This window comes from Triticum aestivum, chromosome 7B (assembly GCF_018294505.1).
Source record: "Triticum aestivum cultivar Chinese Spring chromosome 7B, IWGSC CS RefSeq v2.1, whole genome shotgun sequence".
Lineage (NCBI taxonomy): Eukaryota > Viridiplantae > Streptophyta > Magnoliopsida > Poales > Poaceae > Triticum > Triticum aestivum.
The window spans coordinates 183,433,060-183,577,238 of NC_057813.1; positions in this window are offsets into that span (position 1 = coordinate 183,433,060).

Sequence of the window (144,179 nt, forward strand, 5' to 3'; positions counted from 1 at the left end):
GAATACTAGTAGAGAGTATTTCTCAAGGATCCCAGATGCTTGGTGTTCAAGAGGGGGAGAGAGATCTCCAGGGGAGAGAATACTAGTAGAGAGTATTTCTCAAGGATCCCAGATGCTTGGTGTTCAAGAGGAGAGATGCCACATGTCTTCTTGAGGGGAAAGACATGTTCATATGTGCTTATTTGCATTAGTTTGCATTAGCTCTGTTCATTTATATCTTTCATCTCTAATTTTCTGTTCCCTATCTTCTCCCAGTATCCTATGCTAGATTCATGGGAAGCAAGACATCTAAGGGAAAGAAATCATTCAAATTCATTGCATATCTTTACTCTTGGGGACATGTCAAATCCAATGTAGTACTTAGCACTCACTCTCTACATGTCATCCCAGTCTTGATATTCTTGTGGTTTCTTCTGTTTGCTCTGGCTAGTAGATGTATCTGTGTTATCTAACCTTGTTTACACAGGTTCATTCCATCCTAAGCCAACTCAAGACTACAAGGTAAGTATATGCATCACAATCATGTGTATGAGGAATTCTTGCTGATGTACATACTGTTTGCAAGAAGGACTCTTGGGCATGAAGGTATTTCCTTTAATACTTTTTGCTCTGATGCATATGGCCAAGATACATGTAACACATTGCCTACTCTATCATGGTTATGCTATCACATGCTTCTATAGTTCATGTTCACATGATTGCATACATGTAGGAGGGGCCTATGCTTGTTACATGTCTTTCAAAAGCTTTACTTGCTATTCTTTATATCTTTATCTAAAGCTTTGATGTATGTTGTCATCAATTACCAAAAAGGGGGAGATTGAAAGCACAAGTGCTCCCTAGGTGGTTTTTATAATTAATGTCAACATATCTCTTGTTGGACTAACACTTTTATCTAGTATGTTTCAGATAAGTTCAACAATGGAGTGGCATGGACTAAAGGATGTGGGAACTCCTTCAAGATGCTAAGGACAAAGGATTGGCTCAAGCTTCAAGCTCAAGACTCTTCATTTTACATTTTAGTGATCCAAGATCACATTGAGTCTATACGAAAAGCCAATACTATCAAGGAGGGATGAGGTGTTGCTTAATGAGCCTCTTGCTTCAAGTGCTTAGTGATATGCTCCAAATACCCTCAACTACTTTCCCACTTTCACATATATGTCCTAAACCTAAAGTCAAACTTAGCCCCACTGATTCTTTCTATCCGGCGCCACCGAGTTTGGATGTCTTAGCTACTGCCACAAACCCTAGGCAAACCGGTCTCACCGATAGGGATCTCGGTCTCACCGAGATGGGATTGTAATCTCTCTCTGTATGTCCATTATCAAAATCGGTCTCACAGAGTTTGAGCAATCGGTACAACCGAGATCTCTAGCCTTCCCCAAGTTGCTTTCCACTCAAATCCTCTTTCCACCAGATCCAAATCCTATGAGAGAGAGTTGAGTGTTGGGGAGACTATCATTTGAAGCACAAGAGCAAGGAGTTCATCATCAATGCACCATTTGTTACTTCTTGGAGAGTGGTGTCTCCTAGATTGGCTAGGTGTCACTTGGGAGCCTCCGACAAGGTTGTGGAGTTGAACCAAGGAGTTTGTAAGGGCAAGTAGATCTCCTACTTCGTGAAGATCTACCGCTAGTGAGGCAAGTCATTCGTGGGCGACGGCCATGGTGGGATAGACAAGGTTGCTTCTTCGTGGACCCTTCGTGGGTGGAGCCCTCCGTGGACTCGCGCAACCATTACCCTTCGTGGGTTGAAGTATCCATCAACGTGGATGTACGATAGCACCACCTATCGGAACCACGCCAAAAACATCCATGTCTCCAATTGCGTTTGAATCCTCCAAACCCTTCCCTTTACATTCTTGCATGCTTTACTTTCCGCTGCTCATATACTCTTTGCATGCTTGCTTGATATGTGTTGTGAATGTTAAACTTGTGCCTAAACTCCACTTAGATTAAAAGGCTTAAAAACTGCAACTTTGGCTCTTAGTGTCTAATCACCCCCCTCTAGACACCTCTTCTCAAGGTCCTACACTCGGGATCGAGCACCGGCAGCACCATGAGGTAGAATCAAGGAGAAAATGCAGAGATTAGTGTAGAACCTGTTTTGGTGGCACCGACTAGGACTCAACTTCGTTCGAGGAAACGGTGATGGTTTTGCGGTTCGGGTGGTGCAGGTGAAGACGACGCTGTTGGAATGGAAGTGGTGCGATAGACAAGGCGAACATCGGGGAAGCTCGTTGGAGGTCGAGGACGGGGTGGTGAACCGGCGGGATGACAAGATCAACAACGAATCCGCATCCAGTGCGCTGGATGAGGGACGTCGAGCTATTGCGGTGGACAAGGTCGTTGGGAAAAGGCCCCGGCTAGGTAGCGGTATGGTGGCATACGGAGCAGGGTGGGGTTTCACGAGTTTTCGCGACCTCGGTATACGAATGGGGATACGGAGGTGGTGGGAAGGGGGAACCATGGCTTAGGACGCGCTTGTCCGAAAATGTGGGGTAAGTTATAAAAATAGCCCCACCGAATTGGACTAGGTGGCGCTTCCGGCTTAGGGGTGAAACGGGGATTTCGCGGGCGGGATTTCATAGGAGGAGCGACTTTTCGCGCGCGTTGTAATTTCAGGATAGCAAGGCGCAGGTTGAAGAGAAGGAAATTTTTGGACCACAAAGAGACAAAGATATAGCTTCAAATTTCGGGATAACAAGGCGCATATCTAATTTTCGGGAGAATGGCACACTACCAAATCAATTCTCACTACACAAGAGAGTGTCTTGTCCCATTTTGCTGTATGAATTACTACAAATGCCATTTAATACTTTGAATCCATGTTCTGTTTGCATAATGCATGTAACATACTCAAATGACTATTTTAGTGTATTCCAAATGTATACTACCGGCTGCAATATGAACTAAATTTGAATTCATTTCTCATTTTTGAATAATAATCTACAATTATGGTTGTTGTCAAGTTAAACCAGCATTTGTATATTATCTTCTCAACACACCACATGGTTATTGTCAGGTTAGATATCAACTACTTGTACCATTAAACTTGAATTCAATATTTTGAATCCACTTTATAATGATTTCAAATAATAGTACATCTCAGGCTCTAGCTAGATCTTCATAATCTAAACCATGTTTCATATGTGTAGTGTGTTTATGACACAATTTATGCATGGTGCGCCGCCCCCCACAACTACAAGTATTTAGATGTGAGCTACAAAAGCCACACATTATCACAAATTCAAAAAGTGGTCTGCATGGATGCAATGTGGTCATACGATGCCTGCCATCGGTATCTGCATTTCAAATGAAATGTGAGATTGTTTGATATATATATATATATATATATATATATATATATATATATATAGTATAGCATGTTCAAAACCACACCACGCATATCAATATTACATTCACGTGTGCATGGGTTTAAAACACCATGGTCCATTATTCAAATATATCTGAATCCACTTTTACAAGGATGTATGATCTCTTTTAGTCATGTACACCCACACACTGCTCTTCTCTATATAGCTATGCCTATCACTTACTTTCTCGTGCATACACACCCCTCCTCGTGTCCCCCCTCCATCAACATTCTCTCGATTGCACTCATTCGTTAATTATTCTTTAGGTCGTTCTCCTACAGTCTTTATAGGTGTCCTCGGGTCCTTCTTTTCGACACACATCGATCGATATACCTCTCTAGTGAGGCCTGCCTACAACATACACACTTTCCCTCTTCTCATCTCACCCTCCTTGCCCCCTAGCTACCTCTCACATGCTCGCACGCAAATGCACACTCTCGCCCCTCTTTTCATCGGTCTCGCACTCACACACTCCTCCCTTCTCTCTGTCTAGTACGCCTCTGGCACCACATCCTAACTGCGTCCCTTTATCTCTATCTGTCTATCCAGCCCAATTTGCCTCTAACGCATGTATGTGTACACCGATCGATCTCCATCTAAACATATAACTAGGTCGATTATCCTTCATTTTCCTCACACATCGATCAATCTACCTTAATAGTTATGTCTTGATCTCCCTTTCTCCGACACAACGATTTATCTACCTATCTAGTTAGGCATGCGTGTGACACACATATATCGCCCCCTCACCATCCATGCATGCCTCCTGCCCCATCTCTCACCTGCATGTGTTAGCACACACGCACATGCGCGTGCGCGCGCACACACACACACACACACACTAATGTCTACTATGCAACTTTATTCTTGTAGACACGTGTTGGGCCTCCAAGCGCAGAGATTTGTAGGATAATAGCAATTTTCCCACAAGTGGATGACTTAAGGTTTATCAATCCGTGAGAGGTGTAGGATGAAGATGGTCTCTCTCAAACGACCCTGCAACCCAATACAAGAAATCTCTTGTGTCCCCAACACGCCCAATACGATGGCAAATTGTATAGGTGCACTAGTTTGGTGAAGAGATGGTGATAAAAGTGTAATATGGATGGTAGAAATATATTTTTATAATCTGGATAAATAAAACAGCAAGGTAGCAAATAGTAAACGAGAACAAAAACGGTGTTGCAGTGCTTAAAAATGAGGCCTAGGGTCCGTACTTTCGCTAGTGCAAGCTCTCAACAATGCTAACATAGTTGGATCAAATGATTATCCCTCAAAGTGCAATAAAGAATCACTCCCGAGTTCCTATTAGGGGAGAACAAAAGATAGGAATTGTTTGTTGGTCACGAAACCACCTCAAAGCTATTCTTTCCATTCGATCTATTAAAGAGTTCATACTAAAATAACACAAAGCTATTTTTTCATTCGATCTATCCTAGAGTTTGTACTAGAATAACACCAAAGCAAATTCATATCATAATACTCAATCCACTCAAAGTACTATAAACAGACCCCAAAGTTTCCGTCGGAGAAAAACGTGCATCAACCCCTGTGCATAGATTACCCCAATATCACCGCGGGAATCCGCGAGTTGAATGCCATAACACATATCAAGTGAGTCAATAAGATACCTCATTGTCACCTCAAGTATTCATATTGCAAGACATATATCATGTGTTCTCATCTATGAATATTCAATCCGACAAGACAAAACTTTGAAGGGTAAAGATTCAATTCATCATAACAAGAGTATCGAGGGGAGAAACATCATATGATCCGACTATATTAACAAAGCCCATGATATAGATCACAAGAGAGAGAGAGAGATCAAACACATAGCTACTGGTACAAACCCTCAGCCCCGAGGGTGGACTACTCCCTCCTCATCGTGGTGGCCGCCAGGATGATGAAGATGGCCACCGGTGATGATTCCCCTCTCCGCGGCAGGGTGCCGAAACGGGGTCTAGATTGGATCTCGTGGATACAAAGGCCTTGCGGCGGTGGAACTTCTGATGTAGGGCTACCCCGAAGGGTTTCGGAATTTTTGGGAATTTATTGTGCAAAGAGGGGGTGCAGGAGGCCACCGAGGTGGGCACAACCCACCTGGGCGCGCCAGGGGACCCTGGCGCGCCCTAGTGGGTTGTGCCCCCCTAGGGGCACCCCCAGTTGCAGCTCAGGTCCATTGGGTTCCTTATGGTCCAGAAAAGCTCTCCAAAAAGTTACGCGGTGTTTGGACTCCGTTTGATATTGATTTCCCGTGATGTAAAAAATAAGCAAAAATAGCAACTAGCACTGGGCACTGGGTCTATAGGTTAGTCCCAAAAATGATATAAAGTTGCTACAAAATGATTGTAAAACACCCAGGAATGATAAAATAAAAGCATGATTACTTCATAAATTATAGATATGTTGGAGACATATCAGCATCCCCAAGCTTAATTCCTACTCGTCCTCGAGTAGGTAAATGATAAAAGAGATAATTTATGAAGTGTGAATGCTAGCAATGTGCATAAGTTTGATCAGTGGTAATTTCAATCACTTTTTCTAGCATCATGACATCAATTCTTTCTTATAAAACTTCTCATGTTATAGTAGCAACCAATTCACATGTTAAGGTTCAAACAATGAACTCTCTTGAAACTCAACAACCTATGTTCTCAGTCACCAAGCAATTGCAATTCAACTTATTCAACAGAGTTTAAGTAAGAGCTCCATATACTCAACCATCTTATAGTCTTCTATGATTGCTAACACTCACCGCATACACATGAGCAAAACGTTTCAACCGGACACATAGAAAGATAGGGGCTTATAATTTTGCCTCCCAACGTATTCACCTTTGGGTGATGTCAACAATAATAAATCATGCTACCCATATTCAACTAGACATATGTGCCTTGATCTTTCCTCACCACATGATGCTTGCCAAAAGAGAAAAATAAAAAGGAATAGAGAGAAAAACTTTGACTCTTTGCATAAAAGTAAATACTGAAAAGTAAAGATAGGCCCTTCGCAGAAGGAAGCAGAGGTTGCCATGCGCTTATTTGTTTGTCTGCTTAATCCCTTAGTGCAAAAGAACACCATGTTGTATTTCCCCTTAAGATGGAAACCTTTATTATGCAGTATGTCACTTTTATTCTTTGCCATCCAAGTTCGTACAACACTCAATTTTCTCTTACACTAAATGATCTCACACTTTTAGAAGCAATTTTATTGCCTTATTGCACCGATGACAACTTACTTGAAGGATCTTGCTCAACCCTTAGGTAGGTATGGTGGACTCTTGAAAATAATATTTGGGTTTAAGGGTTTTTGGAGGCACAAGTAGTATCTCTACTTGGTGCAGAATTTTTGGCTAGCAAAGATGGGGGGTAAGCACCACATGTTAAAGGATCTATGACAATATGACTTCTATGTGAATATGAGCAAACATAAATCATTACGTTGTCTTCCTTGTCCAACATCAACAATTTTGGCGTATAATATTTTGATGGGGGATCACAATCACAAAATATTTCCACGATAGTGTATTTGCATGTGAAAGTTCTCTTCCTTATACTAATTGTTCGTGAATTGCTTGTATGACCAATATTGTGATTGTCAAGCCTCAAAAGATTTCACATTATAAACCCAATGTGAAGCTACCACTTGGAATGATATGATTTCAAATTCATGACATTCAATTTATTCAACAATTTATTCATAGGATATAAGTGAAGAACAAGAGTAAATGACAAACTACTCCAAAAAGATATAGGTGGAGATCATGCGAGTAGTTAAGTTAACAGATAGCTACGTAAGGGCTCTCTCTTATTCAAAAAACTTTTAGACCTAAGTATTATATTAAAACAGCAAGCAAAAGCAAAATAAAATGATATTCCAAGAATAGCACACATCATGTGAAGAAGCAAAAAACTTAGGTTCAACCGATACTAACCGATAATCACTGAAGAAGAAAGGTGGGATGCCTACCGGGGCATCCCCAAGCTTAGATGCTTGAGACTTCATGGAATATTAGCTTGGGATGCCTTGGGCATCCCCATACTTGAGCTTTTGTGTCTCCTTAATTCCTCTTATATCACGGTTTCCCTAAATCTCAAAAACTTCATCCACACAAAACTCAACAAGAACTCGTGAGATACGTTAGTATAAATCAGTGCAAAACCTTATCATTATCTACTGTATAAAATGACTAAAATTATTATTTAATATTGCATACTAAATGCCTTTGCATATTTAATACTCCTATCCTCAAATAGAATCATTAAACAAGCAAACATATGCAAACAATGCAAACATAACAGCAATCTGCCAAAACAGTATAGTCTATAAAGAATGCAAGATTTATCATACTTCCCTAACTCCAAAAATTACGAGAAAAACACTACACTGTAGAAAATTTATTATAGCTTATTTTGCAAAACCTTTCAACAATTTATCATATTCTGGCTTTTCTAGGGAATTTTTTGCAACAGCGATAAACTTTCTGTTTTGAAATAGCAACAAGTATACTTGCAAAATAAGCATGGCAAGGGCTATACTTGACATTTTTATTGAAATAAAAGATGAAAAACATTATTATATATAACAGCGAGAAAATCCTAGCAAAATAAATTGACTCTCCAAGCAAAACACATATCATGTGACGAATGAAAACATAGCTCCAAGTGAGGTTACCAATCATGTTGGAGACAAAAGAGGGGATGACATCCGGGACATCCCCAAGCTTAGTTGCTTGGATATTCCTTGAATTTTACCTTGGGGGTGCCTTGGGCATCCCCAATCTTACGGGATTCTCACTCCTTATTCTCATCATATCGACATCTCACCCAAAACTTGAAAACTTTAATCACACAAAACTTAATGGAACCTTGTGAGATAGGTTAGTATGATAAAGAGCAAACCATTTCACTTTTGGTACTGTCAAAGACAAGATCCATAATGGTTTCCACACAATGCCTACTGTAGAATATCATTTCCATAATTTATATTGAGTAATATAAGCCATAGAAACAAGGAAACAAGGAAACTATGCATTGAAAATAGAATCTGTCAAAAACAGAACAGTCTGTAGTAATATGTACTCAAACCATACGCCTGCTACTCCAAAAATTATGAAAAAGATTGGACCACGTGAAGAAATTTGTATACTAATCTTCTGCAACAATAATCAACTAAAAAGCATCTTCTGTTAAAAATGAGAGCTATTATCGTGAGCGCAAGAGTTCCAGTTTTTCAGCAAGATCAAATCAACTATCACCCAACATGATCCCAAAGGCTTTACTTGGCACTTGATTGAAACAATAGCAATAAACATGATTAATACAGTAGCCTAATCATGTGAACACACAAAAACAGTAGGGGTAAATGTTGGGTTGTCTCCCGACAAGTGCTTTTCTTTAATGCCTTTTAAGCTAGGCTTGATGACACTACAAAAAAAATACACTTCCGTGATGATACCTGTTTGTCACAGTAGGTCGCGTTTTTTGTCATGCATGTACATCCATGACGATTTTATGATAGAATCAAGATATTCATCCCTGTGCTGTCGTAGAATTGTTGCATGACATTACCAAAATTATCATCATGGAAGTGTCCACTTCCATGATGATAAATCGCGCGTCACAGAAGTGCTTTCGTCAAGGGTGACCGACACGTGGCATCCACCGTAACAGAACGCCGTTAAGCTATCGGGTCGGGTTTTGGATCTGATAACCCGTTAACAGCCCCGACCAATGGGGATTTTTCACGTGTAAAATTATCATTGGCTGGAGGAAACACGTGTCGGCTCATCGTTGGGACAGATGTCATCCACTCATTGGACAGAAAGCGCCTATGATATGTCAACACGTGGCACGGCCTAACAGAGGCCCATTCCTGTGAAAAGGCCGGCCCATTTGACTTGGTCAAAAGGTGGCGGCCCGGGCCATCGAAAGCCTATTAACGGCTTGTTCGCATATAGCCCATTTACAGCCCACTTACCCAAGGCCCTTTACGCCCTATCCGAATTAGGCCCAGTGGCGTCATCTGGGCCATCCAATATGATTCCAGCCCATTTTCACTTTTGGCCCATGTATGGCCCATGACATCTTTTCAGCCCATATGAGGCCCTTTGTAACTCTTGGCCCATTAACGGCCCATGGTGAAACAAGCCCGTAATGAACAGTGTATCACTTTACACCCATTAACGGCCTGTGGTGAAACTGGCCCGTAATAAACAGTGTATCACTTTATACCATTAACGGCCCGTTATTCCGTTGGGCCGTTTCCAACCCATGTTATCTTTCGGCCTTCTCAGAGCCCATTAATTCTTGGGCTCATTTCCAGCATTCGTTTACTTACGGCCCGTTACTGTCATTTTCTGCTTGTGGGCCAAATTCAGCCCGTGGTTACAGTCGGCCCGTTTGTGGTCCGTTAATTCGTTGGGCCGTTTTCATAGTGTCATCAAATACGGCCTATTAATGATGGCCCGTTATGGTCGGCCCATGAACGGACAATTCCAACTCTAGCCCGTTTACGACCATAATGTGGTCTGTTATTGGCCCATGTTTGGCCAATCGATCATACGACCCGTATAAGGCCCATTGATGATACGGCCCGTAGAAGGCCCACTGTTTCTACGGCCCGTAGAAGGCCCACTGTTTCTACGGCCTGTAGGAGGCCCAGTGTCACTACAATAAATATTAGCCCATGGTTATTGTGGCCTAGTTTAAAAAAATAAGTTATTGCAGCCACTAGCAAATCGCGGAAAAAGAACTGCACTGACTACAAGCAAACAAATAAACAAGACAACAAGGAAATAAATAAGCAAGCAACTTATGCTAGGCTATCACGGCTATTACACATATTACATCCACTGGGCATCAAAGTTCTCCACCAGTGCAAATATAGGGAACATAGCAGCATATAAACGCCGCAACAAAACAAGTCCAGAACTGAAACCACTTCAAAAGAGCTCAAGCAACAATATCCTGGGTACCCATAATGCTGGCAAGATGCTTAGCAAGCTTATTAACTTTCTCTTGTTTGGCGCTTAAATCCTCCAGCGCTTGTTGTTGCATAAGAAAGTATGCATCTGAATTCTGCAGGGACTTCCTTAGTCCTTCGGCTTCTTACCGCAGCACAGCTGACCGATGCCTTTCAGCTTGTAGCTGAGACCGAAGAAGCCGAAGTGATTCAGGCAGCGAGTTCGAAGAGCTTGTGCCAGCGGTACTAACCAGTAACTCGAACACTACATCAATGCAGGACTATGGGGTTTCCTCACTGTCTACAAGATCGTTTTGATCACCTTTCTTGGAGACCAACAGGGTTGTCTCACTATCTTGAACCTTATCTGCATTACTTTCTCTACCATTGCATAGTGGGGGTGCTCTTCTCCAATATTCTGTTTGCATACTACAAGAGAAACAAGTAGACACATCACAGGTTTAGCTTGTAATATACGAAACTCATTTTGGTAAACCGGTTCAGTAGTAAGGTGGACAGGATAACAACATGAAACAAACATATATCTATGTACTATGGTCACTGTATTGTCCATATCATTCTAGTTTATGTTGCCTAATCAAGATAGAGACACAATTCAACTCATATATTTTTAAGACACACCAGCATAGACAGAATATAAGTGTGAGAAGCTACACAACATTGGCAGCACTTGTAATGTGCATCACATGAGAACATAACTATTTATACAACTTAAACTGAAATCAACATAGAGCAAGAAGTTAGAACAACAATCCAGTTAAAGAAATAGGTTTAAAATATACCTGTTGCGCCATTGGAGTTTCAACTGGATCCTTCAAATTCGAAAGTAGTTGGTATGAGTAAATACACTGATGCAACAACAAAGGAGTATGGACCATAGCTACGAAATATGACCTAAGAACAGTTGCTCTTCTGCTTTAAACATGGAGTTTGGGTTAGCTGTGGTGGTCTTCGTGCTTTGGGCACTGCAGTAGCTTTACAAAGTGCTCGTGTGGGGGTACTCTGTGGTGGACATGGTGCTTTGTCAACTAGAAGTGGTGTTGTGGTGGGCACACGGCAGATGGCCAGGGATGGCTAAAGAGAGGAGGAGGCTCGAGGGCGCTAGTGAGCTTCAGAGGCGAGGTTGATATGCGCGGGCGCGGGACACCGAACATACCCAGGTTCGGGGCTCTCCGGAGAGATAACACCCCTCGTCCTGCTGAGTTTAGTTGGATGGTTGATAGTACAATGTCACTCCTGGAGCTGTTTGGAGGAGGAAGGAGACTGGCCAAGGCTTCGGCTGCTCCTTCTCCTTGGTGTTGCTGTGTGGTGGCTAGTCCTATCTTGCTTGCTCTATCTCGTGTGGCTTTGCATGCCGTGTGTGTCGTATGTCTCTGTTGAGTGTCTCGTGTCTTGCTTGCTCGCTAGCCGCTTGCCTCTGTAGGCATGGACTCCTGGGGGGTTTTATAGACCAACCCACCCAGGGTTACAATGGTAATATGCCGAGTCGGTGGGTCCGTATTGTCGGCATCCGGGGTGCCGGGATGGGTCCCGCTTGGGGGCTTGTGGTTCGCCGGGTTCCCCTAGGTGCGGGCCCCGTGTGCCTAGGGGGACTGTGCGCCGTCTAGTCGATCGTCATGGCATGGCCGGGGCAAGTCACGCACAGTGGCCGGATCGTCATGGCGTGGCCAATGGTCATGACATGGTGCCCGGAAGCCGGAGGGGCCTGACAGGCCACGCGCGTGATGGGACTGGGCGACGGGCCAGGGGCCCGCCGCCGCGCGCCCTTGGCCATGCGTGCAGATTTATTGCCACGTCTGGGGGCCGGCTGCACTTCCCCATGCAGTTAGTGCGTGTGTACGTGCGCACTTATTGCGGGGTAGTGGAACGGGCGCGTGCAGACGATCCCACTTCCTCACGTTCAAACCGGGGCTTATAAATTGAGGGGGCCATGGGGGCGGCGGGCATTATTCTCACTCGCGCCCTCCTATCCCCCTGCTCTCGCTCTGCTCCTTGCCACTGATGCACAGCTACGCCCGCAGCCCTGAGCAGAGCTCTCCTTCGTCGTCCTTCTTCCTTCCGCTTCTATCCATGGCGCTGCCGTCGGGCTCTTGGATGGGCTCCAACGTCACCAACGACGACATCACGCAGCTTCGAGCTTCGCGGCGCTTGCCGCGGGAGACGGATGTTGGCGTCCACCTGTCGCGCAGCGAGCAAAGGCCCCGACCCGAGGGGCAGGAGCGCGTCGTCTTCCTTACTCACTTCGAGCGTGGGCTCGGGCTGCCAGCGAGCACCTTCTTTCGCGCCTTCCTAGAGTTCTTCGGGCTTCAACTGCATCATCTCGGCGCCGGCACCATCGTCAAACTCTCCGGCTTCGTGACCCTGTGCGAGGGGTACCTGGGGGTCGAGCCGACAATCAACCTCTGGGCGCGCTTCTTCTCCTTGAAGCAGCAGGTCCCGTCAGCCGGGGAGTTCGCCGACTGCGGTGCCGCCGTCATCTCCAAGCAGTCGGGGGCTGATTTCCCCAAGATTCCGCTCGAGGATTCTACCAAGAAGTGGCGGAATTCCTTCTTCTATGTCCGCAATCATGGCGCGGACCACGTCAATCTTCCCCTTTCACCATGGTGCTGCCACGGGCGAAGACGAACTGGGGCTACTCGCCCCGGCGCCCGCCGCAGGAGATCGTCAACCTCTGCGAATGGGTGACGGTGATGAGGACGTAGGAGGGGCTCACCGGCATGGACCTTCTCGCCGCGTTCGTCACTCGCCGGGTCCTCCCGCTTCAGAGGCGCTCCTGCCTCATTGGCGAGATGATCGGCCTGCATGACCCCAACCGAATGGGGTCGACGCGGCTGTCTAGGGAGCAGGGCGCGCGCGTCGTCAACGCCATCTCCAGGGCCAATCTTGGAAAGGATTGGCGATTCGACAAGGCGCCGTATAGCCAGGCGAACCCGGCGCCGTAGGTGAGCATCTAGTCTCCTTACTTTGCCGCCGCGCATCTTCTTGTTCATCCTGACGCGCCACGGGAGGTTCTTCTGAATGCGAGCCAGAATCCTTATGCCCGGGCTCTGCTGCAGGTGGCTCCGGTGGCACCAGAGGAGCCCGCGACCCAAGACGGTGAGGAGGTGGCCGAGTCCGACGATGGCGCTGCGCGCCGAGCTGGTAAGCTTCGAGTCTTTCTCTTCTTCATTTTGTCTTGAGTTATTGCTCGTCTCGCGGTGAAGGCGACGCTGACGCCGGTTGTTTGGTGTAGCGGCGTTGGGCGGGGGAGGCGGCGAAGCGGGCCGAGCCGCCCGCATGGCAAGGACAGCGTCGCGCTGTGGCCCCGTGGATCAAAGCGCGCAGCGGACCCGGCCGAGCCCGGAAGGCCGGCCAAGAAGAAGCGCGTGAAGCCGACTCCGGTCCCGATCTTGACGGGGTAGGTCTTGTTTCTTGCCTGTGCCCTGATTTCTTGTCTCTTTTGCTTATTTTGCCTTCTTCTTCTTCAGGTCGCCGATCGCGCTGGCGAGGGCGGCTGCGGAGGTCGCGGCCACCGAGGGGACCGCGTTCCGCAGGAGCCGGTCTGACCTCGCCGGTCTGGCCTGGGAGGAGGCACGAGGCGACTCGGACCTCGGCCTGGACCCGGACGATGCCGAGGCCTTGGCCTGGCATGATAGGAACCGGGCCGAGGCGGAGCTGGAGGCGACGTCGGTCTGGGCTTGGACCGACGCGGAGGTGGCGTGGGCGCGCGGTGGTGCGGAGCCGGCCTGGCGCGAGATGCCGGAGGGCATGGTGGTGGAGGCGACGGTTTTTGAACCGTCGTCGGTGAGGGAGCACAGCCGTGGGGGCCGGCCCGAGATGGTGCTCCTCGACCAGGAGGTCGTGGAGGTGGGGGGCGATACCCCGCCGCGAGCTGACATTGTCGAGCGCGCGGGGGCTGATGGTGGTGGAGGTGGCATCCTGGAGGGGGCGCCGCAGGCGGCGGTGCAGGAGGCACCGTCGGCTATGGAGGAGGCACGGCAGGCGGCGGTGCCAGAGGTGGCGACGCAAGGCACCCCGGTGTCCGGATCGCCGTTGGCGCCGGAAGGGGCGTCGGAGGAGGTGGTCGCCGCGTCGCAAGTGGCTAGCGGGTGGCACGCCTTGGTGCCCCGGCAGGGCGGGCGCCGAGCTGCCATGCCACAGCCCGCGTGGAGTGGGGGCGCGGCCGTCTTCGGGCCCCATATCCAGGAGGAGGCGGCGCTGTATGCCGTCAGCCGTCGTCTGCGGGGCCGGATAGAGCGCCTTGAGGCCTTCGCCCAGGCCGAGACGGAGCGGACGCGCGACCTGGAGCGCGCCGTCCGGGTAAGTCCTTCTTCTTCTTGTTTTCTTGTGATTTTATCTCTGTGGGGGCGCGCCAGCGCACCCACTGGGTGTAGCCCCCGAGGTTCGGGCCAACTATGTAGTAGTTGGGTCGAACCTTAGGAGCGTTGGCCTTGTGTTGACTTTGGTCTTCTCTTCAGCACCTTGACGCCTTCCGGGTTGCCGCCTAAAACTGGCTCCTGGGCAAGCATCGGGAGCTCAAGGAGCAGCTTGCTGCCAAGGAGGAGGAGCTTCGCGTCGCCGCAGGTACTTTGTTGAGTTCTTTTCTTCTAGTGGGGGCGCGCTAGCGCACCCACTGGGTGTAGCACCCGAGATTCGGGCCAACTGTGAAATAGTTGGGCCAAATCATAGGCCTTGTCTTATTTTTTTCTTCGTACTGAGTTCTTCTTCTTTGCAGCCGAGGTGCTGTCTTGGCGGACCCGGCTGTTCCGGGATGGTCATCACTATGACCGGATCGTTGATGATTCCGGCCGTCTCGGCATCGAGGCAGCGCAGGCGAGGGCGGAGGCGGCCGCGGCCCGGCAGTCTCTTGACGAGGCCAACCGGCTGCACGAGCAGCTGGCGGGTCACAAGAGCCACCTCGAGGCCGAGGTGGAGCTTCTTAAGGCGGTGGAGGTGCAGCAGGCCCTGGTTGAGGCGGACCAGCAGCGCGGCCAGCTGGCCGATGACAAGGGCCGGCTCCAGTCCAAGGTGGAGCGTCTGCGGGAGCAGGCCACCACGGCTGAGGAGGCCCGCCAGGCCGAGGCTCGCCGCCGTGAGGCGGCCGAGAAGGCGGCCAAAGAGAAGGACGCCGAGATGAAGGCGGCCCTTGTTAAGGCGGCCGACCTGGAGAGTGTGCTCGGGGAACGGGACCATGACTTGGAGCGGGAGCGACGTGGTACTTTGCTCGAGGCGCAGCACCTGGAAGAGTCTTTCTCCAGTAAGTGTTGCTTCTTTGTTGTTTGCCGGGTTGGGACCCGACCCTTTCTTCTTTGTTGCTCTTCTGACTTGGTTCGTCTTTGGCTGCAGGGGCCTTTCCGGAGATGCAGCGGCTGGCAGAGGAGGCCGTCCGCTATCAGCGCAACCCGACTGGCGTTGTTGGGTCCAGGACGGATCCGCTGACGGCCTGGACCTTCCTGGAGATCATTGCCGCTGTCGAGGCCCGGCTGCGGGCCTTGGGGAAGCAGATGGAGCAGCTGCACCGAGACGGTACCGCGATAACGGCGGCTGAGGGAGTTCCGGATTAGGGTGTGTCCGGATAGCCGAACTATCATCATCGGCCGGACTCCAAGACTATGAAGATACAAGATTGAAGACTTCGTCCCGTGTCCGGATGGGACTTTCCTTGGTGTGGAAGGCAAGCTTGGCGATACAGATATGTAGATCTCCTACCATTGTAACCGACTCTGTGTAACCCTAGCCCTCTCCGGTGTCTATGTAAACCGGATGGCTTTAGTCCGTAGGACGAACAACAATCATACCATAGGCTAGCTTCTAGGGTTTAGCCTCCTTGTTCTCGTGGTAGATCTACTCTTGTAACCCACATCATCAATATTAATCAAGCAGGACGTAGGGTTTTACCTCCATCAAGAGGGCCCGAACCTGGGTAAAAACATCGTGTCCCTCGTCTCCTGTTACCATCCACCTAGACGCACAGATCGGGACCCCCTACCCGAGATCCGCCGGTTTTGACACCGACATTGGTGCTTTCATTGAGAGTTCCTCTGTGTCGTCACCGATAGGCTCGATGGCTTCTCCGATCATCATCAACGATGCAGTCCAGGGTGAGACCTTCCTCACCGGACAGATCTTCGTATTTGGCGGCTTTGCACTGCGGGCCAATTCGCTTGGCCATCTAAAGAAGATTGAAAGTTACGCCCCGGGCCGTCAGGTCAGATTTGGAAGTTTGGACTTCACGGCTGACATCCGCGGGGACTTTATCTTCGATGGATTCGAGCCACAGCCGAGCGCGCTGCACTGTCACGTCGGGCATGATTTAGCTCTGCCGCCGGACAGTGCCCTGGAGGCCGCACTCGAGCCCGCTCCGATCTTCAATTCAGAGCCGGCCGCGCAGATCGAGGACGGATGGCTAGACATCGCCTCGGGTGCCGCAACCTCTACGGCGATAGAGCCGAACACTGATTTTGTCCCTCACAAGGCTCGTGACTCCGAGGTGCCGGACTCCCTGCCGGACTCCGAACCTCCCGTGCCCTCACCAATCGAATCCGGTTGGGCGCCGGTCATGGAGTTTACGGCCCCGGACATCTTTCAACACTCGCCTTTTAGCGACATCCTGAGTTCGTTAAGGTATCTCTCATTATCAGGAGAGCCCTGGCCGGACTGCGGCCAGGATGGTTGGGATGCGGATGACGAAGAAATTCAAAACCCACCCACCACCCACTTGATAGCCACTCTCGATGATCTAACCGACATGCTAGACTACGACTCCGACAACATCGACTGTATGGATGACGATGCCGGAGATGACCAAGAACCAGCGCCTCCTGGGCACTGGAAAGCCACCCCAATTCACGACGTATACATGCTGGATACACCAAAAGGAAGCGATAATGAGGAAAAATGGGACGTGGCAAAGGACAACTCCCCCAACAAACAAACAAACGGCGACGCAAGCGCCGCCCGAGGACCGGCCTCGATAAAAACGGCACCTATACGGACCCGACCTTAGAGCAGGGCGAAGCAGTGGACGACGCACGTGCCACCAAGCAGCCATCCGAACATGATGAACCGGACAGGCAACCCATCCCTGGCGAAGATGATCTCATATCACCAGAGCATATGAATCTTCATAAAAGGCTCGTCGCCACGGCAAGAAGTTTGAAGAAGCAAAAGCGGAAGCTCAAAACAGTGGAGGACGCACTCAGAATGAGATGGAGCAAAGTACTCAACAGCGCAGATAAACATGGCGCCAGTAACCAGACAAAGAGCTACCCGAAGCGCAAGCTGTTGCCCGAATTTGACGAGGAGGCCTTAGAGCCCCCGCTGCCAAAAAAGAAAGAAGCCGCCTGGCCGGATAGACGACCAGATGACAGGCCAAGAGCAACAAGGGGCGCCACACACAAACCGGCACACGATCAGCATAAAGATCCTCGGAAGAAGGACGATCCAGTCAGAACTATTTATGGGCCAAAAAAGAAGACTCCAGGAAGCAACACAACCCGCAGAGCATTTGAAGAGAACGGCATACCCAAATACAGGGGCACCACACACCCACTATGTTTCACCGATGAGGTACTGGATCATGGATTTCCAGCGGGATTCAAACCCGTAAACATAGAGGCATATGACGGAACGACAGACCCCGGAGTCTGGATTGAGGATTATATCCTACACATAGATATGGCCAGAGGAGATGATCTCCATGCGATAAAATATCTACCCCTCAAGCTCAAAGGGCCAACTCGGCATTGGCTTAAAAGCCTCCCAGAAAATACCATTGGAAGTTGGGAAGAGCTGGTAGACGCGTTTCGAGCAAATTTTCAAGGGACTTATGTCCGCCCTCCGGATGCAGACGATTTAAGTCACATAACTCAACAGCCCGGAGAGTCAGCGCGCAAATTCTGGAATAGGTTCCTCACTAAAAAGAACCAAATAGTCGACTGTTCGGACGCTGAAGCCTTAGCAGCCTTTAAGCACAACGTCCAAGACGAATGGCTCGCCAGATACCTCGGCCAGGAAAAACCAAGAACAATGGCCACACTAACAAGCCTCATGACCCACTTTTGCGCGGGGGAAGACAGCTGGCTGGCTAGATGCAGCACCAGCGACCCGAGTACATCCGAAGTCAGGGATGGAAATGGGAAATCTCGACGCAGAAAGGTTCAGCGCCGAAATAAGGAAAATGGCCCTAACAATACGGCGGTCAACGTCAGATTCAAAAACTCTCGGCCGAATAACAAAACGCTGTCCCTCAAGGACAACAGTGACGAGCTATCCAACCTAAACAAGATCCTAGATAGACTATGTCAAATACATGGTACCTCCGGAAAGCCTGCAAACCATACCCACAGAGATTGTTGGGTCTTCAAGCAATCCGGCAGACTTAACGCCGAACACAAGGGGCTAGATACACCAAGCGAAAGTGACGAAACCCAAAAGCAGCACTCCGGAAAACAGAAGACTTTCCCACTAGAAGTCAAAACAGTGAACTCACTTCATGTGACAACACGACAACAAAGCGCGGCTCCTGCCATGTTAGGACACTGTCCGTAGAATGGGGATAGACCCTACCAACATACGCCATAACAGCACTCCCTTCATAGGAGCAACGCCAGGCCTTTAAGCCAACTATACAGGCTCTATACCACTAGAGGTTGTGTTCGGCTCATCCGACAACCGCCGTAACGAAAGGCTCACTCTTCGCCGCACCCCATTGCACAGTTGCCATCAAGCACTTCTGGGACGCAAAGCTTTCGCCCGCTTTAACGCCTTACAACACTACACGGCTCCTATACCTACGATGCCCGGTTAACACGGCATAATCTCATTAAAGAGTAACTACGAGTGTTCCTCGACCACGGAGAGCGCGGGGCTGCTTTGACAGCCACTCCGACCTTGCAGGTCAAGGCCCCTAAATACGGGTCATTCAGACCCCAGACATGGTTAGGCGAGTCCGGCGTGAATAAACAAGGGGCTTCCCAGCCGCATACCCCCTTTATAAGGGGCCGCGCGTTTCAACAATGAGAGCCAATAGACCTCAACTTTCTTTATCTACCAAATTATCCTCTATTTTAACATAACTTTTGCACGATATTTCTTAGAAACTAAGTCCTTCTCTTTTTACAGATGAAGCACGTGCTACACCCTTCCAGGACACAGCACAACGGAGACACAGGCGCAGACGTGCAGCAGGGACCCGTTGCAAGGATTCTTTTCAGATTAAGACCCTGTGTAAACCTTTCTTACTGTCTCTTGTTGATACACATCCCCCGGTTTCCTACCATAGCTAAGGAGGAGGCTGGCGTTTTGGCATCGGCCGCGTCAGAAGTTCCCATCTGTACCAGGACACTAGGGGCTTAGGGCATCATTCTGCCCGGTATCATAAAGGCCGAACACCTCAGGGAGTGTTCGGCATCTCGAGTTAGGCCTTATATGCATCAGCTCTGAATCATGTCTTTGGTCAAATGTTGGGTTTGCCCGGCTCCTGTGTTTTGCTGCCTTACGTTCCGTATCACCGGCTAACGCGGCACCAGGAGAACTACTGCGATTGTGCCCCGGTTCGGCCGGGCGAGCACCTCAGTAGAGAAAGCCGAAAACTCACTGTCATGATATAGCGAGAGTCTGGTCAACCACTCGATCGACAATTGGAATGTTTAGAATTCCTCCGCTTTAATGATGGACCGCTTCCTGGTCAGGCACATACGCACCCCGAGTTCGGAGATGAGCAGTGCCGCCAGGGGCTATATAGTAGCCCCACATTCGAGCTCCTATGGCTAAGTGAAAGTGATAAAGCATTATAGTCCGGTTGCCTAGTTTGCTACGCTATCACCTCCTTAAAAGGACCAAGACGTTCGATTAAGTGTGACAAAGCGTTTTTCTTTTTGCAAACACCCCCGCACCATGTGCGTGGGGGCTGAAGCCAAAGATTGCCATCTTTCAGATTATACATAAACATACGGCCGCACAGGAGATAGTTCAATACTTGAGCTCACAAGTATAAAAAGCTATTGTATTATAAACATGATCTCATAAATCATACATGTCACTCAAACATAACATTCTTTGAGCACTGCGACTCTATTAAACGAGCGCCCTGCAGGACTTCCTCAAAATAGTGCTCGGTGGGGAACCGGCTTTTATCCGAACCCCGGGATGCAACAGCGGTGGCATCCATCTCAGCCCAGTATGTCTTACCACGGGCAAGAGCCATCCGCGCACCTTCTATACACGCCGACCGCTTCATCGCCCCAATACGCGGCACCGCCCCAAGGAATTGCTGCAACAAGCCAAAATAACTCTTCGGCTTGGGTCTTCCCAGCCACAGGTGAGTGACCACATCCGTCATGGCAAGTCCGGACAATCTATTTAGCTCAGCCCACTCAACCAGCCGATCACTCAGCGGAAGTTGACGCTCCGGACTATGGAATTGAGACCAGAAGAGCTCTTCCATTTCATGACCATTCTAGCTTCGGAAGTGCAGGACTGCGTCCGCAGCACTCGCTGCCAAGTCCAGATAAGGATCCTCCACACCATACAATTGGCCAAGCTGAGCATACTTCAGATCCGTGAACTTCCCGCGCAACATAAAGGGCTTTCCAGCCACAATGTCTCGGATTTGACGCAGTTCCTCCTTCATAGCCCGCATCGCACTACGGGCATCCTTGGCTTCGGCGTCGGCCTTCTTCAGGTCCTCTTGTTCCGCTCGACGTTCTGTTTCAAGAACCTCCTGGCGGTCGGTACCAACTTTTAATTTCGCGGCCATTCCGGCCATCTCCTCCCTGCTTCGGCAGTGAGCAACCTTCTCGGCTTCTAGCTCTTCCACTGCCTTCGAGGCAGCCGCCTCGCTTTTTTTGTCTTGCTCCTTGGCCCGAGCAAGTTCGGCTCGAAGGCTTTCCATAGCAGCAGCGCCATCTGCATCAAGCATACAAATTGTAAGGCACGGGCGTCAGCTCCCTTACTAGGTGAACGCGGAGCAACCACGTACCTTGTGACTCATCAAGTCGTTTATTGACCAGCGAGATGTCCGCATCCGCAACGTCGAGTTGCCTTCTCAGCTCGGCAAATCCATTAGTCCGGCTGGCCACCGGATGATCCGCCACCTGCATAGGAAAGGTGGCATTCTATAACTAAGATTAGGATCCTTGGCACGCTATCGCTTTCGACAACATACCAAGTCTCAGGGGCTACTATCTATACAGGGCACACTTCATGTGCAAAACTGTCAAAAGGTACGTTATTTTTTGCATACCTCAAAGCCCGTCAGCAAGCTTCCGACGGCCTCATACAACCCGCTCTCAGCGGACGAGATCCTTTCAATAACCGTACTCATTAATGTGCGGTGATCTTCCAAGATGGACGCCCTCTTAAGCAAATCCTGCAGTTCCACTGGCAGTACTCCAGTGGGTGTCGAACTCTCAGGCCCAGCCGGACTCAGGGAGACCCTCCGTGACGACACCTCAGGGTCGTCCACCCCGCATGATGGGGCGGCAGATGGAGGCGTTTCACTCTCCATCATCTCCGGACGAAGGTCCCCTGAAGATGAGCTGTGCTGAGACAGGCTGAGATCCGAACTACAAGATGAAAACTTCGGTTACCCTCAAAAATAAAGCAGGGGTATCCACTATTACAAAATTCCTACTTTTTTACATACGGCTCGCTGGAGGGCTGATTCCTCCGAGGAGATAGTGCGGTCGGGGCTTTCCCCGGCACAGGACCTTCCGGCACAGATTTCTTTCCCCGCTTCGAGGCCTTGGCCTCCGGGTCTTCGGAAGCTGTCCTCTTCTCCCCCTAGAAGGAGGAACTCTCGATTCCTCCCTTATTGAAAGCCTCCTTGGCAGAGGTGGTAGTTCCCCTGTGCCCCCCTTCGCCCTCCTCTGAGGGTGCAACTTCCAACATTTTGATTAACACGAGATCTTTCGTGGTCTCAGGGAGGGGGGCCGGACACCGTATCAGTTTCGCTAGCGCTATCCACTCCTGTTCAAGGGATAGCTGGTTAAAGGGTGAACCCACGATAAATAAGTGGATAGTGTGTCCGGACACAGGGCTACTTACTTGAGTATCCGGGCGATTGCAGCTTAGGCCAGCATCCTCGGTCAAGTCCGGACACATCTCTTGCGATCCGAAGAACAATTTGTACATCTCCATGGGTGTCAAATCCATAAAGTGTTGAAGAGCTCGTGGCCCCTCCGGATTAAATTCCCACAGGCGGAGGGGGCGACGTTTGCAGGGCAGTAGGCGCCGGATCAGCATAACCTGTACTACTGCGACTAGATTGATCCCCCTTTCTTGGAGGCCTCGAATCCGGTCCTGCAAAAGGGGTACGTCTTTGGGCGGCCCCCAGTCACGCCCCCTGTCGATCCATGACGTCAACTGTTGTGGAGGGCCCGAGCGGAAGACGGGCGGCGGCCTCTGCCTGCTGCCCCTGGGAGCGGTGATATAGAACCACTCCTGTTGCCACATGCCAAGCTCCTCTTGAAAAGAGCCCTCAGGCCATGGAGCATCGGCCCTCTTGTTTATAAACGCCCCTCCGCACTCTGCCTGACGCCCCTCGATCATCTTCCGCTCCACATTGAAGGTTTTGAGCCACAAGCCGAAGTGAGCGGTAGTGCGGAGAAAAGCTTCACAAACGACAATAAACTATGAGATGTGGAGGATGGACTCCGGAGCCAAGTCATGGAATTCCAGCCCATAGTAAAACATGAGCCCCCTCACGAAGGAGTCCATCGGGAAGCCTAAACCCCTACGGAGGTGAGACACGAACATGACGCTCTCGCCGGGATCGGGAGCCGGGATAACTTGCCCTCAGGCAGGCAACCTATGCGAAATCTCATAGGTCAAGTACGTGGCGTCTCTCAGCTTTAACACGTCTTCTTCCGTGACGGAGGAGGGCATCCACCGACCCCATGGGTCGGAGCTAGACATTGTCGAAGGTCGAAGGTACCCGAATCTGGAGCCCTGGGTGTTGGAACTCGGGGGCGAGGGGCGGATTCGATTGAGGATTGAAGAAAAAGAACCGCCTTGGTCTCATTATAAAGAGGAAGAATACCGAGAGCCGTCCTCGTGACCGTTTGGAACCCGCCTTCGATAGAGGGGGCGTGGCGACGGGCGCGGTTGGGTTACCCACGTCCGTATTTATGGGAATCCCGGAATAAGGGGAACACGGTCTCTGCTTCAACAAGGACGTGCCAAGGAAACCGCTTCGCTAAACGCGCTGAGGCGGTATAATAAAAATAATTTGAGTAAAGGCTTGGTAATGGTGTGACGTCACGCCGTCAAATACGTCAGCAGATTGAACTTGTGTAAATATTATTCTCTCTACGGTGGTATGTGGAAATTATTTTGCAGAGCCGGACACTATCCTGGTGTTGACAATCTTCTATGAATTATTCGGAGGGAGAACCCGCCTTGCAATGCCGAAGACAACATGCGCGCCGGACTCGTCGTCATTGAAGCCTGGTTCAGGGGCTACTGAGGGAGTTCCGAATTAGGGGGTGTCCGGATAGTCGAACTATCATCATCGGCCGGACTCCAAGACTATGAAGATACAAGATTGAAGACTTCGTCCCGTGTCCGGATGGGACTTTCCTTGGCGTGGAAGGCAAGCTTGGCGATACGGATATGTAGATCTCCTACCATTGTAACCGACTCTGTGTAACCCTAGCCCTCTCCGGTGTCTATATAAACCAGATGGCTTTAGTCCGTAGGACAAACAACAATCATACCATAGGCTAGCTTCTAGGGTTTAGCCTCCTTGATCTCGTGGTAGATCTACTCTTGTAACCCACATTATCAATATTAATCAAGCAGGACGTAGGGTTTTACCTCCATCAAGAGGGCCCGAACCTGGGTAAAAACATCGTGTCCCTCGTCTCCTGTTACCATCCTCCTAGACGCACAGATCGGGACCCCCTACCCGAGGTCCACCGGTTTTGACACCGACAGTGGCCTTGTGGCCGGGTTCCGTCCATCCGTGCAGCTTCTCATGTCTGGCGCGCTAGTTGGAGATGGGCCCGAATCGCCTTAGCGACTGGCGTGTTTTCGCCGCTCGGGCCGATGCTGAGATGGCGCTCTGGATCGCGCTGTCTTGGCATCCGGATCTTTAGCTAGACGCGCTGATGGGTCAGCGCGCTGGCTCGGAGCATTTGCTGCAGGAGCAGGCTGGCCGAATCTCCTCCTGGGCCAGCTATATCGCCGAGTTCGCCTTCCACGACGAGTTCCATCCAGAACGGACAAAAGACGGTGCGGTCGTGGATGGCGACGACTACGGCTTGCTTTTTCGCGACCCGGAGGGCAGCTCGGAGGAGACGGTCGTCTACGGCGACGCGGAGGTCGAAGAGGACACCGGAGCTTGGCTGGACCCGGAGGCCGGACCGGGGGAGCCGTCGACGTCGCGACGCGGCGCTGGGAATGCCTCAGAATCTTTGGTAGAAAATTCTGTTAAGTAGCAGGTCCACCCACCCACTTGGGGTTTTCAGGGTGTAATGAACTCGGGCCATGGGCCTTTGCTTGAAACATTTATGTGTAAATGTTGTGAGTGTTTATTTGCTTTTTGCCTTCTCCTTTTTTTGAACTTATTTCACGTGTTGCTCCTCTCTGAAGCTTCCCCCCGCGAGTCAGACGGCCGAGGCTCCGGTCCGTGACAAGGAGTTCGGCTCTTCGAGAGGCGGCCGCAGGAGTTGGTTCCTTAAAAACGTTGAGCGTGAGCGAAACACCCACTGGGTCGGCTGGCGGCAATCCGGCTTGGCCGGTTGGTGAGCAGCCAGTCGTGTGTCTAACTTAGTTGACGGGCATCAGGCCGGGTTGGTTGACCCGACGGCTTTGACTTAGTGTATGAATCATAGGGGAGCTTTAGCCCATTGTGCTTGCCCGCCGTCAGCCAGAGCTGGATCTGCGGTTTTAGGGCGAAGTGGGGGGCCGCGGCATCCTAACTTATCAGGAATCACTAAGTGAAGCGGCGGGGTGATGATCAAGCCGGCCAGCCCCCGAGCCCCCGGGTCGAGCTTGTCGAGCCGGCGGCCGGGTTCGGTAGTAAAGTGGTGTGAAATATGGATGCAATAAATTGGTCAGCAAAAGGCAGCCCCCGAGTCTCGTTCGGGGACCCCATAGTTTCATATGCTTACAAAAGGCGTTGATACATACATTCGTTCGGCTAACTGTAAAACGTACGGAGGAGTTCCGCATTCCACGCCCGGGGCGTTTCTTCGCTGGCGGTGTCCCTCTTGCACTTCTTCGATTTGCGTGCATCGATGAGGTAGTAGGCGTTGCAGTCACGCAAAGCCCTGATCACGATGAACGGGCCTTCCCATGCAGAGGACATCTTGTGCTAGCTTGCCTGCTCTTGGACGAGTTGGAGGACAAGGTCGCCTTCGCGGAATGCGAGAGGCTTGATATTCTTAATGTGGTAGTGCCTCAGGACTTGCTGGTAGATAGCCGAGCGGCTAAGTGCCAGAAGGCGCGCCTCTTTGAGCAGGTCAACACCGTCTTCGCGTGCTTCTCTTGCTTCTGCTTCGGTGTACATCGTGACGCGTGGCGAGTCGAACTCGACGTCGGTCGGGTTGATGGCTTCCGATCCGTAGACGAGGAAGAACGGGGTGAACCCGGTCGACCGGTTTGGTGTCGTGCGCAGACTCCAGAGAACCGCGGGCAACTCGTCGAGCCAACTGCCGGGTGAGCAGACAAGTGGCTTGACGAGTCGCGGCTTGATGCCAGACAGGATGAGTCTGTTGGCCCGCTCGACCTGCCCGTTGGACTGCGGATGTGCCACGGAGGCTAGGTCGAGGCGGATGCCGGAGATGGACTAGTATTGCTCGAGCGCGCCCTTGCGAAGTTGGTGTCGTTGTCAGTGATGATGCTGTTCACCATGCCGTAGCGGACCGCTATGTCCTTGATGAACCAGACAGATGTTGGCCCATCCAGTTTCTTGATTGGTCTTGCCTCGATCCATTTGGTAAACTTGTCCACTGCCACCAGCAAGTGCGTCATGCCGCCTCGAGCGGTTTTGAAGGGTCCCACCATGTCGAGTCCCCAGACCGCGAAGGCCCAGGCGATCAGGATGGTGCGAAGTGCTGATGCCGGCTGGTGGCTGCGCTTGCTGAAGTGCTGGCATCCTTCGCACTTGAGGACGAGCGACTCGGCGTCTTCGAGGGCCGTTGGCCAGTAGAAGCCGTGGCGGAACGCCTTGTCCACGAGGGATCGGGATGCGGCATGGTGCCCGCGCTCGCCCTGGTGAATGTCGAGGAGGATGTTGATGCTGCGGTCCTGCTCGACGCAGCGCTGGAACATGCCGGTAGAGCTGCGTTTGATGAGCTCGTTGTTGATGATGGTGTAGGCGGACACCCGGTGCTGAACTTGCCGAGGCTCGGTCTAGTCCATGGGGAGAACCCCGTTCTCCAGCCATTCTGATATCGGCAGGGCCCAAGATGGTGGTGAAGACGGCCACCTGGGTGGGTTCCGAGTCTGCGGCTCCTGGGCCGGGTTGAGCAGCCCCTGGGTTGGTGACGACGACGGCCGGGTCCGGGGTGATGGTGGCTGGGTTGGGTTGAGCAGCCCCCGGGCTGGGTTGAGCAGCTCCTGGGCCGGGTTCGGCAGTCCTCGGGCTGGCTTGCGGCGCGGCTGGGTCTTCTGGGACGTGGATGGACTCGGAGTCCGGCGACGGCTTGACGGACGGCTTGCGCAGGTGCTCGAGGGTGACGTTGGACGGGATGGCTTGACGTGACGAGGCGATCTTGGCGAGCGTGTCAGGTGCCTCGTTCTCCATGCGCGGGACGTGGAGGAACTCGCAGCCATCGAAGGATCCGTACAGCTTCTGGACGAGGAAACGATAGCTTGCCATGTTGAAGTCGCGGGCGTCCCACTCACTGGAGCACTGCTGTACCACCAAGTCCAAGTCGCCGTAGCACAGGATGCGCCGGATGCCAAGTTCCTTGGCAAGCCGGAGGCCATGCACAAGGGCTTTGTATTCGGCGACGTTGTTGGAGGCGGTGAAGTGGATCTGGAGTGCATAGTGGAAATGGTCACCCTTCGGGGACGACAGTACAATGCCGGCCCCTAAGCCGAGTCGCATCTTGGACCCGTCGAAGTGCATGCGCCAATGCGTCGAGTCGGGAGGCGGCGGCAGGTACTGGGTCTCGGTCCAGTCGACGAGGAAATCGGCCAGGGCCTGAGATTTGATCGTGGTGCGGGGCTCGTAGAGGATGGTGTGGCCGGCTAGCTGGATCGCCCACTTGGCGACCTGGCCGGAGGCGTCCCGGCACCCGATGATTTCTCTGATAGGCGCCGTGCTGACGACGGTGACGACATGTTCTTGAAAGTACTGCTTCAGCTTCTTGGCGGTGAGGTACACGCCGTAACACATCTTATGGTAGTGTAGGTAGTTCTGCTTGGAGGTGGAGAGCACTTCGCTCCGATAGTAGACCGGACGCTGGACGGCCTGGATCTTATCCTTCTCCGGTCGCTCAACCACCAGCACCGTGCTGACCGCCCACGAGGTCGCGGCTATGTAGAGCAACAGCGGCTCCTTGTCGGTCGGCGCGGCCAGGACGGGTGCGGTGGAGAGCATGCGCTTGAGGTCTTGGAAAGCTTCGTCTGCCTTGCCGTTCCACTCGAACGGGCTTGTTTTCTTCATTAGCTGGTACAGGGGCAGTGCCTTCTCGCCCAGCCGGCATAGGAACCGGCTGACCGAGGCCAGGCAGCCTGTGAACTTCTGGACATCGCGCAGCCGGGTTGGCTTGCGCATGCACTCGATGGCCTTGATCTTCTCCGGGTTCGCCTCGATGCCGCGTTCCGAGATGAGGAAACCGAGCAGCTGTCCGGCTGGGACGCCGAAGACGCACTTTTCTGGGTTGAGCTTGACCTTGTATTCGTGGTGGTTGGCGAATGTTTCCTTCAGATCGTTGAGGAGCATGAGGTGCTGCTGGGTCTTCACCATGATATCGTCCACATACACGTGGATGTTCTTGCCGAGTTGCGGTAGCAGGCACTTCTGCATGCAGCGTTGGAAGGTGGCGCCAGCGTTCTTCAACCCGAATGACATGGTGATGTAGCAGTACGCTCCGAAGGGCGTGATGAAGGATGTATTCAGTAAGGATGGAAATTTTATCCATGGACATGGATACCAATGGATACCCGACCCGAATGGGTAGGGTTTGGATACATTTTTACGCCCATGGGCAGTGCCCGAACCCGACCCGAATACTCGTGGATAGGCATGGATATAATTGTCTATCCATGGATATACCCGAACCCGACCCGATAGTATGACATGTGTGTCAAAATACATTGATCCCCACTATCCCATGTTTCAATTTATTTTTTATTTATAAAAAGGAAAAAAATAAAGTGTACAATCCCTCCTCAGTCCCCACCATAGCTTACTCTGCCTCTTGTCATTCTCTTTATCTCCTCATTCAATGACTCACCATTAATCACCAGACCATCCACGTCTCCTCGGCCTTCTACTCACGCAGCCCTAGATGCAGCCACCGGCGCCGCCAGCTTTTACCTCTACATATGGCGCAGGCATGCAACACTTCAGCACTCAACGCCATTGTACAGTCGCAGCCCAACTGCAAATCCCCTCGACCCTCCGTTGAGAAATGATCTTTTTTATTGCTATGTCATTCTGCAAGGACGGATAATTGTGTACTTATGTTTATTTGATGTTTCACCATTTTGTGAGAATCTGAGAGCTTATTTGGTGATGTAAACTCGTGCTATGTCATCTTGTGAGAATCTAAGAGCTCATTTGATGTTGTGGACTTTTGCTATGTCATTTGGTGAGAACTTGGGAGATTATGTGAATGTTGTACTATGTTTTATGTATACGTGTTAAAAGAATCCGATGGATATCCATACCTAATGGATACTCATCGGGTTTGGACATGGACATAATTTTTCGCCCATGGATCTTTTCATGGATGGACACACAGTGTCTTCATGGATTTGGATATGGATTTGATATCATTCAACCCGAGCCGAACCCGATCCATTGCCATCCTTAGTCTTCAGGGCATCGGCCGGGTCCAGCTTGATCTGGTGATAGCCGGAGTAGGCGTCCAGGAAGGACAGCAGCTCGCACCCGGCGGTCAAGTCGATGACTTGGTCGATCCGCAGGAGGGCGAATGGATCCTTGGGATAGGCCTTGTTGAGGCTGGTGTAGTCGATGCACATGTGCCAGGTCTTGTTCTTCTTCAGGACGAGGACTGGGTTGGCCAGCCACTCAGGGTGAAACACTTCCATTATGAAGCCGGCCGCCAAGAGCTTGGCGACCTCTTCACCAATGGTTCTTCTCTTCTCTTCGAAAAATTGATGGAGGGGTTGACGGACAGACTTGGCGTCCTTGCAGACGTGGAGTTTGTGCTCGGCGTACTTCCTCGGGATACCCAGCATGTCTTTGGGGGTCCATGCGAAGATATCCCGATTCTCACGAAGGAAGTCGACGAGCTCGCCTTCCTATTTGCTGTCGAGGCGGGCGCCAACGACAACGTACTTGCTGCAGCTGGGGTCTTCCGGATTCAACTTCAATTTCTTGGTTTCCTTGGAGGGCTTGAAGGCGGCCTCATCGGGCGGGTCCAGGGTCGGGATCGACGCGTCGAAGGCCTCGCCGGCCAGGGCGACGATCCGGTCAAGCTAGCGCCACTCCTCAGCAATGACCAGCAACTCGGCCAGCTTGGCACCGTCTCGGGCGCACTCCAGAGACTTGCAGTAGTCGCCGATGACGGTAATGAGGACCTTGGGACCCGTCATCTTCATCTCCAGGTACGCATAGTGGGGAACTGCCATGAACTTAACGAGCGCGGGCCGGCCCAGCAGCGCATGGTACGTGCTGGACAGGTCCACCACCTCGAACCAGATCGGTTCGCGTCGGAAGTGGCTGCTGTCGCCGAACAGGACATCGAGCCGGACCCGGCCAATGGGCGAACAGGAGAGGCCGGGTACGATGCCGTGGAAGACGGTCCAGGTTGGCTCCAGATCTTCGACCTTGAGGCCGAGCTTGGTCATCGTGTCGCGGTAGAGGATGTTGATGCTGCTGTAGCCGTCGATGAGGAATCGGGAGAACTTGCAGGTGCACTGCGCGATGATTGTAGGGTTGAGGGCGAGGGCGTGCCCACCTGGACTCGGCATGACTATCGGGTGATCCTCCCGGGTCCAGGTTATCGGCCGCTCTGACCAATGCATGAAATCCGTCTTGGCCGGGACGACGGTGTTCACCTCCTTCCGGTGGAGGCGCTTGCTGCGCTTGTCATCACCGAGGCTAGTGAAGACGACATAAGCCGCGCTCTGGTCCGGGTAGGCGTCGTTCCGCATCGCGCCGCCCGGCGGGGGGCGGCGGTGGAGGAGGCGGCGGCTGTCCCGCGCCTGGAGCCGGAGCCGGAGCCAGAGGAGGCGGGACATCACCCCTCATGATGCGCTTGGTGATGGCGCACTGTCGAAGCATGTGCATGGAGGGTCTTGCTCCGCTGTGGTGCTTGCATGGGGCGTCGAGCATCTCTTCAAAGCTCATGGGTTGCCATGCCATCTTGTCGGTCTGCCGGCGCTTCATTGCCGGGTCCGCCACAGGTTCAGCGGCCGCGATGAGCCGGTTGTCGTGACGTTGCGCTGGCTGCTCGGCCTTGCGCTTATTGTTCTGATGGTGCTGCTGCCGGCTGCCTTTGTCGGCCGACTTCTGTGGAGGGACCGGCTTTGCATTGCCGGCCTCGTCCAGCGCTACTTGGATCTTTATGGCGGAGTCGGCGTTTGCTTACTTGTCCGCCGTCACCATGAGCGCGGCCATGGTGGCCGGCTCGGAGCGTAGAAGCTTGTGCTTGAGGAGGGTGCCGTCTCGGCACCCACTGACAAAGTATTGGATCGCCTGGACTTCATGGACGCCCTCACAGCTGTTCCGGAGCTCGGTCCAGTGTGCAAGGTACTCGCGGCCGGTCTCCGTCAGCGCCTGCACGCACATGGCGAGTTGACTGGGGCGACCGGGTCGCTTGTACGTCCCCGTGAAGTTGCGGACAAATGCTTCTTCGAAATCGACCCATGCATTGATGCTGCCCATCGGCAGGCTGTTCAACCATGTGTGAGCCGATCCTTGGAGCATGAGCGGTGCGTAGCGCACAATGAGACAACGATTGGCACCGGTGATGCCAATGGGCATGGTGTAGTCGGTGAGCCAATCTTCTGGCTTCACGGTCCCATTGTACTTGGGGGTATCGCGGGAAGCACGAACCCCTTGGGGAAGGGCTCCTCCCGGATGCATGGGCAGAAACACGCCGGCCCGATAGCGCCGCTCTCCTCCACCTCCATGGAGCAAGCAAGCTGATCGAGGCGGTGGCGCGCGTCGGTGTCGTCGATGGTGCACGGGCCGAGTCGACTGGCGGCCAGGCCCCGAGGGGCCGGGTCGGCTGGAGCCGGACGCCGGCAAGGCTGGCCGGGTCCGCGCTGGCTCTCTGGGGCGGGCTCGTTGCCCAGAGCATCGGCGGCAGTGCCGGCCGGGTTGCGCCGGGTCTGGCCTTGGGTGGAGTGTGCCTCACTGGGCGGCGAAGAGGCCGTGTTCAGGAGTTCGCCGGGTCCGTAAAGGCGGGCGGAGCCGGACCCCGCTGATTTGGGGAGCTGGTTGAGGCGATCCTGCTGGGTGTTGGCAGTGTAGAGGAGCTCGCACATCCGCCCGATGCGCTCCCTGAGCTCCTCGCCCGCGAGTTGGTCGAGGCCGACCGTGGCTGCCTCCGCAGCGCGCATGTTCTTGACTGGGTCTCGTAGACGGTCCGGCCGGCGCCGAAGGCCCGGCCGATCGCTCCTCCCCGGGCGCGAGTATCAGCGGCCCGGCTCGGCTCGTCTGCGGTGGGCGTGAATCCATGGGCGGCGTCGTGCTCCATCTGAGCAGCTTCCAGGAGGCGTCTGGTGGCGGCCAGCGTCTCGGACAGGTCCAGCATCTGCTGGCGCCTGTCCTCGAGCTGGGTTCGGGCTTCAACAACTTTGGTGGCGTCGACGTCGGGGCTGATGGGGATGCGAAGGCTCTGCATCGGGGCGCGTAGCGGGTCGGACGGCTCCGTCCGTGCCGTGGCGGACGCGGCTTCGGCAGCTCTTCTCGCCTTGCTCGACGAGGTAGAGGCTCCATCGCCGGTGATGAAGACCTCTACGTGGGCGTCCATCGCCCCGACAGTGAATCCGGTGTTGAGAGAAAGCAGGGAGATGCACAGCGCATCGGCCCCGACAGTGAATCCCGCTAGGGTACTCGTCGGCCACGAGCGCGTCGGAGATGCACAGCACGGTGAAGGAGGCGGCGAGCGCGCTGATGACGTCGTCTCCCAGAGCGACGGACTCGTCGGAGTAGGAGGGGGGCCCCGTCCGAAGCATGCTTCTGACCAGCTCCTCGAACTGCCCCAGGTGGGCGCCAACTGTCGTGCTGGGCGCACGGTAGATGCCAAGGGATGGCGAAAGAGAGGAGGAGGCTCGAGGGCGCTGGTGGGCTTCAGAGGCGAGGTTGAAATGCGCGGGCGGGGACGCCGGACATACCCAGGTTCGGGGCTCTCCGTAGAGATAACACCCCTAGTCCTGCCAAGTTTATTTGGATGGTTGATAGTACAATGTCGCTCTTGGAGCTGTTTGGAGGAGGAAGGAGGCTGGCCAAGGCTTCGGCTGCTCCTTCTCCTTGGTGTTGCTGTGTAGTGGCTAGTCCTATCTTGCTTGCTCTATCTCGTGTGGCTTTGCATGCCGTGTGTGTCGTATGTCTCTGTTGAGTGTCTCGTGTCTTGCTTGCTCGCTTGCCGCTTGCCGCTGTAGGCGTGGACTCCTGGGGGGTTTTATAGACCAACCCACCCAGGGTTACAATGGTAATATGCCGAGTCGGTGGTCCGTATTGTCGGCGTCCGGGGTGCCGGGATGGGTCCCGCTTGGGGCTTGTGGTTCGCCGGGTTCCCCTAGGTGCGGGCCCCATGTTCCTAGGGGGACTGTGCACCATCTTGTCGATTGTCATGGCGTGACCGGGTCAAGTCGCGCACAGTGTTCTCCATCAGGCCGCCGCTTGTTGTCATCAGTGGTAAGGGCGGGAACACTGTTGCCGTGCCAGCCCTGGTCAGCGGGTAGGTAAGGGGCACTGTTGCCACGCTCTGGCTGACCACGGGCATGGGCGGGGGCACTATAGTCTTGTTCATCAGTGATTGAGGTCTCGTCCCATCGTACGGCCTGGATGGGACGGGAGCTGACCCGTGGCTGGGCTGCCGTGGACGCCACGGGTGGGTTGGCTTACTTGGGAAGCCAAGGTTGCGCCGGGTTGAGTTGCCTTGCGCCAGCCGCTGCGGTCGGGTTGACGTACCTTTCCGAGTCGAGGGTCTTGGCCGGGTTGCGCGCCATGCCGGGTCGAGCGACCTGGCCTGGCGCACGCCGGTTTGCGGGGCGATGCGGGCCTTGCTGTTTTTGAAATAGATCCGGGTTCCGTTGCCTGCCCAGGGTTCATCCCCCCAACAAGTGGGTTACTATGCGCTGGGGTTGCGGTTAGATGGGTTGTAGCTGGTTCTCTGCCCAATGGTGTAAGTGTGCAATCTGGAAGAGTCTCGATTATGTGTGGTGGGGCTAGTTTGTGGGCTAGTACAACCATGGTTCTATCTGCATCGACGGGTAGCACTGTCTTTTGTGAAGAACGGGTTTTGCTCCCTTAGATACTGCCATCACCCCCTCCAATTCAAATGGCTTATAAACAAGAAAAGAAATTGAACGTACATACATTGTATGATAGACAGATGTGGTAATTCACATATATGTTGTCTAACCAAATAGGACAACATGACACAATTTCACATATATGATGCCTAACTAAACAGGATAGCATGACACAGTTTCAGATATATGATGGATAACTTAATAGGATATAATGGCATAATTCAACATATGATGAGTACCTAAATAGGATGACATGACAAAACAATATGATGTCTTTCTAAAATAGGTTGGGATGAAATAATTCACATACATGTTGTCCAAGTATACATGATGGCATGATATAATTGACATAATTGATTCATATACTAAGCAGCTGGCACTCGCATGTATGATCTCTGAACTAAGCAGATGGAATTCAATATTGTGCATATCATGTCTAAACTAAGCAATGCAAGACACCATATGCATCATATGAGAAATATAAACATTGCAACTTAGAGCATACACCTTAGGTGGGATATATGACTGGTCATCTGTGTCTGAATCCTCCTCTGAGGAGCTCCCTGTAACCATCGAGATATATGCTTCAACAGGTACCATTGCCTGCTCTGAAGAGCTTGTTTTCACTCCAGATTTTTCCATAACCGGCTCAAATGGCTGATACACATTAAGAGTAGTTCAATATACACAGATTGTCGACAAATGGAACACGTAATGAAAAAAAGATGGCATGAGATAATTCACATATATGATGATTGGCTCCATGGCGGTGCATAATTCACATATATGATAACTGGCTAAAAACATGGCATTGCATAATTCACATATCTGATATAGAAAGCAAATAGGAGGCATTCACACAAAGCATGTCTAATCTAAGCAGATGGCATGGCAATGCAAGACACCATATGCATGATATGAGCAATATAACCCAGGAAAGTTAGAGCATGCACCTCGGGGGGGGGGGGATACGACTAGTCATCTGTCTCTGAATCCTCCTCTGAGGAGCTATCTGTAACCAACAAGAAATCTGCATCGACAGGTAGCACTGACTGCTCAGAAGACCTTGTTTTCACTCCAGATTTTCCCATGACCGACTCAAATGTTTGATGCACAGGAAGAGTAGATGAATGTATAAACATTGTTGAAAAATGGAATACATTATTGAAAAAAATATGGCACGATACAATTCACATATACGATGACTGACTAAACAGGACGGCATTGCATGATTCACGTATATGATGCCTGGCTAAAGAAGATGGCATTGCATAATTCCCATATACTCCCTCCGTTCCTAAATATTTATCTTTTTAGAGATTTCAAATGGACTACCACATACGGATGTATATAGACATATTTTAGAGTGTAGATTCACTCATTTTGTTCCGTATGTAGTCACTTGTTGAAATCTCTAAAAAGACAAATATTTATGAATGGTGGGAGTATGATATAGAAACCAAACAGGTGGCATTCACACAAAGCAAATCTAAACTAAGATGATGACATATAAGATGTATAATGTCAGCAATGCAGGGCGCCATATGCATGATATGACCAACATCAGCATGCCAGGTTAGAGCAAACACCTCAGGTGGTAAACAGGCATGGTCGGCTCCTTCTAAAGCCCCATCTGAACAGTTATCTTCCTCTGGAATACAATCTGGAAATGCAGGAGGGAGGGGGCACTTCGCCCACCATGGAGCGGCATCTGCATGACATTATATTCCCACACAACGGTCTTCTCTTTTTCTGTACATGTTCAGTACGATTGTGTACAATATCTGACATGCATAATAAAAAAATAGTTAGATTTTGTAAGGCCTAAGGGGTGCATGCAAAAATCAAGACTGATGGTAGCAAACGAGTGGATGGATCCAAAACTAATGATAGCAGGTAGATTATAGCTTCAGTTTAAAAAGATAGACAATGGATCATCTATTGTTTGTTGGCCACCCAACATGAACCACATAGAAGACCCCAGATGAACCAGATAGTAGACAGATACTATTCATTGCTGGCTCAATATGAGACCCATGGGCATTTCAAAACTCATGTTTGAACGATAAAGTAGCAGGTAATAATAACTGATGTATAACGTAAGCAAACACGTAAGATTGCGACCTCTCTTCCGGAACTGTGTAGTCCTCGGGTTCATCTGCTCAGTCGATGATGGTAATGAAGTTGGCGTGGCTGCTAGCAATGGGGAAGATGATCTGAGGCGGCAAAAGAAAGTCTGCAGGGGGGATCTCTCCTGCAGTGAACGCTTCTGTCGATGGTGCACCTCAGGTGGGGTGGATGACGGCACGGCAGGAGTAGGACATAACACACAGAGTTTTCTTTGACGCCTATATGAAAATGAAGTAAATCTGTAAGGGCTCCATAGAATTGGAGGATTCTATAAACGCAGGGAAAGGAAAAACACAGGAATAGGATAGGAATGCACGTGCAAAACAGAGCATTTGGAAACATAGGATTTCAGTCAACATGGATGTTTGGTTCACATGAATTGGAAGAACACATGAATGGAGAAACGTGGTCAAATTAAAGTCAAACCATGTGAAAATGAAAAAATAAGAATCTTATTATGCCAGTAATGCAATTAGTTCTGTTCTTCATGCATATTAATTTGAAAAGGAAGTCCAAGTGAATAAAATTCCTACATTTTTTCTTCGAAAGAGACACCAAAGGAAAAAAATCCTCTAGTTTTGCTTTGCTCCACTCCTTCTAACAAATCTGCACGAATAGTAGTTCCCTTGCAAAGGATGCCTGAGGAATCAACATGAATGCAGAGTAACAAAGTTATGCGACGAGTGTACAACCTCTTTGGCATAGCCTTGTGGACCTCAGCATCATTGGGTTGGACGTGGAGGGTGGTGATGATGCTAGTGTGACTGTCGGAGGCGGGGAAGAAGATCCGAGGCCTCTGGAAACGGCACCGAGGGTACTGCTCCCCTATGATGGACGGTTCCGTCATTGGAGCAGCTCCGGTGAGGTGTACGGCAACAAGGCTGAAGCAGGACAAGACATACAACGTTAATCTGAAGTGGGACCCTAATAACATCAGCAATAGATGATGTAAAATACATCACCAAAAAGTGCTAGATGTAAAACGCATGAGCCATGCCATGGCCGCTCCGACAGATGTTGCAAGTACTGTTCACTCTGAACTTAACTGAAGAAAATGAACTTTACAGTCGAAACTGAATTTTACTGTCGAAACTGATTTAACTAATAGCAGAGCATTGCAATAGATGTTTAGGGCGTTCGAGCACTAGTAGCAGAGAAGCAGTGATCTAAATTAGCAGACACTCGAGCTGATAACGCACTAGCAGAGAGCAAGTCGTGCAGTAGCACCGCGGGCGAGTGCTAAAGCAGGAACTCCTGTAGCTGCCCGAGGTCGTGCAACAGCAGCAGCAGCGCAAGCTAGAGCAAGATCAGAGCGGCAACACGAATGAATGCAAGAGCAGTGCAGCAGCGTGACCGACAGCAAGAACAGAGCCGCAATGCGAGTGAGAGCCGGAGCAGCTGCAGCTAGTGCCATTGTGGAAGTCGCCGCCGAGGAAGCAACGACATGGGGGAGAGACGCCGTGGATGATGTGGCCGGTGATGGAGCTGTTGATGGAGACCCGCCATGTCTGCTCGGTATCGAGCACCGACGGCCCCGTGAGATCGAATAAAATATATAATGCAGGGGTGAGTGTAGAACCTCCTTGGTGGCGCCGAGTTGGCATCGGCTTCATTGAAGGAATTGGTGAGGGTGCTGCGGTTCCGGTGGGCTAGGTCAAGATGGTGCTGTGCGGATTGAGGTGGCACGATAGACGAGGCAAATGTCAGGGCAGCTCCTCGGAGGTGGAGGACGGGGCGGCTGATCTAGCGGGACGACGAGATCAACAACGGATCCTCATCCGGTGCGGTGGATGAGGGACGGCCAGATGTTGCGGTGGACGACGTAGTCGGGGAAGAGTCTCCGGCTGGGCGGCAGTCAGGAGGCCGACGGAGGAGCGTGGGGTTTCGTGGGTTTTGGCAGCCTCGGTGTACGAATGGGGGGTGAAGGGGGAGGGGGGAGCCAAGCTTAGGGACAGGCTTGTCCAAAATGTAGGGTAAGTTACCAGCGTACCCCCACCGGTTTTGACACTGCTATGTGGAGCTTCATTTCCAGCTGAGCGGTAGAAGGGGGATTTCGCGTGTCTGGGCTGCGGGACCGATTTCGGATGAGGAGGGAGTTCTCGCGCGCGTCGAAATTTTGGGATAACAAGGCATGGCGCGGGTTGAAGAGGCGGGGGTTTCAAAGCAGGTGAGACAAAAGATACTCGAGCTTGAAAATTTCGAGATAAAAAGGTGCAGATTCCTTGTTCGGCAGAACAAACTTAACGTGTCAAAAAAAATTCATACTAGACACAAGAGAGTCATGTCCCCTTTTACTATATTGTTATAGATGCCATTGAAAAAACTACAAGAAAAATGTAAAAAAATCGGGAGAACAAGGTTACCCTACACAGTACCAAATCGATTCGCACTTCCCTCAACAACAACAAAAAACAAATCAATTCCCACCAAAAGAAAGAGTAATGTCCCTTTTTATATGATTAGAAATGCCAGGATCTCGAATTTCAATTCTTGAATCCACGTTATGTTGAATTCGAATATAGCATTAGGTGACCTTGCGGTTTATAATTGATGTAGTCGTAATTTTGATCTTCCATCATATACGAACATTTTACTCCACCATGTGAACATATATATTGTTGTCTACCATATTTGAATCAACTTTCCTTATTTGAATACGATTGTTGTCAAGTTATACAATAATTTAAATATTATCTTGATAACAGAAAACATGCATATAGCAGTAATCATATTTCACAATGAACTACATGTACTATACGCTCTCCAATTCAAATATTTGTATCCATTTTATGTTGAATTCAAATCATAGTACATTATTGGTCTAGGTAGTGAGATGTTTAGGATAATCTAAACCCTGTTTTCATATGTATAATTTTTGGTTGAATTGGGACAAGTTTTGGTATAAGCTTCTTGCAAAACCGGAGATTCTCTCAACAAGCCTCGTGGTTCCGAGAGGGAACGTGTCACCTTTGTGTGCGAAACGATATACTTAGCCTCCCCCTGATTTTCTTTACAGAGGCAACATAGAAGTATATGAGTGCCCTGTTAAATTTTGGAATTATTTGTAACGCCCCAGATTCAATGCGCCAGATGTCTGCCAGTTATTCGTTGTCATTGCCATGTCATTTGCTTGCGTGTTGCATTTTATCATGTCATCATGTGCATTGCATTGCATACGTGTTCGTCTCATGCATCCGAGCTTTTTCCCCGTTGTCCGTTTTGCAATCCGGCGCTCCTATGCCCTCTGGCGTTCCCAAGGGAAAAAGGGCTAGGTGAGGCAAATGGTAAAACCAAGGTTGGGCCTTGCTGGAGGAGTTTTATTCAAAGCGAACTGTCATGGGGGTCCCATAAATCACCCGACCGCGTAAGGAACGCAAAATCCGGGAACATAACACCGGTATGACGGAAACTAGGGCGGCAAGAGTGGAAGAAAACACCAGGCAAAAGGCCGAGTCTTCCACCCTTTACCAAGTATATAGATGTATTAATAATATAAGAGATATTGTGATATCCCAACATAATCCTGTTCACCATGGAGCAATCTTCAACTTCACCTGCAACTAGCAACGCTATAAGAGGGCTGAGCGAAGCGGTAACATAGCCAATCAATGGTTTGCATAGGAAAGGTGTCAAAGGTTAGGGGTTCATGGCAATTTGGAATGGTTTGATAAACAGGTGATAGGTAGCGCAACATAGCGATAGAACGAAGCAACTAGCATAGCAATGATAGTAATGAGATCCAGGGTAGCAGTCATCTTGCCTGAAATCCCGCAAGGAAGAAGAACGAGTCCATGAAGAAGACGAACGGATGAAGCCGAACCAAGCGTAGACGAACGAATCCTCACGATCGCAATGAAACAGGAACTATCGAAAAGAAGCACATAACATGGTAAACACACCACACATGAACAAGGCATGATGCACAACAAGCATGATGCATGCCAAAGCTACATGAAGCTACTCATGGCAAGAGATGATGCAAACAAGAGCAACACATCAAGGCACGTTTAAATGAGGCCGGGAACAACATACAACAATTCCGGTAAGTCCTCATATGCATATTTCGAAGTTGGTCCCAATCTGAATAAACATTATGTTCGAGTAGTTAAACATCAAGTTAAAGATGCACAAGGATGATCTACACGAGATTCTAGTCAAGTTACATATAAAGTTCATTTAGTTCGGAGCTACGGCCTAGAAGATATGAGCAAAGCAAGTTAAACATGGCATTGATGCAAAATGCACTCAAACATCAAGAAAACACACCAAAACAAGGATGCAACATGATAATATGAAGCTACATGCAATTCTAAGCAAGTTTCATATGGAGCACACTCAAAACGGAGCAACGGTTCAACACACACACACCTGAAACAAGTTTAAAGGACAAGCTGTCCAAAACAGCAACTAGGCATATTGCAAGCATCAAAACAATAAGCTACAGCACCCCAATATGAAAAAAAAGACATGGGCATGATGTACAGGTAAAGCACAACAAAACATGAACAGGTTGCTTCAAAATGTTTCCTGGCAGATTGTTTACATGTTATTCAATTTTGCCAAGGTTGCTATAGTTGATCCTTGCATGCTATGGACTTGTTCTTGACTTGGTTTGTTTCACAAAAATGTCTTCTTGATGATGCTATGCTTATATTGTCATGCAATGACTTGTGGTGAGTGATTCAAGCTTGTTAAGTAGGGTACATGTTGTTGCTGTTTTGCTAGCTGAATCTGTTATTTCGTGATGCTATATAAACATGTTGCTACTAATCATTCTATGAATAATCTGGAGATAATCACCAAATATGTTTTGATCTACATGTCATGCTCTATCCATTCATGCCAACGGTTGCATTTATAGCTTGCTGTAGCTTGTTCATATCTTGCTCCAAAGTTGCTTGATAATGTTGCTGTTAGCCTGGTAACATTAAGTTTAGTTGTTGCCATGTGTTTTCCTAGTGTTCCATGCACCCTATGACCTTTCTCTTGCCATGCTTAGCTTCACAAACATGCCTTCTTACTGTTGGGTTCCTTTCCCTGCCATGTATTGCTCTGTAGTGAGTTGCACAAGCTCATCTACATGCCTTCATAATTCTGTTTCTGCCATGTTTGAATCTGTATTATAACTTGCTATGTTTACATGGGTGCCATCATATTTTCTGATCCTTTTTGGCTTATGGTCAGTAAGGGTCTTTTGATCTATGCAATTAGTAGATTCATGCCATGCATTTGTTTGCCATGATAAGTTCATGTAACATGTTGTTTGATAGCTCTAAACATTGCATTGTGATGTTATTTTCTGCAAAGTCTGAATTGTTATAACTTGCAATCTTACCATGTGTGTTTGAGTATGTTCTAGTGATTTCTAGAGATAGCTCAGTGTTCATGTTTTGTTGTGCTTTACCTGTACATCATGCCCATGTCTTTTTTTTCATATTGGGGTGCTGTAGCTTATTGTTTTGATGCTTGCAATATGCCTAGTTGCTGTTTTGGACAGCTTGTCCTTTAAACTTGTTTCAGGTGTGTGTGTTGAACCGTTGCTCCGTTTTGAGTGTGCTCCATATGAAACTTGCTTAGAATTGCATGTAGCTTCATATTATCATGTTGCATCCTTGTTTTGGTGTGTTTGCTTGATGTTTGAGTGCATTTTGCATCAATGCCATGTTTAAGTTGTTTTGCTCATATCTTCTAGGCCGTAGCTCCGAACTAAATGAACATTATATGTAACTTGACTAGAATCTCGTGTAGATCATCCTTGTGCATCTTTAACTTGATGTTTAACTACTTGAACATAATGTTTATACAGATTGGGACCAACTTCGAAATATGCATATGAGGACTTACCGGAATTGTTGTATGTTGTTCCCGGCCTCATTTAAACTTGCCTTGATGTGTTGCTCTTGTTTGCATCATCTCTTGCCATGAGTAGCTTCATGTAGCTTTGTCATGCATCATGCTTGTTGTGCATCATGCCTTGTTCATGTGTGGCGTGTCTACCATGTTATGTGCTTCTTTTCGATAGTTCCTGTTTCGTTGCGATCGTGAGGATTCGTTCGTCTACGCTTGGTTCGGCTTCATCCGTTCGTCTTCTTCATGGACTCGATCTTCTTCCTTGCGGGATTTCAGGCAAGATGACCGCTACCCTGGATCTCATTACTATCATTGCTATCTAGTTGTTTCGTTCTATCTCTATGTTGCGCTACCTATCACCTGTTTATCAAAACATTCCAAATTGCCATGAACCCCAAACCTTTGACACCTTTCCTATGCAAACCATTGATTGGCTATGTTACCGCTTTGCTCAACCCTCTTATAGTGTTGCTAGTTGCAGGTGAAGTTGAAAATTGCTCCATGGTGAACAGGATTATGTTGGGATATCACAATATCTCTTATATTATTAATGCATCTATATACTTGGTAAAGGGTGGAAGACTCGGCCTTTTGCCTGGTGTTTTGTTCCACTCTTGCCACCCTAGTTTCCGTCATACCGGTGTTATGTTCCCGGATTTTGCGTTCCTTACGCGGTCGGGTCATTTATGGGACCCCCTTGATAGTTCGCTTTGAATAAAACTCCTCCAGCGAGGCCCAACCTTGGTTTTACCATTTGCCTCACCTAGCCCTTTTTCCCTTGGGAGTCGCGCTCTCGAGGGTCATCTTTATTTTATCCCCCCCAGGCCAGTGCTCGTTGTGAGTGTTGGTCCAAACTGCCAGCTGCCGATGGCCACCAGGGGCAACTCTGGGATGGCCTACCGGAAGTTTGGACAATCCGGTGTGCCCTGAGAACGAGATATGTGCAGCTCCTATCGGGATTTGTCGGCACATCCGGGCGGCTTTGCTGGTCTTGTTTTACCATTGTCGAAATGTCTTGTAAACCGGGATTCCGAGTCTGATCGGGTCTTCCTGGGAGAAGGTCTATTCCTTCGTTGATCGCGAGAGCTTGTCATGGGCTAAGTTGGGACACCCCTGCAGGGTATAATCTTTCGAAAGCCGTGCCTGCGGTTATAGGCAGATGGGAATTTGTTAATGTCCGGTGTAGATAACTTGACACCAGATCCGAATTAAAACGCATCAACCGCATGTGTAGCCGTGATGGTCTCTTCTCGGTGGAGTCCGGGAAGTGAACACGGTCTTTGGGTTATGTTTGACATAAGTAGGAGTTCAGGATCACTTCTTGATCATTGCTAGCTTCACGACCGTTCTGCTTGCTCTCTTTTCGCTCTTATTTGCGTATGTTAGCCAGCATACTTGCTTAGTCGTTGCTGCAGCCTCACTACTTTACCCCTTCCTTTCCCTTTAAGCTTTGCTAGTCTTGATACCCATGGTAATGGGATTGCTGAGTCCTCGTGGCTCACAGATTACTACAACAACAGTTGCAGGTACAGGTTATGCGATGATCATGACGCGAGAGCAATGTTACTTGTTTTGGAGTTCTGCTTCTTCTTTGATCAGGGGATAGGTTCCAGGTCGGCAGCCTGGGCTAGCAGGTGTGGCATTGTATGCCTTATGTATGTATCCCCATCTATTATGTAATGTTGATGTAATGATATCCACCTTGCAAAAGCGTTTCAATATGCGGGTCTATCCTTGGTGGGACCTTCGAGTTCCTTTTGGATAGGGTCACATATTGGGCGTGACATTATTTCAGGTTCGTTTGGCCTTTTTATACATTAATTGAGTTTTTGGACTTTTAATGTGCATAATCTAAATATGAACTGCATGCACATGCTTCAGTGCACCAAAGTTGGTTGAAAAATCACATGTGTGTCCTTGGTTGAATTGCTAGGTCCCATGGAAGAAATGAGAATGAAATTCAAACATCTGGGCATCGTGACTCGGTCGAGAACATCGAGAAACTTAGATTTTAAATTCATGTAAATCCAAAACTCGCCTGGAAATCATGAAACTTGGCAAGGTGTCATGTCATGGCACTAACATGTTGTGGTAAAAAATTGGGCCGATTTGGACTCGTGGTTCTAAGAGGGAACGTGCCACCTTTGAGTGTGAAACGATATACGCTGCCCCCTCCCTTGAGTTTCTTAACAAAGGCAACATAGAACTACATGAGTGCCCTGTTAAATTTTGGAATTATTCCGGGTTCGTTTGTCGTTTTTTATACATTAGCTGAGTTTCTGGTCATTTAATGTGCATAAGTCAAATTTGAACTACAAGCACCTGCTCTCGTGCACCAAAGTTGGTTGAAAAATCACATTTGTGTCCTCGGGCGAATTTCTAGGTCCCATGCAAGAAATGAGAATAAAATTCAAACATCCGGGCATCGTGGCTCGGCCGAGAACATTGAGAAACTTGGTTTTAAAATTCTTGTAAATCCAAAACACGTCTGAAAATCATGAAACTTGGCATGGGTGTCATGTCATGGTACTACCATGCTGTGGTAAAAAATTTGGCCGAATAGGAACAGATTTTGGTATAAGCTTCTTGCAAACCGAAGCTTCCCTCAAGAAGGCTCGTGGTTCTGAGAGGGAACGTGCCACCTTTGAGTGCGAAATGATATACACTGTCCCCCTTGAGTTTAATTACAAAGGCAACATAGAACTACATGAGTGCCCTGTTAAATTTTGGAATTATTCCGGCTTCGTTTGGCCTTATTTACACATTAATTGAGTTTTTGGCCATTTTATGTGCATAATTCAAATTTCAACTACAAGCACATGCTCCCGTGCACCAAAGTTTGTTGAAAAATCACATTTGTGTCCTTGGGTGAATTTCTATGTCCCATGCAAAAAATGAGAATAAAATTCAAACATCTGGGCATCGTGGCTCGGTCGAGAACATTGAGAAACTTGGTTTTAAAATCATGAAACTTGGCATGGTGTCATGTCATGGTAGTACCATGCCGTGGTAAAAAATTTTGACCGAATAGGAACAAATTTTGATATAAGCTTCTTGCAAATCGGAGCTTCTCTCAAGAAGGTCAGTGGTTCTGGGAGGGAACGTGTCACCTTTGTGTGCATAATTAAAATTTGAAATACAAGCACATGTTCCAGTACACCAAAGTTGGTTGAAAAATCACATGTGTGTCCTCGGGTAAATTTCTAGGTTCCATGCAAGAAATGGGAATGACATTCAAAATTCTGGGCGTCGTGGCTGGGCTGGAAACATTGAGAAACTTAGTTTTTTAGTTCCTGTAAATCCGAAACACGCATGAAAATAATGAAACTTGGCTTGGTGCCATGATATGGCACCAACATGTTGTGGTAATTTTGCAGACCGATTTGCGAAGGCGCACACATTAACAATCAACAAAGTCATTTTAGAACAAGTGCTGTCACGTTACAATCGGAAACACAAGTATTATTGAAACTGTGGGTGTTCTATTTACAACCATTTACGTGCCGCCACACGTCCCCATTTTTTATTAGCTAGGAGGCACCGTGCAGGGTAGCTATTTGAGTACGAGAGGCGTGCGATCAGACCCCTGCGCGTGCTTATCGGGAGGAGAGCCCTTTGACCTCCATCTGTCGTCCACCTCTCTCCCAAGGTCTCCATTAATGGCGCCCGAGCCTTTGTTTAATGGCGTGGCTATGTCTCACTCGACTGAGATTTAAGAGAGAAAAAAGAAAATCTAAAAGAACGGATCTTGATGTCAGATCCGACGGACCTATATAGCATCTACTGCGACTTATAGTAAGACTGATGAATATATAAGGATGATTAATTGTTTTACATAATTAGAAAGATAATTAAAAAAGCCACATGCGGCTACACCCGAAATACACAAGGGCAAAAGAAGAAGGAAGACAAGGATCTGGCTCGCTGATCTCTACTTTCTTGATGCGTTGCTGCAGTCCGCGGGAACTAGTCTCCGTGGCGAGCGGCGATGAGCTCTTTCGTGTCCTCAAGACGCTGCTTGAGAACATCCACAGATTCCTCCACCAGCCTTTGGCGCTTGTTGCAGAACATGTCATTCTCGTCCATAAGTTTCTTAACGATGACGGCGGTCCTCTTCAACAAGGCGCTGGTCTCCTCCTGCTGGTCTGCACTTCGGACGATCTTCGCCCTCAGCAGGTCGCGCTCGGCCCGGAGCCTCTCATTGCCCTCCCTTAGTTGCCGGATGACGTCGGTAGCCTGTTCAAACGAGGCTTTCATGTTGTCCTGCAACCTCGCCCAACCGGAGATCTAATCCATCTGTCTATGGATGATCGCATGCATGCGCCTGTAACAGTCGTCGCCTGCCCACGAGAAATTACCCAGGCCGCCACGGCGCGGCGGGACATCTCTGCTGCATTCGTGGCGCCGCGGGACATCTCTGCTGCTTCCGCGGCGTGGCCGGACCAGTCTGCTACATCGAAGGCGTGGCAGGACCTCCGTGCTACTTTAGCGGCGCGACGGGACCTCTGTGCTGCTACTTCCGTGCGGCGGGACATGTCGGCTACTTTCGCAGCGAGGCGGGACATCTCTCGTGCTTCCTCTTCCATGCTCGCCTCTCCCTGGTGGCAATCTCTCGACCAAAACTCACGCTGGCCATGGCAGACGCAAGGGAGGGATGCTGAATGACTTGTTTGTTTTTGTGGATGAGGAGTTGAGGAGGAATGTGCAGTCATCTTGGCATACTAGTATTTATAACCGAGTACTAATACGCTCCTAAGTGGGAAACCGTTTAGGTTGTGATCGGTGTGAACAGGTTTGCAATTCAATATAGCATGGTACTAATACGCTCCTAAGTGGGAAACCATTTAGGTTGTGATCGGTGTAAACAGGTTTGCAATTCAATATAGCATGGAGTAATTTGGAATGTGACGAGACGAAAGCTCAAAATTTATGGACGGTTCTAGTTTCGAAGTGCGGCACTATTCCCGGATGGTGTTACGTGGGCACGTGTTCTCGGTCGTCGTGTAGCATATGCTGTGTACGTGCAATAACTGGCACCGTCGTATACATATCTTACGGTTAATGGGGCGTTCGACAGGAATAGCCGCGTGGCGAGCTATAGGCTAGTCTTTTTTTCAGACGCATTAAACCTATCTCTTGGGACTTCTCGCATGCACCATTGTGACACCAAGAAAAACTTGTACTCTGAGTTTAGTACGTTATACACGAAGAGAAGAGGTGCATGCACGCACTTGTCATCTCACACACGCGTCTGTTTTTTCTCGAAAAGGAGGATGATGACCCCCGGCCACTGCATTTGGGAGTCACACACGCATCTGTAGCTATGAATTGTAGTGTTCTCAACCATCCGATTGGCTCTACCATGGATGTACCTATATACTAAAACATGTCTAGATACATCTATATTTTGAAAAATGGAAGGCATGCATTGTGGAACGGAGGGAGTGCTTGTCATCAAAATGGATAAAAAGGGACGTATCTAAAACTAAAATACGTCTACATACATCTCCTTTTATCCATTTTAATGACAAGTAGTACTTCTTACCCAAAGGAACTTTATATCCAACAGACACAAAATATCCATTCGACTGTTGGAAATTACTGATCTGATGTCGAAGTAATTACTGCATCTCCACCAAAACTCACCATTTATTAAGCTAAAGTAGACCGAGGTAATCCCTATATTAGCATATTACTAAGATAAACAGAAGGCAGTGTAGAAACATTTAGGACGTGAGCTTGTCAGTCTGAATGTGGAGGGACACCAGCTTAGCCCCGACCAGTAGCTTGGGCGGAACTATGAAGAAGGTCAGCTCCTGCACGTCGACGTCGCCGGGAACCTTCCTGCTTGTCACCTCCATTTCCACCTTGATGGCGTCGGTCGTCCCTTTGGGCTCCCCCGGCGGGCCGTTCGCCCATAGCTTGGCCACTTAGTGCGGCAGTGGGGACGCCCCCTGAAAGTGCAACTATCCCTGGGTGGTTTTGGTAATTCCTAACAACATATATCTCATTGAGCTAATGTTACTTCAATATAAATATTTCAGGGTGTCACATCCCTAGCTCTACCCTGGCCTTGTACTAGCTTGGTTGCTGCATCATGTTTAAATTCAAATGAAATTTGAACTGAGGAATTCAGAAGCCTCAAAACCCTAATTAAAAGAAGGGCAAGCAACCCTTAAATTGCATTCTGTGAATCCAAAATGCCCTAAAAATAGTTTTGTGAATTTTGGCAAGAGTTATATATCAAACAAAATTCTGGAATATTTTTAAGGAATTATTTGGTCTCTGAATTTAAATCAATAATCTATTTGAATTTGGGGATATATTCATAATATATAATGAATATATTTTCAAATGCTTTGAAATATTTTATGTACTTTTGGAATAGTCCAGAAAGGTAACATAAAATATTTCAGAATGTTTTGGCACTGTATGAAATCATTTTGAATTTGAAAACAGTGGCAAAATAAAATAAAAAGGGAAACAGAACAGAAAAAAATAAAAGGAGCAAAGCTTACCTGTGCAGCCCACCAGAGCCGGCCCAGCTCCTGTGCTGGTCCAGCACTGTGCGGCCCAGCCCACCGCGGTCGCCACCGTCTTCAACCTCCTGCCAGTAGGCAGGAGGGCGTGTGCCCGACGCGCGCGCGCACGCTCCGGCCACCTCCTGCTTACCCGCTCGCCGCTGGAGGCACCCGAGGGCGCCACGCACTCCCCCTCGCCCCTGCACCTCCCCTCTCTTCCCCTGGACCCCGTTCCCTCCTCTGCTCTCTCCCTGCACGCGCCCGAGCGGAGCTCGTCGTCGCCGACGCCGTTCGCCGTAGCCACCATGCTCCCCACTGCCACCCGAAGTACCCAGGAGATCCGCCCCGACCCCCTCTTCCTCCTCGCCGAGAAGCACACCGCGGGAGCCCCTGCATCACCGCCATCGCCGTCGTCTTCTACCTCGGACCCGCCGGCCATCTTTGTCAAATTCGTCGGCTCCGGTGCCTCCCCGAGCTCCCCGAGGCCACCGTCGCAACCCCTGTGAGCTTGCCGTCGTTTCCCCTCATCTCTCTCCCTCGCGTGCACCCTGTAGCCGCCGCCCCACGAGCACCCGAAGCTGCCGTCCGCCATGGCCGGTGAGCTCCGTGCTCCCGAGCTCCTCCGCCTGCGCTCGTTGTCTCCGGGTGTTCCTGGTGACCCCAGCATCCCATAGAGCCCATCAGCTGACCTCGCCGTACCGTGTAACGCCGAACCCGAGCACGCCCGAGCTCCGGCCGCCGCTGCCGAGCTCGGGGCCATCGTCCCCGGCCGCCCTAGCTGCTGCTGCTTGCTGAAACGGGTGCGGGTGAGCTCCAGCTCCCCGTAGCCGCTCTCCTCCGTCCATTTGGACGCCGGAGGAGCGATCCCGAAGCCCTCCGCCGTGCCTGTTGCCGCCGGCGTTGAGTCGCCGGCCTGTTTAGGCCATTTGACCGGGGTTTGACCTCCCCTGGGTCATTTACATGTGGGCCCGGGGCCCTGCTAATTTAGTTTAGATGCTAATTAAAATTTAGCTAACCCACTGCCTCACTGACAGGTGGGCCCTACCCTTTAATTAACCCGGCTAACCATTTAGTTAAGTTATTTAAACTCTGTTAAATCATTGTGCAGCTGACATGTGGGTCCCATAGGTCAGGTTTGACCCGGACCAGCCCCTGTTGACCTGCTGACGTCATGATGATGTCAGGCTGACGCAATAAACCATTTTCTGGATTTATTATAATTCAGGAAATTCCAGAAAATTGTAAAAACTTCTAAAATTCATAGAAAATTAACCGTAACTCCAAATTAAATAATTTATATATGAAAAATTATCAGAAAAATTCAAAGAATCCATCTGTACCATTTTCATGCATGTTAGAACAACTTATAGCTGCTGTTTAGCACAAATTAAATAAAGGGCATTTAAATAATCACATATGGAGTTTGAATTTGAATCTTGGATTCAAACCAACTGCATTTAATCTGGTTTTAGTTGCATTAGCCCAAAACACATTCATTTTGCCATGTCATGATCATGTATCATATTGTGCATTGCATTGATTGTGTTCCTTTTTGTGTTGCCGGTATTTGTCCCCTCTCGATAGACGTGATACCGATGATGTGATCGTTGACACTAATGAAGACTCAATGTTATCTTCAGAAGTGCCAGGCAAGCAAAACCCCCTTGTTCATTCCGATACAATCCTACTCTCTCGCTCCTGCTCTCTTTTACTGCATTAGGACAACAACGACATATTTGTTACTTGCTACGGTAGCTGAACCCTTTATCCTCTGCATGACCTGTCATTCCACAGTAATTAGATGAAACCCACTAGCATGAGTAGGAGTTGTTTGAGCCCTGATGTGCCTACTCATTCATGCTTGTTTGTCATGCCTGCTACTGCTTAGAGTTGAGTCAGGTCTGATTCATCGGGGATGAATCAGAGGTGTGTGAACATGTCCTACTGTGTGTGAGCTAAGTGTGTGAACACGATTTGGTAAAGGTAGCGGTGAGAGGCCATGTAGGAGTACATGGTGGGTTGTCTCATTGCAGCCGTCCTCAGGAACTGAGTTCTGTGTTTGTGATCCATGATTCAGCTACTACCACGCATTGGGCCCGAAACCAATGGACCCTCTCGGCTTCTTAATCACCCTTGTCCTCTGTCCAGGAGTTGCAAGTAGTTTCTGGTGTTTGTAGTATGCTGGAGGCCGTGGACAGCGCTGACCGTAGGGGTGGGCTGTGATGCGGTAGGCACGTGGCCGGGTAAACCGGGCACCCGTTTGGTGCCACGGAACCCTGTACACATCGTTTGGGGCTGTGAGCGAAACTCCGGCCGGATCTCCTCATGGATGGAACCCGAATAGGCGATAAACCTGGACTAGAGACTTGAGTGTTTAGGCAGGCCGTGGCCGACACCCACGTTGGGCTTCCGCTTGAAGGTTGCCGAGTACATGTCGTGTAAACGGCGGTAAGTGGTGAGAGCGTGTGTGAAGAAGTACACCCCTGCAAGGTTAACCTAATCTATTCGAATAGCCGTGTCCACGGAAAAGGACTTCTGGGTTGCTTATATCAGTTCATAGACAAGTGAAAGTGGATACTCTAAAATACGCAAGATAAGCGTGAGTGCTATGGATGGCGTTCTCGTAGGGAGACGGGAGCGGATCCATAGTGGTGTATTGATATGGTGAATATGTGGACTCGTGTGCGCCACCTCAAAAGTTATTTGCAGTCGTAGTTCAGGTTAGCCACTGAGTCAAAGCTGGCTTGCTGCAGTCAAACTCCACCATCCCCTTTGTTGATAATGAGGCATATGTAGATAGATCTGATGTAAGTCTTGCTGGGTACATTTGTACTCACGTTTGCCTATTTTATGTTTTTGCAGAGAGACTTCGGTCTCGCTAGTAGTTTCACGTGGACTTCGACGTTTAGCTTGATACCTCAGCTACGATCTTGTGCCCTCGGCAGGATCTGATAGATAGTCAGGCTTCTCAGCCTTTTTCATTTATAGTTGTCTGTACTCAGACATGATAGCTTCCGCTTGTGCTTTGACTTGTATGCTCTGAGTGTTGGGTCATGAGACCCCTGTTTGTAATATCTCGCTCCTCGGAGCCTATTGAATAAACTACTTGAGTCGTAGAGTCATTTTGTGATGCCATGTTGTATTGCACATATCGAGCATATTGTGTGTATGTTATTGAAATGCTTGGTATGTGTGGGATCTGACCATCTAGTTGTTTATCTTTAGTAGCCTCTCTTACTGGGAAATGTCTCCTAGTGTTTCCACTGAGCCATGGTAGCTTGCTACTGCTCCGGAACACTTAGGCTGGCCGGCATGTGTCCTTCTTCGTTCCTGTGTCTGTCCCTTCGGGGAAATGTCACGCGGTGAATACCGGAGTCCTGTTAGCCCGCTACAGCCCGGTTCACCGGAGTCCTGCTAGCCCAGTGCTACAGCCTGGATTCACTCGCTGATGACCGACACGTTCGATGCTGGGTCATGGATGCCTGTCCCTGTAAGTCTGTGCCGCTTTGGGTTTACGACTAGCCATGTCAGCCCGGGCTCCTTATCATATGGATGCTAGCGACACTGTCATATACGTGTGCCAAAAGGCGCAAACGGTCCCGGGCAAAGGTAAGGCGACACCCGTGGGAATATCGTGCGTGAGGCCGCAAAGTGATATGAGGTGTTACATGCTAGATCGATGTGGCATCGAGTCGGGGTCCTGACAGCGTTGGTATCAGAGCTTGACTGCCTGTAGGATTACCAAGCCAAACTGGTCGAAGTTGAGTCTAGAAATTCTTTAGTTATATAAGGGAATTGATTGTGGGATGGAACGTAAGGCTCTTTTTACTCCTTATACCTCATGGCCTTCTGATCTGAGTCATCATCTTCTCTTCTATGGGGATTAAGAACTAGGCTATCTCTTCTTTCTATTAGGATCACGTGTTACTAATCCGTAGACTTATAAGATTTTTGGACTTAAGCCTCTGTTCAGTTTTTACTGCTTCCGTATGTTAATTGTTGATCTAGAAACCGTGATATTGTGCTTCTGAGTGGTTATGCCACCATTTTTGTGAATGTCTCAAATCTTTTCTGAGCATTTACAGCCGTTATGCTGTCCGAGTCATCCCAGGTTTCTAAATAGTCCGATGCATTTGCAAATCCCTTCCTTCTGTTTCCGATGTTTCCATGGGCCAGATTAACCACACTAATCGGTGTGTTGAGGTAATTATTGCTTTGACATATATGTTGGAGCTATTATTATGACCCTAGGTGTTTTAGGGAGTCACCTAGTAATCTAGCAATGTTTTGTGTCCCAGTGTGATGATTCTGGCCGTCATTATCGAAAGCATCCCGTGATGCTACTTAGTAGTAGGTATTCTATTCCTTGGGCTTTGAACCCGAGATTCACTCTACTTACTTCATGTTGATAGTGTTTGCTAGTTCCTTCAGGATATTAGTAACTTTGCGATAGTCCTCGAGGTCCATGGTATTTCCTTCTTCCAAATACTATGAACCGCTTATGGCAGATGTTTATTGGATCAAAAGATCACAATTAGAGTACTCTTGAGGAGTTCTCCATTCATAAATCATGACTCTGCCAGTTCTACCTTTCTGCATGGGTTATCCGGAAGAAATATGTTGAACTTGGTTCGACATACTAATCTATGCATCCACAACTCAGAAAATTATATGTTCCTTTGAGTTGTTCTCCGTAGTTGCATTTTGACCCTCGTCTATCAATTGATAGTCAAGAGTATGCGTGCGTTCGTTTATCGATGCCTATTACTCTTGTGGTCCGTCAAGCCATTCTGTCCTGAATGACTTGGAGAAACAAACTCCAGTACCTCTTCCATATCCAGGATTGGGTCAAAGAAGTTGTGCTCCGCAGATCAAATTGCTAATCCAGCTTTTGTTCTGCTCTACCTTGGAGTATTACATATTTTATATCGAGATTGTTATAGGAATTGCACACCATCCCATGAACTCTTGGTACAGTGACACTTCGTGCCATCACTGTTCATTCCTCGGTCTTCGTGTTGATGCAACCGGAATACCGACAAATGAATTGTGATGTGTGAAATCAATACGCCTAGCAACCTCGTTGCTGGGTAGTTAAAGGACAATAATTCTATTCTTAGTGTGTTGGTTATTGAATCATCATTCTAAGATTGATCGTGCTACCTAGTCCATTCTCCTGGTTCACTCCTCGATCGATGAGTTAGGATTATTTCAAATTCTTACTCTATTGATCATATCGTCTTGCCCTAAAAAGCAAGATTGTTCTCGAGCTTAGTAACATACCGGTGGCTCGTGATTCTCTGAATATCTTCTTAGAAGTATTACCAGGTTGTCACCTGACCGCTATGTTGAGCTCGTGATCAAGTTGGTTTTTGTGAACCATCCTTCTCCAAGAATCTGTGTTGGATATCCCTGAGCTAGTTGGTTAAGTTAGACAACGACTTGGAGAGTTGGAAGATAAAAGCTTGCCTGACTTAGTTCGTTCCAAAGGGATATTCTTGTGTAGTGTGTGTTGAAGAAAGATGATATCTTCATCGATTGGTCCCTGTGATCAGTCGCTGGATCTATTGTCTTATCAATCCTTTGATTTGAGTGTGGGCTATCGTCAAATCAAATCAGAACCAACGATATTCGTAATGTTGTCTTACTCGTGGTTGATTCCTCGAGCATACACCGTTATATCTTTGGTCTGACCAATGCTATCACCGTGTTCACTTAACTATGGAATTCCTTTTAAAAGGAAACCTAGATGAATTGTTGTTGAGCCCATTGACAACATCCTTATCTCCTCCATAATTTTGTTGAACATTAAGCTAGTGTTGGAAATTTTTGAAAGCATTTGTTCATGCTAGCTCATGAAGCATATGTTTGGATGAAGGTAGTGACTTCCTTTAATTCATGTGCATCTGATGCAAGTTGCCGCCGTGGATTCGAGAAAGTCAATGTTGTTTTCTTGGAATCATTCCAAATCAGTCATGCACACGTGCGAAGTATTCTGTGGTCTGGAGACTTGCAACCTTCATTCCATATGTGTTCCGAGCACACCAAGCCACTGATTGATTTGTTCAAGGAGAAGAAGTTCCTTCTTAAGAGCATGCCTTATGCAAGGATTTTGATATCCTCGTTGATGGTTCCCCACCTGAACTTGGTAGTGTTTTATTATAAGACTACCATGTGGTCATGTTTGTCTGGGACAGCGTGTTCACATGTTTGTAGCAGAACCAGCTCGTGTTTTGGAGCTTGCTATCGTAGTTCATCTCCCGAGAATCCCGCAACGTCATCTCGTCGATTTGTGTTGCAAACTTTCATTTTTCTTCCTAGACTCGATGAGTCTGGAATATCCTGACACCAACCAGATCTGAATCTCAGACAGATATGATGGTTTGGAACATTTCCCAAGAACTATAATATTGGTCCCTCGATAACCGGTAAAGTGGATGTCGTGGCCAACACACCCAGCCGGAAGACCTGTTATTATAACATCTTGATTGAGGAAGTTGGCCACCTCCCCATAAGGATTTCGTAGGGTTTACTTCCTAGTTGTCCCTATGGATTTTTGTGTTTCCGAAGTCCGACCTCTTACTTGATGTTCTAGTTATCAAACCATATCTATGAATGGGATACACTAGCACGTCAAGGAGAACATTAGAAGCGGAGTGCTAAATGTCTCTCGGTCGATCATCCAGATTTTATTCCCTTGGCCCCGCCAAGGGTGAAATCTAAGAAAGTGTTATCTTCCTTTGCATCTGCATCATCCATCATCATTCATCAGGGTAGCAAGTTGTGTTGCCAGGATCCTTGACACGGAAATTGGTAGAATCTTGATGATTGTGGAAATGCTCAAGTTCTTGAGAGCACGCACAAGCGCTACGTGTTATCATCGGCACTAACTGGGTTTGCTCTCAGTTTCCTCGGCAATGCTATGACCTACTCAAATAGTGAATTCACTCTCTTTTGTTGGGTTCTTCCCCAGTTACCAGAATCATTCCCATCATTTGCATTTTGTTCCCAGCTTGCACCGCCAATGTGCCATTCTACCATGGGTCTCTTCCATTTCCGGTGATAAGTAAAATCATCCATTACGTTGTCTTCAACAAGGTAATCCACATCATCCAAGTCCGAGTATGCCATTCTACCGACCCCCTCCAAACGATCGCTCGAGAATTGTCTTAGGCTGGTTTAAAGAGTTTCAATGATCTCTGAATCAAAAGTAATTCTTTTTGCCACTTAAGGGAATATCTCTACGAGTCACGGTTCCGAAGGTGTCTCGTTGTGGTATCATGGCAACTCAACTCCTCGCTACGTTGACAATCGTTTACCACCTTCCTAGGTGTGGAATTGTTGTCTACCTAGTGAACCTTCGTCATCCGCTTCTTTCCACCCCTCTTGATGTGTATCTCGTGTCTCAACCCGAGAGTTGGTCCTATGTCTCTTTCCGTGAGTTGTTCGATCTTCGAGAAGATCGACCCTTCTAGAGTCTCCTTCTTCCCTCCATGTCATGTTGGCAGGATTTCTCAGAGCAAGACGACAAGGCAAAGATGGTGGATGAATCAACGTTCAATTGAAGTGCAACCAGGATCGTGAAGATTATACTAGCTTGCGTTACCCCTTCACCCTACCCTACGCTTGAATCTCGAGACGAGATTCTTGTTTAGTGGGGGTGAGTTGTCACATCCCTAGCTCTACCTTGGCCTTGTACTAGCTTGGTTGCTGCATCATGTTTAAATTCAAATGAATTTTGAACTGAGGAATTCAAAAGCCTCAAAACCCTAATTAAAAGAAGGGCAAGCAACCCTTAAATTGCATTCTGTGAATCCAAAATGCCCTAAAAATAGTTTTGTGAATTTTGGCAAGAGTTATATATCAAACCAAAATTCTGGAATATTTTTAAGGAATTATTTGGTCTCTGAATTTAAATCAATAATCTATTTGAATTTGGGGATATATTCATAATATATAATGAATATATTTTCAAATGCTTTGAAATATTTTATGTACTTTTGGAATAGTCCAGAAAGGTAACATAAAATATTTCAGAATGTTTTGGCACTGTATGAAATCATTTGAATTTGAAAACAGTGGCAAAATAAAATAAAAAGGGAAACAGAACAGAAAAAAATAAAAGGAGCAAAGCTTACCTGTGCAGCCCACCAGAGCCGGCCCAGCTCCTGTGCTGGTCCAGCACTGTGCGGCCCAGCCCACCGCGGTCGCCACCGTCTTCAACCTCCTGCCAGTAGGCAGGAGGGCGTGTGCCCGACGCGCGCGCGCACGCTCCGGCCACCTCCTGCTTACCCGCTCGCCGCTGGAGGCACCCGAGGGCGCCACGCACTCCCCCTCGCCCCTGCACCTCCCCTCTCTTCCCCTGGACCCCGTTCCCTCCTCTGCTCTCTCCCTGCACGCGCCCGAGCGGAGCTCGTCGTCGCCGACGCCGTTCGCTGTAGCCACCGTGCTCCCCACTGCCACCCGAAGTACCCAGGAGATCCGCCCCGACCCCCTCTTCCTCCTCGTCGAGAAGCACACCGCGGGAGCCCCTGCATCACCGCCATCGCCGTCGTCTTCTACCTTGGACCCGCCGGCCATCTTCGTCAAATTCGTCGGCTCCGGTGCCTCCCCGAGCTCCCCGAGGCCACCGTCGCAACCCCTGTGAGCTTGCCGTCGTTTCCCCTCATCTCTCTCCCTCGCGTGCACCCTGTAGCCGCCGCCCCACGAGCACCCGAAGCTGCCGTCCGCCATGGCCGGTGAGCTCCGTGCTCCCGAGCTCCTCCGCCTGCGCTCGTTGTCTCCGGGTGTTCCTGGTGACCCCAGCATCCCATAGAGCCCATCAGCTGACCTCGCCGTACCGTGTAACGCCGAACCCGAGCACGCCCGAGCTCCGGCCGCCGCTGCCGAGCTCGGGGCCATCGTCCCCGGCCGCCCTAGCTGCTGCTGCTTGCTGAAACGGGTGCGGGTGAGCTCCAGCTCCCCGTAGCCGCTCTCCTCCGTCCATTTGGACGCCGGAGGAGCGATCCCGAAGCCCTCCGCCGTGCCTGTTGCCGCTGGCGTTGAGTCGCCGGCCTGTTTAGGCCATTTGACCGGGGTTTGACCTCCCCTGGGTCATTTACATGTGGGCCCGGGGCCCTGCTAATTTAGTTTAGATGCTAATTAAAATTTAGCTAACCCACTGCCTCACTGACAGGTGGGCCCTACCCTTTAATTAACCCGGCTAACCATTTAGTTAAGTTATTTAAACTCTGTTAAATCATTGTGCAGCTGACATGTGGGTCCCATAGGTCAAGTTTGACCCGGACCAGCCCCTGTTGACCTGCTGACGTCATGATGATGTCAGGCTGACGCAATAAACCATTTTCTGGATTTATTATAATTCAGGAAATTCCAGAAAATTGTAAAAACTTCTAAAATTCATAGAAAATTAACCGTAACTCCAAATTAAATAATTTATATATGAAAAATTATCAGAAAAATTCAAAGAATCCATCTGTACCATTTTCATGCATGTTAGAACAACTTATAGCTGCTGTTTAGCACAAATTAAATAAAGGGCATTTAAATAATCACATATGGAGTTTGAATTTGAATCTTGGATTCAAACCAACTGCATTTAATCTGGTTTTAGTTGCATTAGCCCAAAACACATTCATTTTGCCATGTCATGATCATGCATCATATTGTGCATTGCATTGATTGTGTTCCTTTTTGTGTTGCCGGTATTTGTCCCCTCTCGATAGACGTGATACCGATGATGTGATCGTTGACACTGATGAAGACTCAATGTTATCTTCAGAAGTGCCAGGCAAGCAAAACCCCCTTGTTCATTCCGATACAATCCTACTCTCTCGCTCCTGCTCTCTTTTACTGCATTAGGACAACAACGACATATTTGTTACTTGCTGCGGTAGCTGAACCCTTTATCCTCTGCATGACCTGTCATTCCACAGTAATTAGATGAAACCCACTAGCATGAGTAGGAGTTGTTTGAGCCCTGATGTGCCTACTCATTCATGCTTGTTTGTCATGCCTGCTACTGCTTAGAGTTGAGTCAGGTCTGATTCATCGGGGATGAATCAGAGGTGTGTGAACATGTCCTACTGTGTGTGAGCTAAGTGCGTGAACACGATTTGGTAAAGGTAGCGGTGAGAGGCCATGTAGGAGTACATGGTGGGTTGTCTCATTGCAGCCGTCCTCAGGAACTGAGTTCTGTGTTTGTGATCCATGATTCAGCTACTACCACGCATTGGGCCCGAAACCAATGGACCCTCTCGGCTTCTTAATCACCCTTGTCCTCTGTCCAGGAGTTGCAAGTAGTTTCTGGTGTTTGTAGTATGCTGGAGGCCGTGCGCAGCGCTGACCGTAGGGGTGGGCTGTGATGCGGTAGGCACGTGGCACGGTGTACCGGGCGCCCGTTTGGTGTCTCGGGAACCCTGTTCACATCGTTTGGGGCTGTGAGCGAAACTCCGGCCGGATCTCCTCATGGATGGAACCCGAATAGGCGATAAACCTGGACTAGAGACTTGAGTGTTTAGGTAGGCCGTGGCCGACACCCACGTTGGGCTTCCGCTTGAAGGTTGCCGAGTACATGTCGTGTAAACGGCGGTAAGTGGTGAGAGCGTGTGTGAAGAAGTACACCCCTGCAGGGTTAACCTAATCTATTCGAATAGCCGTGTCCACGGAAAAGGACTTCTGGGTTGCTTATATCAGTTCATAGACAAGTGAAAGTGGATACTCTAAAATACGCAAAATAAGCGTGAGTGCTATGGATGGCGTTCTCGTAGGGAGACGGGAGCGGATCCATAGTGGTGTATTGATATGGTGAATATGTGGACTCGTGTGCACCACCTCAAAAGTTACTCGCAGTCGTAGTTCAGGATAGCCACCGAGTCAAAGCCGGCTTGCTGCAGTTAAACCCCACCATCCCTTTGTTGATAATGATGCATATGTAGATAGTTCTGATGTAAGTCTTGCTGGGTACATTTGTACTCACGTTTGCCTATTTTATGTTTTGCAGAGAGACTTCGGTCTCGCTAGTAGTTCCACGTGGACTTCGACGTTTAGCTTGTTACCTCAGCTACGATCTTGTGCCTCGGCAGGATTTGGTAGATAGTCAGGCTTCTCAGCCTTTTTCATTTATAGATGTCTGTACTCAGACATGATAGCTTCCGCTTGTGCTTTGACTTGTATGCTCTGAGTGTTGGGTCATGAGACCCATGTTTGTAATATCTCGCTCCTCGGAGCCTATTGAATAAATTACTTGAGTCGTAGAGTCATTTTGTGATGCCATGTTGTATTGCACATATCGAGCATATTGTGTGTATGTTATTGAAATGCTTGGTATGTGTGGGATCTGACCATCTAGTTGTTTATCTTTAGTAGCCTCTCTTACTGAGAAATGTCTCCTAGTGTTTCCACTGAGCCATGGTAGCTTGCTACTGCTCCGGAACACTTAGGCTGGCCGGCATGTGTCCTTCTTCATTCCTGTGTCTGTCCCTTCGGGGAAATGTCACGCGGTGAATACCGGAGTCCTGTTAGCCCGCTACAGCCCGGTTCACCGGAGTCCTGCTAGCCCAGTGCTACAGCCTGGATTCACTCGCTGATGACCGACACGTTCGATGATGGGTCATGGATGCCTGTCCCTGTAAGTCTGTGCCGCTTTGGGTTTACGACTAGCCATGTCAGCCCGGGCTCCTTATCATATGGATGCTAGCGACACTGTCATATACGTGTGCCAAAAGGCGCAAACGGTCCCGGGCAAAGGTAAGGCGACACCCGTGGGAATACCGTGCGTGAGGCCGCAAAGTGATATGAGGTGTTACATGCTAGATCGATGTGGCATCGAGTCGGGGTCCTGACACAGGGAAACTCAATGATTGGCATGGCATGGATGAGAAAAGTGGATCCCTCGAAATGCTAAGGACAAAAGGATTGGCTCAAGCTCAAAGCACAAGACTCTACATTTTCTATTTTAGTGATCCAAGATCACATTGAGTCTATTGGAAAAGCCAATACTATCAAGGAGGGATGAGGTGTTGCTTAATGGCTTTCTTGCTCAAAATGCTTACTGATATGCTCCAATGCCCTCAACTACTTTCTCATATCCACATATGACCTAAACCAAAAGTCAAACTCGGCCCCACCGATTCTTCCTATCTGGCGCCACCGAGTTCAGATGTCATAGCCACTGCCACGAACCCTAGGCAAATCGGTCTCACCGAGATGGGGTTGTAATCTCTCTGTTTCCCTTCGTAACATTTCGGTCAAACCGAGATGAGTAATCGGTCCCACCGAGATTACAATGCAAACTCTTTGTTTCCCTTTCGTAAAGTTTCGGTCTTACCGAGATGAGCGAATTGGTCCCACCGAGTTTGCCTGACCAACCCTCTGTGTGTCCATTACCAAAATCGGTCTCACCGAGTTTGTGTAATCGTTCTCACCGAGATTACGTTATGCCCTAACCCTAATCATATTGGTCCTACCGAGTTGCATGTCGGTCACACCGAAAATCCTAATAGTCACATTATTTGCTGAATCGGTCCGACCGAGTTTAACGATTCGGTCCCACCGAGATTGGTAAGTTGTGTGTAACGGTTAGATTTTGTGTGGAGGCTATATATACCTCTCCACCCACTCTTCATTCATGGAGAGAGCCATCAGAACATGCCTACACTTCCAACACACATTTTTTGAGAGAGAACCACCTACACTTGTGTTGAGGCCAAGATATTCCATTCCTACCATATGAATCTTGATCTCTAGCCTTCCCCAAGTTGCTTTCCACTCAAATCTTCTTTCCACCAAATACAAATCTCGTGAGAGAGAGTTGAGTGTTGGGGATACTATCATTTGAAGCACAAGAGCAAGGAGTTCATCATCAACACACCATTTGTTACTTCTTAGAGAGTGGTGTCTCCTAGATTGGCTAGGTGTCACTTGGGAGCCTCCGACAAGATTGTGGAGTTGAACCAGGGAGTTCGTAAGCGCAAAGAGATCGCCTACTTCGTGAAGATCTACCCTACTGAGGCAAGTCCTTCGTGGGCGATGGCCATGGTGGGATAGACAAGGTTGCTTCTTCGTGGACCCTTCATGGGTGGAGCCCTCCATGGACTCGCGCAGCCGTTACCCTTCTTGGGTTGAAGTCTCCATCAACGTGGATGTACGATAGCACCACCTATCGGAAGCACGACAAAAACATCCGTGACTCCAATCGTGTTTGCCTTCTCAAACTCCTCCCCTTTACCTTCATATGCAATTGTTTTACATTCCGCTGCTTTACTCTTAGAATTGCATGTGTAGGTTGATTGCATGACTTGTGCTAAGTTGCTAAAATCTGCCAAGAACTAAAATTGGGAAAAGGCTAGATTTTTATTTGGTCAAGTAGTCTAATCACCCCCCCCTCTAGACATACTTTCAATCCTACAAGTGGTATCGGAGCTTTGGTCTCCATTTGCTTTGATTTCCGTAGCTTTTGGTAGTCATAGCCTTGGTTTCACAACCTAGGAGAGTATGGCATCTAGCGAGGGAAATTACCAACGTAGAGGTCCTTACTTTGATGGTACTAATTTTGCTAGTGGGAAGCATAAGATGAAAATGCATATTCTTGGACATAACCCCGCCGTTTGGGCTGTAGTGTGTATTGGCTTGCAAGGTGAATTCTTTGATGGGAGAGAACCAAACTATGAAGCTACCGCGGAAGAGTTGAAGATGTTGCAATACAACGCTCAAGCTTGTGATATTCTCTTCAACGGATTGTGCCCCGAAGAATTCAACAAAATCAACCGTCTTGAGAATGCAAAGGAAATTTGGGATACTTTGATTGATATGCACGAAGGTACCGACTTCGTCAAGGAATCCAAGTTGGATGTGTTTCAAAGTCAGCTTGACAAGTTCAAAATGAAGGATGGTGAAGGCGTCGCTGAAATGTACTCTAGGCTTGCTCTTATCACAAATGATATTGCCGGCTTAGGAAGTGAAGAGATGACTGAAAAATTCATCATCAAGAAGATCCTAAGAGCTTTGGACGGAAAATATGATACCGTGTGCACATTGATCCAAATGATGCCCAATTACAAAGATCTCAAGCCAACGGAAGTCATTGGAAGAATTGTTGCTCATGAGATGTCACTCAAGGATAAGGAGGAGCTCCACAACAAGTCAAGTGGTGCTTACAAAGCCTCATGTGAAGCTCCCACATCATCAAGTGAGAAACAAACCTTCAATGAAGAATTAAGACTAATGGTGAAGAACTTCAACAAGTTCTACAAGAGTAGAAGCAAGGAAAGAAGTTCCAAGTCAAGGTCCTACAATGACAAAAGATCTTCTAGTCGTGAGCGTAATTGCTACAATTGTGGAAGACCCGGACACTATTCCAATGAGTGTACGACACCCTACAAAAGAAGAGAAGATTCTCCAAAAAGAAGAAGTATAAGAGAAGAATCACACCCAAGAGAAAGAAGGAGTAGAGATGATAGTTATGAACGAAGAACATCCCGGAGAAGCAAGGATTCGTAAAGGAAGGACAAGTCATCAACGAGCTACACAAAACGAAGACATCAAGCTCATGTTGGTGAATGGGTATCCGGCTCCGACTCCGACAATCACTCCAAGAGAAGTTATCACTCCGACTCCGAATATACTCAAGATGAAGGTGTTGCTGGTCTAGCACTTGTATCAACCAACTCCTATGACATATTTGATTAACCAAATGAAGGACTTGAAAGATGCTTCATGGCTCAAGGCCCAAAGGTATCACACCCCGAGTATGTTGATTTCAATAGTGATGAAGATGACTTGTTAGGTGATGATGATTTACTTGTTGACAACTCTAGTGATGAATACTATGATGAAACATCAATTAATCATGCTAATCAAGATAAAACGAATGACAATGATAAGGATAAGATTGAGCTCCTAACTAATGAACTAAACACTCTTAAGTTAGCTCATGAAACTATCTTAGGAGATCATCGAGAACTTTTAAGGACTCATGAGAAGTTACGCTTTGAAAAGCTCAATCTTGAGCAAGAGCATGAGTTCTTAAAGGCAATCAATGATGATCTTCGCAAGAAAAGTTCTTCTTACATTGCCGAGCGTTTACTCTTATCTACTTACATGCCTCAAGTCAAGTCTAGTAACAAGAACAAGAAAGATTCTTCCTCTAGTAGTAACAATAATCATGCTAAATCCAATGTTGTTGCTTCTAGTAGTTCTCTTGATTCCACTAATGATTCTCTTAGCCAAGTTACACTTGAGCAAGAAAATAGCTTATTGAAGGGAATTATAGAGAAAGGTGTTTACAAGAGCCTTGCCGGGAGTAAGCAATTCGAGGAAATTGTACGCAAGCAAGGAAGGCACCGGAAGAACCTAGGTGTTGGTTTTGAACGAAATTTTAATGTCAATGGAGTTGAGTGGGAAGAAGATCAATACCCCAAGAAGAAGTTTGTTCCTCAACAAGAGAAGTATGATCCTACTTCTTTCAAAGGTACACAAGCTGAAGATGATCTTCCACCACAAGACCACAAGCAAAAAGGCAAGGATAAGATTCAAGAGGAGATTTATGCATTTGAGGAAGCTCCCAAGGCCTTGGTCAAGTGGGTTCCCAAGACTACATCAAGTTCTACTTCATCGAGTACAACTACAACTCCAAGGATTCCTGTCAAGATGATGTGGATCCGGAAGAAGAAGAACTAGAGAGTTCTTGAGGGTGACTCCGCCAACATACCTCACTATTATCATTTTGGCAAGGACAAGTGCAATCAACTTCACATCTTGAACTAGTTCAAGGAGTCACAAACCCTCTTGTTGGTAAGAAAAGGGACAAGGTAACCTAATGCTTTCATGGACATCATCTTGTGTGTGCATCACTCTATGTCTATGGATATCCTTGTTTGTTCCTTGTGGGACTAACCCGTGTAGGTATTGAAAGTGCAACTCACCCCAAAGGATTGCTCCAAATGATCTACATCAACATTGAGCATCCACATCTTCAACACCTACATGAATTCATCATCGACAAAACCCAAGGTTAGTTCATCCCTCTTAGGTGGGATCTCACATCTAGGGGGAGCTTTACTCTAAGAATTGCGCCAAAGCAACTCTAATAGTGTGAACACAACAATGCCTTATGTAAAAGTGGTAACCCCACTTGTGCTTAAACGATGAGTATGACCTATGATCAATCTCATTTTACTCCTAAGTCAATATACTCATATATAGATGACCTAGTCATCGCCAATTGCTTGATAGATGCTAGAAGTATTTGTGCATGCATTGCCACATATTTCATTTGCCATTTTATTGTGTGAGCATGTTGGTTGCATAATTTTCTCATTCGAGGACATCCACTTGTAGTTTTGATTGTTTGGTTTCCTTTCTTTTGCCAAGTGGATGGACAAGAATGCCTAAGAACCTTCTCTAGCTATCTATGCTTTTCTTGTCTCAAACTCTATTCATGCTATATCACAAAGTTTGATCAAGTCAGATTCGAACCACTCTATGTGAGGAGCACTCGGAGTCCCCGATTCATCATAGACTTAAACTTCCAAAACCTCTTTGTGCGTTTTGGTCTGACCGATTCATCCATTTCGGTCATACTGAGATCACTAATTTGATCTATGTTTTCAATCTCGGTGCAACCGATTTGAACTTTTCGGTCACACAGAGTTGTTTCACTCGGTCACACCGACAGGGTTAGGCTATATATACCCCCGGGCCAAAATTTGGAAAATTTTCCAAACCTCTTCGCCCGCGCACAGCCTGCTCTGCCACCTCACGTCTCCGAATCGTCCTCCTCGTCGCCAGCGACCTCCAGCCGCTGGTCTCTGCCGCCGTCAACGGGATTCTGCTCCGCCGTTGGCGCCATAGCAAGTCCATCGCCACATTAGGGTATGGATTTGAATCTTTGTGCTATTCCTAACTCTGATTCCTAGCACATTGCATTGCCATGGATCTTGCCAAGTTTGAAATCACTCTATCCAGTGAAGTCACTCCGTAGGTTAGTTTTGGATTGAAAATTTAGGGTTATGTTTCCGCCGAACTCATCTCGGACCGACCGAGTTGTAGAAATTGGTCTCACCAATTTGGCTTAGGCCATTACACATGTGATTCTCGGTCTGACCGAGAATTGCAAATCGGTGTGACAGAGTTTGATTCTTTGTGAAACCCTAGCAGTCTTGGTGCCACCGAACTATGACTCGGTCTAACTGAGTTCACTAGTTTAGGTTCCAAAAGCTACCTCGGTATCACCGAGTTTACAAATCGTTAGCTCCAAAATGCTTTCTGTGGAAACTAAAACGAAGTTTTTGACTCAATTTTTTGCAAAAACCTTTGTGCTTTGTTATGGTCATCTACTCTACCTGATCTACATCTATTCACAGGGTCTGCTGTTAGAGTTTGCATCATGTCAAATCAGAGTGACAGTCAGAACAAGTCTGAGGAGCAAGTTCACATGAGTGAGGGCACTAGTCCCTCCAGCAGTTATGATGATTGCAGCAGGAGCACACCCAACAATTTACCCAAGGCAGCCACCAGAACCAGATTCTGAAGATGAGGACTATGTGGCTGTTGAGGATGAGGGCACTTCCAAGAAGAAAGTTCTGAAGAAGGAATATGGCATAGCTGCTACCACTAAGCCAGGGATGCAGAAGAAGGCACCTGCAAGGAGAATTCCCACTTACAAACCTAGGAAGGTTGCAACTGGTGAAACCATGAAGTTCACCATTGAGTCTGATGATGAAGTTGCTGGCCAAGATAAGAAGAAGAAGAAGAGAGTCAGAACTACTACAGCCAAAGTACTTGGCAAGCCCTCTATGAGGAGAGACTCTAAAGATGAAGAGGAAGAGGTTTCTGCACCAGCACCTAAAGCTCAGAAGCTGATGGGAGATGCTATAAGATCAGGGGCTGCTCCATCTAATCCCAAAGATGCTCCCAAGGCTGCTGCTCCTAAGCCCTAGTCTGCACCCAAGAGGAACACCAGGAGTATTCCAGCTGCAGAAAAGAACAAGGCCCCAGTGCCTGAAGCTGCTGATGAAGAAGATGAGGTTTCACTTGTCTTGAGAAAGCTGAAGCCCAAGATCCCAGATCATAATGATGCTCACCCAGTTGCAGAGGACATGAAGCTCGGGAAGGATGCAGGTCTAAGATAGTGGAGACTGACTGACCCCTATGCTATCAGAAGGAGAACTGATGTGGACTACAAGTTTCACACTAAGGAACAACAAGATTTCCATGAGACAGTGCTGCTTGACAAGAAGCCCATAGTATGTGACATGAGATGGGTTGACTGGGAGTACATCAGGAAGAATGAAGGGCACTATCCTGGAGTTTATGACAGTTTCAAGTCTTGTGGAGTGGATGACTTTGTTGGGCAGAAGCTCACAAAGTGGAATTATGAGCTCATTATGCAGTTCTACTCCACATCTCATTTCTACCCAGATGGGAAGATAATTTGGATGTCTGAGGGTACTAGGTACCAATCAACAGTTGAGGAATGGTCTGAATTGATCAATGCTCCAAAAGAGAATGGGGATGACTTGGATGTCTATGCCAAGAAGAAGAAAGACCACAACTCCATGGCTCACATGTACAGAGAGATCCTAGATGCTGCACTAGAGACACACAAGTTTGGATCTATACATTATCTATTGTCAGGACTGCCTACTATCAACTGGATCTTAAGGCACACTTTGGTGTCCAAGTCAGGTGATCACAAGATGATCAGAGGCCATGCAATCAACTTGCTGCATATATTTGATGTGCCTCAGAAATTCAAAGTTATGAGCCTGATTGTGGAAACAATCAAAATGACTGCAGCTGAGCATAAGAGGAGTTGTGGGTATGCCCCACAGATTCATGAGCTTACAAACTCCAAGATGGGCACTGGCACATATCTCTTGGACAAGGAGCACCTGCCCATCTACCCTGATTTCGAGGACAACACCGTTGTGATGGATGAAAAGGAACCATCATTTGTGCAAGCACAAGAGAAGAAGGAGAATGCAAGGGCTGAGAAGGCTGCAAAAATGCCAACTGCTGAAGAGGCATCTTAGATTTTCCTAAAGATCAACCAAGATCAGCTTGGCTACTTGATTGCCTCCACCTTGAGGATTGAGAAGGGCTTGGCCACCCTGACTCAAAACCAGGAGAACTTGAAGAGAATCATAGAGCAGAAGTTTTATGCTCTTGATGTCAAAGTGACTGAGATCCAAACTGCAGTTGAGCAACTTCAGGAGGATGTGGAGGAGAAGAAGGGCAAGTCAACTACTGATGCTTTTGCTAGAGTGCCCAGAGGACAGAGATCTGCTACAGTGCCTGTTCCAGACACCAGAGCTACATCATGTACACCAGCTACAACTTCAGTACATCCAGCTCCAGCACCCACTCCACCAGCTCCATCTACATCAATAGAAGTCTTCGTCCAAGGAGCCATCTCTACACCATCACATGAATACCAAGCCTGAGAGTCGTTTAGCACTATGCATTTTTTATGAACTTTTTGGTAACTTGTTGCCAAAGGGGGAGAAAAATGTATAGATCATAGGCTTCGAGAGAGAGTGTTGCTTTTGATCTCTCTTGTCTTTTTGGTGGTTGAACTTTGTTATTTGCTTGTTTGCTTGATACTCTATGCCTTGTGTGAGATACTTGGATGATCATGTGTTTGATCATATGCTACCTTAATGCTTGTTGGATGACATTATCTTTTTATATCCCTATATGATCATTCCCTTTGCTTGGTGATGAGTGCATGTGTTTAATTATTATCATTTCGAGCACTCCACCAAGATGTATGTGACATGGAAGAGTAACCCATGATCCTAACTCATTGTGCATTTGTAGTCCAAAGAAAATTTTAAATAATGCACAAATATAGAGGGAGCTCTTACTTTTCACATACTTCTCAAAGCGACAATGTTTTTCAATCTTATTATCAATTGTCGAAGCTTTGATCTATATGTTGTCATCAATTACCAAAAAGGGGGAGATTGAAAGTGCAACTGTCCCTGGGTGGTTTTGAATTCCTAACAACATATATCTCATTGAGCTAATGCTACTTCAAGATAAATATTTTAGGCAAGCTCAATGATTGGCATGGCATGTATGAGAAAAGTGGATCCCTCAAAATGCTAAGGACAAAAGGATTGGCTCAAGCTCAAAGCACAAGACTCTACATTTTCTATTTTAGTGATCTAAGATCACATTGAGTCTATAGGAAAAGCCAATACTATCAAGGAGGGATGAGGTGTTGCTTAATGGCTTTCTTGCTCAAAATGCTTAGTTATATGCTCCAAATCCCTCAACTACATTCTCATATCCACATATGACCTAAACCAAAAGTCAAACTCGGCCCCACCGATTCTTCCTATCTGGCGCCACCGAGTTTAGATGTCATAGCCACTGCCACAAACCCTAGGCAAATCTGTCTCACCGATAGGGATCTCGGTCTCACCGAGATGGGGTTGTAATCTCTCTCTTTCCCTTCGTAGCGTTTCAGTCAAACCGAGATGAGCGATCGGCCCCACCGATATTACAATGCAAACTCTCTGTTTCCCTCTTGAAACGTTTCGGTCTTACCGAGATGAGCGAATCGGTCCCGCCGAGTTTGCCTGACCAACCCTCTATGTGTCCATTACCAAAATCGGTCCCACCGAGTTTGTGTAATCGGCCTCACCGAGATTATGTTATGCCCTAACCCTAATCATATCGGTCCTACCGAGTTGCATGTCGGTCCCACCGAAAATCCTAACGGTCACATTATTTGCTGAATCGGTCCAACCAAGTTTAACCATTCGGTCCCACCGAGATTGGTAAGTTGTGTGTAACGGTTAGAATTTGTGTGGAGGCTATATATACCCCTCCACCCACTCTTCATTCGTGGAGAGAGCCATCAGAACATGCCTATACTTCCAACATACATTTTCTGAGAGAGAACCACCTACATTTGTGTTGAGGCCAGATATTCCATTCCTACCATATGAATCTTGATCTCTAGCCTTCACCAAGTTGCTTTCCACTCAAATCTTCTTTCCACCAAATCCAAATCCTATGAGAGAGAGTTGAGTGTTGGGGAGACTATCATTTGAAGCACAAGAGCAAGGAGTTCATCATCAACACACCATTTGTTACTTCTTGGAGAGTGGTGTCTCCTAGATTGGCTAGGTGTCACTTGGGAGTCTCTGACAAGATTGTGGAGTTGCACCAAGGAGTTTGTAAAGGGAAAGGAGATCGCGTACTTCGTGAAGATCTACCCTAGTGAGGCAAGTCCTTCATGGGCGATGGCCATGGTGGGATAGACAAGGTTGCTTCTTCGTGGACCCTTCGTGGGTGGAGCCCTCCGTGGACTCGCACAGCCGTTACCCTTCATGGGTTGAAGTCTCCATCAACGTGGATGTGTCAGGACCCCGACTCAATGTCACATCGATCTAGCATGTAACACCTCATATCACTTTGCGGCCTCACACACGGTATCCCCATGGGTGTCGCCTTACCTTTGCCCGGGACCGTTTGCGCCTTTTGGCACACGTATATGACAGTGTCACTAGCATCCAAATGATAAGAATCCCGGGCTGACATGGCTAGTCGTAAACCCAAAGTGGCACTAACTTACAAGGACAGGCATCCATGACCCAGCATCGAACGTGTCGGTCATCAGCGAGTGAATCCAGGCTGTAGCACTGGGCTAATAGGACTCCGGTGAACCGAGCTGTAGCGGGCTAACAGGACTCTGGTATTCATCGCGTGACATTTCCCCGAAGGGACAGACACAGGATCGAAGAAGGACACATGCCGGCCAGCCTAAGTGTTCCGGAGCAGTAGCAAGCTACCAGGGCTCAGTGGAAGCACTAGGAGACATTTCCCGGTAAGAGAGACTACTAAGGATAAACAACTAAATAGTCAGATCCCACACATAGCAATACACATTACACATACGCATAACATGCAAGTATGTGCTGTACAACATGGCATCACAGCATAACTCAATAACTCACATAGATAAGGCTCAAAGAGCCGTCGTAGCATTATTACAAACAGGGGTCACCTAACCCAACATTCAGAGCATTCAAGCAACAAGCGGAAGCATTACATGTCTGAGTACAGACATCTACAAATGAAAAAGGCTGAAGAGCCTGACTATCTACAACGTCCGATCAAGATCGTAGCTGAGGCACAAGCTACTTGTCGAAGTCCATGAGAACACTAGTAAGACCGAAGTCTCCGCTGCAAAAACATAAATAAAGAACCATGAGTATAAAGGTACTCAGCAAGACTTACATCAGATCCTATCATACATACATTTGTATCAAGAGAGTAATGTGGAGTTTAGTTGCAGCAAGCCAGCTTTGACTCTGTGGCTATCCTGTTCTACGACTACCAGAAACTCTTGAGGTGAGACAACGTACACGAGTCCACTAATCACCACACAATACACTACTATGGATTCGTTCCCGTCTCCCTACGAGAAGGCCATGCATAGCACTCACACTTGTCTTGAGCATTTTATGGTATCCACTTCAAGTTGTCTATGTACCATGTAAGCATCCAAGAAGTCCATAATCGCGGACCCGGCTATTCGAATAGATCATGTTAACCCTGCAGGGGTGTACTTCTTCACACACGCTCTCGCCACTTACCGCCATGTACACGTCATGTATCTCGGCAACCTTCAAGCGAAAGCCTGGCGAGGGTGTCGGCCACGACCTGACTAACCACACAAGACTCTAGTCCAGATTTATCGCCTATTCGGGTTCCATCCGCAAGGAGATCCGGCCGGGGTTTCGCTCACGGCCCCAAACGATATGTGCAGGGTTCCCGAGCCCACCATCCGTGTGCCACTCGGTACACCAGGCCACTTGTGCCTAGTCTGTCCCAAGCCCACCCTGCCGGGTGCCACTTGGTAGAAAAATAGCACTACCTACAAACACGAGAAACTAGTTGCGACTTCTGGACAGAGACCAAGTTTGTTAATAAGTCGAGAAGGGTCGAGTTACCGGAACCCAATGCGTGGTAGTATCGAGTCATTGGACAACATACATAGAACTTAGTGCTTAAGGACGGTTCCAGTGAGACAACCCACCATGTACTCCTACATGGCCTCTCACCGCTACCGTTACAAAATCGTGTTCACACACTTCACTCTTAGCATCAGAACATATCATAACACTCCAACTCATTCCCAATGAATCAGACCTGACACAACTCTAAGCAATAGCAGGCATAGCATGGTAGGAACACAACAATTGCTTCAATCAACTCCTACACATGCTAGTGGGTTTTAACTATTTACTGTGGCAATGACAGGTCATGCAGAGGAATGGGTTCAACTACCGCAGCACAAAGTAGCAGATGAATCGTTGTTGTCATAATGCAATAACTGAGAGCAGGAGCGAGAGAGTAGGATTGTATCGGAATGAACAAGGGGGTTTGCTTGCCTGGTAGATCAACAAGGAAGGCACTGCTTCACAGACAGGTACTCTGGAACGTCTCCGGAGCAGGACCTATCGAGAAGGAACGGTGCCAACAATCAATACACAAGCATATGCAACAATATGATGCATGAACATGGCATGAAGATGTGATGTTGTGTGAGCTAATGCAACAAGTAATCATTTGGTTTGAAGTCCATTTGAACCAAAAGCTCAAATGCAACTCTAAAATAAGTCTCTTAATATGCCATAATGTGTTTTCTCATATTCAGCATGTATAAGTTGGTTTTTCATGCATGAAGCTAGTACAGATGGAAAGATTGCATTTTTTTGATAATTTTTCATATATAAATTATTTCAATCTGAGCTACGGTTGAATTGATATGAATTTTTGAAGTTTTGAACATTTTCTGGAATTTCCTGATTTATTTTAATTCCAGAAAATATGTTATTGCGCCAGCATGACGTCAACACGACGTCAGCAGTCAATCGCGGCTGACTGGGGTCAAACCTGACGTGTGGGGTCCACACGTCAGTGACAGGGGGTTAAACAGGGTTAGTTTAATCCTAACTAAAGGATTAGTGGCGCTGGGGCCCACTGGTCAGTGTCAGGGGGGGTTAGTTAACGGTGATTAGCACTAAGCTAATCACCTGGCCGACGGGGCCCACCTGTCAGGCCGGCGAGGTCGTCGGCGGTGACCTCTGGACGCGGCGGCGTCCGTGATACAGGCCACGGGGGCGGCGGCGGAGAGCACCGGGGCGTAGCCCGGGCTCGTCCGCATCCAGGGGAGCAGACGAGAAGCCGCGGGGACGCGGGAGCTCACCGGGGCAAAGCTCGGGGCGGCGGCCGGAGTTAGGCTTCGTGCGGAAACGGGCTGCGGGGCACGGGGAGGCCACCTGAGGGGCTCGGCGGCACCCTCGGGGCACCGGGAGCATGATGGGGTGCTCGGTTTGGGCGAAGGCGGGCTGAGATGGCGACGGCGACATGGACGGCGGCAAGAGGCTTCGGCCGTGGTATGGAGGAGGGCTACGGCGTGCGGGCAGCTAAACGGAGAGAGGGGAACGGTGGCGGAGCTCACCGCGGACCTGCATGGCTGCTCGTTGTGGCCGGGGACGCGTTGGAGATGGCGAATCGGAGTCGGCGGTTGGCGCGTCCGAGGAGGAAGACGATGGCGACGGCGGCTCCACAGGGCGTCCGGCGTCTTGTGGCTTGACGGAGAGGATGAGGGAGTCGTGGCGGAGCTCGTGGACTCTACGGAGGGGCGAGGGGACGGCGGGGAGCGCGTCGGCGGTGAGCTGTGGCGGTGGCAGCGCTCCGGGCGCTCGCGTGGGAGAGAGACCAGGGGAAGGGGAGGAATGAGAGAGGGTCCGGGGGGGGGGGTGGTGTCTCCCGGGGCATCCAGACGAGGAGGGGAGAGGGCAGGCAGGCAGGGAGGCTGGTGGCGTGGCGCAGCGGCGCGCGCGCGCGTCGGGCACGCGCCCATCCTCCTGTAGAGGACGAAGACGACAGAGGAGGGGCCAGTGGGCTGGGCCGGCGCTGGCTGCTGCTGGGCTGCACAGGGAGGAGGCCCAGGTAAGTATCCCTTTTTATATTACTGTTTTCTTTTCTATTTTTCTGACATATGTTTTGATTTAGTAATAATACTAAAACGATTTATTTCCTTATGCCCATTTTTGTAGGAACTAGTGGCATTATTCCAGAGCTCCCCAACAGGTGGCATAATTTTTGGACATATATTAATATATATATAACTAATATATTTCCAATGCAAATATTTATGCATTAATTCCAAATGCCCAAAATAAATACTTATGAGCTCTTAAAAATATTGGTTTGATTTTTATCTCTGTCCAATATTTTCAGAGAGCAAGATGAGCATTTTCTTGGACCCTTTTGGAGAAATTTTTATTTGGGTCATTTCAAAAATGATTCTGAGGGTTTCACAAATCCTCATTTCAAAATTAAATGGAATTTAAACATGATGCACAAATGACTAGCTAGTCTAGGTCATACCAGACTAGGGATGTGACAACTCGCCCCCACTTGGAAGAATCTCGTCCCGAGATTCAGGGGTCGACGGAAAGAAAGTGGGGTACTCCAGTCGAAGACGATCTTCTCGCTCCCAAGTAGCTTCTCTCTCGGAATGATGAGACCACTGAACTTTGAGAAACTTGATGTTCTGACGTCGGGTAACACGCTCTGCTTGATCAAGAATGCGAACCGGGTACTCTCGGTATGTGAGGTTATCTTGAAGATCAAGTGTTTCGTGGTCCACTCCGTGGATGGGATACGAGAAGCAACACCTGAGTTGAGAGACGTGGAAGACATCATGAACTCGAGAAAGATGTGGGGGTAGTTCCAACTGGTAGGCAACCTCTCCTTGTTTAGCGAGAATGCGAAAGGGACCAATGTAACGAGGAGCCAACTTGCCCTTGATACCGAAACGATGGGTACCCTTCAAGGGAGTAACCTGAAGATAAGCTTTGTCGCCAACTTCATAAGTCATATCCTTATGATGATGATCATACTGGCTCTTTTGATGAGTTTGGGCTGTTTTCAAGTTCTCACGAATGATGCGAACTTGCTCTACTGCCTCCTGGATCATGTCCGGTCCAAAGAATTGTGTTTCACCGGTTTCTGACCAGTTCAAGGGTGTTCGACATCTTCATCCACAGAGAATCTCAAAAGGAGCTTTCTTGAGACTGGATTGATAGCTATTGTTATAAGCAAACTCGGCAAAAGGAAGACATTTCTCGCAATCCATACCGAATGAGATAACGCAAGCTCTAAGCATGTCTTTAAGAATTTGGTTGACCCTTTCCACCTAACCACTCGACTGAGGGTGGAAAGCGGTATTGAAGGAAAGATGGGTTCCCATGGCAGTTTGGAAACTCTCCCAGAAATGAGAAGTGAAAAGACTGCCACGGTCTGAATTGATCTCTAGTGGAACACCATGAAGTGACACTATTCGAGAAATGTGTAAGTCAGCAAGCTAACTAGCAGTGATACTCTCTCGAACAGGAAGGAAGTGAGCCACTTTGGAAAGACGATCAACGACTACAAAGATAGCGTTATTCCCTCTCTTGGTCCTGGGAAAGCCGGTGATGAAGTCCATACCAACTTTATCCCATTTCCATTCAGGAATAGCTAAAGGCTGAAGGGTGCCAGCAGGCCTTTGATGCTCTGCCTTAACACGACGACATACATCACAATTAGCAACGAAGTCGGCGATTTCTCTCTTCATCCTAGTCCACCAGAACCTCTGGCGTAGGTCCTGATACATCTTAGTGCTACTGGGATGAATCATGAGAGGAGATTCATGCGCCTCCTTAAGAATCAACTGCCGAAGATGTTGCTTCTTGGGGACCACCAGGCGGTTCCCAAAGAGAACAACACCTCGATCATCAACAGAGAAACTACCAGCAACACCCTTGGCAATGTTTCTCTTGATCCGGGTAATCCCCGTATCATGCTTCTGGGCTTCTATGATATGATCCACAAGAGTAGGTTTCGCCACCAAGGTAGAAAGGAATCCGTGAGGAGCAATGTGAAGATTAAGCTTACAGAATTCCTCATGGAGAAGTGGTTGGCCTTGCTGCAACATGAGATTGTTGTAATAGGATTTACGGCTTAGCGCATCAGCCATGACATTGACTTTGCCTGGGGTGTAGGTAATCCCTAGATCATAATCTGTGATTAACTCCAGCCAACGTCTTTGCCTAAGGTTCAGATCCGGTTAGGTGAAGATATACTTGAGACTCTGGTGATCGGTGTAGATCTCGCAACGTTTACCAAGAAGGTAATGTCGCTAGGTCTTGAGTGCATAGACTACGGCTGCAAGCTCTAGATCATGTGTAGGATAATTATCCTCATGTGGATGCAACTGTCGAGATGCATAAGCAATCACATGACGATCCTGCATAAGAATGCAACCTAGTCCCTGTCGTGAGGCGTCACAATAGATAACAAATTCCTTTGTGAAATCCGGTGGCACAAGTACGGGAGCAGAAGTCAGGCGTCTTTTCAGTTCCTAAAAACTGTACTCACACTGTGGGGACCACTCAAACTTTTTATCTTTCTTGAGAAGTTCCGTGAGGGGTTTGGCTACTTTGGAGAAATTTTCAACAAAGCGGCGACAATAGCTGGCTAGACCAAGGAAACTCCTACTTGTTTAACGGTCTCAGGTGGAGTCCAATTGAGAACGGCCTTGACTCTCTCGGGATTGACAGCAATGCCCTTACCGGAAATTACGTGGCCAAGGTAGGTCACTTCTGGCAACCAAAATTCACACTTGGAGAACTTGGCATAAAGGCGGTGCTCTCTGAGTTTTTCTAACACAAGTCTAAGATGTTCGGCATGCTCTTCCTCGTTCTTCAAGTAAATAAGAATATCATCGAGGTAAACCACGACGAACTTATCTAAGTACTCCATGAAGATCGAGTTCATCAAGCGGGAGAATGTGGCTGGGGCGTTGGTTAGGCCAAAGGACATGACGGTGTACTCGTACTGGCCATAACGAGTGACAAAAGCTGTCTTGGGAATGTCCCCGTTTCTGATCTTAATTTGGTAGTATCCTAACCTCAAATCCATCTTGGAGAAGACTGAGGATCCAGCGAGCTGATCATACAGGTCGTTGATCCTGGGGAGCGGATACTTGTTCTTTATCGTGACCAAATTAACGGGACAATAATCTACAACCATCCGGTCCGTACCATCCTTCTTCTTGACGAAGAGGACGGGGCAAGCCCAAGGAGAAGAACTAGGACGGATGAAACCCTTTTGCAAGGACTCATAAAGTTGTTTCTTAAGCTCGGCTAGTTCTAAAGGTGCCATCTTGTAAGGTCTTCTGGAGATTGGAGCAGTTCCTGGGATAAGATCTATGACGAACTCTACATCTCTGTCGGGTGGAACACCTGACAGTTCTTCTGGAAAGACATCCGGCAAGTCACGGACTACCGGGATATCTTCAAGGTCTGGAAGAGGGCTGGCATTAAGAGAATAGAGCTGACACTTTGCAACTATAGTGGAGACAGTGACTAACTTGCCAGATGGGTGTGTAAGCTGAACGGACCTGGTGTAACAATCAATCCTGGCATAATGAGCTGTCATCCAGTCCATACCCAAGATGATGTTGATATCCGAAGACTTGAGGGCTACATATGATGCAAGAAATACAAGTCTATCTACAAGGATTTCATTACCATGGCTGATTCTGGTGGTCTGCCATCTAGACCCTGGATTTTGGATTTCAAGCGGAGTTGGCATATCACAAAATGACATGTCGTGCAAACGAGCATAGCCTTCAGAAATGAAGGAGTGGGATGCTCCAGTATCGAATAGAACTGATGCTGGGTGACAATTGACAAGGAGTTTACCAAGAACGACATCCGGATCATCATGAGCGTCTTTAGCTGAGACATGATGCACACGTCCACGTTCAGTGCGAGCTGGCTTGGCACTGATCATCTTGCTCGATGGCTTAACACAGCCAACAGTCTTCTCGGGCTGGGGTGGAGCATAACTAGCTTGAGAGCAGTCACGTGCATAGTGTCCTGGCTTCCCGCATGTGAAGCAAATTCCCGAGGTTGGACGTGGACCCGCACTAACAAGCGGTCTACCAGTAGGCCTGGGTGGAACATATGACTGAGCTGGGGGAGGCACCCCACGGGATGGCCTCGGTGCATATCCGGAAGGAAGAGCGGAGTTTGGAACCCAAATACAGTGCTTCTGCGAGCCTGAACCGGAAGAAGATCCCAACTCACGGGTGTGCTTACGAGACTCCTCGTAAGTGAGCTGAGCTGTCTCTACATTAATGGCCTTGTTCACAAGAGTTTGGAATGTATCACAATGATGTAGGTGGAGATCACGACGCAACTTGGGGTTGAGACCCTTCCGGAACCTAGCCTGCTTCTTGGCGTCCGTGGACACTTCTTCTGTGGCATAGCGAGCGAGGTTCTCAAACTCTCTACTATAAGCATCAACAGCCATCTTACTCTGGGTGAAACTACAGAACTCTTCTCTCTTGCGATCGATGAGGGCTTCAGGAATGTGATGCTCGCAAAAAGCCTCAGTGAAATCTCTCCAGGTAGGATTCTGGCCAGCTGGAAGCATAGCCTCATAGTTCTGCCACCAAAGACTAGCAGGACCTTCCAGGTGGTATGTGGCATAAGTGACCCTGTCATCTTCAGCTACGTTCGCGGAACGCAGCTTATGAGTGATGCTACGGAGCCAGTCATCTGCATCGAGTGGCTCGATGGAATGATGAAAGGTAGGTGGGTGCAAGCGAATGAAGTCATGAATGGTCGCAGACTTATTGGACCGATGTGCAGTGTTCTCCTCGATACGTGCCAACAAACGGTTAGACTCACGCTTGTTCCTCTCCATTTCTAACATGAACTCTGTCAACGAAGGCTGGTTGGGAGGATCCTCATCCCTACCATCTCCATGGTTCTGGCTACGAACAATAGAACTTGATGACATCCTGAGAAACGAAAACCAGGGACGGAGTCAGCATCAACTATAGACTGTAGAATGTAGGACAAGGAATTAGTATCTCTCGAACTCCTAGGGAAATTCTGGCAGCATAGCGGCAATAAAATGCTCAGAATGAGACATCCTACTAAAAATGGGGTGGTAACATACTCATCAGCATTACTCAAGGTTCTGAGATCATACTAAACAGACTACACCGGAAATACTCAAAACTGGGGTATGACTCTGATCAACCAATCCTATGGGACTACGGAGTAGTAACACGTGATCCTGATTGACGGGAGAGAAAGCCTAGTTCCTTAACCCCGTAGGAAAGATAGGACGACTCAGATCAGAAGGCCATGAGGTAAAGGAGTAAAAGGAGCCTTACGTTCCTTCCCACAATCAATTCCCTTACATAACTAAAGAATTTCTAGACTCAACTTCGACCAGTTTGGCTTGGTAATCCTACAGGCAGTCAGGCTCTGATACCAAGGCTGTCAGGACCCCGACTCAATGTCACATCGATCTAGCATGTAGCACCTCATATCACTTTGCGGCCTCACACACGGTATCCCCACGGGTGTCGCCTTACCTTTGCCCGGGACCGTTTGCGCCTTTTGGCACACGTATAAGACGGTGTCGCTAGCATCCATATGATAAGAAGCCCGGGCTGACATGGCTAGTCGTAAACCCAAAGTGGCACTAACTTACAGGGACAGGCATCCATGACCCAGCATCGAACGTGTCGGTCATCAGCGAGTGAATCCAGGCTGTAGCACTGGGCTAACAGGACTCCGGTGAACCGGGCTGTAGCGGGCTAACAGGACTCCGGTATTCATCGCGTGACATTTCCCCGAAGGGACAGACACAGGATCGAAGAAGGACACATGCCGGCCAGCCTAAGTGTTCCGGAGCAGTAGCAAGCTACCAGGGCTCAGTGGAGGCACTAGGAGACATTTCCCGGTAAGCGAGACTACTAAGGATAAACAACTAGATAGTCAGATCCCACACATAGCAATACACATTACACGTACGCATAACATGCAAGTATGTGCTATACAACATGGCATCACAGCATAACTCAATAACTCACATAGATAAGGCTCAAAGAGCCGTCGTAGCATTATTACAAACAGGGGTCACCTAACCCAACATTCAGAGCAATCAAGCAACAAGCGGAAGCATTACATGTCTAGGTACAGACATCTACAAATGAAAAAGGCTGAAGAGCCTGACTATCTACAACGTCCGATCAAGATCGTAGCTGAGGTACAAGCTACTTGTCGAAGTCCATGAGAACACTAGTAAGACCAAAGTCTCCGCTGCAAAAACATAAATAAAGCATCATGAGTACAAAGGTACTCAGCAAGACTTACATCAGATCCTATCATACATGCATTTGTATCAAGAGAGTAATGTGGAGTTTAGTTGCAGCAAGCCAGCTTTGACTCTGTGGCTATCCTGTTCTACGACTACCAGAAACTCTTGAGGTGAGACAACGTACACGAGTCCACTAATCACCACACAATACACTACTATGGATTCATTCCCGTCTCCCTACAAGAAGGCCATGCATAGCACTCACACTTGTCTTGAGCATTTTATGGTATCCACTTCAAGTTGTCTATGTACCATGTAAGCATCCAAGAAGTCCATAACCGCGGACCCGGCTATTCGAATAGATCATGTTAACCCTGCAGGGGTGTACTTCTTCACACACGCTCTCGCCACTTACCGCCATGTACACGTCATGTATCTCGGCAACCTTCAAGCGGAAGCCTGGCGAGGGTGTCGGCCACGACCTGACTAACCACACAAGACTCTAGTCCAGATTTATCGCCTATTCGGGTTCCATCCGCAAGGAGATCCGGCTGGGGTTTCGCTCACGGCCCCAAATGATGTGTGCAGGGTTCCCGAGCCCACCATCCGTGTGCCACTCGGTACACCAGGCCACGTGTGCCTAGTCTGTCCCAAGCCCACCCTGCCGGGTGCCACTTGGTAGAAAAATAGCACTACCTACAAACACCAGAAACTAGTTGCGACTTCTGGACAGAGACCAAGTTGGTTAATAAGTCGAGAAGGGTCGAGTTACCGGAACCCAATATGTTGTAGTATCGAGTCATTGGACAACATACATAGAGCTCAGTGCTTAAGGACGGTTCCAGTGAGACAACCCACCATGTACTCCTACATGGCCTCTCACCGCTACCTTTACCAAATCGTGTTCACACACTTCACTCTCAGCATCAGAACATATCATAACACTCCAACTCATTCCCAATGAATCAGACCTGACACAACTCTAAGCAATAGCAGGCATAGCATGGTAGGAACACAACAATGGATTCAATCAACTCCTACACATGCTAGTGGGTTCTAACTATTTACTGTGGCAATGACAGGTCATGCAGAGGAATGGGTTCAACTACCGTAGCACAAAGTAGCAGATGAATCGTTGTTGTCCTAATGCAATAACTGAGAGCAGGAGCGAGAGAGTAGGGTTGTATCAGAATGAACAAGGGGGTTTGCTTGCCTGGTAGATCAACAAGGAAGGCACTGCTTCACAGACAGGTACTCTGGAACGTCTCCGGAGCAGGACCTATCAAGAAGGAACGGTGCCAACAATCAATACACAAGCATATGCAACAATATGATGCATGAACATGGCATGAAGATGTGATGTTGTTTGAGCTAATGCAACTAGTAATCATTTGGTTTGAAGTCCATTTGAACCAAAAGCTCAAATGCAACTCTAAAATAAGTCTCTTAATATGCCATAATGTGTTTTCTCATATTCAGCATGTATAAGTTGGTTTGTCATGCATGAAACTAGTACAGATGGAAAGATTGCATTTTTCTGATAATTTTTCATATAGAAATTATTTCAATCTGAGCTACGGTTGAATTGATATGAATTTTTGAAGTTTTGAACATTTTCTGGAATTTCCTGATTTATTTTAATTCCAGAAAATATGTTATTGCGCCAGCATGACGTCAACACGACGTCAGCAGTCAACTGTGGCTGACTGGGGTCAAACCTGACGTGTGGGGTCCACACGTTAGTGACAGGGGGTTAAACAGGGTTAGTTTAATCCTAACTAAAGGATTAGTGGCGCTGGGGCCCACTGGTCAGTGTCAGGGGGGGGGGGTAGTTAATGGTGATTAGCACTAAGCTAATCACCTGGCCGACGGGGCCCACCCGTCAGGCAGGCGAGGTCGTCGGCGGCGACCTCTGGACGCGGCGGCGTCCGTGATACAGGCCACGGGGGCGGCGTCGGAGAGCACCGGGGCGTAGCCCGAGCTCGTCCGCATCCAGGGGAGCAGACGGGAAGCCGCGGGGACGCCAGAGCTCGCCGGGGCGAAGCTCGGGGCGGCGGCCGGAGTTCGGCTTCGAGCGGAAACGGGCTGCGGGGCACGGGGAGGCCACCTGAGGGGCTCGGCGGCACCCTCGTGGCACCGGGAGCACGATGGGGTGCTCGGTTTGGGCGGAGGCGGGCCGAGACGGCGACGGCGACATGGACGGCGGTGAGAGGCTTCGGCCGTGGTGGGGAGGAGGGCTACGGTGTGCGGGCAGCTAAATGGAGAGAGGGGAACGGTGGCGGAGCTCACCGCGGACCTGCAGGGCTGCTCGTTGTGGCCGGGGACGCGTTGGAGACGGCGAATCGGAGTCGGCGGTTGGCGGCGTCCGATGAGGAAGACGATGGCGACGGCGGCTCCACAGGGCGTCCGGCGTCTTGTGGCTTGACGGAGAGGATGAGGGAGTCGTGGCGGAGCTCGTGGACTCTACGGAGGGGCGAGGGGACGGCGGGGAGCGCGTTGGCGGTGAGCTGCGGCGGTGGCAGCGCTTCGGGCGCTCGCGTGGGAGAGAGACCAGGGGAAGGGGAGGAATGAGATAGGGTCCGGGGGGGGCGTGGCGTCTCCCGGGGCATCCAGACGAGGAGGGGAGAGGGCAGGCAGGCAGGGAGGCTGGTGGCGTGGCGCGGCGGCGCGTGCGCGCGTCAGGCACGCGCCTGTCCTCCTGTCGAGGACGAAGACGACAGAGGAGGGGCCAGTGGGCTGGGCCGGCGCTGGCTGCTGCTGGGCTGCACAGGGAGGAGGCCCAGGTAAGTATCCCTTTTTATATTACTATTTTCTTTTCTATTTTTCTGACATATGTTTTGATTTAGTAATAATACTAAATCAATTTATTTCCTTATGCCCATTTTTGTAGGAACTAGTGGCATTATTCCAGAGCTCCCCAATAGGTGGCATAATTTTTGGACATATATTAATATATATAACTAATATATTTCCAATGCAAATATTTATGCATTAATTCCAAATGCCCAAAATAAATACTTATGAGCTCTTAAAAATATTGGTTTGATTTTTATCTCTGTCCAATATTTTCAGAGAGCAAGATGAGCATTTTCTTGGACCCTTTTGGAGAAATTTTTATTTGGGTCATTTCAAAAATGATTCTGAGGGTTTCACAAATCCTCATTTCAAAATTAAATGGAATTTAAACATGATGCACAAATGACTAGCTAGTCTAGGTCATACCAGACTAGGGATGTGACAGGATGTACGATAGCACCACCTATCGGAACCACGACAAAAACATCCGTGTCTCCAATTGCGTTTGCTTTCTCAAACTCCTCCCCTTTACCTTCATATGCAATTGTTTTACATTCCACTGCTATACTCTTAGAATTGCATGTGTAGGTTGATTGCTTCACTTGTGCTAAGTTGCTAAAATCTGCAAAGGACTAAAATTGGGAAAAGTCTAGATTTTTATTTGGTCAAGTAGTCTAATCACCCCCCTCTAGACATACTTTTGATCCTACACCCCCACTTTGATGTAGACGACAGACACGACGATAGGTGCACCGATGTCGAGCACGCCGCCGACAAAGAAAAACGCACGGCCGTCCTCCTCCGCGAACAGCAAGAGCCATGGCTCCGACAGTGGCACTTGTAGCTGGAGCACCTTGCCGTACTGGATCTAGTGCACTGGCATGGGATGCGCAGTGCTGATGTGGTGGTAGAGTGCCGGCAGCAGGACTTCATAGCCGCAGATAGGCACGTGGCATTTGTAGGGTGCGAGCGGACACACGCTCTAGTGATCGACGAGCTTGTGGTAAGTGACGTAGAGCCCACAGCCTTCGTGCGGGCACTCCACCCTCACCGGTGAAAGGACAGCGTCCTCCATCGTGTTCCGCATGTCGAAGCCACTGCCGCGCTCACACTTCGGGCAGTGCCGCTGGTTCCTGGGGCACTCGATGCGGCAGTCCGCGCAGGCCAGGTGCCCTCCCTTGCACTTCAGTAATCAATCGAACAACACATCAATCAAGAAACCTGCACCTTGCTCAATCAGCCAAACGGACTAGGTGTATTCTAACCTCATACACTGGAGGCGTCAAGGGGCGGAGGCACAAGGGGCAGTGGAGCACGGTGAGGTCCATCGAGACCTTAGAGAGCTCCTTCGTCGGGTCTTGTTCGGTCTGCATGATCTCGCCCTCCTCGTGCACAACCATCTCTCACTTGGGCCGGGGCATTATAAAGCTTTACCGTCACATATTTTATACTACTTCAAGGTGCATTAAATCAACACATGCAAGTATGAAATGGAGAGTCACGGCATGCATGCATGCATTGTAATTAATGCATCAGTAAACGCAAATTATTGAAATATATCGAGTGGAGTGCTTTGATGTGTCGCATCAACTCGTACATCAATGAGAAGTTTGATTATCCTCTCCCTCACGGACTTAACTGCACCTGCCTTTGGCTGTATGACAGGTTGGCCACCCACCTATCAGGCCCACCTGTCATACACGCAAAGGCAGGAGTGTCCCTCCCTCGCCCATGAGCGTGGTGGCTGGCAAGACTAGGAGAAGCTTTGGCTACACGCTCTCCCTCCCGCATGCGGTGGACATGCAGCAGTTCAATTGGTGTCAGATGTCCAGAAGCATACTGTAGTACTACTCCAGTGTCGTAGTACTCCATCATTGTTCGACTTCCCAAAGAGGCGAAGAGCCAAGCGAAACCTGGACGCTCATGTGGCAGTTTCATGTGTAGAGTAGTCTAGGATAGCGTGTACCGTGCCTGTAAGCTTAAAATCATTGGGGTCGGATCCATGCTATGTGGCCGTCCCGAAGTTTAAAAAAATTAATATAGTATTCTAGCCCTACCTGTCACCCTAGTGGTTGTAGTTTGCACACTCATCTAGTCAAGATAGGAATTTATATTTTAATTTGTGGTGGGTAAATGTTAGAGGTTGCTGCAAATATATTGTACACTGCGGGTGTTTCAGCCAAGTTTAGAGGCAAGCATGTGGGGCCAGTGCTATGATGTCTCGCGTCAACTCGTACAACGAGGAGAAGCTTGATTTTACTACTACACGCCTTCTCCCTCGCCCATGCGCGCGGTTGCTCGCAAATGAGGACATGCTTTTGCTTAGTAGTACTTCTACAACAAGCTATCCCTCCCGCTCGCGGTGGACGGACATGCAGCAGTGGACTCGACACTGTAGAAGCAGTAGTAGTAACATCATTGTTCGTCTTCTCGAAGAAGCAAAGAGCCAAGCGCAACCCGAACATGGCAGTTGCGAACATTGGAGCACGCATATAGCCAGGCTCTCGCATGAGACAAAATTGCTATGTGAGCCCACTATTGTACTAGTACGTACAACTACTTGCTAGTATAGCCCTGTAACCAGAAAGAAGTATTTTCCCTTCTAGGGATTTCAACAAGTGACTAGACTACACCGAGACGGAGTACATATGGAGCAAAATGAGTGAATCTGCGCCGTAAATAAATACGTAGTTCTATCATTTTCCTCTCCGAGGTGCACAATATTGAGTATACTGACTAGTCTCTTTTTGACATGCATTTACGTTTTTTGACACAATACAAATGCAAGCACTCATATACACGCGCATACACTCACCCCTATGAACGCACACCCGCACGACACTATCATCTTGAAATTTACGAAGTCACCATAGGCACCTTGTCGTTGACGGCAACGTCTGCTGACACCTAACACGCGATAGACGCGAGTGGCAGTCGCCTCCATAGGTGCTTGAATGCCAAGGAGGGAGAGGGTAGCAGTTCCCGAGATGTTGAATGGTCAGTGATGCATCCTCAATTACATGCAGAGGGAACTAATTGGAGAAACAGAATAGAGTCATCACGATGTGAATGCAACAGAGTTTGGACTCTCATATAAAGGTGCCCCACCACTCCAATCCATCTACTCCCAAGTCTATGCGCAACACTGCTCACTCCAATCCAAGACCAAGTGATCAGAAGCCATAAGCACCTATGGAGGCGATGGACGCGAGCGGCAGTCGGCTGTGCCAAATCCTCCAAGGCGCCGGCGTGCGGCCCCGCACCGCGCAGCATTTCCAGACGGTGCTGGCGACCGCCGGCATCGTAGCCCTCGCCGATGCCGGCTTCGCCTCTCGCATGGACGACATGATGTTCAACTCCATCTGCAAGTTCACCGCAGTCAAGAAGCGCACGGAGGACCTTGCCGTACTGCTCTAGCCCGCATGCCCAGGCTCCTCATTGCCTGCCACCCTCATCGGCATCCATGGTGACGAACTCTTTCAAGCCCTGGTGGCCCTACACGTGCCGGAGGTCGCGACGAAGAATGTGCACCTCGAGGCCGCGCTCGCCGTGCAGCGCCTCGCCATGCAAGAAACTGTCGACCTACACATCCACATCTACGAGGAAATCGTCTACATAGGCCACTACAAGGAAAGCGAGGACAGAAAGACGCTGGAACCTTTGGACGCCGTTGTTCATAAGCACGTCGACCTGGCCACGAAAGTCGCTGCTACTTAGGCGACGTTCGGTGGGCCAGCGCCCTGAGTCGAGGAGGTGGACGTCGTCGATGGATGCATCTCTTCTTCTTGCCTCTTGTAACCAGCACTGCATCGCCTCATGGCCTTAATTTTTATTAGTATAGTACTCCCTCCATTCCCAAATATAAGTCTTTCTAAAGATTCCAGCAAGTGACTACTACATACGGAGCAAAATGAGTGAATCTACACTCTAAACTATGTCTACATACATTTGTATGCAGTATTCCATTTGAAATAGTATCTAAAAAGGGTTATATTTAGGAACGGAGGGAGTATATGGATTTTTTTTCCAGTCGTAACGTTTTCACTGTGAGGTGGGGCCTTAGTTGAGCAAACCCACCCTGCCCACCGGGCATCGGCCGAGTTTAGAACTAGAAGAGAGAAACGAGGGAGGAGAGCTAATTGTAGCATGGACGCCGTTGTCAGATGGGACTCGTGTTAATAGAATATGAGTACTGAACACTCGTGCATCTTTTTTTGAGAGAAAAATTAGTCATATGTCTAGTACCACTAGTTGGGTGCATGCGACCTATAGCTGTCATCACTTTAGGTCTCCTTTTCGAACCGCAGGTACGCTTCACAGTACATATTTTTTCACGCATTTATCCTCCTATATGTACTCCTAGGCTATTTCCACGTGCTCCCATTCGCCGACATGTGGGACATAGAGCATCTGGGTCGTAGTGCATGCACGACTCGGAGCATATGCCGGGGTACTTTACATTTCAGACCCCACGAATTACATGCAAACCCCCCGCAGAAGAATAAATAAATGAATGAATTACTACATGAAACCGGATTATTTTCGTAGAAATCGGAGCATGTTCATTAAATTTTGGACATAACACGTTTATAAAAAATGACCGGACCTAAACCACTCTAAGGGCCTCTTTGATTTTTCCCGCAAAAAAAGGGCCTCTTTGATTCGCAGGATACTGAAAACACAGGAATGGGGAAAGTATGATGGAGATGAACTGAGACGAGCAGAACTCTAACTCAGTTTGAGGTTAGAGTTAGATTCTAACCCTAAACTAACTCTGAACCAAAGAGGTGTATGGATGGCAGGGTTAGATTGACAATAAATGCTCTTTCTCAATCATTTATCTACTTTGGACCCTATTTCCTGCCAGATTTGTGTTGCCGGCTCTTCTGTGGCCTCCTCCTACTCACAATTGACATAAACGAACCATCTTTACAAATCAAGCATGCAAAACATGATAATTTTTACTTTTTCCATACAAATGAGATATCCCACTTAAACATACAAGTCGTCAATCAAGCTTCACAAAAAACACTCGATGAAACAAAGCATGAGCTAACTCATCACGGAAGTCATTCACGATAGGGAGGGAGCCCGGAGCCCCTCACGCACCGAGGGAGGAGCTCACCATTGTCGCTCTAGAGGAAGGCTCTGTAGAGCCCAAGCCCCGGGAACCCCTCCGACGCCGACCCTTGCGAGTTGTGGTCGACACCGGCATGGGTAGCAGGGCCGCTTGCCGCCGACTGGGAACTTAATCTTTGGGCCTCTAGAAATAATGCAAGCCTGTAACTAAAATACCTAGAAAGGTGAACTGAATCTTTGGGCCTCTAGAATTAATGCAAGCCTGAAACTGAAATACCTAGAAAGGTGAACTGAATCTTTGGGCCTCTAGAAAGATTTATTACCTCCTCAAGCAGCATCAAACAATTCCATGCGTGCACCACAAATCTATACCAAGTTTGATCAAGATCTACTTTTCCAAATCAGAATTAGCGCTAGAGCGAGCAAGATCAATGATATGGCTGTGAGACAGAGAAGGAACAAACAAACTCACCCCTCTCGCGACCTCCCTGGTAGATTCGCCGCTACCACGCACGACAGAGGGAGAAAAATGACCGGTGAAGGGGGTGCAGGGCCACCTTCAAAGGTCGGAGGGAGAGGGCGGACGGAGTACGGCGGCGGAGGCCGGAAGGTGAGGGCAGCCAGAGGAAATAGAGGGCGAGCAGCCCTATGGGGAACAGAGAGGAGTCGTGCGAGTGGGGGGAGGAGCGATCTGGTGCGGGAAGGGGAGATTTTTTTAGTTCTCTTTTAGGGGCCCGAGGATAACTAACCCAATTAGAACCTCTCCACCGGGCTAGTTTTTTTAGCTGGGTTAGAGCAAACTAGCTCAAACTAACTGAGGGAGTCCTGGATTAGGGGGTATCCGGATAGCCGGACTGTGTACAACATCCGGATTATTGAAGCGTGAAGATACATGACCCAAGACTTTGGCCCGTGTCCGGATGGGACTTTCCTTGGCGTGGAAGGCAAGCTTGGCGATCCGGATATTATATTTCCTTCCTTGTAACCGACTCCATGTAAACCCTAGCCCTCTCCGGTGTCTATATAAACCAGAGAGGTTGGTCCTTAGAAGGCCGATCACAATTACATTCATACCATCATAGGCTAGCTCCTAGGGTTTAGCCTCTACGATCTGGTGGTAGATCTACTCTTGTACTACCCATATCATCAATATTAATCAAGCAGGAAGTAGGGTTTTACCTCCATCGAGAGGGCCTGAACCTGGGTAAACACCTGTGTCCCTTACTTCTTGTTACCATCAGCCTTGACGCACAGATCGGCACCCCCTACCCGAGATCCGTCGGTTTTGACACCAACATTGGTGCTTTCATTGAGAGTTCCTCTGTCCCGGATCTAAACCCGGGATAGGTTGAGTTGCCTAAGGACGGAGGGCTAGACCCCGCCCCGCAGGCCGTACCCTCATCGGCGATGGCGCCGAACACTGGCCTCACTTGTGAGGAGGCATGTGACTCTGAACCTCCGGACTCGTGTCTGGTTGTAGGCTCCAGTCCGCGTGCCCCCGAGGCCGCCGACCCCGGTTGGGCTCCCGTGATGGAGTTCACCGCGGCGGACATCTTTCAGCACTCGCCCTTTGGCGACATACTAAACTCATTCAAAACCCTCACTTTGACAGAGAATCTCGGGCCGAACTATGTCTGGCTCGAGTGGGAAGCAGGCGACGAAGACATTCGTTACCCACCCCCACCCACTTGATAGCCACGGCTGATGATTTAACCAATGTGCTGGAATTCGTCTCCGAAGGCATCAACGGTATGGACGACGATGCAGGAGAAGACTCAGAATCTATGGGGTACCGATTCCCATCTCGTCACACGACATATACATGGTGGATTCGCCCAAGGAAGGCGACGGTAACAATCCAGAGGATAACACCGCTAGGCAAAAACCAAAGCGATGGCGCAAACGCCGTTCCAAATCTGGCAACAGTAACAATATCAGCAAGAGCGCCAGAAGAATGGATACTCCAGTCAAACCCGATGGCAATGATGACCAAACAGAACCAGCGATGGAGCAGGACGAACCAAGTCACGCCGAACATAGTCCGGGTCATACGCCCGAGGAAAACGTTCCAGAGGGACGAGTTCACCAATCTGGCCCAGGACAAGAAGACATATGGAAGAAGTCTGAAGAAGCAGAAGCAACGGCTTAAACAAGAGAACGTGTGGAACGAGAGAACCTCCATAGAAAGCTTATGGCCACAACAAGAAGTCTGAAGAAGCAGAAGCAACGGCTTAAAGCCGCACAGGAAACGCTCAATCGTAGATGGAACAAAGTGCTAGACACTAAAGAAAGATATGGGGATGACCGCCATACAAAGAGCTACCCAAAATGCAAGCTACTGCCCGAATTCGACGACGAGGCTCTTCCGCCGAAGAACAACACGACCAGGAGACCAGGAGTACCACTTCATAACCGCAACAAATCTGTTGCCGAAGACGCCCACGATCTACATGAGCACCTGGAGAAGAAAGCTGGCGCAGCTAGGTCCATCTACGGATCTAAAGGAGACACCCCGGCAGGGGACTATGGTCGCCAAAACAATTATGACCACCAAACACCAGTTCGGAATAAACACCAAACAAAACAACAGCCGACGGCATGCCACATCACGTCCAGATACAGAGGGGCTGCTCACCAACTGTGCTTTACGGACGAAGTACTGGACCATGAATTCCCACAGGGCTTTAAACCTGTGAACATAGAGGCATAAGACGGCAGACCCAGGGGTCTGGATCGAGGACTTTATCCTGCACATACACATGGCTCGTCGGGATGACCTCCACGCCATCAAATACCTTCCCCTCAAACTAAAGGGACCAACTCGACACTGGTTGAAAAGCCTCCCCGAAAATTCAATCGGGAACTGGGAAGAACTAGAGGACGCTTTCAGGGCCAATTTTCAAGGGACTTATGTCCGGCCTCCGGATGCTGACGATTTAAGTCACATAATCCAACAACCCGGAGAGTCCGCCCGCAAGCTTTGGAACAGATTCCTCACTAAGAAGAATCAAATCGTTGACTGTCCAGACGCCGAAGCCCTAGCGGCATTCAAGCACAGCATCCGGGACGAGTGGCTCGCCAGACACCTCGGCCAAGAAAAGCCAAGGACAATGGCAGCCCTAACAAGTCTTATGACCCGCTTTTGTGCGGGAGAAGATAGCTGGCTCGCCAGTAAAGGCACCAGCGACCCCGGCACGTCCGAAATAAGGGATGGCAACGGGAAGCCACGGCATAATAAAAACAAACGCCAAAACAAGGAAGAGAGCCCGGATAACATAACGGTTAAAACCGGATTCCGAGGCCCTCGACCTAACCAGCAAAATAAGCAACCTAAAGGCAACAAAGAGGGACTGTCCGGTCTGAATAGAGTTCTGGATAGACTATGCCAAATTCATGGCACCCCCGACAAACCTGCAAACCACACGCACAGAGAGTGTTGGGTCTTCAAGCAGGCCGGCAAACTAAACGCCGAACACAAGGGAAGGGAAACACCAAGTGAAGACGAGGATGAACCTCGCCAACCGAACACTAGGGGACAGAAAACATTCCCGCCAGAGGTTAAAACAGTGAACATGATCGACGCGACTCGTACATCCTTGGGAAGGCACGAACGTGCCCCTAAAGACGCACGTGATATAGAGCCCATCGTACCCACACCTAACTGCTGGATGTCTTGTTTGATCACCTTCGATCACCTAGATGGCCGAACTAGCATCCAGCGCGAAGGATCAAATGCCTTGGTGCTTGACCCAATAATCGACGGATACCATCTCACTCATGTCCTCATGGACGGTGGCAGCAGTCTCAATTTAATATATGAGGACACTGTACACAGCATGGGGATAGACTCATCCAGAATCAGCAACATTCACACCACCTTTGAAGGGGTGATACCAGGCGTTGAAGCCTACAGCAAGGGCTCCGTCATACTGGAGGTAACATTCGGCTCTCCAGGTAACTTCAGAAGCGAATAACTAGTCTTCATCATCGCACCCTTCCAAAGCAACTATCAAGCATTGCTTGGAAGAACGGCCTTCACCCGCTTCAACGCATTGCCGCACTATGGCTACCTTACACCCAAGATGCCCGGTCCACGCGGTGTCATCACTGTTAGTGGAACAATGGAGCGCTTTTCGCTCGCAGAGGAATACGCGACGGCCCTAGCGGCCGGACTATAAGCGGCCTCTAACAAAATTATACCAGGTCGTTAAGACCACTGACATAGTTAGACGAGTCCGGCAGCCCACTTTAAACCAGGGCATTGTATATGTAATCCCATAGTGGACACCAGGGGCTAATAATAACGCCCCACACTCTCGGCTCAACCTTATTGGCAGGCCAGCATTTTACATTTTCTATTATCCATCGCACACTTACGTTGTACTCTTCTATGAGATCCCCTTTTTCCGCAGACAACGTTCGCGCGATACCCTTACAGGATGCGGCACAACGGAGACAAAGGCGCAGACGTGTAGCAGGGCCCCTTCCAACAGGTTTCTTTTTAGATTAATACCCTGTGTAAACCTTTTCTATTGCCTCTTGTTGTTTCATCATCCCACGGGTTCCATACCCATAGAGGATACTGCCGTTTTTGCCATTACGCCACGGAAGGTTAATGCACACACCTGGACATACATGCTTTATAATGAATGGGCATTCTTGAGCCCATCATCCGTTAGAAAGTCCGAATACCTTCGGGAGTGTTCGGCGTCACGAGTTTGGCCTTATATGCATCATCTCCGAATCATGTCTTTGGTCAAATGTTGGGATTGCTCGGCTCCTGGGTTTGCTGCCTTACGTTCCGTTATTATCGGCTAAGGTGGCCAAAGGAGAACTACTGCGATTGTGCCCTGGTTATTCCGGATAAGCACCTCAGTAGAGAAAGCCGAAAATTGACTGTCATGATACAGCGAGAGACTGGTCAACCACTCGACGACTCACCGGAATCTCTAGGATTCCTCCGCATTAACGAAGGGCCATTTCCCGGCCAGGTACATACGCGCCCGTATTCGGATGCACGCGACGGTACCAGGGGCTACATAGTAGCCCCAATATTAGAATCCCGCGGCTAAGCAAAAGTGTTACAGATATATAGTCCGGTTGCCTAGTTCGACGTGCGATCACCTCCTTGCCGGACCAAGACGTTGGATAAAGAGTGATCAGGCACATTTTTTCGTGAACACCCCCGCATCGTAGGGGTGGGGGCTAAAGCCAACGACTGCTATCTTTCGGATTACACACACACACACACACGCGCGCGCACACACACACACACACACACACACACACATATATATATATATATAGAAATAGCCGCATAGGGGACACAATCATATTTTCAGACACAAATTATAAATATAACCTTCTAATCAAAATGTTTTTACAATGATTTGAATCATCACTCGAAGAGGAGATTCTTCGGGCACTGCGCCTTGATACATCTCCAACGTATCTATAATTTTTGATTGCTCCATGCTACTTTTATCTACTGTTTTAGGCAATATTGGGCTTTATTATCCACTTTTATATTATTTTTGGGACTAACCTATTAACCGGAGGCCCAAACCAGATTTGCTGTTTTATGCCTATTTCAGTGTTTCGAGGAAAAGGAATATTAGACGGAGTCAAAACGGAACGAAATCAACTGGAGAAGTTAATTTTGGAAGGAAACCAACCTGATGGGCTTGGAGTGCACGCCAGGGGTGTCCCGGGCTGCCCACGAGGGTGGAGGGTGCGCCCCCCTGGGCGCGCCACCCTACCTCGTGAGCAGCCCGGAGGTCCACCGACGTACCCCCTGCACCCATATATACCTATGTACCCTAAAACTTCCAGAACAAAAAATAGATCGGGAGTTCTGCCGCCGCAAGCCTCTAAAGCCACCAAAAACCAATCGGGACCCTGTTCCGGCAGCCTGCCGGAGGGGGATCCCATCACCGGAGGCCATCTTCATCATCCCGGTGCTATCCATGACGAGGAGGGAGTAGTTCACCCTCGGGGCTGAGGGTATGTACCAGTACCTATGTGTTTGATATCTCTCTCTCGTGTTGTCTCTCATGTTCCCTCTATGGCACGATCTTGATGTATCCAGAGCTTTGCTATTGTAGTTGGATCTTGTGATGTTTTCCACCTCTACTCTCTTGTGATGAATTGAGTTTCCCCTTTGAAGTTATCTTATCGGATTGAGTCTTTTATGAACACTTGATGTATGTCTTGCCGTGATTATCTGTGGTGACAATGGGATATCATGTGCCACTTGATGTATGTTTTGGTGATCAACTTGTGGGTTTCGTGACACTTGGGAACCTATGCATAGGGGTTGGCACACGTTCTTGACTCTCCGGTAGTAGTTTTGGGGCACTCTTTGAAGTACTTTTATGTTGGTTGGATGAATCTGAGATTGGTGATGCATATCGTATAATCATGCCCACGGATACTTGAGGTGACAATGGAGTATCTAGGTGAAATTAGGGTTTTGGTTGATTTGTATCTTAAGGTGTTATTCTAGTACGAACACTTTTATAGATCGATCCGAAAGAATAACTTTATGGTGGTTTCGTACCCGACCATAATCTCTACGTTTGTTCTCCGCTATTAGTGGCTTTGGAGTGAATCTTTGTTGCATATTGAGGGCTTGTCATATGTTCTATCTATGTTATTATTGTTGAGAGAACTGGCACTAGTGAAAGTATGAACCCTAGGCCTTGTTTCCTAGCATGCAATACTGTTTACGCTCACTTTTATCGCTTGTTACCTTGCTGTTTTTATATTTTCAGATTACAAATACCTTTATCTGCTATCCGTTTTGCACTTGTATCTTCATCTCTTCGCCGAACTAGTGCACCTATACAATTTACCATTGTGTTGGGTGTGTTGGGGACACAAGAGACTTTTTGTTATTTGGTTGCAGGGTTGTTTGAGAGAGACCATGTTCATCCTACGCCTCCTACGGATTGATAAACCTTAGGTCATCCACTTGAGGGAAATTTGCTACTGTCCTACAAACCTGTGCACTTGCAGGCCCAAGAACGTCTACAAGAAGAAGGTTGTGTAGTAGACATCAAGCTCTTTTCTGGCGCCGTTGCCGGGGAGGCTAGGTAAGTGAAAGTATATCTTTAGATCTTGCAATTGAATCTTTTTGTTTCTTGTTTTAGCACTAGTCTAGTTTATAAAAGAAAACTACAAAAAAATGGAGTTGAGTCTGTCTCATACGCTTCATCTTTTTAATATCTTTCATGAGTATTATGGAAAGGAAAATTGTGCTCAAGTGCTAGAAGAAGAAATCTATAGAATGTTTTTATTTGATGAGCATGATTGCAATGTTGTTAGTACGAATTCTTTGAATATCCATGATGCTAATGATATGCAAAGCCACAAGCTTGGGGAAGCTATGTTTGATGGAGATGATATTTTTTGTCCCCCAAGCTTTGATGAGCAAATTTACTATGATGAAAGCATGCCTCCTATTTATGATGATTATTGCGATGATACGTATGCTATAAAGAAGAAATTTGCTTATGTGGAGAGTAGTCAATTTTCTATGCTTGTAGATCATGAAAAGAATGCTTTCGGTGCTGGTTATATTGTTGAATTCATTCATGATGCTACTGAAAATTATTATGAGGGAGGAACATATGCTTGTAGGAATTGCAATAATGTCAAGTTTCCTCTCTATGTGCTTAAATTCTTGTAGCTATGCTTGTTGTGCCATCCTATGCTAGTTGATTATTGTTCCCATAAGTTGTTTGCTCACAAAATCCTTGTAGGCGTTCTGGGAACGGGGGTCGCCAGACTTGCCTACCTGCGGCGTGGCTCAAAGGGGGCCCAGCACGGCCCATCTTCATTAGCTCAAGCTCAAGAACCTCGCGAGGGGCCAAGCCTCGCGGGGCGGACGACAAGGAGCTTCCTCAGGCACGGCCTCATCAGGCTGGCTCACGAGGAGGCGGAGAGTTCAAGGCGGGGTACCTCGCGAGGTGCCCATGACGCAAGCCATGACGACCAAGGGCGCCAGCCGGGCGCCAGCCCGCGCAGTGTCCTTCTTTCCTCTTTGGTGCAAGGGGAGCAAGCGCAGGTGAGAGCATCAAGCAAAGGCATCCATTTCAGTGCAACAAGACCAAGACCAGTCCAACGGCAGGATGGAGGTCACCGTGGAGCCCAATTCGGCGTCACCACCGGAGCCTTTGACAGGCGAGGACCAACTTTAGTCAGGATAAGTGTACTAGATGTTCCCCTTCAAATTGGCCAATTGTTGGCGCCCTTCCTGCTCAATATTTGGGAAGAGGCCCAGGGCCTTCGCCTATAAATAGGACTAGCCACCCGCACGGTAGAGGGATCGATCCATCCGGCCAAGGAGAGAGTTCTAGAGAGGAAGCGGAAGATAAGATAGGCATCTAGAATCAACCCTTCCAAAAGGACAACACCACCACAAGAACAGACCCTCGCGAGGTAGTTCTTCCTTGTATTGTTCATCATCAGCCCAAGAGGCAATCCACCACGCCACACACTGGAGTAGGGTATTAAACCACAATGGTGGCCTAAACGAGTATAAACCCTGTGTCTTTTGTGTTGTTCTTCTCGTAGTTTAGATCCTAGCGATTCGGCGAGGAACAGGTAGGTAGAAGGCGAAACCTCCGCGCGCACCCCAGTGTTCGAACCTCAAGGGTCTGCCGGAACCCTAAATCTGACATTTGGCGCGCCAGGTAGGGGTGCTCCGGAATTTGTCTTCCGTCGCCCTGCTCTTCTCCGACCGTCGCGACCATGTCTGACGCACGTCGGGTTCGCGCCAAGCGCCGAGCCGCCCTCGCTTCCCGCGTCGCCCAGATGGCTCCCGTCGGCGGGCGCCCTCGTTGTTCCCCGTCGCCTGCCGTCAACGCCGCCACCGGCCCGGCGGGGAACAAGCAGCAAGCATCGTCCCAGCACCCGTCCATGAGGCGAGACGGACGCACGGCTATGCCTTCGCTCACCCCCGCTGGTTCTTCATCCCGCACGCCCCGCGCGGCCATGGAGGCTCGAGCTGCGCTCATCGCGGCAAACGAGCTCCTGCGCTACCGCCCAGTCGATGATGTCTATGAAGAGTGGCTCGACCGAGTCGCCAAACTCGTCCGCGCCGCTGGGGGCTCCCCCGCGCCATCTTTCTCGCTGCACCGCGCCCCGCCATGCGCGGGAAATGAAGCTCCTGGGGCGCCTCAGCCTCCAAGGTACGCGGCCCCTGGGCGGAACCCGCCCCGTCAGGAACCAGCGCGGCAGGAGCAGAGCTGCCAAGAGGTCCCTCGCCCTCGAGAAGCTGCCCGAGCGCTCCCTGCTCCGGCTCGACCCGACCACACTCCTACTCCAGCACGTCAAGGCCCCGCGCTGCACCCAGTTGCGGTGCACAGGGACCCCCAGGACAGAGCCCTTCATCCTCCAAGGCCTCTTGTGGCCACAGCGGGCTGCCGCGCCTTCACCACCGAACTACGCACCGTCGCGTGGCCCGGCAAGTTCAAGCCAGACCTGCCTCCTCGCTACGACGGCACGGCAGACCCTGCAGAGTTTCTCTAGCTCTACGAGCTGGGCATCGAGGCTGCCAACGGAGACGAGAAGGTCATGGCGAACTGGTTTCCCATGGCTCTCAAGGACGGGGCCCGCACCTGGCTTCTGAAACTGGCCCCAGGCACGATCTCCTCCTGGGACAAGATGCGCACCCGCTTCATCGCCAACTTCCAGGGTACTCGCGACCGGCCACCCGCCGTGAGCGACATGCGCGCATCAAGAAACAACCAGGGGAAACCCTGCAGAAGTACATCCAGCGCTTCAATAAAATGAAGGAGGAGCTCGCAATGCATGGAGATCTGTGCACTTCCTTGGAGCTGTTCAACCTGGCGACCAAGTGCGCCAGGGCTGAGGAAGGGCGTCTCTCCCTCCTCGAATTGCCTGTCGTAGACCCTGAAGAGAAGAAGCCTAAGGCCAAGGACGTGAAGTGCAAGGGGGCTGCCGTGCTCGCGGCAGAACCAGACACCAAGCGGGGTAGAGATCAGCCCGAATCCTCCAAGGGCTGTCGGTACTGCGTGTACCACGACCTCCACATCCACAACACCAATGAATGCCAAGAGCTCAGGGCCATGCGTGAAGGACGGACTGGCCGGCATCCCGACCGCAACGACCGGGGCTACGAATGAGGAGGAGGAAGGAATGCAGGACGCTGGGAAGACCGCGGCCCACATCAAGGGTGGCATGACCAACCTTGCGAGGATCGCTGGCAGGACCCGCCTCGCGAGGGAGGCTGGAGGGATCAGCCTCGCGAGGATCGCCCGCAAGGTAACGCAGGTGTCGGTGTCAAAACCGGCGGATATCGGGTATGGGGTCCCGATCTGTGCGTCTAGGTGGATGGTAACAGGAGACGAGGGACACGATGTTTTTACCCAGGTTCGGGCCCTCTTGATGGAGGTAAAACCCTACGTCCTGCTTGATTAATATTGATGATGTGGGTTACAAGAGTAGATCTACCACGAGATCAAGGAGGCTAAACTCGAGAAGCTAGCCTATGGTATGATTGTTGTTCGTCCTACGGACTAAAGCCATCCGGTTTATATAGACACCGGAGAGGGCTAGGGTTACACAGAGTTGGTTACAATGGTAGGAGATCTACATATCCGTATCACCAAGCTTTCCTTCCACGCCAAGGAAAGTCCCATCCGGACATGGGACGAAGTCTTCAATCTTGTATCTTCATAGTCTTGGAGTCCGGCCGATGATGATAGTTCGGCTATCCGGACACCCCCTAGTCCGGGACTCCCTCAGTAGCCCCCGAACCAGGCTTCAATAACGACGAATCCGGCGCGTATGTTGTCTTCGGCGTTTGCAAGGCGGGTTCTTCTTCATGCTCCATGTGTTTGCCGGATAGTGTCCGGTTGCTTCATAAATGCTGCGCTCCTTGGCTTCCGCGTCCAATAATGGCCTTCTTCCACGCGTCGTACGAATGCGAAAAGCCAGGGTATTTTTATGTTTTACCCCCTAGCTGCGCAAATAAGCTGCCTATAAGAGAGGCGAGGATCCAGATCCAAATCACACCATCCTCCTTCCGCAAGTACTCATCGAGGCGCATCTGACACCAAACCCATTCCAACATGGACAGTCGACGCGGCTCCTCTTCTCGCGCTCCCAGCCCTAAGCCAGGAGATTGGAGGAGATGCTCAGTCCCGCACAGCGAGTTAGTGACGCTCCAAGCAGAGGGATATCTTCCCCCGGCCTTCATGGTTCCGGTTCGAGCCGGACTGGCCAACTACAAGGGTGGGAAACAGGCGGAGAGCGCCCCTAATCCCTCCAAAGGAGAGCGGGTGTGCTTCGTCTCCTACTTAATAAGGGGACTCGGATTTCCTATACATCCGTTTCTCCGGGGGCTCCTGGAGTTCTACGGACTCCAGCTTCATCACCTTACACCTGCCTCCATTTTGCACATCGCGGGCTTCGTAGCTCTGTGTGAGCTGTTCTTGGGCATTGAGCCCCATTTTGCGCTGTGGAAGAGGCTATTTTGCCTCGTACCCCGCTCTCACGAGGGGTCGATATATCAGGTGGGCGGAGCCGAAATATGGCGCATCGTCGGGACCGGATACCTGTCCGGGACCCCGAAGAAGGCGTCCGAAGACTGGCCTTCGGAGTGGTTTTATATGGAGGACGCTCCGCTGCCGGATCCAGTCCGGATCGGCCTTCCGGAGTTCAGCAATGCTCCTCTGAAGAAACGCCTAAGTTGGCGCCCACGGAGCCCTCAACGAGAAGATGATAGGAGCGTCCATTACTTGATGGGCCGGATACGGCTGCTAGCCCATTCCGGATTAACCATGATCGGAGTCATGGCAACATGCATTATGCGTGGGGTGCAGCCGCTCCAATATAGGGGCTACCCCATGTGGGACTTCAACGGAGACGATGACGCAAGGGACCTGGCTCGGCCGACGATCTAGTGAAGATCCTGTCCGTCTTGTACAAGGGGGAGAAGGAGGACTTCCTCTGCACGAATCCTCTGAACGGGTTTTCCATTAACAACCCTCGGAGCTGGGTAAGCGGTCGCATGCACATCTGATCCGTGCCTTTAAAGGCGATTGGCTTATTGTATGATTTTGACACAGGAACTGCGTCGGGATGTGGAGGGCAAAAAAAGCCCGGCTCCACAACCCGAAGACCCAGAAAGGTCCCTTGATCCAGCCTCCGAAGAGGATCCGGACTTAGCGGTTGAACTGATCGACGGGGTGTACCACCAGCTCAGCATAGATAATGCTTTAGTCGTAATTATGGCTGACTACCCTGATTTGTGTCCGGCTTCCCCGGTGAGTACGACCGAAGTCCTGGCGCCGTTACTTCTTTAATGCTTAGTTCTGACCATCGTGCACCAATGGTGATTGACAGGAGGCGCCTTTACGGCAGGAAGCCAAGCCCGCGGCAACCGACCAAACGAGGTCAGTGCGGCCTAGCAGGCGGAAGAGAAGTGCAACGCGAATCGAAACGTCGCTGCAAAGGTACGGTGCACCATTATCCGTGAAGGGAAAGACTCCTGGGAGGCATATTAATACCCGTGATTCTTTCAGGAGAAAAAGCGCTCGCCGGACTGAGTCCGGAGAGGGTGCCTATCAAGCCTCCACCCGCCAGGCTCCAACGCCTGGTTCGGAGGGGGAGGCTAGCAGAGGTGGAGGATGCCGACAGATTGTCCGCCACCAGGTCTGAGGTGGAGAGCGCCATGAATCATAGGCGCCATCGGACAGTTCTTCGTGATGCGTGTTTCTCCCCTGAGGCGTTAAATGCCTTTAATGCGGGAGACGCGCACCTTCGTGCTGCTCAAGATGGTTTAACCAGAGCCACGAAGCAGTATGTAAAGGACATATGGGTAAAGAATTTTAATAGTTATATATGCCAGTAGCCCCCGAGACTTAAAATAGTTAAACTAACTGATTTAAGGATCATTTGTTATGTAGGATCTTACTGAGAAGAATACCCACCTGTCCCAGGAGATTTAAGAGTGCAAGGCCCAGCTTGAGGCCGCACTAGCCGCAGCCGGGGGAGCCACGGAGACCCCCTCTGGTAATTCATATTTCGAAAAGAGAATTAATTTATGAAGTGCGGCGTGTGTGTATAGTCAGACAACAATATTGCAGAGGGTGCCAGACTAGATTCGGACAAGCAACAGCTGCTGCGCCAGTTGAAGGCCGGTGAGAGGGTGCTTATGAAGGTGTAGCAGGAGAGGAACAAGCTCCAAGATGCCCACGCCCAGCTTGGAGAAGAGCTGAAAGGGGTGCGGGCCCAGCTGTCTGGCTCCTTGAAGGAGAATCAACGGCTTCGTCGCGGCATTTATAGTAAGTGCTTGAGCAAACTCTTTTGAAAAGAAGAGTTCGGCGAGGAGGTCGGTTGACATAAATATGTCTGTAGGTGTACTCACAGGTCGCCCTATGGAGGAAATGCCCGCGTCAACGGGTGATCAACTTCCCGAGCTAGTGCAACTGTTTGAACGTGTTCGGCAGGCGATGAGTAGCGTCGTTCAGGCCTTATGGCCTGCCGTCTCCCTACCTGAGGGCCTTGGAGGGCTTGCTGAGAAGCTTCAGGGAGTACGGCGACGTCTCCGTCTGTGGAAGATATCGGCCTGCCGTCAAGGCGCCAGGGAGGCCTGGGCCATGGTGAAGACGCGGTACCCGAAGGCTGACCCAAACCACATGGCCGAGGTCGGACCTATGGGGCCTGATGGGAAGGAGATCCCTGTGAGCCTGATGTATGGCCAAGTAGAGTTGGCCGCGAAATTTTCCCAGCAGGACTGTAAATTAGACAGCCTGTTAGATGGGATTGAGGAGGAGTACAATCAGTCAGTTTGACGATGTAATTGTAAAATGACATGTAAAAATGCCTTCTAGCCGGATTGTAGATCGTTTGTCTCTGCGGACCTTTTCGCTTCGACCTCGGGACCCAACAGTCCGGAGTGTGTCCGAATACCCTCACGGTTATATAAAAACCGGGGCACGCATGGAGACAAGGCGTAGGGGTCATGAATGCTTTATCCGACAAGTGCCCAACTAGCTATGTTATATTACATGGTTAGTAAGAAACATCTTCCAGGGAGAATAGTTCCGTTAAGGGTTCCTTTCCCTGGGAGGCATGCCCTGAAGTGCATGTCCGGACTGCGAAAAAAGCAGAAAAACATCTGGGGGCAGATAAATAAGTAAGTAATAAATCATCTTTTAGGTCACCGACCGAATATTCCCTTAAGAACGCTAGCCTTCGGCTTCACCCAGTCTGAGGTACACATCCGGCTGACCCGGCAGTAACAATCGCAGAGGTGCTCCCTTTACCTCCTAGCCGAACAATCGGGAACGTAGGGGTAAGCACAGGAGCCAGGCAACCCAGCTTGGCCAAAACTTAAGTCATATCGATGCATACAATGGTGATCAAAAGGTACATGCGGAAGTGTGACACATGTGTTGGGCATGAAACCCATATAAATAAGCTTCTGTTAAAGAAGCCCCCAGGTATAACGAGTGCGAATAGCACATCGAGTGAGTGCGAACAAAACGCAGGTCAGCCCTCAAGAGGGTTGTGATGAAAAAAGGGAGGAGAGAGGAGGGAAAACACAGACAGCGAAAAAGTATAAAAGGTGGACGGAGAAAGGAGACGAACCCTGAGTCCGGCGCTAGGCGTAAAATCTTCGGAGACGGGCTGCGTTCCATGGGTTTGGCTCGAGTCGGTTGTCAGATGCTTTGCGTAGACGGTATGCACCGCCGGTAAGGACTTGGTCGATGATGAAGGGACCTTCCCATTTGGGCGTAAGTTTGTCCTTTTTCTTGTCCGGCAGGCGTAGAACTAGCTCGCCAACATTGTAAGTTTTGGCCCGTACTTCTCTGCTTTGATATCTTCGAGCCTGCTGTTGATAGAATGCGGAACGGGATTTTGCCACGTCGCGCTCCTCCTCCAAGGCGTCCAAACTGTCCTGCCGATCTAACTCGGCTTCTCTTTCCTCGTACATGCGCACGCGAGGTGAGTCATGAATTATGTCGCAGGGCAAAACTGCCTCGGCGCCGTAGACCATAAAAAATGGTGTGAATCCGGTTGTGCGGTTTGGCGTGGTCCGCAGCCCCCAGAGTACGGAGTCGAGCTCCTCTACCCAGTGCGTGTTAGATTCCGTGAGGGACCGCACTAATCTGGGTTTGATGCCGCTCATGATTAGACCATTTGCTCGTTCCACTTGACCATTAGTTTGAGGGTGATAGACTGAAGCATAGTCGAGCTTGATGCCCATGTTCTTGCACCAGAGTTTAACCTCGTCGGCCGTGAAGTTCGTGCCGTTATCAGTGATGATGCTGTGGGGACGCCGAAACGGTGTACTACCCCGGATATGAAGTCTATCACAGGTCCGGATTCTGCCGTTTTAACCGGCTTGGCCTCTATCCATTTGGTGAATTTGTCCACCATGACCAATAAGTATTTGTGCTTGTGGGTTCCCCCTTTAAGGGGTCCTACCATGTCAAGCCCCCAGACCGCGAACGGCCAGGTGATGGGTATAGTTTTGAGGGCGGTGGGTGGCATGTGGCTCTGATTAGCAAAGAGCTGGCAACCGACGCATCGTTGGACTAAGTCCTGAGCGTCTGCCCGGGCAGTCGGCCAGTAAAATCCTGTACGGAAGGCCTTGCCTACAAGGGCCCGGGCTGCGGCGTGGTGCCCGCCGAGTCCGGCGTGAATTTCGGCCAGAAGATTTCGCCCTTCCTCTTCGGAGATACACCTTTGAAGGACTCCGGTTGTGCTTTTCTTATAAAGTTCTCCCTCATGGACTTTGTAGGCTTTAGATCGCCGAACTATGCAGCGGGCCTCATTTTGGTCTTCGGGGAGTTCCTGCCTCAGTAAGTAGGCTAGGAATGGTTCCGTCCACGGGGCAATTACTGCCATTATTTCGTGGGCTGAATGTGTTACTTCATTGGCTGAGCCACCGACTATGTCAGAATCGTCTGAGTTAGGTGATGCAGCTGGTTCCGGATTGTTATGTCCGAACTCCTCTTCCCATGATACGGATGGCTTGAAAAGTCGTTCCAGGAAGATGTTTGAAGGGACGGCATCGCGTTTTGCGCCGATGCGTGCCAACACGTCTGCTGCCTGGTTATTGTCCCGGGCTACATGGTGGAATTCGAGTCCCTCGAACCGAGCTGACATTTTTAGCACAGCGTTACGGTAGGCTGCCATTTTCGGATCCTTGGCGTCAAAGTCTCCATTTATTTGGGATATTGCGAGGTTTGAATCCCCGCGCACCTCTAGGCGTTGAATACCCATGGAGATTGCCATCCGGAGGCCATGTAGAAGGGCCTCGTATTCGGCTGCGTTGTTGGAGTCCATGTACATTATTTGAAGTACATATTGGACTGTGTCTCCGGTTGGGGACGTCAAGACGACGCCAGCCCCCAAGCCCGCCAACATCTTGGAGCCGTCGAAATGCATGATCCAATTGGAGTATGCGTCGTACTCTTTAGGGAGTTCGGCTTCGATCCATTCGGCGATGAAGTCAGCCAGGACTTGCGACTTTATAGCCTGCCGTGGTTTGTAGGTTATGTCAAATGGTAAGAGCTCAATGGCCCATTTTGCAATCCTGCCCATTGCGTCACGATTGTTTATAATATCGTTGAGAGGTACTTCGGAGGCCACTGTTATGGAACACTCTTGAAAGTAGTGTCGCAGCTTCCGGGATGCCATGAACACCGCATACGCTATCTTTTGATAATGTGGGTATCGGGACTTGCATGGAGTCAAGACAATGGATACATAGTACACTGGTTTTTGAAGAGGGAATTTGTGTCCTTCTGTTTCTGGTTCGACGATGAGTACCGCTGTGACAACTTGATGTGTTGCTGCGATATATAATAGCATTGGTTCGCCCAGGTTGGGCGCGGCCAGGACCGGATTTGTTGCCAATACGGCTTTAATTTCTTCGAGTCCGGCCGTGGCGGCATCCGTCCATTCGAAACGTTCGGTGCGCCGGAGGAGGCGATAAAGGGGCAGTGCCTTTTCTCCCAAACGGGAGATGAAGCGGCTTAGAGCCGCCACGCATCCAGTTAGCTTTTGTATTTGCTTGAGGTCTTTTGGGATATCCAATTGTGACAGAGCTCGGATCTTGGCTGGGTTTGCTTCAATTCCTCTACCGGATACAATGAAGCCCAAGAGCTTTCCGGCTGGTACGCCGAAAACGCATTTTTCCGGGTTGAGCTTAATGTCATATGCTCGGAGGTTGTCGAATGTCACCCTCAAGTCGTCTACTAGAGTTTCGACGTGTTTGGTCTTGACGACCACATCGTCTACATATGCCTCGACTGTTTTACCTATCTGGGTAGCCAGACATGTCTGAATCATGCGCTGATATGTTGCGCCGGCGTTTTTGAGTCCGAAGGGCATTGTGTTGAAGCAGAATGGTCCATATGGAGTAATAAATGCTGTTGCAGCCTGGTCTTTTTCCGCCATCTTGATTTGATGGTATCCGGAGTATGCGTCGAGGAAGCACAATGAATCGTGCCCTGCGGTAGCGTCGATGATTTGGTCGATGCGGGGGAGAGGGAAGGGGTCCTTTGGGCAAGCCTTGTTAAGGTCTTTGAAATCGACACAAAGGCGCCAGGATTTGTCCTTTTTTGGTACCATTACCAGATTGGCTAGCCAGTCCGGATGTTTGATGTCTCTGATGAATCCGGCTTCTAAGAGTTTGGCTAGCTCCTCTCCCATTGCCTGTCTTTTTGGTTCGGAAAATCGCCGAAGAGCCTGTTTGACAGGCTTGAATCCTTTTAGGATATTTAGGCTGTGCTCTGCCAGTCTGCGTGGGATTCCTGGCATGTCTGAGGGGTGCCAGGCGAAAATGTCCCAATTTTCCCGAAGGAATTCTCGTAGTGCGGCTTCGACATCGGGATTTAATTGTGCCCCAATGGAGGCCGTCTTTGTGGGGTCGGTTGGATGGACCTGGAATTTGACTATTTCGTCTGCTGGTTTAAAAGAGGTGGACTTGGACCTCTTGTCGAGTATCACGTCGTCCCTATCCACCGTGGAGCGCAGCGCAGTTAGTTCCTCTGCCGCTAGGGCTTCGGATAGTGCCTCTAGGGCTAATGCGGCTGTCTTATTTTCGGCGCGGAGTGCAATATCTGGATCACTGGCCAGAGTGATGATTCCATTGGGGCCGGGCATTTTAAGCTTCATGTACCCGTAATGGGGTATAGCTTGGAAGATTGTGAATGCCTCTCGCCCTAACAAGGCGTGATATCCGCTGCCGAATGGGGCCACTTGGAACGTGACCTCTTCGGACCTGTAATTGTCCGGCGAGCCGAACACCACATCGAGTGTGATTTTTCCTATGCGGCGTACTTCTCGACTAGGGATTATCCCCCTGAAGGTCGTGCTACTTCGCTCAATGCGGCTCCAGTCAATATCCATTTTTTGAAGGGTTTCCTCGTAGATGAGGTTTAATCCGCTGCCGCCATCCATGAGTACCTTGGTAAGGCGAAAGCCGTCCACTATCGGACTGAGGACCAATGCGGCTGGTGCTCTAGCTGTTCGGAATTTAGGTTCGTCGCTGGCGTTGAAGGTGATATCCGTGTCACTCCATGGATTTGCTGTTGCTACTTGGTAGACTTCGGCGAGGCTGCAGATTGTTCGTTTTCGCATGTTGTTTGATGCGAAAGTCTTGAAGACTGTTAATACCGTACCGGTACTGCTGGGCTGTTTGCCCGGGGCTAAAAAGCCTTCGCCACTTTTGGCCACCTGCCGTAGTATCCAACATGCTCGAAGGCTGTGTGTTGGAGTGGCGCCCTCCGTACTGTGGATTTTGCAGGGTCCGTTGAGCCAGCCCTCCAGTACGGTTCCATGCCCTTTAGGGGTTTTTGCTTTTTGGTTTTTAACCCAGGTGCTTGAGTATGGCGCACCCTTTTACTTCGGACTAGGGTTGTAGTCAAGGCCGGACTGTCCCAAAACCTAGTTTCGGTGTTCCTGGCACTCTCCACCGCACAGTATTTTTGTACGATGGTCGCTAGGTCGACGAAGCGTGTAACTTCGCGACGACTTATGGCGTTCATGATTCCCTTGTCCGTGCAATTGTTGCAGAAAATTGAAATCGCGCTTTCTTCGCAGCAGTCCTTTATCCTGTTCATAACCAGGAGGAATCTGGCCCAGTAATGATGTACTGTTTCATCGGGCTCTTGCCGTATTCGAGATAGATCGCTTATGTTTGGGTGGGCGGGTGGAATCAAGTTCGGAACCCCGCCCGATCTGAGGCTCAAAGGCCAAGAAGTTTCCGGATTTGGAAGCTTGACTTGCTGGATGCTTTCCAACGAATCTAGTCCGATGCCTGACTCTAAGTTCAGTATTTGACTAGCGTCCGTCCCTCCGCGGGAATCCGGCTTGGAGGGATCGGGAATCCGGACATAGTTGGTTTTCAACGTAGAAGAAGGGTTGCCGCATTGTTCCTCTACCACAACAACGTGGTGGGTAGCCTGAGGAGAGTTAATCTCTCTCAGATCGGTTTTAAGCCCAATCTGATCGTAGTCTGTAGCGACTCCCAGGGCGGCGATGCGATCCAAGAGCTCGTTTACAGAGGAGAGCTCAATCGGATCTAACTGCTCGGCGAATTCCGAGCTGACGTGAAGATCGCTTTTGATGACCTGAGAGGTCATCGTCGGAGCGGTGGCCGAACAGGCGGTCATAAGAAAACCACCTAGCCGGATAGTTTGGCCGGCGGCCAAAGCTCTCTTGACGACGGTGCCGTCTTTAAAGACGGGAAAAGGCATCCTTCCTGATCGCGACGGCACAGAGGAACTCTCAATGAAAGCACCAATGTCGGTGTCAAAACCGGCGGATCTCGGGTAGGGGGTCCCGATCTGTGCGTCTAGGCGGATGGTAACAGGAGACGATGGACACGATGTTTTTACACAGATTCGGGCCCTCTTGATGGAGGTAAAACCCTACGTCCTGCTTGATTAATATTGATGATGTGGGTTACAAGAGTGGATCTACCACGAGATCAAGGAGGCTAAACCCTAGAAGCTAGCCTATGGTATGATTGTTGTTCGTCCTACAGACTAAAGCCATCCGGTTTATATAGACACCGGAGAGGGCTAGGGTTACACAGAGTCGGTTACAATGGTAGGAGATCTACATATTCGTATCGCCAAGCTTGCCTTCAACGCCAAGGAAAGTCCCATCCGGACATGGGACGAAGTATTCAATCTTGTATCTTCATAGTCTTGGAGTCCGGCTGATGATGATAGTTCGGCTATCCGGACACCCCCTAGTCCGGGACTCCCTCAGCAAGCCTCCCTCCGCTACCGCCATAGCCAAGGAGAAATGAGGACCGTCATCAGGACGAAGGGGCTGGGGGCTTCCAGGAACCACGCGCAATCACCTGCATCCTAGGCGGAGCCCAAACCCCAGCCTCTCAGCGCATCTTCAAGCAGTTTGCCCGCGAAGTGAATGCAGTCCTCCCCAAGCTCGAGGCCACGCGCCCTCTCAGGTGGTCGGCATGTGCCATCACGTTCAGCTCAGCGGATCAGCTCAAATGCGCGGCCACAGTCGGAGTCCTCCCGATGCTTTGTTTCCCAATCATCAGCAACGTGCTAGTCACCAAGACCCTCATCGATGGCGGGGCAGGGCTCAATGTCCTGTCCGTGGAAACATTCAACAATCTCTAAGCACCCTACAGCCAGCTTCAGCCCACCAAGCCTTTCTCCGGAGTCACCGACGGCTCCACGGTCCCGATTGGGCAGGTCCGCCTCCCTGTCACCTTCGGGGCATGCGACAACTACCGCACCGAGCTCATCGACTTCGACGTCGCCCAGATTCGCCTACCATACAATGCCATCCTCGGGTACTGTGGGGACCCCGACTCATAAGTCGTGATCACCGGATGCACGTGTACATCCATACATACCGTCTTACATCCATACATACCGTCTTACATAAATTATGACCATTATGGTCAAGTCTTGAGTATAACATTGCAGCGGAAATCTTCGTCGATAACTTGGACCCATGCCATCTGCCTTAACCCTACAGGCATTCTGACTGGGAAACGTCCTAGTTCGCATGTTCGTCTCCAAAGAACTCTTCTTCGAACTCCGATTCTTCCATGCCTGGTCAATTAAATAACCAGTGGCAAGCCAATGAGTACTTTGAATGTACTTGCAAGCAACCCATGTTTTGGTTCCAGATATAACAATGCATGATATAGGTAAATTTTTGCAGAAAGCTAGTTTTGAGTGCAATAATATGTTCAACAACTTGTAAGACATGCACCTGGAGAATTCAAGTAACCATGAGGGCAGGTTACAGATATCAACATAAATAGAGTGGGCACCAACCCAACTAAATCATGTCAAGTACTTTGACTTGACCCAAGTAGTTTTATCAACACACACACACACTGGTTTGCAAAGCTCTGGGCGTAGTTTAAGCAGCACCGCCGAACTGTCCTTGACCGTGGACACGGCTATTCGAATAGTCTTACACTCTGCAGAGGTTGCACACTTTACCCACAAGTTCCGGGGAACTTCCGTGTCATCCACGACCCGCAATACCTCAAGTACCCGGGGTAAGCACCCGATCACTACCTTTCCCTAGACGACACTAACAAGGAGTCCACTCATTGTTCCGTATCCTCACGATGTACATCATACAAGACTCTCTCGAGATTGTAACATCCGAGAGGGGATACAACGGTGTATCCGGTGCCCTGTAAAGACAGTCATGGCCGCCCAACCTGGCACGACCCCGTCCCGAGGGAGAGCACCAACTCTCCCCCGTCACTAGTAATGCGGGCTCCAAGCTAGTATCGACCTAGGTAATCAATAATGCCCTTTCCCATACAAGGGTAGAGTGGTTGCGCATGTAAGGTTGGGACAGTCGACAAATCTTAAATCTAATCCGTTTTTGAAAACAACACACACTTGCCTCGGTATACCACTTCATCATCAAGTGGTTACCCATCTCATCATCTCGCTCGGGCATAAGTGGCACCCGATGGGGTTTTCGAAAAGTCTTTCGAATATGCTCTGACTCCTTCACCATGCATATACCTGTCCCATTTTGCGTAGCATCTACTTTAGCATCCTATCTACTCCCACTGGCATAACCCTCATAAGAAGGTAGGGTCACGCACAATGCAAGTATCAATGAGGAAGTAATGGTGGCAAACCACCCCATGTGGTTATCACAGTATCATGTCTCCGATGCAAGCAATATAAGTGCTATATGACATGCATAAAAAGGGTTTCACAGACATGGTCAAAGGGCTGCTTGCCTGTTTTAACAAAGTCTTCGAGGTCTTCAAATATCTGTGGTCCAACTTCGAGCATTTCGTCTACTTCTTCAACTATCGTCGAAAGCAACCATAATAAGCAACACAACAAGGCAGAAAATAAAAGTGCTCTAAAAATGTAAGTTGGACTTTTCTAGGATACCTTTGGTCATATGAGGGATGACCAAAGTAGTTTCATTGGGATTTGATCTATGGATATCTCTGAACATTTTGATATGATGGAACCAAGGGGTTTATGGATTTGCTAGAAGTGTCCAGAAATATATATTTGGAAAATGAGCAAAGGCACCCATTTAACAAATCATGATTTTAGAAGCATCTAGGAGTTGGTTTCACTGGATTTGGAGTTCAAATGAATTCCCTATGAATTTGCAAATTTGACAAATATGAAGAAATGGCTCATTATATTGTGGGGTACAGAAAGTATTAAGAAAAATGTTCATAAACCAAGTTATGAACTTAGAAGCATCTAGGAATTTGAATCATGGCATTTGGATCAATTTTGAGCTCTCTGTGATTTTCTAAAGTTCATCACAGAAATGGAAAATGGGGTTTTGATAAATATTTGTGAAGGAAATGCTTCTGTAAAAATGTGACAATACCACCATGTGGTAGGGCATGATTTTAGAGACTAATAGAAATTTGAATCATTGGATTTGGAGCTCTGTTTAATTATTTATGGATTTTTAAAGTTGACATGAAAAAGAAAAAGGAAATAAGGCTTTAACCTTATCCTGTGCACGAGGCGACAGATAGACCGTGGGCCGGCCCAGCCGCACGGGACGACAGAGGTGACGTCAAAGGCGCCTACGCTGAGTGCGCCTTCACCGCGGGGATGCGAGAGAGGGCGAACCCGCCTCCACTTGCCAGCATGGCCCGGTGGCTGGGCCACTGACAAGCGGGGCCTGCCTGCAGGGCCTTCGTCTTTGTCTTCCTCCCGCGCGCTTGCCTGGCCGAGGGAGCAGAGAGCCCCGACGGCGACTTCCGGCGCTACGGAGCACCTCCGGCGATGCCCCGGCTATGGATGAGCTCAGCGCCGAACGCCGCATCCATTCATGTATGCCACGGCTGCCGGGGATGGTCGAGGCGACGATAGCTTGGATGCTGGCGGACGATGGCGTCGGGTGAGATTGGAGGTGGCGCTACGGTGCACCCTCGGACGAGGGAAAGAGCGTGGGAGCTCCGCCTGCTCCGAGGAGCCTGCTGGTGGAGAGAGGAGAGGGAGAAGAGCTCGGGCTCGGCTGAATTTAGGTGGATGCCAGTGGTGGCTCTCCGGCCATGGAGCGCTATGGAGGGTGCGGGGAGAGGAGTGAGCCAGTCGGGATGACGCGCGGGAGGGAGAGAGAGCCACCGGAAGCCAAAGAGGGCTTGGGGTGGCCTTTAAGGGAAGCGGGCGAGGTGCACTGTGAGCTCATGCGCCGGCGAGGCTGTTGCCGTCGCTGCAAGCCACGGGAGCTTGTGTGTGTGTGTCCGGGGCGTTTGTAGAGATGGTCTACGGCCGGAGAAAGGGAGAGAAGGAGCGGGGGAGGGCCAGAGGTGTCTCGCGTGTGAGGCCGCTCATTGGAGCTCTCGGGCGGCCGGCGCGCGTGTGAGCAGAGGCAGCAGGAGGGAGAAGGAGGAGGGGGACAGGGGTTTAGCGTGTCGCAGACACCGAGGCACCTCGTCGGGCGTGCTGGGGAGGCCCGAGGTGGCCGGAGGTGCTTGGCAGGGGGCGGCTACAGTGCGGGGGCGCACTGTAGCGCGCTCCAGAGCGTGCCTTTGGCTGCCATGTCATTGTTTAAGGGGCAGGGGCGTGCTCACTCATGTCTGGTAGCGCTAGGGAGAAGTAAACAAGTGGGGAGGGGCATTGGATGCCCTGGAGATCCACTGTAGTGAGGAGGGAGGTGAGAAAGGAGAAGAATGCTGCTGTCCAGAAGGGTAAATGGGGATGTTTCACCCTTCAATCATTGAGTTGAGGCCAGGGAAGAGTTACTGGAGGTGCAAGGGGACTCTGAGGGGCTGTGGTAAAAAGTTGAGGCCATGGAGATTAGTGGAAGAGGTCAAAAATGGTATTTTGGTAAAGTGGCAGAAGGTGTTTGATAATAGTTTGGGCAAGTAGATGATCTCCATTTGTCATGAGGCTTGACACGGTCAAATGGTATGAGAAAATAAGAGGTTCCACCAAGATTGAGTTCATTTGGGAAAAGTTGCCAATGCAACTTTTGTAAACCCTAGAAATCAGCAGAAATGGACTTTCCAAGATTTAGTCATGCAAATCTGTTCTCCTTGATGCACCACTTGTTGTAGGGTCTTCATTTGAGGTTATGAACATGTCCACAAAAGTTGAGATCAAAAGGAGAAAGTTGCCAATGTAGATTTGTTCAAATTTGGTTCTGGACAGGAAGGGTTTTGGGGCCCTTTGATCAAGTTAACTTGTTTTCCAACTTGTGCCTCTTGGTCTAGATGTATAATTAGAACAGTTGATCATGTTCACCAGGTTTGAGAACATTTGGGAATGTTTAGCAATGTAAAGTTGCTCAAACTTCAAAATGGACAGAAATGGTTTTGAGGGGATTTGATGATGTTATCTTGTTCTCCAAGTCATGAGACTTGGCAAGATCACCAAATAGGGCATTTGTGACATGATGGAATTTTCTTGGATTTTTATGAAAATAGTTCCTGTAGAAATATTTCAAACCCTTGAAATTGGCAGAAATGGTTTTGGGAGGTTTTGTCCAATATTTTGAACACGACCATGTGTTGAAACTCTGATATATGGGAAATATATGCCCACTGAGTTTCCATGATTTTTGTCAAATATTTTTAAAACAATAAAATAATTTTTCCATATTAAAGACCATTTCTAGCCTCAAGAAAAATCTTTTAAATAAAATAGGAAAATAACTTTTAAAATTATATTTTTGTGGTTTCTGGGTATCCAATATCTAGTAGGAGTCAAATATATTTTTGGAAAGATTTTTAATGCCCTTAATTAAGTACTTGCAGTGCAAACCTCAATTCAAGGGTTTTGAAAAACTAATTTTTGAAAATACTATTTGGCCAAATTATTTTTGCAAGAAATTATTTTTATGTCCTATACACATGGCATGATCATTGGGAAAGGTTTTTGGATCAAGGAGAAGGAGTATAAGAGTATGAGGATTTATTTTATTTTTAGAGCACTTGAATACAACGGACAAAAATCAATCAAGGCAAGGTCCAAAACACTCAAAAGTTTTTTGCCAAACCACATTTTATCATGATTGTTAGCTTAAGTGTAGTGGCATGCATATCAGCCTATGACAGGTACCCAGCGCTGGCCAAGTTCATGGCCGTAACCCACCACGGCTACAACATCCTCAAGATGCCAGGAAGCGGCGGAGTCATCATGGTGCCCTACGAAGAGAGAGACGCAGTCTGCTCCCTGGAGAGAGCCTTTCAGGCCGCATCACTGGAAGACCCGGATCGCGGAAGCAGGAGGCTTCCCGAGGCCGCTCCCAAGAAGAAGAAGACATCAACCGGCCCGGCCCCTCAGGAGGCAGGCCCTCTGGGCCCATGCCTGCTCAAGGGGAACCTCCTTCCATCGCATAGGGAAGCGCGCTCGGCGCCCTCCTCAGGCAGGGCTCGTGGGCTCTCCTATGGAGGGTCGTCGACCTTGCCAAGGTCATGAGGGAGGCGCTTGGGCACCACGTGGAGGCGTGCTTCGAAGCACGTTTCCATCAAGAAGGAGCAAGGCAAGGAGGGCCAATCCCTTAGGAGTTCGTTAGCAAGGCCATTCAGGAACTACAGGAGTCAAGGGTCATGAGAGGCAGCCGCCGCCTACCCGCAGTGGCCCCCCATCTAGGAGAGGATGGTGGGATGTGCGTCCGTATCGACATACCAGGGCTCAACCAAGCCGCGTCTCAGGAGCGCCTCTGGCCTTCGCGAGTGGGACGCTGCGAGGGCCCGCCCCACAGCTACGTTTGCATGCCTTACGGCTCGCCAAACGTGGCTGCTGCGTACCAGCGCATCATGAGGGCCATCCTGGAGGCTCAAGAGGTCAGGCGTTCCGCAGCCCTGGTGGAGATGGAGACGGCGCGAGGAGCCAGCAGCGCCTCCGGAGCCTCCCGAGGCCCCAGGGCCTGGGGGCTCGTGAGGATCTGCTCCCGCAGCCCATCGAGTCTGCTGCACCAACCCCCCTTCGTCTTCAGCATCATCAAGTGACATCTTTCTAGTTTCATTTCCAGCTGGGAGCGCCCTCAGGGCTGCATTATTCCCAGGCCGCGTGGGTCTGTCCCTATGGCATGTATCTCTTTTATTTCATGTTCTTAGCTCACTCTACTAGGGGCGCCCCTCGGGCTGCATTATCCCCAAGCCGCTCGGGTCAGACCCAGTGGCATGTACCCCTCTTGCATTTATCTTAGGGCCGTGTTTTCAACCCGTCGTGCTTGTTATCTGGTGCCGGTTCATGGTACCTTTTTTCTTCCTGGATGTTGCAAGCTTGCGCGTTAAAGGGGGGGGGGTGCCTGAGCATCGCGACTCAGGGATCCTACCGGCTCTCCGGCCCTCACCCTCTGGTCTGCCCACGGCATCGCGCCTCGGCTTACCAGCGACGGCTGAGACTAGCCCGAGAGCCGGGACCCGAGGACGTAGAGTTTCGACATCTAACCAAGCTTGCGCGTTAAAGGGGGGGTGCCTGAGCATCGCGACTCAGGGCTCCTACCGGCTCTCCGTCCATCACCCTCTGGTCTGCCCACGGCATCGCGCCCCGGCATACCAGCGACGGCTGAGACCAGCCCGAGAGCCGGGACCCGAGGACGTAGTGTTTCGACATCTAACCAAGCTTGCGCGTTAAAGGGGGGGTGCCTGAGCATCACGACTCAGGGCTCCTACCGGCTCTCCGGCCCTCACCCTCTGGTCTGCCCACGACATCGCGCCCCGGCATACCAGTGACGGCTAAGACCAGCCCGAGAGCCGGGACCCGAGGACGTAGAGTTTCGACATCTAACCCAGCTTGCGCGTTAAAGGGGGGGGTGCCTGAGCATCGCGACTCAGGGCTCCTACCGGCTCTCCGGCCCTCACCCTCTTGTCTGCCCACGGCATCGCACCCCGGTATACCAGCGACGGCTGAGACCAGCCCGAGAGCCGGGACCTGAGGACGTAGAGCATCGACATCTAGCCAAATTTGCAGGAACACACTCCAAGATAAGGCCCAGAGCCAGGCGCAACCCGCCTTGAGGTAGGGCCCCGTGAGTCCCGTGCTGGCTCACGGGTGCCCAGATACACCTCGTCAAGCCCTACCGTGCCAGCCACTTGTCAGGGCGGGGCTGTACACGCCCCGGGGGCTCCTCCCGGAAAGGAGCCCCCTCCCACGCACCAGTGGAAGCACCATGCTCCGTGCTGGCTGACGACACTGCCGAGGAGCGGCTATGCCCGTACGCATACGGAAGCGCTATGCTCCGCGCTGGTGATAAACAACTGAGGGTGCCCCCCCGGGTCGCATCAACCTCAGGGAGCCCAGAGCTCAGTGTCTAGCCTCATCGCAATGCCTCCCCTCGGGAGTACCGCGCAAGGGGGCTGGGCACGGGGGCTATGCCTGGGTCACGCCCACGCGCACGCCACCCAGCCAGGCCCCCCCGGGCCTGGTTCGTCGCGTGTCCCTCCCCGAGCGGAGCCAAGGTATGAAGGCCGTTTGAGCATCGAGGGGGACTCCTGAGCATCGCGACTCAGGAGCCTAACTAGTCACGTAGCCCCTCACTCCTTGGTCCCGTCCTGGTTTTCGGTCGGGGCTAACGGCGGTTGAGGTATGCGCGTGGCCGGGCTCTGCAGACGTAGAACGGTAGATCCACCCCCACATCTCACCTCCCTACTTGCTGTTCGGGCGCCAAGGGGGATTCCTGAGCATCGCGACTCAGGAGCCTAACTTGTCACGTAGCCCCTCACTCCTTGGTCCCGTCCTGGTTTCTGGTCGGGGATAACGGCGGCTGAGGTATGCGCGGGGCTAGGCTCTGTCGGCGTAGGACACAAGCAAGTAGGAAGGAAATAGCCCAAATTTCAAGGAATTCAAAAGGAAATATTACAGTCCATACTGTTATCGCAGCACCAAATGCAAGTTTTAACGCCTCCCCGAGGCCTGATACATGTGCAGAAACTAAAAGCAGGGCGGGAGCCACAGCGGAGTCACTTGCCGGCCGTGGAGTTGCGCGGAGCGGGTTCGTCTTGTGGAGCTGCCGGGCTAGCAGCGCCCCGCTTCGGCCTGGTGCTGAAGGCCCGGAACTTCCCCAGCAGAGCCTTCGCACGACCCTTCACAACCTCAGCAGCGACAGCGGCATGCTCGGCACTCGCTGGCTCCAGCAGGCTGTCGAGGTCGATGTTGGGGTCGCGAAGATAGATGTGGGTGAAGACCCGCGTCAGCGCCGCAGAAGACAAGACGCGTGCCTCGGCCTCAGCCGTAGGTCCAAGGCCAAGCACGACATCGTCAAGAGCACGAACCAGGAAAGGAAGCAGCTTGGCGGGGCCGTCCTCCTCCCCGGCCAGCGGGCTCTCCAGGCCGCTCTCATAAAGCGTCTTCAGTGAACTGCGGGTCTTCTCCTCCATCTCCGCAAAGGCCACACGATCCTCTGCAAGAACCCGTGCCTTGCTGTCCAGCTCAGCCTTCCTCGCCTCCAGCTCTCGCTCCAGCACGCCTAGGCAGTCACGGCGCTTCTTGAGCTTGGCGTCCCAGTCCCTGACGGCCGCCTCGCGAGCCTTCATGCCGTCCTCCTGCTCTTGGCAAAGGCGAGTCTCCTCGGCGAGCCGGTCCTGCAGGCCCTTCAGCTCGCCCTCCAGCACCTCGCAACGACCTCGGGCATTAGCTGCCTCCCCCAAGGACGGCCTGCTTCTCCTCGTCGCAGGCCGTCGAGGCCTGGACCAGCGCCGCCCGAAACGAAGGATCGGAGCGAATCCAGCCAGAAGTTAGCTCCAAGCGCCCGGCCACCAAACGAGGGTCGGCGCCCAGAAGATTTCGCCGCAGACGGTCCAGTTCGGCAGCAGCACAATCCAGGACAGTAGGAGGAGACGGGGAAGCAACAGTCGGCGGGGTAGGAGGAGAAGACGGCAACGTGACCATGGTGTCCTGGGGCGGAGCCTGCTGCAACCCAGCGGCTATGGTGGCGGCGTCAAGCAAGGGCGCCTCGGGAGTCGCCAGGGCCATAGGAGCCGAGCTCGCCCCAGCCGGCTCGGCAGAGCCTCGCAGGGACGCCTGGGAAGGAGAGGCCCGTGCGTCATGTTCATCTTCTTTCGCGAGCAGAGGCGCTGCCGCGGATGGAGTCTCAGGAGCCCCCTTCGGCTTCTTTGCCGTGGGCGCCAGCCTAGCCGGGAGATACGGACGTCAAGCCTCAGCAACGAAACAAGAAACAAGACATGGATCAAGCACTTACAGGTCGTCGCCCATAGGATCGAGCAGCCTCCGGCCGTACTTGAAGCCCGAGAGCCGGTTGTAAGGATCAACCTCGAGGAGCGCGAGTGCAGGTGGAGCGCCGGCGGATCGCCTCGGAACTGGGGCGGACCCGCGGGGGATCAGCCCAGTCCGGTCCTTTTTCGGGACCAGGGGCGGGCTCTCGCCGCCCTGCTCGTAATCACCCTCGTCGTCGTCACTCAGAGGAAGGCAGAGAGCGCGGGACTTGCGCCGAAGAGGAGGAGCCCTCGACTCTGCCTCGGAGTCAGCCCCCTTTTCCTGCTCCCCTTCCTCCCTCTCTTCGCTGGAGTCGCCGGAGGATACGTCCACCAGGTCCTCGGAGCCTCCGCGAGCACAGGCCCATCCCCGTTGAGGACAGGCATGGACCCCACAACCTGCTCCCAGTCCTCACGAAGGAACAGGGGTGTCGGAGCGCCCTCCAACCTTGCCACATCTCCCCCGACCAAAGACTGGAGGACCGCGGCCTGATCCTCATCGGCCAGGACCGTGGGGCTCGGGTGGGGCCTCCATATTGGAAGCGATTACTGACGAAGTGGAGCCAGCTGATGCTCCAGGAACTCCCTCAGCAGCGAGGCGCCAGTCAGCTTCGCTGCCGCCATGCTGGCCGGCCTCAGAACCGCATCCATCTTCTCCAACACCAGCCTTGCGCAGGGATCCACAAGCTCCACTCGAGACCAGACGTCGGAGCTTGGTGGGAGCCCCATGGGCAAGGCCAGCCGGGGGTGGACGCGCCCAGCATCAACCACGACCCACTTGCTCCTGAAGCCCTCAATCCTTTTCCCTGGATTCGAAATGGCGATGGAGTTGCCGTACGCGACGAAGCTCGCGCACGCAAAGACGGAACCGCGAGAGGGCCGGAGGTAGAAGTAGTGGCGCAGCAGGGCCACTGAGGGCTTCACCCCCACGTGAGCCTCACAGTAGTAGGCGAAGATTGCCAGAAGGAGGACAGAGTTGGGGTGGAGATGCAGAGCTTGAAGGTTGTAATGGTAGAGGACGGAAAAGAAGAACTCAGAGAAGGGAGGCACCATACCGGCGACAATGGCGCTCATGAAGAGCGGATAGAAGGTGCTTCCTTGGCCCTCAGGGAGGGCAGAGCCGGCCTTGAACACCTTCACCCCGTCGACGCCCTGCGCCGCAGCCAACTGGCGCACTCGGGCAAGGCTCGCCTCCGACACGTTCGGCGAGTCCAGGGCGGACGAGTACCAAGCTCCGGCCGGGGCCTGGCAAGGCGCCATGTCTGGCTAGGGCACGCGGGCGGAGTAGATCTGGAGATTTCGAAGGAAGGAAGGAGAGGCGCAAGAAAGGGGATCTGAGCAGCAACTGCAGAGAGCAAAGGAGGCAGAGTGCAGATGCCGCTCCTTATCAACTAGCGCGGTTGCGGAGGCGCGCACGTCCAATCAACCGCCACGCGGCGCCCAAGGCCGCAGGCTGTTAGGGCCTGCGACGCTTCGCACTTGCCCTTTCGCCTCTCTTCTCGGCCAAGTCCAGGTGCGCCTTGGGCCCGGGGGCTACTGTCGGCGTTCTGGAACGGGGGTCCCCAGACTTGCCTGCCTGCGGCCTGTGGCGTGGCTCAAAGGGGGCCCAGCACGGCCCATCTTCATCAGCACAAGCTCAAGACCCTCGCGAGGGGCCAAGCTTCGTGGGGCGGACGACAAGGAGCTTCCTCAGGCACGGTCTCGTCAGGCTGGCTCATGAGGAGGCGGAGAGTTCAAGGCGGGGTACCTCGCGAGGTGCCCATGACGCAAGCCATGACGACCAAGGGAGCCAGCCCGCACAATGTCCTTCTTTCCTCTTTGGTGCAAGGGGAGCAAGCGCAGGCGAGAGCATCAAGCAAAGGAATCCATTTCGGGCAACAAGACCAAGTCCAGTCCAACGGCAGGATGGAGGTCACCATGGAGCCCAAGTCGGCGTCACCACCAGAGCCTTTGACAGGCGAGGACCAACTTTAGTCAGGATAAGTGTACTAGATGTTCCCCTTCAAATTGGCCAATTGATGGTGCCCTTCCTGCTCCATATTTGGGAAGAGGCCCAGGGCCTTCGCCTATAATTAGGACTAGCCACCCGCAGGGTAGAGGGAACGATCCATCCGGCCAAGGAGAGAGTTCAAGAGAGGAAGCGGAAGATAAGATAGGCATCTAGAATCAACCCTTCCAAAAGGACAACACCACCACAAGAACAGACCCTCGCGAGGCTGTTCTTCCTTGTATTGTTCATCATCAGACCAAGAGGCGATACACCACGCCACACACTGGAGTAGGGTATTACACCACAATGGTTGCCTGAACCAGTATAAACCCTGTGTGTTTTGTGTTGTTCTTCTCCCAGTTTAGATCCTAGCGATTCGGCGAGGAACAGGTAGGTAGCACTACTAGGAAAAGGGCTATAGATGGAAATGACACTAATGGCGCACCAGACATGTGGTGCGCCATTAGTATATACTAATGGCGCACCACCTTCTGATGCGCCATTAGTGTTGAAACTACTAATGGCGCACCCTGCCCACGGTGCGCCATTAGTACCAATTTTTTTCGAACTAGTGCGCCTGTCCAAACATACTAATGGCGCACCGTGGGTGTGGTGCGCCATTACTAGTTAAACTAGTAATGGCGCATCATGCCACGGTGCGCCATTAGTAACCTTGGCCACCACTTCCACCGAATGCACCCCCCCTGTGGATCGCCTTTTCAGTTTTAAAAAAAATAAAAGAAAATGATAAAAATGTCAAATAAATAAAAGAAAATAAGTTTCCCATGTGATATGTGGCCTAGTTGTTGGGAAAATTTGCAAATATGAATTTTGACTACATTTGCAAAATCTCGCGAGAATTTGTAAAAATGGGCATAACTTTTGCATACTAACTCGGATGAAAAAGTTTTTTATATGAAAAATCATCTACTCGAAAAGTTACATGCAAATTTAACGGGGGAAACCCCGTTAAACATTTTCAAAATCCTCAAAAACCTAACAGAAAAAAGATCCGGGGCTTTTAAGATCCAGAGAGGCAAAAAAAATCAAAAAAATTCAAACTTACTAATGGCGCACCTGCCCATGGTGCGCCACTAGTATCTTCCCTCCTTCAAAATTCAAAATAAGTCAAAAAAATAAAAAAATTTACTAATGGCGCACCTGACCATGGTGCGCCATTAGTATCTTCCCGCCTTGAAAATTCAAAATAAATCAAAAAAATAAAAAAAAATACTAATGGCGCACCTGCCCGTGGTGCGCCATTAGTATCTTCCCGCCTTCAAAATTCAAGATAAATAAAAAAAATAAAAAAAATTACTAATGGCGCACCTGCCCGCGATGCGCCATTAGTATGCCGTCTATGTGGCTGGTCCTCTCCTCCTCTCTTCATTTCATCTTCCCTTCTCTCCTCCACCATACTTCTCCTCTCCGGTGACCTCTTCCTCCTCTCCGGCGACCTCCTCCTCCCTCCTCCCTCCTCCCCTCCCCTCCCCTCCCCTCCCCTCCCCTCCCCTCATGGTTTCTTCTCCCTCCTCTCCGGCGACCTCCTCCTCCCTCCTCCCTCCTCCCCTCCCCTCCCCTCCCCTCATGGTTTCTTCTCCCTCCTCCCTCCTCTCCGGTGAGCTCCTCCTCCCTCCTCTCCCTCCTCCCTCCTCTCCGGTGAGGCAAAAAATCCCCTCCTCTCCGGTGAGCTCCTCCTCCCTCCTCTCCAGTGAGCTCCTCCTTCCTCCTCTCCGGTGAGCTCCTCCTCCCTCCTCTCCGGTGAGCTCCTCCTCCCTCCTCTCCAGCAACCTCCTCATCCTCCTCTCCGGCGAACTCCTCTCCGGCAAAAGACCATGGCAACAAGATCCAAAAACAGGAACAAAATTTGAGAATATTGTCGTGCCAAAAAACAAGCAAAAAAAAACGAGCAAAAAATGGGCAAAAAATCACGATCCAGATCTAGATTCAAAATGGCGCATCACTAATGACGCATCACAGGAAAGTGCGCCATTAGTATGCCGCGGTTACTAATGGCGCATCCAGTTGTGGTGCGCTATTAGTATCCAAAGCACCTGGCCCCTGGGAGGCATACTAATGGCGCACCGTGGCCTATACTAATGGTGCACCAGTGGTGCGCCATTAGTATACCAGATACTAATGGCGCACCACTGGTGCGCCATTAGTAAAAGTTACTAATGGCGTGCTAGTAATGGCGCACCGGTGATGCGCCATTAATGGCCAAATTAGGTGCGCCATTAGTAGCGGTTTTTCTAGTAGTGTAGAAGGCGAAACCTCCGCGCGCACCCCAGTGTTCGAACCTCAAGGGTCTGCCGGAACCCTAAATCCGACAATCCCTATGCATAGGAAGTGGGTTAGACTTAAATGTGCTAGTCATATGCTTCATGATGCTCCCATTATGTTTCAATTCTTATCTTTTATGTGAGCATCATTGTCATCATCATGCCTAGCTAGAAAGGCATTAAAGAAAAGCGCTTGTTGGGAGACAACCCAATATTTATCCTTACTGTTTTTGTGTCTCCACATGATTATGCTACTGTAGTAATCATGTTTTATAGCTTTTGTTTCAATAAAGTGCCAAGTAGAACCTTTGGGAAGACTTGGGTGAAGTTTATGTGATCTTGCTGTGAAAAACAGAAACTTTAGCACTCACGAGATTAGCTGCCATTTTTTACTGGAGAGTAATTTTAGGTTGATTCGAGTTGCATATGATTAATAGACAAATTCCTCAGGTCCAGCAGTTTATTTCATAATTTTTGGGGTTCCATACGTATACGTTTTATACAGATCACTATAGACTGTTCTGTTTTTTACAGATTCTGTTTTCTATGTGTTGTCTGCTTATTTTTGATGCATCTATGGCTAGTATTAAGTGGTATGAACCATAGATAAGTTAGAATACAGTAGACATTACACCAATATGAATTTAGAATGAGTTCATTACAGTACCTAAGTGGTGGTTTTATTTTCTTATACTAACGGAGCTTACGAGTTTTGTTTTGAGTTTTGTGTGGTTGAAGTTTTCAAGTTTTGGATAAAGATTCAATAGACTATGGAATAAGGAGTGTCAAGAGCCTAAGCTTGGGGATGCCCAAGGCACCCCAAGGTAATATTCAAGGACAACCAAGAACCTAAGCTTGGGGATGCCCCGTAAGGCATTCCCTCTTTCGTCTTCGTTCATTGGTAACTTTACTTGGAGCTATATTTTTATTCACCACATGATATGTGTTTTGCTTGGAGTGTCATTTTATTTTGTTAGTTTTTGTTTTATGTTAGTTAGAATAGTGTTTTACATCTTTAGTTTCAATATAAAAGTCAAGGATAGCCTTTGCCATTCTTATTTTGCTAGTATGCATGTTGCTGTTTGAAAACAGAAAGTTTACCGCTGTTGCAAAAATTCCGTAGAAAAGTCAGAGAATGGTCTAACGTTGAATATTTTTGCATATTGAGATCTGATAAATTTATTACAGTGGTAATTTTAGTTCATAATTTTTGGGGTTAGGGAAGTATTGATACTCTTGCATTCTTTACAGACTGTACTGTTTCGACAGATTCCTGTTATGGTTGCATTGTTTGCATATGTTGGCTTGTTTAATGATTCTATTTGAGGATAGGAGTATTAAATATACAGATGCATTTAGTATGCAATGTTGAATAATAATTTAAGTGATTTGTTACAGTAGAATATGATAAGGTTTTGCATTGGTTTATACTAACCTATCTCACGAGTTCTTGTTGAGTTTGTTGTGAATGAAGCCTTTGATAAAAAGAAGAGAAACCATGATATGAGAGGAATTAAAGAGACACAAAAGTTCAAGCTTGGGGATGCCCAAGGCACCCCAAGATAATATTTCAGGAAGTCTCAAGCATCTAAGCTTGGGGATGCCCCGGTAGGCATCCCACCTTTCTTCTTCAACAACTATCGGTTAGTATCGGTTGAGCCTAAGTTTTTGCTTCTTCACATGAGTTGTGCTATCCTTGCAATGTAGTTTTCTTTAGCTTTCCTTGCTGTTTGAATGAAGTATCAAGATCTGAAATTCTTTAATGAGATAGAGCCTTACACAAATTAGAATTTGCTAGAATACTCTATGTGCTTCACTTATGTCTTTTGAGCGTGATAATTTTTGCTCTAGTGCTTCACTTAGATCTTTTAGAGCACGGCGGTGGATTTGTTTTAAAGAAACTATTGAACTCTCATGCTTCACTTAGGTTATTTTGAGAGTTGTTAATAGCATGGTAATTTGCTTAATATTAATATACTTGGTATTCAAGATATGTGAAACTTTCTTTTGAGTGCGTTGAATACTAAGATAAGTTTGATGCTTGATAATGGTTTTGAGATATGGAGGTGATAATATCAAAGTCATGCTAGTTGGGTGATTATGAATTTGAGAAATGCTTGTGTTGAAGTTTGCAAGTCCCTTAGCATGCACGTATGGTTAAAGTTGTGTAAAAAATTTGAAACATGAAGTGTACCTGGCTTGTGCATCCTTATGAGTGGCGGTCGGGGACGAGCGATGGTCTTTTCCTACCAATCTATCCCCCTAGGAGCATGCGCGTAGTACTTGATTTTTGATGACTTCTAAAGTTTTTCAATAAGTATATGAGTTCTTTTGACTAAGGGTGAGTCCATGGATTATACGCACTTTTACCTTTACGCCATTGCTAGCCTCTTCGGTACCATGCATTGCCCTTTCTCACCTTGAGAGTTGGCGCAAACTTCGCCGGTGCATCCAAATCCCGTGATACGATACGTTCTATCACACATAAACCTCCTTATATATTCGTCAAAATAGCCACCATACCTACCTATTATGGCATTTCCATAGCCATTCCGAGATAATATTGCCATGCAACTTCCATCATCATCGTCATGACATACATTACTTTTGTCATATTGCCATTGCATGATCATGTAGTTGACATCGTATTTGTGGCAAAGCCACCTTGCATTATTTTTCATACATGTCACTCTTGATTCATTGCACCATCCCGGTACACCACCGGAGGCATTCATATAGAGTCATATCTTGTTCTAAGTTTCAAGTTGTAATCCTTATGTTGTAATCAATAGAAGTGTGATGATCATAATTATTAGAGCATTGCCCAAATAAAAAAAGGCCAAAAAAGGCCCAAAAAAAGAAAAAAAAGATAAGGGCAATGCTACTATCTCTTTTTCCACACTTGTGCTTCAAAGTAGCACCTTGTTATTCATGTAGTGAGTCTCATAAGTTGTCTTTTTATACTAGTGGGAGTTTTTCATTATAGAACTTGGCTTGTATATTCCTACAATGGGCTTCCTCGAATGCCCTAGGTCTGCGTGAGCAAGAAAGTTGGATGCACACCCACTAGTTTCCTTTTGTTGAGCTTTTATAGCTCTAGTGCATCCGTTGCATGGCAATCCCTACTCCTCATGTTGACATCAATTGATGGGCATCTCCATAGCCCATTGATTATCCTTGTCAATGTGAGACTTTCTCCTTTTTTGTCTTCTCCACACAATCCCCATCATCATATTCTATTCCACCTATAGTGCTATATCCATGCTCACGCTCATCGGGGGTATATTATTTAAGTATGAAACAATTGCTTGGCTTGTCATCGGGGGTATAGAAGTTGGGAACATCTTTGTGTGACGTAAATGAAGCATAGCCTAACTATATGATTTTGTAGGGATGAACTTTCTTTCGCCATGTTATTTTGAGAAGACATGATTGCTTTGATTAGTATGCTTGAAGTATTATTATTTTTGTGTCAATATGAACTTTGTCTTGACATCTTTCGAATCTGAATATTCATATCACAATTATGAAGATTTACATTGAAATTATGCCAAAGTATCACTCCACATCAAAAATTCTTTTTTATCATTTACCTACTCGAGGACGAGCAGGAATTAAGCTTGGGGATGCTTGATACATCTCCAACGTATCTATAATTTTTGATTGCTCCATGCTACTTTTATCTATTGTTTTAGGCAATATTGGGCTTTATTATCCACTTTTATATTATTTTTGGGACTAACCTATTAACCGGACGCCCAGCCCAGATTTGCTGTTTTATGCCCATTTTAGTGTTTCAAGGAAAAGGAATATCAGACGGAGTCAAAACGGAACGAAATCAACTGGAGAAGTTAATTTTGGAAGGAAACCAACCTGATGGGCTTGGAGTGCACGTCAGGAGAGTCCCGGGCTGCCCACGAGGGTGGAGGGTGCGCCCCCTGGGCGCGCCCCCTACCTTGTGAGCAGCCCGGAGGTCCACCGACGTACCCCCTGCACCCATATATACCTACATACCCTAAAACTTCCAGAACAAAAAATAGATCGGGAGTTCCGCCGCCGCAAGCCTCTTTAGCCACCAAAAACCAATCGGGACCCTATTCCGGCAACCTATCGGAGGGGGATCCCATCACCGGAGGCCATCTTCATCATCCCGGTGCTATCCATGACGAGGAGGGAGTAGTTCAACCTCGGGGCTGAGGGTATGTACCAGTACCTATGTGTTTGATCTATCTCTCTCTCGTGTTGTCTCTCATGTTCCCTCTATGGCACGATCTTGATGTATCCAGAGCTTTGCTATTGTAGTTGGATCTTATGATGTTTTCCCCCTCTACTCTCTTGTGATGAATTGAGTTTCCCCTTTGAAGTTATCTTATCGGATTGAGTCTTTTATGAACACTTGATGCATGTCTTGTCGTGATTATCTATGGTGACAATGGGATATCATGTGCCACTTGATGCATGTTTTGGTGATCAACTTGCGGGTTTCGTGACACTTGGGAACCTATGCATAGGGGTTGGAACACGTTCTTGACTCTCCGGTAGTAGTTTTGGGGCACTCTTTGAAGTACTTTTATGTTGGTTGGATGAATCTGAGATTGGTGATGCATATCGTATAATCATGCCCACGGATACTTGAGGTGACAATGTAGTATCTAGGTGAAATTAGGGTTTTGGTTGATTTGTATCTTAAGGTGTTATTCTAGTACGAACTCTTTTATAGATCGATCCAAAAGAATAACTTTATGGTGGTTTCGTACCCGACCATAATCTCTACGTTTGTTCTCCGCTATTAGTGGCTTTGGAGTGAATCTTTGTTGCATATTGAGGGCTTGTCATATGTTCTATCTATGTTATTATTGTTGAGAGAACTGGCACTAGTGAAAGTATGAACCCTAGGCCTTGTTTCCTAGCATTGCAATACTGTTTACGCTCACTTTTATCGCTTGTTACCTTGCTGTTTTTATATTTTCAGATTACAAATACCTTTATCTACTATCAGTTTTGCACTTGTATCTTCATCTCTTCGCCGAACTAGTGCACCTATACAATTTACCATTGTATTGGGTGTGTTGGGGATACAAGAGACTTTTTGTTATTTGGTTGCAGGGTTGTTTGAGAGAGACCATCTTCATCCTACGCCTCCTACGGATTGATAAACCTTAGGTCATCCACTTGAGGGAAATTTGCTACTGTCCTACAAACCGGTGCACTTGCAGGCCCAACAACGTCTACAAGAAGAAGGTTGTGTAGTAGACATTACGCCTCTATCAGGCGGGCACCCTCCGTGACCTACGCCAAGTAGTGGCTGGCTGGATATTGACCACCTACCGGATCCTGAGACGCTACCATAGTGGCATCCATATCCGTCCAATACACTTTAACGCGTGCAAGGGCCATCCACGCACCCTCTATGCATGGTGACCTCCTCAGGGCATCGATCCAGGGCACGGCCCCAAGGAACTGTTGCACTAAACCAAAGTACATGTCCGGCTTCGGCTCCTTCGACCAGAGATGATCTATTACAGATCGCATCGCAAGCCCGGACCGCCTGTGAAGCTCCGCCACAGCAGCCATCTTATCACTTAACGGCAGCGGGCAAGTGGGAGCATGAAACTGCAACCAAAAAAGCTTCTCCACCTCCTTTTCACTCTGATCTTTGAAGAACTCCAAAGCATCAGCCGTACTCTTCGCCAGGTCCACGTACGCGTCCGGCGAGCTCCAACGTCCATCAAGGGGAGTGTACTTCGGATCAAAGAACTTCGTCCGCAGCAAATAGGAGCCTCCAGCCGCGATTTTTCCGGCCTGTTGAAGCTCCTCCCGTGCACCCCTGAGCTCGGTCCGTATTTCCTTGGTGGTATTCAGCGCCTTGCTCAGGTCAGCCGATTTATCTTCATGCTCCTTCTTCAGGAGCTCATACCGGTCAGCGGCATGTTTTAACTCGATAGCTATTTCGGCTATCTTTTCCTTGCTTCGGCGATGAGCAGCCTGTTCGGCTCTCAATTCCCCGGCCGCCTTTAGGGCAGCCGCATTGCTCACCCGAGCTTGTTCCTTGGCTAGAGCAAGTTCAGCCCTCAGGGCCTCCACGGCAGCAGCACCATCTGTAGTCCGAACAAATTATATTAATACATGCCACCTTAATGTTTTCCTATGCAATGGGACACAGGGCACATACCTTGTGATGTATCCAGCCGCTCATTCATCAGAGTAATATCGGCATCAATCGACCCGATTTGCCTCGATAGTTCGGCAACTTCAACGGACGGGCCGGCGGCCGGACCCACAGGTACCTGCACACGTTTACAGAACTACCATTGGTTTATGATCCCCTGTTTGCCACCTAGGGCGGGCAACCAGAGTCTCAGGGGTTGCTATCTGTATGGAGCACACCTAGCGCGTGCCTTACAACCAAAGAAATAGTGAGTTTTCCATCACATACCTCAAAGCCTCTGAGCAGGCTTGTGAATGCTTCATTCAAACCACTGAAACCTTCTTGAGCACTATGCTCATTAATGAGCGGTGCTCCTCCGAGAGCGCAGCTCGCTCCAGTAAGCCCGTTAGTACGTCCGGACTTAGGGCGGCTGATGCATTGGCTTCCGGCCTTGGCGGATCCGGGCTCCTCCGTGACGACACCTCGGTGTCGCCCGCGTCAAGAACTGGAGAGGCAGGTGGGGTCTCGCTCTCCATAATCTCCGAAGGAAGATCGCCCGAAGGCGATCCCTGTTGAGAAGAGCTGCCAGCCGGACTGCAAAAAGCTGAGTCTTGGTCATTGATCCAGGAGAAATACAATACCTTTAATTTAATGATTGACTTACGACTCGTTGGAGGGTTGTCCCGTTGGAGGGCATGATATGGTGAGGGTGCCTGTCGGGGCAAGGACCCCTAGGGATTCCTTTTTCCCCAATTTGGGCATCTCTGCCTCCAAATCTTCGGAGGCGGCCTTCTTCTTCCCGCGTGGGGAGGCGGCCTCGACCTCTCCTCCCCGACTATCCCCGGTTCGGATGCATAGTGTGTGGGGTTCAGACCTCTCATCCTTCCCTTTGTCTTTCCCCAAGGGCATTCTGCTGAGTACCCGGTCGAGCATCTTGGCCACGGTAGGGGCAGGCGAGCCTTCGGGAAGTGGCACCGGACACCTGATTCTCTCCGCCTTGCTGAGCCATTCCTGGACGCGGATGACGTTCAGAATAAACAATCTTGACAAACACAGAACAGGGTGTCCAGTATCAAGGCTACTTACTTGACTATCTAGGCGATTGCAGCTTAGGCCTGCATCCTCAGTGCTATCCGGACACGTTATCTGCCGTCCGAAGAATAATTTGCACATCTCTTCGAGCTTTAAGCCGAAGAAGTGCTTCACAGTCCGCGGACCCTCCGGATTGAACTCCCACATTCGAAGAGGCCGGCGCTGGCACGTCAACATCCGCCGGATTAACATCACTTGCATTACACTGACAAGGTTGATATCCCTCTCGAGAAGCTCCCGGATGCGGTTCTGCAGTATTGGTACATCGCCTGCGGGTCCCCAATTATGTCCTACGTCTGTCCAGGCCGCCGACTGCGACGGGGGCCCGAGCGAAACCCAGTTTGTGCCTCTTGGGGCCGTAGCATAAAACCACCTCCGCTGCCATATGTCAGATACTTTTGGGAAAGAACCCTCCGGCCATGGCGCATCGGCGTTTCTGCTTATTACGGCACCTCCACACTCCACGTGTCGCCCCTCAATCATCTTCGGCTTCACATTGAAGGTCTTGAGCCATAAGCCGAAGTGTGGCGTGACATGGAGAAAAGCCTCGCACACGATAATGAACGACGAGATATGGAGGATGGCATCTGGAGCCAGATCATGAAAATCCAGCCCATAATAGAACATGAGCCCCCTCACGAAGGGATGGAGGGTGAAGCCCAAACCACGGAGGAAGTGTGGGACAAAAACAACACACTCGTTGGGCTTCGGCGTGGGGATAACTTGCCCTGGGGCGGGAAGCCTGTGCTGGATATCGGTGGTTAGATATGCAACCTCCCTAAGCTTTGCAATGTCCTTCTCCTCAATCGAGGAGGCGACCCACCGGCCTTGAGGATCAGATCTGGACATACTGGCGGATTCTGGAGGGGCGGAGCTTAGGTTCGGGGTGTTAGAACTCGAGGTGCGAGAAGGCGCGATGAAGGTGAAGAAAGAGGTGTAAGTCTCGACCCCTTTATAAAGAGGGTGAATATCAAGAGTCCCTGGTGTGACCGTTTGAGGCTTATCTAAAAACACACGGGGTAATACCAACGGCCGTCGTGGGGTCACGCACGCTCATATTGATGGAAAATCCTGTAATAAAAGGGACACGATCTCTGCCTCGACAGGAGTGCCAATAAAACTGCGTCGTAACACGAGTCGTTGTGGGGTAGGAAATGTCGGTTCACATTGGACCGAGCCACGATAGAGGGCACGACGCACAAAGATTGCCAACAAATCAGATCTATACCATACGGAGATCATCCTGCGCATCCGGACACGGTCTACGTGTTCGATAACCATTTTGGAGTATTCGAAGGAGGAACCCGCCTTGCAATGCCTAAGACAATACTGTGTGCCAGACTCATCGTCATTGAAGCCTGGTTTAGGGGCTACTGAGGGGGTCCTGGATTAGGGGGTATCCGGACAGCCGGACTGTGTACAACATCCGGATTATTGAAGCGTGAAGATACAAGACTCAAGACTTTGGCCTGTGTCCGGATGGGACTTTCCTTGGCGTGGAAGGCAAGCTTGGTGATCCGGATATTATATTTCCTTCCTTGTAACCGACTCCATGTAAACCCTAGCCCTCTCTGGTGTCTATATAAACCGGAGAGGTTGGTCCTTAGAAGGCCGATCACAATTACATTCATACCATCATAGGCTAGCTCCTAGGGTTTAGCCTCTACGATCTCGTGGTAGATCTACCCTTGTACTACCCATATCATCAATATTAATCAAGCAGGAAGTAGGGTTTTACCTCCATCGAGAGGGCCTGAACTTGGGTAAACACTTGTGTCCCTTACTTCTTGTTACCATCAGCCTTGGCGCACAGATCGGGACCCCCTACCCGAGATCCGCCGGTTTTGACACCGACACTAACCCCTCTTGTTTTAATAATTTGAGCCTATTTCAACCCAAACTAGCTCTAAGTCAGGGATCCAAACAAAGAGGAGTGTTACTGTACATGCTACAGTGTGGACCGTAGCACATTGTTTTTTATGGCCATATCACCACATTGTTTTCTACTGCTGGTTCACTGGGCTGCCGTGGTTCACACTACTGGTTCACTGGGCTGCCGTGGTTCGCACTCCTCTTACCTGAGTAGTAGTAGTACTAGTATATACCGCATCATTCTTTGCTCCTTCTTACTACTCCAACATGTGGGAGAGCCAGCATCCGGGTCGACGTGTCATGCACCAGATTAGAGCGCGAAACGGAAGGGGGGCATCACCCCGGTCGGAGCGCCAGTAATTCATGACTATAGTGAGTGGTCATATCACAAGTCTTTCCAGCAGTAACGCGCCGTCAAATCGCACAGCCCGGCCTTTCCAGCAGTATGTTTGAGAATCCGCCACTCGCTCACCCTCCTCGCCTCTCTGTCAAACCGCCTACCCGAAAACTGCCGCGCGTACTTCCCGGGAAAAGCCCCGCCCTCAACTTTTAACTACGCGAAAATAGTTCGAGCTTGTTCATTCTATATAAATACAATACTTTACTGTATGTTTATTCACCCGCGGGGTTGTTCAATGAATGGGGGGGGCACAAATGAACAATACTAGTACTACTACTAGTAAGTAGGAGTCGTACACAAATAGAGAGTTTCTTTTCTTTAATGCCACGTACACAAATTGAAACACTTGTTGTGGAGAGAAAAAGATAATCACTCCACTATATATGTACGCATGGGCCTGAGCGCTTGCTTTACTAGGGTTGCTCTCTTCATTCTCTCATCCTCTCTAGATATAAACAAGACAGCGGTAGCGACATTTTCTCTCTGCTCACCGCTGGTCACAGATCCGGCCGGATCCCTTCGGCCGGTGTGTGTAGAGGACTAAAAGGTGCATCATTCACGCGGTCATCACCGCCGAGGGAGGAAACCCACAGCTTCCGGAGGGGCCCGATCCTCTGCCCGTGCCGTTCTCTCCGACACAGCACCGTCTCGGGAGGTCCTCCGACCCTTCTTCCTCCCTGCCATATTGGCCGCAGATCCGACCTGCTGCCGCCGACATCCCGGCGACCCTCAGGTATAAGTTCTTCGAAAGTGGCGTTGCTCTACTGCCCCAGCTCTCCACATGTCTGCATGTGCATCTTTTTCTACTCCCATCAGCTCTTCCAAAGCCACCTAAATTTTTAGTATTATTAGAGGTAAATCTACTTCATGCATTCGAATATAGGGCTTTGTTCAAACAACGAAGAAAGGGGGGAAAGTTGTAGCATGAATCTAGGACTTGATTCAAAGAGGAAATAATATAGTGAAAGTAGTAGAGACCGGGTACCCAACCGGTCTCTTGGTTGAAAAGGGAAATAATGGGAAAATGCACTACAAGCTGGATAAGGAACAAATCTATTATTGGTAGAAAAAAGGATAGAAAGTGGCGGCTGGTGGACAAGTCAATAGAGTATGTCCAGGATTAGATTTGCTGCCCTCACATAGTAAAAGGTCTCCAGGATTAGAATTGTTGCCCGCACATAGTAAAAGGTCTCAGGATTAGATTTGCTGCCCTCACATAGTAAAAGGTCTCCAAGATTAGATTTGCTGCCCTCACATAGTACAAGGTCTCCAGGATTAGATTTGCTGCCCTCAGATAGTACAATGTCTCCAGGATTAGGTTTGCTGCCCTCACATAGCATGAACAAACTCGGCATCACCACTTTATGCCTCCTTGTAGGTACATTGTGCTGATGCGTCCATTGTCGCATGTCCTTAGACCAACCTTTTGCTATTGTTAATGCAAGGGCGCATGTAAAATGAAGCGATCACACTGTTACCTTAGGGACATGTCTAAGCAGTGTTATTGTTAATCTAATGCCTCCAACGATAAGATGCAATTAAACTATGTTACATATGGCACTCCTGCTATTTTCCCCAGTATGATAAGTAGGTTGCTCCTTTACGCTGCTGAGTGTCCTGGTGTCCCCATGGTCCCATGCCCTTAAACCAACTCTTTAGCTGTTGTTGATTTACTGTGTCTGGTAAACAAGCAATGCCACCATCAAAGTAATCCCATATTTGAGGAATCTCATTGTTGATCGTAATGCTTCTGGTACCATGAAGCATTGCTGATGTTTTAAAATTTCTATTGTCCTTGCGTGATTGCCATGAACATAATTAAGATGCTTCTTTTCATTTTGTATATGTTTCATATATTCTTATTGACCAGCAACTGTTTATTTTCTATCTTTTTGTGCAGATAGGGATATCCATTTCACCTTTTGCTATTGTGACCTTTTGGTGAACTGCACAAAACACTTTTTTTTGGAATGAGTGTCTTGTGCAGTTCAAGTAAAATGTCACGTGGGCAACATCTCTCAATTTTGGGGGAACTGCACAAAATGGCGACTGGAGTTTCCAAAATCTCCGTCAAGTTCTGCTGGTAATCTCGTGCAACATTTTATTAGCCTTTGCAAGATGAGCCGTCACTGTCACCACAATGGCACTTTATTTTAGTGGAACTGCACAAAAGGATAAGAAAATTATAGTTGCACCTTACATGAGCTGGACAACCAACCTTAATGTTCCTCAATTTTAGTGCAACTACTAAAGAAGAACCTAACAGCTCACGAGAGCAAGTACTTATTGCTAGCTGAATGATGCAATCTCTGCTTCATTTCAGCTGAACTACAGAAAAATGCGCTTGAATTGAATCATGGAGCTGGAGGTTGATCTCATCCTAGTAGAGCTGCAGGTTGAGTTCAAGGAGGACACTATTAAAGTGAAATCATGCTCTTCTTGTTTGTGATGTGCAAACAGGCATACTCAACTACAGATGTTGTGACGGTCAAGAGCATTCGCCAAGTTCTTTGATTGTATGACATGGCTAGCCAAGATGGATTTAATCTCGATATTCACTTTATCAAAAGGCTCTAATGGATTGGTTCTGAATCTTGCAAGCTGGGAATCAATGAGATGTGTAGGCATCTTTGTTGTACTTATTATATGAATCTTATTTGTTGGTTCTGAATCTTGCAAGCTGGGAATCAATGAGCTGTGTAGGCATCTTTGTTGTACTTATTATTTGGATATTATTTATTGGTTTTGAATCTTGCAAGCTGGGAAACACGACATGATGATGCAGAGGACAACAACCATAACAAATAGTTCAAACTTGGTAGTATTATCTTTGTGAAAGTGCGACAAATGTGCTGATTGTGTGCGTCCTGAGAATAATAATTCTAATTGTTTTGCATGTTGATCTGGTGGCACGGATAGAACGAGCCAATGCATTGCTTGTTTTAAGTATAAATTTCTATTAAAGCTAATTAAATTTAAGTAAAGTGACCCCTAACTCCTGTTATTACAGTACCAATACAGACCCGCTCGTGAACCAACATGTGGCCGGAGTAGGTTTCTTAATGGAGGCATTTGAATGCGTCGAGGGTGCATCTTCTGCGGGGCGTGCAGCGTATGAGGGAGGGGTAGTAACTATTGTCGCATGTACACACTCATTTTACTGTTGAATCCAGTTCCCCAAGAGCTGAAAAATGAACTGCTGCCACCGCCTACACACTCATTCACTTGAAGAGTCCCCTATGGCGATCCGAGGGGTGAGCCTGCTGGATATGGACTTCAGCAAGGAGTTCCCCTTTGAGTTCGCCGTTCAGTCATGTGGCTGCACCAGGTTGAATGTGATGTACACCAACGATCCGGACTCGGTGAAGCTCTGCCTCGCCGAGTTCAAGCGGTACCTACAGGACGAGAAAGCACAAGGTTGTAGGACTAGACCTTGTGCCCGTCCATTCATCTCCTGACAGGGACCAGCGGATCGCTGTTGCCTAGTTATGTGTGCGGGACGAGGTTCTCATCTACCACTTCTATAGGGCCATCAGAGGTTCTTGAGCATTTGCCCGTTTCATCGGCAGTGCCGACTGCACCTTCGCTACGGTGGAGAGAAGGAAGAACACGACGATTCGACCATCTGGTGCAACAAGCTTGTCGATATCCAGAAGCAATACAACATCATCAGCAACGGGCAGGAGAAGGACTCCGTGGTTGACCTCGCCGAGACCATCATCGACCGTTGATACGCCAACATGAAAGAAGACAATGATACCAAGGACCTGAACACGTGGGAGGTACCTCTGAATCTAGCCTACATAACCTACGCGGTCAAGGACGCATACGTATGCTATGACATGTATAGGCAGATCTTGGACATGAGGGCTTGTCTGCTTCCCGTAATCGACGAGTACACGGATAGCCGTAGCGTCATGATCAAGCGTGCCAGGAAGGTCTAGATGTTGTACTTTATCTGTTTATAAGCACCTTTATCATGTGAGTGTTTCATGCATTAGCCTATGTGTCATAATTATCTGTTTTGTCCAAAATATTTCTTTTAAGAACCCATTAACCAGATTGCTTTTTTCTGTGGCTATTTGCTTATGTATGTAACTAGTTCACTTGTCCGTTAAAAAAACTAGTTCACTCGGCTGCGGTGCTTTGAATCTCCATCCTCCCAACATATTCCCCTCCTCAGGTGGACCCAGCAGATCTCTGAATTTTCTCCCACTTTCTTTTTCGATGTAAACTGAGCTTTCTCCGAGTACTTTTCCCTAGAACCAACTCAACTGTCCCACGTCTAGCCTAAAAAAATTTAATACCCCACGTACTATTAACTATCAAATTTAAATGATATTTTATTTCGTAAGTTGAAAGTTCTTACAAAATAATAATAATAATTGTTTACATATAACTTGGCAAGTTAACTCCTAGTGATTGCGTACATAAGCTTGCAAAGATTTTACTGACCAATGCAGTAATAGACGTGCAATCATGTGTTTATGTTTTTATAACATTTCTCCGTCTAGACCAACATGATATTTTCACCTAGCCCAGCAAGTCCGTGGATTTCGAGAAAAATGCTAATGGGATTTAAATTCTACCGTATATATAAACGGGCTGCATAGACGCTACATCATTTTTTCACCCAGCCCACCAAATGGACTAAAAAAGCAAATGGACTGGCTGACATGTGGGCCAGTAGGTCGAAGCCTAAGAAGGCGTTGGATTTACATCCAACGGCCGACATTCTTCTTCAATCTCTCATCTTCTTCCCCCAGCGCTGCCGGGACCGCCTGCTCCAGCCTTCGACATCCAGCGGCGTTGTTTTGCGCTCCTCAGCGAAACGCTACCTCGCCGACGGCCAGGCCATCCCTCCACTCTGCACCTCCTGGTATTCTGTGCCGAGTGTAGGCCCACCCCGCACCCAAACCAGTCAAGTTTCCCACTCCTCCTAGTCTGTGACTCCACTGCCGAGTCTTCCCCATCTCCAGGTCGTTCCAGTCTAGGGCCTCACCGTCGTCCATCACCTCGGTGTGCTTGGCGCGGCGTGGTCAACATACGAGATTCATCGGAAGAGGACTGTATGTGGAGAGCCTGACGGCTGGGACCCACGAGGTCCATGTTCGCACGCAAGGAAAGTTCGTCCTTATTACGCACTGTATGTGGACTGTACGTGGGAAGGGCTTCTGTATTTCGTGAAAAACATCCCCCCGCTGACAGGTCGGACCCACCAGCTATATCTTTGCACGCAAGGAAGTGCCTCCTTATTACGCACAAAAAAATGAATACCCCCTGCTAGCTGGTACCCACCATAGTGGATGGCTAACTTGTGGGCCTACTAAGTTGATGGGGACGGAGGGCTTTGTCAACTTAGTCAATATGAACGACTCTAGCTCGAGTGACCGTACGATGTCCATACAACGGCCATAGTTCTTCTTCAACCTCTGGTCTTCTTGCTCCAGCCTCCCAAAGCAGCACCGGTCGTGCCGCGTGCTCCTGCCTCTCGTGGCCAGCTGTGATGCCGCGGAGGCCTCACCGCCCCCTATTACTCCCACCGTTGGCCAAACACATCCCTCTACTCACCCACACCCCCTATTATTCTGCGGCGACGGCAGCCTCACGCCGCAGCTGAACCAATGAATCCTCGTACTCCTCTCCGCATGGGCATCCACTGCCGCGTCTTCCCTGGCTCCGCGTCGTCCCCTTCCTAGGCCTCGCCGTCGTCCACCGCCTTGGTGCTCTCCGTGTGGCATGGTCAATGTGGTCAACGACCGACTTCCATCAGAAGAGTACTGTAAGGCTGACAGCTGGGTCCACGGCCACAGCCCAGTTTTTTTGTGATTTGCCAAGTAAGTCGCTTTGTCAGGCCTGTTGGGCTGCAAATCTTTCAAGATGAGGAGAGCTTCATTCGGCTGGCCGAGAAAATGGCCTATCAGTATTGAGAAATGGGTTGTACATTTTTAAAACACATCAAACCGACAATTAGTTTCAAATTTCTTTTTTTCATTTCGAGATTTTAAATTGCATTTATGTTTATGAGTGGACAATTTGTTGGATTTTATATTGTGTGACTCGAAATTTCGGGATTAAGAACAGTTTGGACCGCACCAAAATATGCAAAATTTCATATTTTTTAACCGTGGCCACAATATGGGCTCTAATGCTAACAAAAAGAATATGGGCTCCAAAAAAACCTTAAGAATTAGGAAATGCGCTGTAAATTATTAGAAATAATGGAAGATGGGTTGTATGCTGTTTTCCACAGATTTGAGGCTTTCCTAAAAAAAGGTTGATGCACAAGCAGTGACTGTTGTATTTCCATCCAATGACCGTCGTGCTTCTTCAATATTTGCTCTTCCTGCTCCAGCCGCTCAAACAAGCACCGGCAGGACTGCCTGCTCCCTCCTCCCCGCGGCCGGCTGTGCTGCCGCACAAGCCTGACCGCCCCATCGTACTCCCATCGTTGGCCTAGCCATCCCTCTACTCACCCACACCTGCTGTTATTCTCCGGCGATGGCAGACTAACTAGTAAACCCTCGTACAGTCCTACTCCCCTCCGTGTGGGAAACAACTGCCGAGTCTTCCCTGCCTCCGTGTGTTTCCCTTCCTAGGCCTCGTTGTCGTCCACCGCCCTGGTGCTCTCGGCGCGGCCTAGTCAACGTGGTCAATGACCGACATGCATCTGAAGTGGACTGTACGTGGAGAGGCTGACAGTTGGGTCCACGGCCGCACAGAAGGAAATGCCTCCTTATTACACGCAAAATAATGATTCCTCCACCTGACATCTGGGACACACCGAAAGGGCCTCTATATTTCATGAAAAAACGTTACCGCCGCTGACAGCTTGGACCCACCAGCTATATCTTCGCACGCAAGGAAGTGCCTCCTTATTATGCACAAAAAAAGAATACTCCCCCTGCTAGCTGGGACCCAGTATAGTGGCAGGCCGACTTGTGGGCCTACTAAGTTGACGGGGACGGAGGGCTTTGTCAACTTAGTCAATATGCACGATTCTAGCTCCAGTGACCGTATGATGTCCATCCAACGGTCGTAGTGCTTCTTCAACCTCTGGTCTTCTTGCTCCAGCCGCCCAAACCAGCGCCGGTCGTGCCTCATGCTCCTGCCTCCCGTGGCCGGCTGCGATGCGGCAGAGGCCTCACCGCCGCCTACTACTCCCACTGCTGGCCAAGGCATCCCTCTACTCACCCACACCCCCTATTATTCTATGGTGACGACAGCCTCACACCACAGCGAACCACTGAACCCTCATACTCCTCTACGCATGGCCATCCACTGCCGCGTCTTCCCCAGCTCCATGTCGTCCCCTTCCTAGGCCTCGCCGTTGTCCACCGCCGTGGTGCTCTCGGCGCGGCGTGGTCAACATGGTCAAGGAACGGCTTCCATCAGACGTGGACTGTACATGGAGAGGCTGATAGCTGGGTCCACGGCCGCAGCAAGGAAGTGCCTCCTTATTACGCAGAAAATAATGATTCCTCCACCTGACAGCTGGGAACCACCAGATGGGCCACTATATTTTGCAAAAAAAACGTTTCCCCCCTGACTGCTGGGACCCACCAGGTACACCTTCGCACGCAAGGAAGTGCGTCCGGGCAAAAAAACAATTCGCCCCCCTGACTGCTGGGACCCACCAGCTACATCTTCGCACGCAAGGAAGTTCATGAGAGTTGGGACCCACCTGGTCGAAGCGTACGTAGTGTTGTCATTCTGGTCGCGAACGTGTATGTACATACTGGTCGATGTAGTGGCGTGCATGTGTCGTAGTAGAGGCGCGCACATGTCGTAGTAGAGGCGTGCACGTAGCATGTACACGTACGTACAGCGGCCAGTGTGCAAGAAAGAAAATATGGCCACGTACGGACATACGGGCGGGGTCTCGAACGCCTACTTACGCATACGTACAGCCAGTGCACGTGTACATGGCTAGGTCGGAACGGAGAAACAACGTCGTCGTCGTGTTCATGGGGAGCCAATCGGCTGGGTCGGAACGGAATGCGTCGTCGTGTTCATCGGGAGGGCTTGGACGGAACAGGCGATGGAAATGAGGCCTGGCGTACCGCAGAACGGAGGAAACGGCCTTGTGTTCGACCGGCCACATTCGAAATGGGATCCTATTCATCGGGAGGGGTATGGCGTACCGCAAAACAGAGGAAACGAACCTCCTACGGTCAAAACTGGGGTCCTGTTGATTGGGAGGGGTGTGGCGTACCGCAAAACGGACGAAATAGACTTGTGTTGGAACGCTACGGTCGAAACGGGGGTCCTGTTCATCGGGAGGGGTCTGGCGTACCGCAAAACGGGACTCCACGGGATACTGTTCATCTCCACCGTCGACCTCCTCCAGCCTCCACGGGCTACTGTTCATCCACCGCCGACCTCCTCCAACCTCCACGGGCTCTTGTTCATCCAGCCTCCACCGCGCGCTACTCCATCGGCTACTGTTCAACCACCCCTCTCCACGGGCTCCTGTTCAACCACCCCTCCACGGGCTACTGTTCATCCACCCCTCCACCATCTACTGTTCATCCATGTAACACCCACGATGCGGCTATATCTCCCACGTGTCGCACGACTTAGAGGCATAACCGCATTATGGTTTTGTCGCAAGAAGGGTCATCTCCACACAATCCCATGTAATGAACAAGAATGGGATAAAGAGTTGGCTTACAATCGCCACTTCACACAATGAACATATAATTCATACATCATTCAGAGTACACACATAGTCCGACTACGGACAAAGCCAAAAGAAAAGAAGATAACCCAACTACTAGATCCCCAATCGTCCCAACTGGGCTCCACTACTGATCATCAAGAAACAAAACATAGTAACAACTAAGATCTTCGTTGAGCTCCCATCTGAGCTCGGTTGCATCATCTGCACTGGTATCATCGGCACCTTCAACTGTTGTGATAGTATCTGGGGAGTCACGAGGACTCAGCAATCTCAAAACCCGTGAGATCAAGACTATTTAAGCTTATGGGTAGGAAGTGGTAATGTGGTGGAGTTGCAGCAAGCACTAAGCAAATATGGTGGCTAACATACGCAAATAAGAGCTAGAAGAGAAGCAACGGAACGGTTGAGAAGCTAGAAGTGATCAGGAAGTGATCCTGAAACTACTTACGTTCAATCATAACACAAAGACCGTGTTCACTTCCCGGACTCCGCCGAAAAGAGACCATCACGGCTACACGCGCGGTTGATGCATTTTAATTAAGTCAAGTGTCAAGTTCTCTACAACCGGATAAACAAATTCCCATCTGCCACATAACCGCGGGCACGGCTCTCAAAAGTTTATACCCTGCAGGGGTGTCCCAACTTAGCCCATCACAAGCTCTCACGGTCAATGAAGTATATTCCTTCGCCCAGGAAGACCCGATCAGTCTCGGAATCCCGGTTTACAAGACATTTCGACAATGGTGAAACAAGACCAGCAAAGCCGCCCGATGTGCCGACAAATCCCAATAGGAGCTGCACATATCTCGTTCTCAGGGCACACCGGATGGGCAAGACGTCGGGTTGGCATAGACCCTGGTTGCCCAGGGGGCGCCGGACATCGCCCAGGTTGGGCCAGCACCCGGAGGAGCACTGGCCCGGGGGGGGGGGTAAATAAAGATGACCCTTGAGTCTGCAGAACCCAAGGGAAAAAGGCTTAGGTGGCTAATGTTAAAACCAAGGTTGGGCCTTGCTGGAGGAGTTTTATTCAAAGTGAACTGTCAAGGGGGTCCCATAAACCATCCAACCGCGTAAGGAATGCAAAATCAAGGAACATAACACCGGTATGACAGAAACTAGGGCAGCAAGAGTTGAACCAAACACCAGGCATAAGGTCGAGCCTTCCACCCTTTACCAAGTATATAGATGCATTAATTAAATAAGAGATATTATGATATCCCAACATAATCATGTCCATCATGGAGCAATCTTCAACTTCACCTGCAACTAACAATGCTATAAGAGGGGCTGAGCAAAGCGATAACATAGCCAAGCAACGGTTTGCTAGGAAGGGTGAAAAGGTTAAAGGCTGACATGGCAACTTGGGAGGCATGGTAAACAAGTGATAGGTAGCGCAGCATAGCGATAGAACGAAGCAACTAGCAAGCAAAGATAAAATTGATATCGAGGCTAATGGTCATCTTGCCTGAAATCCCGCAAGGAAGAAGAACGAGTCCATGACGAAGACAAACGAACGTAGTCGAACAAATCCTCACAACTCCGGAACGAAACCAAAGCTAACGAGAGAAGCAAACTCGAAAGAAGCATACAAATGGTAAACACACAAGCATAAACATGTCATGATGCACAAACAAGTATGATGCATGTCTTGTTTAAAGAGGCATGTCATGGCAATATGCACAAACAATACTACACATTAAGTGGAGCTCAATATGCAACGAGTTGCATATTGATGAAACACCACATTTGGATTATTTAGTTCGCTCTCATTTAAGCTACTCAACAATATTAAATATTGGTAAACATGGCAAGAGGTGAAACATATGGAAGCTACCTATCTAGGCAAGTTTAAATGAGGCCGGAACAACAAACAACAATTCCAAAAAAAATCCCCATATGACATGTAGCAATTTAAAGCAAACACAGTTTTAACCATTTAAATGTTGTTAACATGATGCGGATGACATAATCAAGGTTTATGCAATTTTTATGTTGACAACTAATATGATAGGGAGCATTTGGTCACCATGGCGGAACAAAAGGGGTGCCGCGGCAACGATAACGAAAATAGTGCCACGGCAACATTCCGGTGATCTGATAACTCAAGCAGATACCAGTGCAAAGAAGTGTGACGTGAGAGAGTCATGCAAGATGGTGGGGTGCTCCCGGTAACCGGGTTCCCATGGTTCGACGACATGGCAAACTAGAAGGAATTTGCAAGCGACAATTTGGACACGGTGCAAGCACGGGCATCTCATACAACACACATGCATTCGTTCGTGGGCGTCGTCTCGGTGGTATAGCTTTGAAGCGTGCGTTTTCGGAGCGGTTCGAGTTCGTCGATGGAAGTAGTTGTTCACGGGTCGTAGTGGAAGTAGAGGTACACGTTCGTATCGAAGAGGTACTTGATGACTCCAAGCCCTTCGCGGTCGACGGTAGTCGTACACGGGTCTTCGTGATGGTAGGCGTACACATGTTTTAGTCGAACTTGACATCCACGAGGTCGACGGTAGTGGTCCTTGTCGCAAACCATGCAAAGGGTGCTCATTCGGGCATCGGTCTTGACGAAGGTGACCCTGGTGCAAGCGATTCAAATCTATAGACGACTTGGTGAAAAACCCATGGCCTCGGGTCAGTGTGGCACTTGGAGCTCGTTGTGTGGGACCGGGAGTCGACCTGAGCAGCTCGGTGGACATGAAGGAAGCGGCAGGCGTCAACGGTGCAGCTATAGTAGGAGAGGCGGAACAACGGCAGGAGGGAGCACGACACTGCAAGAAGGAGGCCAAGAAGGTGGTGCTCGGTAGCTTGCTAGAGCGGAGCTCGGCGTTGTCCGAAACCAGAAGGACATGAGGCGAAAGGGGCAGGATCGTGACGGCGTCATTTCGTAGAGCACTCTCGGCCTCCTACTGGTCAACAGAGGGAGAGGGTGAGGACACCAGAGAAAACAGAGAAGGGAAACAATAGGAGAGGGCGGCGCTGTGACTTGCTGGCCGCCGGCGACGTCGTCGGGCGAGCGGCAGGGGCCTCGGGCGTGGATGCAGCCGCTTGGGATCGGCGAATGGAGGCGGGCGACGAAGGAGCTACCGAGGGACGAGGCGACTGGGATGGACGGGACCGGACACGGGGCTTCAAGGCGAGGAGGGCATGACGATGGGTCGGGATGAGGCCAGATGCGAGGACGAGGCAAAGAAGGAGCTGCAGGGGAGCGGCTAGAGATGGTGGTGGCGGCGCCATGGCTGCGAAGCTCAGGTAGGGCGATGGGGAGGCGCAGGGTTGAGGGAATCGAGAGGATGGAGCGGGAATTAGGGATAGCTAGCGAGAGAGATGGGGGATCGGGGCTGCACGAGTGGGATCGGGCAAGTGGTGGTGCAGGGAGAGAGTGGAGGGAGAGATCGAGAGGAGGGGGTCGGGGCTAGGGTTAACAGGGCACTGGCTGGGCTGCGGATGGGCCTTGGAGGCTGGGCCTAGGAGGCTAGATGGGCTGGTTGTAGCTTCGGAGCAAAAAGGCCAACCTTCTCGCTATTTCCCACCTATAGAAAAATAGACAGAAGGAAAAGGGAAGGAAAGAAATAGCTAGGGGTGTTGGAAAATGCTGAAACTTCTCCTACAGAGTCTAAGAATTATACTTAGCCCAAGAAAAGAAGTTTCACGCGATATGGAAGAGTTTAATTCAAACTTATTTGAATTTAGTTCAAATGGTTTGAACTAGGACGAGGTTTTAGGAGTGCCCCAAAATATTGAGACTTTGGGAGGAGCCTCAATAAAAGAGATAAGACTTGTTGGCAAAGTTTGAGGCAAGGAATTGAGATAGAAAATGCATGGAACTTAAACTGCAGGTGTGTTATGGTGATTCCAAAGATAATGGAATATTTTTAATATAGCTCCCTAAATATTAGGAGGATGTGTTATAAAGAGAAATCACCATTGTGAATATCCCTCGATTTAAATGGACCGAAGATCCATACAATTTTATTTAGATGAGTTTTTTTAAAAGGGGGTGCAAGATGACATGATGCAATGCACATGATGCAGAGATGAATGCATGAACAAAACAAAATCACACAATGAAAATCGGAAAACATGGAAGGCATCCGGAGAGCCAGTCTCGGGCTGTTACAACACTCCACCACTACAAGAGGATCTCGTCCCGAGATCTAGGATGGCGCCGGAGAGAAACGGAAGAGGAAGAGAGGACGTAAAACTAAGTTGCTTCTTTGACAAATGAGTGAAACCAAAGAACCTTGAGAGGTTGAAAAGTTGAAAGAAAGAACACAACGGAGTTGAACACAATCGAGAGCACTGCGGTAGTAAATAAAACAAGGAACACCATGTGAACCTTGGAGGTTGCAAAGTTATGAATGACGAGTATAATGGACAAGAAGGAACTGAAATCACTCTGGTTGAAACGAGATAAACAAGGAACAAGGAAGATCAAAATCGGACAACACTCCTGTTGAAAAGAAATGCAAGATTTGATAAGATGAAAAGAATTTGA